Raw genomic sequence first — 144,179 nt, forward strand, 5'->3', positions numbered from 1 at the left:
AACTTGTTTAAAAAGAACAGATTGAAATGAAAAAAAAATCATTTATTCACATTTTAATAATCTAATCCAAATGGAGTAATATTATTATAGTACTATATTTAGTTTTCTAGTTGTATGAAGTTTTTCCAGTCTCAACATCCAAAATGGTAGTGGCAACTGTCTCTGTTCTCCATCCTTATTTTGGAAGTATGCCTTCTCATGGCACAATATGATTCTATTGGTGTGGTTGAGAAAAAAAATCAGATATTTCTGTCAAATGAAGGTTAAGAGTTGAGATGATTTATTTAACTCTTGGATTATAACCCATCCTAAACAAAGCAGTCACTTTTTGTTAACATCATTCAACTCAGGAATAGAAAGAAATACAATCTTCTTCGGTGGCTTTAGAATTCATGTAAATTATCAGAAAGTTACTGATAACTATTCAGTTACTGATACAGATACAATATTAATTGTGCTGGCATAGGAGGCAAGAGGAAGATTGGCAGCTCTGCCTCCAGTATAATTGTTGTATTGTCATGAAGGAATAGTGGGGTGTTGATCACGTAGCAGCTGTCTAGAATATGCTCAATCAAGCACATCTTTTTCTGAGATCATGGCAGCTGTGGAAGTCACACTGCTGCTTCAAAATGCTCCCTACAAGACTACATGCATATCCATGTGCGCTCTCAATCACCCTTTGCCCTTCAAAATCCAGATTTCTTATAATACTATGAGATGCTGAAATGAATCCAACAGATGGTTGATTCATTTTCCAGCAGGGTTCATTCTTGATATTGCTGGATAGCGACAAATATCCAAAGCTGAAATCTGGGGAATTTAATTCAGTATACTTTAAAAAGCAGAAAGAAAATACAAATCACAAGTTACAAATCATAATATTTTTTATTCATAAAATAGACACTCAAGCTTATTTACAATCAAGGCACAATGATTCAAGACCTCCAGTACCATAAACAATGGGAAAATCCAGTAAACATCAAATATATATAGATTCATTTATTTATATATGAATGTATTTATGTACACATCACTAAAGATAAGTACATTCTTTGTAATTTAAAACATGCCTGGGAGATGGGAAGGAATGGGCAAATAAAATGTGACTATTGTCAAGGATGGATACTCAGTGAATGAAATCAAATTTTCTTGACAATGACATGTGGAATAGAATCCAAAGAAGATCAATCCCTTTTAAGGGAGTTTTCACACATCAAAATAAGCCCCAATTTTGGTAGTTTAGATTCAATTTTGTTTAGTGCAGAGGTCAGCAACCATCCTTGGCTCATGGAGATAAGATAAATTAAGGCAGTTTTCCAGCCCATTGCTTTCCAAATGCAATAGACTACAAGTACCATAATCCCATGCTGTTTGGGAATACTGGGAGTTGCAGTCCAACACATCAAACACAAGAGTATTTGCTTAGAGCCTAGATTAAAAAACAAGTCTGAAATGTTGGCCAGCATAATAGATAATTAGATGTGAGCTAAAAGCAAGAATTTAAGGTACCACAATGGTTTTTTGCTTCTTTTTGCTGTTTTCCAAAGATAGTTTCATTTCTCTGAGTTGGCAAGTCCAATATTGTTTCTTATTAAACAGTGAATTGCTGGATACAGCCCAAGTCAGAAAACCGAAGTATTCTTTGGCAAGATTAACTCTGCAGAAGTTGTTCCTCATAAATCCGTAGGTTTCTTATGTGAAGCAAAAGACATTAATTTCTTCTCTTGATTCAACATGGTAGCCAGGGAACAGGTAGTGTGTAGGTGAACCTTGTTCTCTCTTAGTTGCCCAGCTAGCTTCAGCCATTCTTATCTCACTATCTATTCCACTGGGCTTCTCTAAAAAAATTTAATATTGAAAAGGAGTTGCCTACTTTTAAAACTCTATTGTTCACTTTGCTCTTTGACCCAGTTCAGTTATGAAGAAAGCCATGGCTTAGACTTTCTTTATAATTAAATCACACTTCACCCAGGAATGCACAACTTTAGTAAGCTGTAGCTGAAAATTGTGGAATCCTTTTAGTAAAAGAACAGCTGCCAACACCTGACCCACCTGGATATCATTTTAAAATTGCTCTTTAAAACAAAATCTGTCCTATCATTTGGGGATGATGGGGTCAAGACACTATATAAACTTCCCTCCATGTCACTGACATAGCATTGTTGTCAAATGCTGTGAAAAGCATGGAGATCCTACCAAGGCTCACTAATGCAGGAAGGAGCCCACTAAAGGATGGTATCTAGGGCCTCCTGTAGCCGGGATCTAATCCTGCAATGAACTACTCCCTGGCATGTCTCAAACCCAGCCAGTGATCAAAGTCATTAAAACTAATGTTAAATGTTAAAGTTAAAAAAATAAAATGCTACACTCCTCATTTCAAGCTTTCTTAGTGTTTCTTAAAAATAAGATAATAGTACTAATACTAGTGAAACCACCCTTCCTGCCAGAGAATTAAAAATAGAAGGACTAAATTATAGCCAGTAATCTTTAGTCCAGTACAAGCTCCAGTGCTGAAATATCCAGTACTTATTCTATAGGAAGGGTGGAAACTGATACTGGCCCAGACCTAAACAGACTTCAGCCACACCATTAGATTCAAGAAGGTTTTTGATAAAATCTTTTTTCTAGGGGAGACAGCAATACTGCCTTGGCTAGTTAGGACCTAAAATAGAGGTTAGACCTGGGGAAATTGGTTCAAGATCCTGTGGGAGCAATTGCAGACCCTATATATCCTGCAAGTTTTCCATGCCGGAGTTGGGAAATATGGCAATTGCAGTTATAGAAGGCAAAATTCATTCAACCTCCCCTCTAAATGAAGTATGGCAGAGCATGATTAGAGTTGTAGTCCAATATATCTGATTGGTGCCAGGTGATGGAAGGCTGAGGGGAAAATGAGGCAAGCATTAACAAGGACCAAAAGAGAGCATGGAGGCATCTACTACAACTGTCAGCAAATGAAAATGAGCAAATAAAAGTACTTTTTTAAAATGTACGCCTGCATTAGAAAAATATAATACTTGTGAAAAGTGTATGTAACCTTATACTAAGAAAGAATCTCCCCAAATGCCCTAACCAACTGCTCTTGGGTAAGGACAGGACATTCAAAGAGAACTGTTATAGTGTAAGCCTCTGATAAGGACACACACAGAGACACACAAATTGGTTTGTGGATACTGGAAGAGGGTTTGTGAAAACAGAAGGGCCTTCTGCAATAAAGCATCTCATAAGCATATTAAGATGATTTTGTGAGATTATCATATTGAGTAAATATATAGGCACATTTTAGGAGAAATTCTAACTCTACAATAAAGTATCTGCTGTGCATGGAGAGGATTTTTTTAATCCTGAGAATCTTTGGACATTGGACAGACCTGCCCTGGAAAGCTGTTGCTAATCCTGAAGACTCTCCTAAGCTATATCATCCAAAGTTCCTTTACATTAGGACAGTATACATGTGTGAATTTAAGAGAGAAGTGCGTGTTGGCTTAATCAAGGTGCATCTTTTGGAAGCCCAGGGATTCACCTGAAGGCAGTTTGACACCTAAGATTAGATTTTATAAGCTGCTAAAATGGAAGGCTGTGTAGGAATCACACAGACGTTGCTCTGAGCTCATGAGAGGGAGAGTGAAGAGTGGGGTTATATAATAAACAGCAATTTCATTAGATCACAACTTTTTATGTAGGTGATCAAGCCAAGTGCTTATGCACTGTTGCCCTTTTAGTGCAAAATGAAGCTGATTTTCAAATCTGCCCTTCATTCTGCTTCATGGAACTATTTCCAAGAATGCTGGTAGTGGTGTTGGAGTGTTGTGGGCTGGGAGGGTGGGGGAGGAGAACCCAACAGTGCAAATGAAAAAGCTACTCCTTTGTGCCTCAAATTTTATAAATGCCTACCATATCCACCTTGCAAGAATAGTTTTCTCTCCAAGATCACAGTGTCTGGAGAAAGGTTTGGGTCGTAACTGACCAAGGACATATAACTTACTATAAATAAGAGTTCCTTGGTTGGTCCAGCAATATTTACAAAGGAAAGCCAAACAGCCTGGGAGTGAGCACAGGAGAGAGGAAAACTGAAGCAGATGTCAGTAGTATCTTCCCGTTTCCTGCCAGTTTGTCACCCATCGCTTCTTGTGCTTTGGAGGCAAGAAACCACCAGCTGGCTGGTAGCGCTCCTCCTGCCGGATGCGAATGGCATGGTATTTGGGCATGATGCGGTAGTAGCGGGTTGGCTTGAAAAAGTTGCACTGTGGATGGAAAGAAAGGGGGAGGGGGAAGGATAAATACATTTAATAGCAGAATAACTGTGAGACAGAAACCTCAGCTGAAAACCTGAGAGAGAAAGTTTCAGAGACAGGACAGGACAAAAGAACAGCAAGAGATATTTTCATCCATGAGAGAAAAAGAACAAGCTGAGCCAATACATTTGACCATTTTATCTGGGACAGGCTAATTTGGGAACTGAAAAAAAAAAGATTTTTGGCATAACTATTTTGTGTAAACCATCTCAGATCAGTCACAATTCTCTACTCTACAATAAAACAACCAAACGTTTGGGAGAATTACCAAGTCTTGAATGACTTTCTAAATATTATCATAGTGAGAACTCTACCTGAAGTGTACCTATAATGTCTAACCTCACCAGTTGATCAGAGACAATAGGAGATAAGTGATTCCTAAATAGCCAAGTCTTAAGCCCTTATAAAGGGTTTTATAGGTCATCACTAAAACATTATCTTCCACCTGGAAGCCAACTGATAACCAGTGTAGGTTTCAAAGCAATGGCATCACATGGGCTCAATGTGACATGCCCATCACTCCTGCAGTATTGCATTCTGAACCAGTTGTAGTTTTTGAATGGTCTTCCAATTAGGACATGAGCAATTGTCTGATAGGCCTTCCAATCCAGGAACAGGTGCTACTAACACACTAGATGAATATGAGCAAAAGCCATCTTGGTCACAATTGTCACTTGCTCTTTTAGCAACAACTACAAGTCTAAAATAAACCCCAGATTGCATACAGTTTTTTTTAACTGGAGACATGCCATCCCCTCCAAGACTAAATATATTGCTGGAAAACTGAGGCTGGGAAAATATCCACAAATAGTCTCAGCAGGATTGAGTTTCTTCCTCTCCATCTATAGACCTGTACAACCCCCTGACTGGGACAGGACCTCAAAAGTATCTCTTGGTCCAGTGGGATTAAAATATGTAACTGGATATTATTGGTGAATAGATGAAACCTGATACTGAGCCAATGTATAACCTTGCCCAGTGGCTTTATGGAGAAGTGTAAGAAAAGGGGTATGAATTCAGTACCAAGACATCCCACAAATAAGAGGCTGCAGTCTCCTCCCCATCAACACAGACTGGAACAAACAATGAAGAAAGGAGGGGAACCACTGATGATTTCTACTTCCTGCTGCCAGTCCATGAGGATACTGTAATTGGCTCCACTATGGATTGGCAAGTACAACTAATCTCTATACCTGTTCCGATTAGCAGGCCTGGCATAATTCAACTGTCCCTCCTGGCAAATGTATTATATCTGGTTATTTTAGGGGCTTTTTAATTTACTGTATTTGTTTTTAGGGGTTTGAATTTATTTTATATCTGCTTTGTACAGTTCTTTTAACTACATTTTAACCTCCTCCATGTCAATTGTCAACTGTACATATTTAATTTTATTGTATCCTGTTATATTTTGTATGAACTGTACACCGCCCCGAGTCCCTTGCGGGAGAGGGGGCGGTCTAGAAGCATTAAATATTATTATTATATTATTATTATTATTACCTCACATGATACAAAACAAAATGTATTGTGAGCATTTTCCCTCACTAGTTTTCATGACATGTTGCTTTTTGTTTTTTAAAATGGTGAGGGGTATCTACTGTGCTAAAATTCCATTTGTTCTATTCCTATTACAAATCTCTGCTAGCTGTGATGCTGAAATAGCAACAGGGAAGATGTTTGTACTTCAGTGCTAAGTCACAATAGCTCTAAATACAAGTGCAGTATAGAGGGCCCAGATGCTGGAAGCCAAGCTTTAATCTTAGCACAGTTCATTTTAGAAATTACTGCCTGGCTGGAAACTATTTTTTCAATGAATGTTGAACTTTTTCCCTTTTTGGGAGAGGGGCGGTCTAAAAATCTAAGAAATAAATAAATAGGTCTAAATCTAAGAACTTGATAGATAAGGGTGGTGGGTAGGCATTCCTGATGATTTCGTTTTAAAAATATTCAAAATAATTGTGTACAAGGCACAGACTTTTAAGGATGATCCCAATCACTTCATTAAAATTAAGCTCTGAATACCTCAGTCAACCCACAGATACTATTCTGCCAGGTTCTTCATGTTTGCAACTAAACTTTCCACTTTGTGTTCCATTTGGAAGATTCAGCACATCCAAAGAAACCCTTCCTTTGCAACCCTTTCTGTATCTTCTATCATCCAAATTCTCAGCAACCATTTAAGATAGAAACCTCATTTTGTGGGAGCTGTTTCTTCTCAGAAATTTCTTCCTGGTGACTCTCACTAGAAGTATGCTGAAGCAAGATCAAATTAAATGATTCAAGTATCTGGACTTTGTGTATCTTATACCTTGATAGTGGCAATACAGTGAAAATGCCCAATGTATCATGAGTTACCATGGAATTGAAAATATTTTTCTGTTGAAGGTTAAAGTCCCCATGGGAATAAGCTATAAATAGAAGGCAAGATTGAAATCTAAATATTAAAAAATATGGAGCATTATTTTGCAGTATTATTTTTCCTGTTTTTCTTCCCTCTTTTTTTCACTTGACTGAAACTTTGTCCACCTTTGGTGGGTTTTCTAGTATGCACCAATGTATTTCAACAGGGTTGGCCACCTTACCAGTATTACTTTCCTGTGTTGGCTTAGCCATCCCAACAATGGTCACTTGCATTGGCCCAGGAAGTGAAAAGAAACAGAGTCTCAAAAAAAAAAAAGATATATGTCATGATTTAAAGTGCCATCTTGAAAGCCACCCTCAAAACACTTGGTAATTCCTAGGAAAAGAAGTATGAATTAGTAATGCAAACAGGTAAAAAGAGAAGCTGCTCTAAATCTAGTGTAGAGTGTCAAATATGTTGAGAGGAATCTACTTTGAGAATAATTGAAGACAAAGATGCGGTATAGCTGCTAGGTAGAATAGACAGGTTGAGTTTTAGAATAGGGTGTCATCAACAGAAAAAGCTTCTAATCAAGAGATGGGAAAACATCAGGGTCACATCACCTAAACCCAAATCCTTCGATTTAGCATTCTTAAGTATGTCAACCTGAGATGAACAGGCACAAAGCACTTTTTTGTTGGCCAATGAAAGGCTTCTAGTACTTGTGTCCGAATCTCAGAGGTTGCTATTTCATACAAATAGATTTTTAAAAATCTAAATCCAACTCTTAAATCTGAACACTCATACCATCTTACTAGATTAGAGCCAAATCTCCAGATCAGGTTTTACAATAGCTGTATTTGCACATGCTTAGCTAGACTAAGGACAGGACTAGCACATTTGGCCGTTCAGGTAAATCGATAAATCACATTAGTGGTAGAGTTAGAATGGATTGGTTTTAAGTCAGATCAGATTTCAGACTGTTTGGGGTTATTCTGACATTCCCTAGACAGCCATATTGTGGAACATGGTAAAATGGATTGATAGAGTGTTAATTATCTCTTTCTGTTCTCAGTACTAAGATGAGTGACCCACCAAAGTGTTGCTGTACATTGTCTCATTTCTTCTATTACTCATTTTCCAATTGTAGGGTGGTAGGAGTAAATAGAGGGGGAAATGTGCTTGAGTAAGGCCCTCCTTATCCTGTCTATTGTGGGCCGTAACCCAATCAAACTACAGTGGGGCTTTCACCCACAAATTGGACAAAAATACCAGGAAATGGCAGCTCTCAACTGTAGCCCTGGCCAGACTTCCCATGCACATGGATGCTGCCAATGGGATGAGGAATTATTGATTCTGCTCCTTAGAGTGAAGTAGGGGCAGATCTTTCCAAAGTGACCATGTAAATACAGTCAACAGAAAGAGTGACTAAAATGTCAATGCCTGACTACAAATATAGGGTTTCAGATTTTGGCATTAAGCTAGCACATACTTTGAACATATTATTTAAAGTTCTTCATCTCTTCAGGGTTTCTGTAATATAATAAAGGCAACTGATAATTTTTCAACATAATAATAACCAAGTTCTTTGTACCCAAATATTTTGTATCATCTTTGCAAAAAACCAACACAAGTTGGGTTTTTTTGCAAAGGTGCACTACTAATGCACTACCTCCTTTTTTAAAGTAGCAAACAATGGACTACTTCCCTGCTAGAACCATTCCTAGTCAATGCAAATACCATATTTTTCAGAGTATAAAACGCACCTTTTTCCCTAAAAAAAGAGGCTGAAAACCTGGGTGCATCTTATACACTGAATACATCATTTTTGCCTCCCGAAACCCTGCCCCTACACCAAAATGGCTGTGCATAGCATTTAGAAGGCTTTCAGAAAGCTCCTGGGGGCTGGGGAGGGCAGAAATGAGCAAAAAAAACAGACTTTTTTGTTCAATTTTGCCCTCCCCAGCCCCCAGGAGCCCCCTATAAGCCTCCTAATAACTATCCATGCCGCTTTTTTGACAAAAACAGGCCCTTTTTCTAAAAAAAAAAGGGTCATTTTTTGCTAGTCTTTGCCCCTCCCCAGAGCACTCAACAAGCCTTTTCAGGGCTATTCATGCCCTTTTTTTAAAAAAAAAAACGTTTTCATGAAAAACGGGCCATTTTTGGGAGGTTTGCAGAATGCAAAAACTTTTTTAAAAAAATTTGCCTCTTTAAAATCTTGGTGCATCTTATACTCCAAAAAATATGGTAATCCTGAATGAGATGAACCATCCACCAAAATAAGGCAATCACCTGTGGCCAGCTGTACCAATCCTCTACATTCTCTAATACAACGCTAACTACCAATCTAGAAGCAAGAATGAAGAAGTGCAGGTAAAGTTTCGAAAGTGCAGGGGCACAAGGAATTAAAGTCAGATCTTGTCCCACCCAACCAACCACCCCACAATAATTTACCAAGATACAGGGTAAAGGGGTGGGCAGTGTCCCCCCCCCCCCGAGACAGGAACTAGTAGCTGTCGGTCAGCCGCTTAGTTTCAGAAGGCTGGATCTTCATCATGGCTTTCTGTCCTTTGGCTTCATACAAGGCTCGTGTGCTTGCCCTCCGGAAGAAGCCACACTATGAGGAAGCAGGGGGCAGAGGTCAGGGTTGATGGGGGTAAGAAATGTAAAACACAACTCAAGTATCCAGCCTATGGACCAATAATGATTAACTTCAGTGTGTGTGACGGAAAAGGCTTGTTTCATTGTTTCACTCCAGGCACTGGTTTGAAGGTCAGGTGAAATGAATCCCTAAAAGTAAAAACCTTCTATTGTAGTTTTGACCTATCTGAGATTTTCATGAGGCTACTGTCCCATAGCAATAGCCTTAAAAATAATTAATAGAAAATAAATTAGCAATCTCAGACATGCCCCAGCAAACAAATGGCCTGTTACTCTTAAGCATTTGTCAAAGTGCTTCATACAAGGGAAGAAATGCTGTTGTCCTTACTGAAATACAGCAGTGATGAAACTGGCATGCTTTGGCATTTGGGGCTTCTTCTGGGCTCTCTCCAGCACTAGCAGCAGATCACCAGAAAAGCCAGAGGAAAATCTGTAAATGCTTGCTCATTAGAAGTGGAGGACACTTGGCCTCCCGAATAAATTTTGAAAGGGTATCTTGCTCAAAGCAGTGTCCAAGAACATACCCCTAACCCTAATAGTCAGTTACGATGGTTGCAATTCAGAGATAAACTTTCATTGGCCAAACCTATGGAGCTAAGCAAAGAACAAGCCTTTTCAGGGCTATTCATGCCCTTTTTTAAAAAAAAAAAAATAAGCAACCAGATGCCTTCTGTATGTTCTGGATTTCAATTCTCATATCCTAATGATATGGTAAAGGACTGTAAGAGCTCTAATCTGAAAATCACCAGGTTGCCTATTGCAGGAATACATATTGGAAATGTAGCCCTGTCATAATCATCTCAGAGCTTCCAAATATTTAAGACTTTCTAGTCTGATAATAAAGGAAAGTGGCTAAGATGCTAAGCTTGTTGATTAGAAGTTCAACAAGTTCAGCAGTTCGAATCCCTAATGCCACGTAACGGAGTGAGCTCCCGTTACTTGTCCCAGCTTCTGCCAATCAAGCAGTTTGAAAGCATGTAAAAAATGCAAGTAGAAAAATAGGAGCTACTTTGGTGGGAAGGTAACAGCGCTCCATCCGCCTTTGGTATTGAGTCATGCTGGCCACATGACCATGGAGGCGTCTTTGGACAGCGCTGGCTCTTTGGCTTAGAAACGGAGTTGAGCACTGCCCCCTAGAGCCAAAAATGACTAGCACGCATGTGCGGGAGAATCTTTACCTTTACTCTGATAATGGCTTCCAGAAATAGGGAACCAGCAGAGATTTTCATAAGGCTTTAGTAATGTACACTATGCAGATTCCTCTATTAGTCCCTCAGAAGTGCAATAATGTGCCTTAAAAATCACAATGAGTCACTGGCCAGAGAAGGATAACTGCAGTGCACTGACATTACTGTGTTAAGGCATCAACACCTATGGACTTCCAAGCATTCCCCCAATTCCTGCACTAATTAGAGTCTAAATATAGTTTCTTAGCCATCAAGCCAGATTCCTTGTGCTAAAAAAAGAGCAAATCAAATGCCCAGCAGAGACTTCTTTGTTTGTTTGTTTGTTCTTTGGCTGATTTCCAGAGAGATTTGCTTGAGCTACATACCAGAGCTGACTAGGTACAGTTTACGTCATTTTGGATAAAGTTAGAGAGACAGAATTACTTCCCACCTGCCCATTTGGAACTAGCCTGGCCAGTTTTGCTGCAGCCGAATACGTAAACATTTTGGTACCAGGTGAGACCAATGTATTCATTATCAAAGAAAATAATTTTGTATGTACTTTCATCATATTGCTTGGATATTCAGACATGCTACGATCAGTTGGACTGTGTGGGTCAATTTGCATCATGTAGGAGCACAGGTCATTAAGAGTTGTTTGCAACTTTGAATCAGCAACTTCCAAGGGTCTTTTTATCTAGGTTGAGTTGGGGGATGGGGGTTGGGGAAAAGAAATAGGACTGTCTGACCATTATTTAAGGCTTCGTTTCTTACCTTCCACAGCAGTAAGATGATACAGCCCAAGAGCAATAGCCCTGCAGCAACAGCAACTAGCACCACCCACAGCTCAATCTCCGCCTGCTGCTCTTCACTGAGTTCTGAGTCAATGTCTACAGTAAACTGAAATTAGGGCAAAGAAACAAGAAACAGACAGGGGAAAAGAGGGGGGGGAAAACCCAGGAAAATGCAAAGTTGGTTTTGAGGAACAGCATGCTCAGAGCTGTTTCAGTAGAGAAAAACAGAGGAGCATCAGTACAAGGCGATTAGTACACTCATTGATATAATTCAATGCATTGAATGCACATATTGATTATTAATTACCGTTTGCATTATATATTCCCCCAAAATCCAAAAGCGCTCTCTCTCGCTCTCTCCCTCCCCCACTTCTTTCTCATGTTTATGTGTCTATATATCTGTATCTCTCTATCTTTATCTCTAATTCTATCTCTAGCCAATTAGGATTCAGTGCCATGGTAAAACCATATATTTTCATGCTGTCTGTCTAGGAATGTGGTAAATGCAAGGAGGGAAGCTGTCTCCTTTTTTGTGGTATCCAAATGCCTTAAAGGGCCAGGAATGCTACTCAGGTAGGACTCCTAATTACCTTTATAATTCTACTGTCACCTTCCAGACCACGGGTCTCCAAACTTAGCAACTTTAAGACATGTGGACTTCAACTCCCAGAATTCCTCAGCAGCCAGCATGAGAAACAGGGAACTGTGATGTGGGAGAGAGCTGACATGAAGCTGTTCTGGGAACTATGAAGAGAGGTTACTACCATAATGGTCTCTTCTCTCAGTGAAAAAGAAATATCCGAGGGGTAGTTGTTAAGATTAACAGAACGGTGGGGGAGAGGAGGGGTGAAGGGAAGCATATATCTTCCAGAATTGCATTCCATGTAAAAAGAAAATAATTATTGCTGTTGTTATTTTATCCAACTTATTTTGTCAACTTAAAAGGCAACCTTCCCTTCACAGGGAAATAGCAATGCTCCTTGGAGCAGACCAGCATAATTTTTGACTTGCTTACCATTATACTTACCAACCATTACAGATAGGTCCAGATTTAATATCCATTTGTTCAGCCACCATTTAAACTTAGGATGACATTGAACATAGGGAATGTATGGCAGGTCCTCATAGTTATGGCCATTACAATGTCCTTGTGGTCAAGTAATTGTATTTTGGGAACTCAACTCACAATTACAGCATCCCATAGTCAATTGCAACCTTCACTGCCAGCTTCTAACAAGCAAAATCAATGGGCATGTCAACAGGAGATCACAAATGGCACTCACATAACCATGGGACATTGCAGTGATGCAGGATTTGCCTAACAGGGCAGCCAGGACTATCGACATAGTAATTTAGCATCATGTCTTATAACCATGGTGAGGACCCCCTGTATTATTTTAAGCATGGAGAAGTTTCTGGTACTTAATAAGTGTGGACAGAAGTAGAATCCACATTTGATCACCACAGGTGAAGTGATCTGGGTTAGGTTAAATTTTCAGTGATGTTCTCTTTCTGAAAGCCAAAGCACTAATGGCTATGGAAGCCCAGAGCCCAACAGCTGGATGGGAGGGGTAGTGATGCACTACAACCTGGATCTCGATAGGCTGCCCAACTCTGAAGATTCCTTCTCCATGCAACCTAGGCTGCCTGTAAGGGAAATGTCATTTCTTTTTCCCAGGAAAAATGCAACTTCCATCCAGAGCATGTTGGACCATCTACAGCCTGCCTCTGCTGCAGGCTACAAATGAGAATGCAGCTCTATTTTGAGTGAAAGTTTTTTAAAATGGTAAATAAGGCATCTTTAAGCCATATTATGGGACTGAGCATTAAGTAAATCACACCTAACTGAAGAGTTGCACAAAAGCATGGCACAACAGTTGTTCTCTTTCCAGATGTAGATTATCAGATTATAAGGCTGCAAACCTGAACACAGTTTTGTGTCATACTCTGAGGAAACTTGACAACTAGCTCACCCTAACGAAGGAAAAGAACAAGGTTCAAGGGACTCCCCTTCCAACACTCCAAGGAGGTCTCACCTGTGTGTCAAATGATTTCATCAGTCTACAAAAGTATGGCAGGAGTAGGCCAGAGTCAGCCCTAAAAATAAATTCCAGGAGTATTGCTAGAATCTGATAATTATGGAGGAAGGAAGAGAGCAGTGGGTCTTGGCGAAAGGATCTGCCATGCCGCCTTCCTCAATCCATGTATTTTCTGTCCATGCGTATCTTCCTTCATACTACTTTAACTCCCTCTCTGACTGGCCAGCAACTTTTTCAACATCACTGTGATGAGACCCTCTGTATGATTTATTGAAGGTTGGTTCAGGGGGCTACAGCATCCCTACTGGGTAGTTTTACATGAAATGCATTGGTTAATCTACTTTATGGATGCATATAATATATTGAAGTATAAACTGACCAATCAGGTTGGCTTTGTGTAAAATGAGAAACCACCACCACTAACACACACACACACACACACACAGAGAGAGAGTAACATTGGACAGTGACCTACTCTAAGACCTATTGGGCTTTAATAAAAATGCTACCGCAGAAGGTTAAAGAAGAGCTAGCCCAAAGCAGTTGGATCATTTCACTAACTGGATGGGCCAAGGCCTGGAGTGTGTAAACAGAAATCAGGAAGATCTTGGTGATTTCTTGGAGTTACTTCATCTTTTTACTCACCAGCACTGTTTGATTTTTCATATTGATTGTAGAGGAGTTTGTCCTGAGAAAAAGAGTCACTTGCCCATCTACTTTGACACGATCAAAGTCATTGTAATCCTATAAGAATCAATATGTTAAAAGCAGCTACTTCTGTTTATCTATCCATTTAACTTTGAAATAGGTTTATATAGTAGACAATAAGCCTAATTAATTCATGAAATAAATCCAGCCACCATGGAAAAATAATTCTTGCCCCCTTTGCCACCATGACTTGGTGTTTTTTAGGTGCCAAACTATTTTGTAACAGTCCGTGATTGAAAAAAAATGAAAAGAAAAAAGAAAACCATTCGTATTCCAACACACCAGTATAAGCAACATGCTACTGAATGGAGCAGAAGAGTTAAACAGCACTTACCTCAATGAAAGTGCTGTTCCAAACTCTTGCTCGGACCTTCACATTTGTAACTGTTCCGATATTCCACAAGGGGCATTCAAACCAGATGCAACGAGAAGTTCCTTTGGAACAACTCTGGAAAAGAAAAAAAATGGAAGGAGGCAGGGGAAAAGAATTAGTGGTGAGTTATTCAAAGGGTGTTTAGTATAATGTACAGTCACAAGGACTTTTCATTTCTTCCTTTTAAATGGGATTTGAACCATGGGCAACATCATACGCCCTAAAAATCTCAACTTCGCAATATTAACATTAGGTGGCACCATTTCAAGGGTACAAAGCTGGCAATAAAAACATGGAAAAATATAGATAGGAATTAGAAGTCCATGAAACCTGGTTCAATTCCCCTTTTGAGCCCTTGGAAAAAAGAGCAGAAATTTGTCAACAAAATGACATATTGATGATGTTGCTATTTTTGTGTGAAAGTATTTTTTTAAAGGGTGGGAATGGGAGCCATTGTTATTTCTACCCATAAAACACCTCAAACTTAAGATACAGAGACCAGAAGGCCTCCTGCAGCTTGCTAGATATTCAAGAGAGTTATTGCCCTTAAAGTCCATAAAGTTGTGCATCCTTGCTCTTAAGATTGGGATCAATGCGTGGGTTCTTTGAAATATGAATGGCCACAGTTTCAATTATTTAAAAAATGACATCTAGATCCAATTCCTACTATACTGTTCCTAAGTTCCTAAGAATTCTGGATGAAAGCAAACAAATGTCAGAATTTTGCTAAGAAAAATACAGGGTCATTTAGTTATTGTGAACTGCTTGATTTGAAGGTGATTTCATTTTTTTACCTGAAACACACATAATCTGCCCTCATCCACTACTCTCAAACAGCCATTCAAAAGGGTAGAGACGGCTACTAATACTTGGTCCTAGTTTAGGACAGTATAAAGCAGAGTATCTCAATCTCTGCAACTTTAAGATATGCAGATATCAACTCCCACAATTCTGGAGGTTGAAGTCCACACATCTTAAAGTTACCAATGTTGAGAATCTGATGTAGAGCAATATTAGCTGGCCTAGAGAGGCTCATGATGAAGGAATTCTTATTAAGAACAGAAAGGATTTGGAAAGTGAATATATAAAGCATTGTATGTTTCAGTAGGCAAGGAACTTTGGATACAATGTAAAGCTTGAACAATGAGAGAATAAGTGAATGAAGGGTTTAAAATTTACACTAAATTACAATTTAAAAGAAAACAAATTACAGGTTGATGTATCATTAATATTTAACACTGGATAAGTTATCAAAAATGCATAAAGGTACTTCATATGAATGTTGGAAATGCAAATGTAAAGAAGGGACTTTATATCATTGTGGTAGACATGTGATAAAGCAAAGAAATATTGGAGTAGGATTCATATTCTGATACAGAAGATTTTTAAAGTGAATATAAATATAAAATTAGAAACTTTTATTTTGGGTTTAATGGAAAGAGACTTGGGAAAAAATTGTAACTTTGATGTTAATATATGTTGATGGCAGCAAGGTTATTTTATGCACAGAAATGAAAGGACACTTCGATCCCCACAATGGATGAATGGCTGCAAAAATTGATGGAGTTAGCAGAGATGGCTAAATTGACTGCTTTGATAAAAGAAAAAAACATAATTACTTTTGTTTCTACTTGGAAACAGCTTTCTGGACTTTGTGCTTGAGGTGGAAAAAAATGAAACTTTGATTTTGGATTTTGCCAATTAGATTTATTGATATAGAAATCGCTAGTTTATATTATTATGTAAAAGTAAAAAGTTGAGATTTCATGTTATCTTATACTGCACCAAAAGGACTAGGAAGTCAACACCTTTTCTTACTTTTCACCCTCTTTTCTACACCCTTCCCTTTCCCCTCCTCTATTTTTCTTATTATTTGTTTTTGTATTTTTGTATTTTATATTATAAACTAACAAAAAGGACAATTTGGATAGGCAAAAAAAAAAGGAAAAGAAGAAAATAACAGAAAGGATATCTAATGATGGAATGCTTACCAATGCTGTTTCTGATCTGGCTTTCTTTGAAGACGCTAAGGTGATGGGAATCTCAGACTTTGGCGATGCCTGCAACTCACGCTTTCTCCTTGCTGAGGAAGCGCTGTGATCTATTTGCTGAAAAGGAAGAAATATTAGCTGTTATTCTGTCTGTGAACATTAAGAACTGTAAGAATACTTGTCCCCACCAAGAGGGTGCCTCATAACCAGGGGATGATTGAAGAATCCTGTAGGAATTAGATGTTACTGCTGGGCACTTCTTTTTTTATTTTTGCTAAGATCCTATGCTGTAACATTAAGCATGCCAGAAAAAGTGTATTAATTGCAATTCTGTTAGTTTCACTTGAGAAACAGACTAGGTATATACCAATTTTATCCAATATATCAATAAAATATCTTATTTTTGAAATATTGTACCAAATTCACACAAAACCAACCACGTCAGCTAATCAAGAATCTTCATTTTCAGCCCTTTCAAAATATCTTGAGAATGCAACTTTAAAACGCCCACTTATTGGCACTACTAGCAAGGAATTTGGAGAGATGCAATCCTCACAAAGCACACTATTCAAAATAAATCTGGTATCTATACATGAATCAGACAGTGATATTCCTGGAAAGGGCAGCTAAGGAGTTGATCTCAAAATATAGATATTTATATTAAGTGGGGATAGAGCAAAAAGGAGAAGAGGCTGGGAATAGACCCTAGACTCACGGTGAGCTTGAGGGGGTTGATGACTTCTTCAGGTGGTTCACAATTCCAGTCTTCCTTCCCTTTTATCAAGATTTCAATGGGGTAGAGCAGCCACTTTCCATTACTGGCTTCATAAGGCCATTCAAAGCCTAACATGATTGTTCCCAGAGAAGCTAAAGACTCACTCTTTGTAGTCACCTTAAACAATAACAACAAAGATAACATATTGATAATCCATTTCATTCTTCAATTAGGAAAACTGTTGGTAACTCTTCATGATTAGGCTGAAAATTCCAGGGATCTTGCATGCAACTTTCCACTGACTTGCTCTACAGATGAAAACCAGTCAAAGAGGCAGCAATTCTGAATGAAATCTGCTTAAAAGTTAAAATATGTTGTGACTAGCAAAGTGTCAGAAAGGAATGGGGATTAAACACTCCTATGCAATAGTAGTCCTTATTTTTAAAAAACCCTGTAGTCTCCTAAATCTAATTTTGTAGATGTTATGTTTAATATCTCTATAATTATAGCCGTAAAAGAAAGAAAAAGAAAATAGAAATAGATATCCTTGACATCTATTTTTCTGTTCTATAATAAAGCCAAGAATTTTGGCTTCAGTTGGTTACATATATTGGTAATTTGGATAATAGCAGGAAGGAACAAGATCTTAAGGAAAAGCTGCATTAGTTATTCTTTATTCTCACATCTTCAAACAATAATAAAGTTTCAGAATTGTAATTGTAAATGAAGGGCAATTTTCATTCCTCCCCCCCCCCCCATTATCTCTCTCTCTCTCCACATGTTTTTTCAAAAATCTATTCCTGATCCTGTCCTCAAGCTTTCTTTTTTAGTAGACTGATTTAGGAGAGAAAGTTCTTTCTTGTTTCTATTAGACAATTAGACTTAGCCACTATTTGCTCCTAAGTCCAGATGAGACAGGACGAAGATTGAATGTTGGGCTACCAACTGTAAAAAAAAAGTCACTGCCTTGGAAACAAAGGATACAATTTAAGGCCTGACTGAAATAGGCAGGGACCACTCATTGCCTATTTATTTATTTATTTATTTATTTATTTATTTATTTATTTATTTATTCATTCATTCATTCATTCATTCATTCATTCATTCATTCATTCATTCATTTATTCGATTTATAAGTCGCTCCCTCTCCACGAAGGGACTCGGGGCGGCGTACAGTTAAATATACAAGCATATGACACGGAGGAGGAATATACATAAAACATTTTTACAATTCATAAATAAAATAGCCATAAAGTTAAAAGCAGTAACAATAAAATTAAAACAATTAAAATACCCTAAAATTTGAAATTTATGATTTAAAATTGCCAGGGGGATTAGACAATATAGTTCTAATTTAAGCCAGGCCGGCTAGTCGGAACAGGTGGGTCTTGAGTTTCTTGCAGAAGGAGCGGAGATCGGTAGTTGTCCTAATGTCGGGGGGGAGGTCATTCCAGAGGGCTGGGCCCATCACAGAGAAGGCCCTACTCCTGGGCGCCGCCCTCTGGCACTGCTTAGTGGACGGCACCCGGAGGAGTCCCTCTCTGTGAGAGCGAATTGGTCGCAGGGATGTATGGGGCTGGATGCGATCCCGCAGGTAACTAGGTCCTGTGCCATGGAGCGCTTTAAAGATGGTAATCAACACCTTGAAACGCACCCGGTAGACTACAGGGAGCCAGTGCAGCTCGCGCAGGAGAGGTGTTACATGGGAGTACCTTGTACTCCCCATAATTGCCCGCGCGGCCGCGTTCTGGACCAGCTGCAGTCCCCGGGTGCATCTCAAGGGGAGCCCCATGTAGAGAGCATTGCAGTAGTCCAGACGGGACGTCACCAGCGCATGAGTGACTGTGCGAAGGGCATCCCGGTCCAATAGGGGGCGCAATTGGCGCACCAGGCGAACCTGGTTCAGCCTAATGTGCTGAACACCATAGGTGGAGCTTATGGCTAAACAAATAAGTATTAGACAAGTTGAAGTCAGAACCTCTTGTCCAACTTTGTCATGATGGGATTCTAATCAGGAAAATCTATCCAAATGGAGTGCTGACTACAAGTAGTCCTCACTTAACAACAGGTTATTTTGCATCTGTTGAAAGTTACAACAGCTATGAAATAGGTGCATTTATAAAATCCATTCCTTTTCATGGAATGGCAGAAATTCGCAAAAAATGACTCAAACCCATGAAAACATCATGAATCACACTCAGTCCCATGCACTCTCTGCAGTTATGTGACCATTTGTCAGACAGGTCAGCTTTATGACCAACCATGGTGTTCCCTGGTCACATGACAGTGTGTTTCATGATTTTGTGTGTGTGGATTTTTGCCAGTTTCGGGAATAAAATGTCCATTCAAATGAATGGATTTGCTTAATGATCACACTAGGCACTTACCTGGAAGTCCAACTCAATGGGACTGCCTACATCTTCTTCGTGCTTCATGGCTGATTCTCCTATGACTTTCCCACTGAAGTATGACTGAAGCCACCGATTAATTCTACCGTGAAGAAATAGAAAAAGTTAGAAGAGAGATTTTCACAGGCTTGGGTTGTTTTAACAAGCTAAATGTTGAGCTCATAGTTTCCTGGGAACCTTTTGTGTTATTCAGTAACATAGAGAAGTAAATTTCTTCCCTCCAAACATATTAGGATTGGAATGGTCTTTGACCATTTTAATTGGGAAGTCTAAAAGCTCCAGCTGTGATACATCTGGAGAGCACCATGTTGAGGTAGAGTAGTCTAGAAGCCCAGCTATATTCAAAGGCTGAGTTTTCTTTATGAAGGGAGACATACACTGGGATTCATCAAAATTTGGCATAGCATTTTGTCTGGCAATGAAACCTCTTTCCATAATGTTCCTTTCTTAACTCACGTCAAAAGTTTAAGAAGATACGTACATGCTTAGTGATGCATCAACTGTGTAGTCCACTAACAAAGCTGCTGTCACTAGTTGGAGATCTTCCTGATAGCTTATCCTGTACAAAATACAATAGTCAAAAGGCCTATCAGATTACTTTTAAAGTGATCCCAAAGAATATAAACTATTGTTGCATTGTATAAATTATCTTAGAGGTTTATAAGAGGAGCCCACACAGGTTTCCCAACAATTGGTACTAGTGTTTCTAGTTTTTGTACTACTTCGTGCAATATGAGAAATTTTAAAAAAAGTATTACTAGTGTGGTTCTCGTATAAGCTTTACCTATTAGAACAACCCAATATTACAGTAGGTGTGGTTCATAGTTACAGACTTACTGTTTGCCACCAAAGTCTAGCTGACCCACACATACAGTTAAACCTCATTTACGGACCTGAGAAAATAGAATGAACTGCCCCACTTTCAACTACAGGTACTTTAAACTACAAGTACGAAATACAGGTAAAATATAATTTAATATACTTTTGTTAGTTTTGCTTACGCAAAACAAAGTGTAATAGCAATAGCCTTCCTGAAAGAAGAAATAGAGAACATTCCTCCTTCCTATGTTAATCTTCATAATAAAGTTGTAATTTATTAATATTTCCTCCCACTTTTAATATACCATACCAAAGTGGTATGATATACTGTATTTGTGACTTTCTTCTCTTCGATATGCTGATCCAAGAATAATTGGTTTCACTGGAGGGAGGGGTATGTATGCAGCGTGGGGGAGGGTGTGAGTGGGTGTAGGTGTATGTAAACTGTTCTAGATAGCAATAGGAGAGGAACTATCTTAACACAAAATAGAAACCATTTTGTGAATTCATTATTGATAAGAGGACAAGACTCACGTGGAAGGTTGAATCTGGACAGTGATATTCTGGGTAGATAAAGTAATCCCAGCAATTTCAAATGTGATAATCAGCTCTAACTGAAAGAGAAGTCAGATCGTGCAATATTTTGTTAAGGTTTGGATGACATATTTTAATCATGTTTGTAATCTGAGGTTCACTAGACTGCCACTGGCTAACTACACAAACATATGTGGCAAGAATGATCTTTTATCAGCTGAATTGTCTGAAAGAGCAAGACCTGGCTTTGGTGACTCTTAACCTCAAGACTGCACTATGGACTTGTCCTTTCAAGACAAACATTAGACTGGATAAATAAATTTTTATTCAATACCAGTAAGTAAAGGTAAAGGTTCCCCTTGCCCATATGCGCAAGTCGTTCCCGACTCTAGGGGTTGGTGCTCATCTCCGTTTCCAAGCTGAAGAGCCAGCACTGTCCGAAGACATCTTGGTCATGCGGCCGGCATAAATGCTGAAGGCGCACGGAACACTGTTACCAGTATCAATACCAGTATCTATTGCTATTAATTCATGTTGAAGAAGAATTGGAGCTCTTTGTAAGAATTATCAAATAAAATATTACTGCAGTGAATTTGCAAATAAAGAGTCCGGTGTTTGACGCATAGCTGTTGATAAAGCTGAAAGTAGAAATTCTTCTTTCCACATTGACAATGTTCACTAGTTAAAAACTAGGATGGAAATCTAATCTAGCGAATAATCTTAATAATTTAAAAAATACTGCAGTCGATGCTTATTAATTTTTTAAAAATCTGAAAGGATAAGGTGATCCTGAGCAATTAGGAAAACACCCCCATTGATGAGACCCACCCAATAAAAACTTGGTTTTTCCAAAGTGTCCAAATCAGAAACAATTTACCTGCTGATTCCTTTTGAATGGATTGCCCAGTTCACATATCAGAGTCTCCTTGACAGTGCAGGCCCCACTCTGAAAGGAATAAAAGACACACTTCATTGTCTTACTGCCTTCTGCCTTATTTTACTTGTGTGTAGCTCAATACAGTATTGATAATAAGTATTGTCAGGGATGCTACACATTCTTTCCATGAACGGTTTTCCTTCTTTTATATATTTATGTTTGTTATGTGTATACAGTATGTATACATATACACATACATACATATTGGAAGAATGTTTTATGCCCCTATGCCCCATTTGCAATTCCACTAGAATTGGTTCTTAAGCAATTATGAAATAAAATAAGTTTTAAACACAATCCAGGGCCTACATATGGCAATCAGTATTTTGATGTAGCCTCAACATCCCCTAGATTCAATCTACTACATGAACAAAAACAAAATCCTTTCCTCAAATATTTTTCATCCGTTAAATAAACCAAACACCCCCAAAAGGGGTGGGAAATTGAAAAATGTTTATGTACATAATAAAAAAGGCAAAATATGAAAAAAACATAAAGAAAAAACACTGTAAGAAAAAATATACAAAAAAATTTTTTTTTACCCCAACTGTTAATGGGTTACACTTCTACTGTGAATACATGCAGTTATTTTTTCCACTGTTGCATATTTTTAAATTTTGATCTCCCAATTCTGCATTGATGGTGAGATTTCTCTCTACCAATTTTTTGCCACACTAAGTCTTGCCATGGTCAACATCTATTTTAATAAATTGAAAAGATTTCATTTTTCTCTGGGATTACACCTGGGTTTTATTTCAAAAATGTTGAATTTTTAATGCATTTTTTTTTACAGTACTTCTGAGTTGTTTTCTATAATTACCATATATTTGTTATGGTGTTTCCAAAATTTATTTGTATTATTTATCTATCATGATACTAATTGACAATTATCTATAATCTATCTATAAAGGTATAGACTATTTTATACTAATTTTCCCTTATACAGTAGCATGTTGTAAATTTCATTGATTTTCACACACCCCACAATTCTTGTCTTTGTTCCACTATTATTACTTCTTTGAAGTTCTGTATCCATTTTATCATGCAGTTTGTTATTTAGCTCTGTGTCATGTTTAAGTAACGATATATAAATACATCTTAACTTATTCTCTTATTATCTTGACTCTATATAAGAATTTGAAACTTTGTCATCTCTCTCAGGGTCTTTCTTCTTTAAGATAATTGTTTATTTTCCTGTTTTTTGCTATGATAGATTCCTTCTCTCATTAATCAATCCTTGTTGTTCCTTTATTCCACATTTCTCAGTTCAGATGTATAATACTGGCATATATGATCAGATCCTTGTTACTTTGTCTTTAGAATATCATCCGATATTGGGGAAAACTAATTTTCTTCTCTTAAGTCTTGTACAACATGAATCTTACTCTTGTTTTTAGATTCTTATTTCATTTTTGAGATTTATGATATGGCTTTAGTGCATCTGTAGTGGAGCCCAATTTATTAAGGGCTTAGCTCCAACAAAAATAGTATATTCCTGGTTAAAGCTTTTGAATCTTGACATATGTCTGTTCACTTAGTTGATACAATTTAACCATGGCAATACTTCTATACTTTCAGGCTAGTCATTAGCGTCATCTGCAAAGTAACTGGAAATTATGAATCTTGAAGAATATTATTCTGATCTGTTAGAAATGCTTCCAAGCGATTAATAAAGAAAAACATCACTTAATGCAACACTTGTAAATTTGTGTGAGAGAGTACAAAGGACCCCACAGTTCAAACCTGGGCTACATGTATTTTCTTCTATTAGAACTTGTAAATTTTTCTGAAAAGCCATTGAGTGCAGAGCTGCATGGAACAGTAACCTAATGTTATCCCAACTTTCAGAAAATACCCCACCGGCCGAACTGAAGAAGGCAGCAGGGAGGGTGAGAAAGTGATATTGAGGACAGCCTCGTGAGCATCCTCTCCATTGATAGATGACGTTGGCTTATTAGTGACTTTGATGCTCAAATTCAGTTTCTTGACTTCCGAGCTGTACTGTAACAACTGCACACCATCTCGGCTATAATGGAAAAGAATAATACAATTGAGGGAGAATGATTGAAAAAAGCATATATGCCCCTCCATTCTTTTCTTAACTTTGGTCAAAAGTGGCTAGGACAACAATGGAAAATTTGGTACTCCCCCAAAATTTAGGACTTTAATCTTCATAATTTTCAGGGAACATTGGGGTTCTTTGAAATCATCATCCAAAACTCCTAGAAGAGACCAAGTGGTTTATCCTGCTTAATAGCAAGAAATGGGTACTCATCAACTTTGTGCTTTTGTCCCTAGATGAGAGATATTTTTTACTGAAATGCTTCCAGAACTGTGCAATGTTGTAACTGTCTGGTGATGAAACCCCACTTATCTAGGCTAGCCAATCAAAGGATTCTAGGGCAGGTCATCTATGTGATAACAGTAGCATGCACTGATCATGACTTTATCCAGTAATTTTCTAAAACTGAGCACATACATCATCTAGGAGTTACTGTATTTATTGCCCTGGAAGAAAACTCTCAAGAAGGTAGTCTTTCTTTAGTGGTTATAATGATGAGCATGATGCAGAAAGCACTCAGAACTAGACAGAATTCACCCTAAATTTATGATTATTTATTTATGATGATTAGAGTCATTTTACATGTTCTTTTCCTTCCTCATCTCATCCTTCCTTCAATAAGCCAAATTCTCTCACCTGGGCAGCTTTCGGTTCTTTTCATTTAGAAAGAGTGCCTGAATCTGCAAGTTGCTATTGCATTGGCTGTCACTTCCACATTCCTTCTGAAACTGAATCTGAAAACAGACATTTTGAGTCAACAAAATGAGACAAAAACCGGGGGAAGGATGTTCATATAGTTTGTAGGCTATGTTGTATATATCAGCTTTCTCTGGCTTGATGTTCTCCAGAAGCACCGGACCGCAATTCATGTCTCCTTCAAGAAGCATGGCCAGAGGAAGCTATTTTAAAAGATAAACTGGAATACATTAGCATGGGAAGCAAGACTTTTAGAAGAAGGGTTCTGTATGTAAGGAGGCTCGATCCTTCACTACAACTGAACCACAATTATCGTCTCTCTGCACATTTAAAGGTAAAGGTTCCCCTCGCACATATGTGCTAGTTGTTCCCAACTCTAGGGGGCGGTGCTCATCTTCGTTTCAAAGCTGAAAAGCCAGCGTTGTCCAAAGACATCTCCATGGTTATGTGTCCGGCATGACTAAACGCCGAAGGCACAGGAAACGCAGTTACTTTCTCACTAAATGGAAATAAAACACTCAATATGTACCATGTCACTGATGCTAACCAAAGCTTTCTTTTAAAAACTACTTCTGTAGAGGTTGTTTCCAAGGACAATACTGAATGTTTGAATTGTAAATCACCCAGAGTCATTGCTGAGATGGGTGGCTGTAGAAATCCATCAAACAAACAAAATAAATAAATAAATACAATGCACAGAAAAGGCAGTACTCTTTGTTCTTCCCAAGTGTGAACATCTAAAAATGCTTCCCCACTCACTCCCCAATTAGACTTTTGGGAGAGCTTCTTTCAAAGAAAGCTTTTAAAAGCCTGTTTATTATGATATAAGGAGAAGAGAGTATGAGTCAGATAGGAAGGCCTCACAGACTGCTAAGTTAATGGGTATTGTTTATGATCTCTCCTCTCAATGAGTTACTTCTTTATAGTCACTGTCTCCAATCTCCATTTATGTGTAGCCTTCTTGAACCAATCTATTCAGCTCTGGCTTCTCCAAGAGACGGCAGAAAATAGGAGCAACAGCCAAGCCTAGGATTTTTATGGGTGGCTGTAGTGGATTCCCACCAATGTCTAAAAATGCAACTCCCTAAATTTGATTGGATTAACCAAAAGAATTATATTAAGGTGACTAAGGGTAACCAACACTGAAATTATCACATTATATTTCTACACATACTCTAAGCATAGTTTAGGTTCAATCTAGTATGTGAAGACATTTTTCTAGAATGAAATTTATTCTAAATTTTAAAGATAATGACTAATCTGTTCCACCAGATGGTGCCAGAGGAATAGGTGAGCTGTTAAGTGATAACAGAAAACTGAACGCGCCTATTTACAAACAATTTGCATTTGCATGGATAAGTCAGAAACATGCACACAAACTCTTCCTACAAAAACACCAGCTGTTTGCTTCTTGCAAAAGCCTGCCACCCACCATTAGTTGAACACTGCAATATTAGTGTGCAATCTACATGGCCATTTCAACTGAGGAGAGGAAAGGTGAAAAGAATAGGAGGAAGAACTAGAGAGAGAAGGAAGGACTAACCTCAGTGTGGTTTTCACGAGGCTGATCCTCATTCAAAACAGGAAATGCATTAAGGGAGCGTAATCCCAACTGGAATCTCCGGGGCTTTTCTGAAAGAGAGTACTTCATAGAGAACGCAATGGGGTGCAGCTTGTCTCGTATGTCATCCTGCAGAATGAGCAATAATTCATTTCAGAGAGCCCTAAACTCAATTCTAAACTTCTGTGTAGTTTAGGGAGGGACATGAGGGTTCTCCCCATTCTTCCCCCCAGGTCATATTGATTGATACAAACAACCTAATGAAATATTGCAGGCAAGATGGTATTTAGCTCAACAATTCCATTTTATGTCTTGAATTGACTATTCCTAACCTGTAGAAGGACTCTCAGGTTTTGGCACTTGTTTGGCATGGAAAATTGTCCCTTGTAGATAGTAGAGTTGGTCTCAGCAAAATATACACGGGGTGGCCGGCGGTAACGGTCAGCTTCCACAATGTAATCCAGCTCTGAAGCCAAGGAAAAAAATGGATCAGGGACATAACCAGGATCCAGCAGCCTAGATCCTCAAATCATTCAGTAATCATTCAAAGTTATGATGGCACTGAAAAATGAAACTTATGACAATTCCCCGAAGTTGTAGCCATCACAGTTTCCTTGCAGTCTCAGATGCTTGACAAGCAAAATCAATAAGAAGCCAGCATGAAATCGTAAGTCGTGGTCATGTGACATCACAGTTATGGTGATTTGTTCAACAATTGCAAATGGAACTGATGTCACAAGTTGGCAAAGTCATGGGACATTTCACTTAATGACAACTGCTTAGGAATGGAGGTGTCGATATCAATTATAGTTGGTAAGTGAGGACTATATTATAATCTCATACTTAATTCGAATAAAGGAATGCAACAAAAAACAAATACGCCACTAAAGATAGAGAAACTGGCTCTCCTACGTTAAGAATAAAAATTTCAGGTCCAGCAGACACCCTCCCAACCCTCTTCCTTCACACATGAATTCTCCTAAATGGAACAAATCTACTCACTGATGGTTTCCTTGTATTTGGGATCTCCAGCACTTTGAGAATAGGAGAAGCAGAGCTCTACCTTCATGCTGTAAATGAAAAGATAAGAAGGGAAAGGAGAAAAAGAAAAACAAGGTGCTCAGTTAAGAATGGGGATAGTAAAGCAGGGACAGATAACTGAGGTTCCTACCAACGAAACCCAAACCCAAAGTGCCTTGCCTTTGTAGAGAAATACATAACCCTAAATTCAAAGTCACACGGCACCACACCTGAAGCTCCAGTCTTGGCACATCAAAACTATAGCAGTAGCACTTGACTTATATTAGGTAAAAGTAAAGGTTCCCCTTGCACATACTATATGTGCTAGTCATTCCCGACTCTAGGAGGTGGTGCTCATCTCCGTTTCGAAGCCGAAGACCCAGCGTTGTCCGAAGATGTTTCCATGGTCATGTGGCTGGCATGACTAAACAACGAAGGCGCACAGAACGCTGTTACCTTCCCACCAAAGGTGGTTCCTATTTTTCTACTTGCATTTTACGTGCTTTCAAACTGCTAGGTTGGCAGAAGCTAGGACAAGTAACAGGAGCTCACTCCACTATGTGGTGCTAGGGATTTGAACACTGAACTGCTGACCTTCTGATCAACAAGCCCAGCGTCTTAGCCACTGAGCCACCGCATCTCTTTGACTTATATAAGGAGGCCCTTTATCTGTTAATTAACCAGTGCCAAACATTTAGATGGATCGCCCTGCTTTGTTTGCAGCAAGGAATGATGTTTCAGAGGCCCAAAGTGTTCTTTGAAAAACCAATTCTTGCTAAGAGAAGAGGAAAAATTTATTTTTTCATGCAAGAGGAAGATCGCTCTATCTATCTCTCATCTGCTTTGAATCAAAAAATTGTCAAAGCTGTTACTCTGTCTGTTTTAGTCAAGGGCAATTTCATCTTATTTATTTATAGAGTTGGCATTGTACAAGGGAGTTTTTCCAATTTGGTGCCTAGGAGATGTACAGAGAATCTGCAAATCTCAGAATTCCTAGTCATCAGCCTCTGGACAGTAGCAGGCTAGGAATGGCTAATTTTAATTAATAATTATAATTAACTAGAGAGGATAATGCTACATGCAAATAATGCTATGACAATCCACTTTAGAGAAGAGATGCCCCTTTTGTTCATGTTTTCGCACTCTTAATATATATTTGTTTTGATTCAGTGCTACTTTATAGTTTCTTAGAAACTGATTTAAGAAAAGCTAAGAAATGTGTTCAGTGCACAATCATATCGGACAAGTTGGATATGATTTTATATATGCCATGCAATGGCATCTGCAATTATATTTTCTAGGAAAAATCGCTAACTAAAACAGAAAGGAAACAACATGAATTTAAAATTGGAAAAAAATAGATGATGACAAAATCAACATTAATAAACTCCATCACCCTTAAACTAGCCTTAGTTTAGAAGTTACAAATGCCTAACACTTTCAGATGTTGAAGGATGCCAACTCCAAACTAATGGCACGCTGAATAGAACTATTGGAGGGGGGAAACTAATCATATCTGGCAGGTTAGAATTCCTCCAGCCAGCTTAAACCTGAAATAACTTGCATCTTATCAAGTTGTCTCTCTTCTAAGGGACAGGATGCCCTGTTCCAAAAACAAATCTACAAGTCTCTTACTCAACTTTTATTCTTTAAAAAAAAAAACAAGCAAGGAAAAGGACTCTGCAATGTCCCCATTCAGCTTGCTCCAATGTGGCCTTTTACTCTGATTGCCAGATGTTTTTCTCATTCAAACCTAACTTGAATCTCACCACATTTTGTATAAACACTCTTGTTTCTCCTCCCTGCTCTTGGTGGGGAGGGCAAACAATTGTTCTCCTAATTCTTTCCAACATCCTCTAAAATAAACTGAAAGTTGGCAATACGCTGCCCTTTCATCTTTTTTCTGTAGGCTAAATATACCCAGTTGTATCATATTTGTGTTGTCACACACCTTGAATATCCGTGTATTCAGGCATATAAAAATGAAAATAACATTTATAGGGTTGTTATTACCAAGAGTTTCGAGTACATTTGCTTGGGTCCAGAGGGCTTGGAGTAACAGTAAAAGTCTTGTTTAGGATATTGATCACTGGACGGGCTCTGCAGAAAGGGAAGTGCAACAAGCATTAAGGAAAAACCACAGTAAAATGAATCAATGCATTTTTAATGGAAGCGTTTAATAAACATAAAAACTAATACAAAGTAACCTAGAATAAAAGGAAAAGTTCAGAAGGGGCAGAAAAAGAAAAGGAAAAAAAAACAATAATAGTGGTTTCCAACTTTCACCATACCAAGCATAATCTATTATAATAACTTTCTCTCTCTTTTAAAGTTACGAATAAAAAAAATCCCTCCTATCTCCATGTTTAACGGCATTGCAGGATTTGATCTTTCATCAATCTTTCATTGATGACATTCAAGAGGAGTTGTCATAGCTTTCACCACCAGCTAGTTTGGAAACCCCATAAAGAGGGATTTCCCCATAAAGAGGCATTGTCCAGAATTTCTTGTGGCAGTTCTTCCATATCAGATTTGTCTTTTGTATTCCCATTTTGATGACCTTCCTTGCCTTCACACTCTCGATTTTGTTGTCTTCCTTGCCTTCACACCCTCCTACCGTGATCTTGAACCTTCTCAGCACCGAGTGTCCAAACCAGGATGTGCATGCATGTGTGTGCACCAGAGCGCCGGAAACCCGCCCGGGATGTGCATGCATGTGTGTGCACCAGAGCGCCGGAAACCTGCCCGGGTTTCTGGGGCTCTGGCCAGCATGCGCTTGCCTGTTTTTGGGCTCTTTTCAGGCTGTTTTTCAGGCCATTTTCAGAGCCAAAACCAGCCCAGAAAACAGCCTGAAAATGATCTGAAAAACGGCCTGTTTCTTTGGCCGTTTTTCTGGCCATTTTCTGGTGCTCCAGTGCCTGCAAAGACCAGCTGGTGATGGTGCAGGAGCCCACAGAGAGCGCTCTACGTGCCACCTCTGTCATGTGTGCCAAAGGTTCGCCATCACGGCTCTATAATATCTATGTCAGGTAAAACTTTTTTTAAAAAATTCTCAACATTTTGTAAAAAAATTGTCCAATGAGATTTGTATACTTTTCAGATTTTAATCCTGGTGGTTATCAACCAAAAATCTCTTTAAGATAGGAAAAAGTTATATAGCCATTTTATTTCTTTTATTTCTGCCTGCTTTTTTTTTAACTCCCTCAAGTATCAACTTTATTCAAGCCTCAGTTCTGATACGGGTTTGGTTCCATTTCAGTAAATTATTTAATTTTACAGTTTATTCGTTTTTCAAACCTGATGAGAAATAACCAATATTGCAAATCTCTCTGGTATTCCAATCTATTAAAAAGTTTTTAAATCAAAATCCGCCCCCCACTTCCTGTTTTTTTTTAACTTTTTGCCATTTCTATATTACTTTAAATTCTCAAGTCTCTGTTTAAAATATCAAATTAAATTCCAAATTTCAGAGAAATCCAGGAATCAAATTAAGCTTGCCATTCTCAAGTCTCTAATATCCAAAAAAATGCCTAAATTGAAAATTTCTAAAATTGATTAAAAGTGAGTTTGGCTAGCTTAGTGTCCCCTATTAAAGGATCCCCTGGAGCTGGAAGCAAAGATGTCATCTCCCTCAGCTTCTAGCACTCTAACCACAGAGACCACTGTTTTACAGTCCCCTAGCGAGGAGCTGCCCTTCAGAACACTTGTGGGCAATCTCTCCTTCTCTTCTTCTCCAGAGAGCTTTGAAGGACCAATCTAGGGCTGTTCTTTCATCCTAAACAATGGCTGTCATTTCTGCTCATTTACGGAGACATCTTCAGTCAGCCATGATTCACAGCAGAGGCCCACAGAGACCCAATGAAGATGTAGTGCATAAATAAAATAAATAATTCCTAATCACGATGGTGATTTCAATTACTCGGTGGTGAAGAAAATGTGCTGTTGCATGTGATCATTTGTTCCCTTCCCCAGGACATGATTTATAAAAGTCCTCCTCTTTTGAATCAGGGTAATTGATAATACAGTATTCCTCAAAATAATGCTCCCTAGGTGAGAGGCACATTGACTTCCATATTCATCAATCCACCATGTCTGTGGATAGCTGAGGGTTGGAAAGGCTGCCCTAATAGAGAGATTGGAATTTCCTTCTTCTTAAAATAATTTTTCCTTTTTTAAGACCAGTGTATAGTGGAGTTTAATGTGTGGCTAAATGAATGGTGTAAAAGAGAAGGCTTTGATTATATTAGTCATGATATGTGCACTTGAGCCGATGAAAAACTATACAAAAGAGATGGTTTGCATCCATCAATGAAAGGGACTAACTTACTTGGTATTAAATTCACAGATTTTCTAGATAAACATTTAAACTAAACAGTGGAGACAGGGAATTAATTAATACAGAACATATCTTTCCCCAGCAATCTAAAATTAATAGGGTTATCAACTGTGGTGGGAATCAAATAATGTAACAACCAGTTCTCTGCCCTAATGATTTCTTCCAATAACCAGTTCACCAAACTGCTCAGAAAGTTAACAACTGAAGTGGTGCGAACTGGTTGAATCCCACCACTGGTTATCAGTGCATGTAAGACGCGTAAGAATATCAACTTTGTTGTGAAGCAAAAACAAGCATTCAATAGCAAGTGTCATACCATGTGCATTAATCAAGCAGCTGGGGTAAGGCAGCTGGGGACAACACAGGTTATACAGAAAATAAACACAGGGTCAGTCAAAATGGAAACATCTCTACAAAAATAGAGCACAACAATGATGAAAACTACATGGAATGGATTTAGGTCAATGTAAAAGGGAGAAAAAATGACATTGCCATAGGTCTATACTACAGTGTGAAAGATAAACTCCGAAAGATAGGCTTAAGATACAGAAGGATCTTGACAGACTTGAACATTGGGTGCTATCTAACAAAATGAAATCCAATGGTGAAAAAGTAAGGTTCTACATTTAGGCAAGAAAAACAAAGTTCACAGGTACTGTATATGTGGTACCTTGCTCAATAGTTGTGACTGTGAGAGGGATCTTAGAGTCCTAGCGAACAATCACTTAAATATGAGCCAGCAGCGTGCAGCAGCAGCTGCCAAAAAAGCCAACACAGTTCTAGGCTACATAAACAGAGAGATAGAATCAAGATCACGTGAAGTGTTTATACCACTTTATAATGCCTTGGTAAGGCCACACTTGGAATACTGCATCCAGTTTTGGTCACCACAATGTAAAAAAGGTGTTGAGACTCTAGAAAGAGTGCAGAGCATAGCAACAAAGATGATTAGAGAACTCGAGGATAAAACATATAAAGAATGGCTGCTGGAACTGGATATGTCTAGTTTAATGAAAAGATGGACTAGGGGTGATATGATAACAGTGTTCTAATATCTCAGGGGCTGCCACAAAGAAGAGGGAGTCAAGCTATTCTACAAAGCACTTGAGGATAGGACAAGAAGCAATGGGTGGAAACTAATCAATGAGAGAAGCAACTTAGAACTGAGGAGAAATTTCCTGACAGTTAGAACAATTAATCAGTGGAACAACTTGCCTCCAAAAGTTGTAAATGCTCCAACACTGGAAGTTTTTAAGAAGGGATTAGATAACCATTTGTTTGAAATGGTGTAGGGTTTCCTGCCTAAGCAGGGGGTTGGACTAGAAGACCTCCAAGGTCCCTTCCGACTCTGTTATTCTGTTACTAATGAGAAGGAATAAATAGAGGGGGGGGGAGCTAGACTGCTTTTAACCTCTTTTACCACATTTACCTGAGTAGCAAGATATTTTCTGAGAGAGTTCCCACCAGGAGATCAGGATAGGAATTTCCATCCACATCCATTCCACCATTGAAGGAGTAACCAAAAGTCTTGACAACAGGATTAAAATCTTCCCCACTAATGATCTGCAAAGAGGTTCAGAAAATGAGAGGCAAGAAGGATATTTACAAATGAGACTAAGATCTCTGCTTGGTTTGTATATACTGCCATCCGTGATGGAACTATTGGTGGCCAAGCATATATGAATGAACAGTAGGACTACTATTAACATCATTATGTTACACTGATCTGACTGGAGAGGAGTTCTGGGACTTGCAGTGTTGACATATTCATGTATGTAGTTAATCAATCAAACATTACATCTTGTAACAGTTACAAAATTGTCTTGAAGCTCACAAAGATAATAAGATGCAATATATACAGTTATGTAAGAATATTTTATCAATTAGAATTTGTCTGAATTAACTGACTGAACAATATGGAGACATGCTGCACATAAACTTACAGATATGCTTTACCCAAAGAGATAAGGATGAAATCGAGATGATGCTAAAGATGCTTTTACCTGCTGTGGCTTATTAGCAAGGCCACCTACACCACTCTGGTAGATGTATACTTTCCCCGAACCTTCATAGGGTGCCCCAATGGCAATATCTGAAAGGGAAGAGTACAAAGAAGAATGAGAACTTCCCTTTTATGAGATCTCACAGTTCTCCTTATACTTCATCTAGATGGGTTTCTTTTTAGGTTTCCACTGGAATTGTATCCAATGTACTTTAACATAACTTTTCAAAAGAAGTATTTGTATTATTTCCCATCACTAGTAAAAAAAACCTAACAAATAATAATAATAATAAATTTGAATTTATTAGCCGCTCCCTTTCCAGACAGGACTCGGGGCGGCGTACAGTAGAGCATATAAAACATAAAACATATGTACAAACACATAAACATACACATATACAAAGACATACATGCACGGAGGAGGTAACAAATTACATCACATTTAGACAATTAAAAATCACCATTAAAATATCCCATTTACAATAACACAATTTAAAAATTTAAAAATTTAAAACGACTGTCAGGAGGAATAAGGAAAAAATTTACGGTTGAGCCAGGCCAGATAATTGAAAGAGGTGGGTCTTCAGCTGTACACGGAAGGAGCGGAGATTGGAAATAATCCTGATGTCACGGGGGAGGTCATTCCACAGGGCTGGGCCCATCACAGAGAAGGCTCTGCTCCTGGGTGTCGCCCCCCGACACTGTTTAGCGGACGGCACCCGAAGAAGTCCTTCTCTGTGTGAGCGGATTGGTCGTAGGGATGTATGGGGCAGGATGCGATCCTGCATGTAACTAGGTCCTGTGCCATGAAGCGCTTTAAAGATCATAATCAAAACCTTGAAACGCACTCGGTAGACCACAGGAAGCCAGTGCAGCTCGCGCAGGAGAGGTGTTACAGGGGAGTATCTAGTCCTCCCCATAATCACCCACGCGGCCGCGTTCTGGACCAACTTCAGTCTCCGAGTGCATCTCAAGGGAAGCCCCATGTAGAGAGCATTGCAGTAGTCCAGGCGAGACGTCACTAGCGCATGGGTGACTGTGCGTAGGGCATCCCGGTCCAATAAGGGGCGCAATTGGCGCATCAGGCGAACCTGATGGAACGCCCCCCTTGCCACGGCTGTTACATGGTCATCCATGGACAGCCGGGCATCCAGGAGGACGCCCAAATTGCGCACCTGTTCCATGGGGGCCAGTTGCACGCCCCCAATGGCCAGAGATGGAAGCCACTGGTTGAACCGGGAGGCCGGAAGCCACAGCCACTCCGTCTTGGAAGGGTTGAGTTTTAGTCGGTTGCCATCCATCCAGACCCGTACGGCCTCCAAACACCGGGACATCATTTCAACGGCCTCATTGGGGTGGTTTGGGGTGGAAATGTATAGCTGAGTATCATCAGCATACAGATGATATCCCACCCCAAAACCACGGATGATCTCGCCCAGCGGTTTCATGTATGTGTTGAACAGGAGAGGCGAGAGCACTGACTCCTGTGGCACCCCACATGTGAGGGGGCTCCGGGTCGATCTCTGCTCCCCTGCCAACACATGTTGCGTCCGGCCAGAGAGGTAGAAGCCAAACCACCGTAAAACGGTGTCCCTGACTCCCAGCCCCTCTAGCCAGTGCAACAGGATACCATGGTCGATGGTATCGAATGCCGTCGAGAGATCTAATAGGACCAGGATAGAGGAACAACCCCTATCTCTGGCCCTCCAGAGATCATCAACCAACGCGACCAAGGCCGTCTCCGTGCTGTGCCCGGGTCGGAAGCCGGACTGGCGCGGGTCTAGATAATCATTCTCCTCCAGGTGACGTGGAAACTGTTGTGCCACCACACTCTCTACAACCTTCGCTAAAAAAGGAAGGTTGGAGACTGGACGATAATTGACTAGATCCGTTGGGTCCAGGGAAGGCTTCTTGAGCAGGGGCCTCACAACCGCCTCTTTCAAGGCGGCCGGCAGAAACCCCTCACCCAACGAAGCGTTCACTAGGCCCAGGAGCCAGTCGCGCGTAACCTCCCAGGATGCCAGTACAAGCCAGGAGGGACACGGGTCCAATAAACATGTGGTGGGTCGCAGACGTCCACGCAACCTGTCCAAATCCTCAATGGCAACCGAGTCAAACTCCTCCCAAAGCGGTCCCTCAAGACTCGCCACGGGCATCTCAACTGGACCACTGAAAGGGGCCCATCCCATCCGGATTTGAGCGACTTTGTCCTGTAGATATTTCCCAAACTCCTCTGCTCTGCCCTGTAAAGGGGCTTCCCGCGGTCTCTCAAACAAGAGGGAGCGAGTCACCCGAAACAGGGCGGCAGGGCGGTTATCTGCGGACGCAATAAGAGCGGCGCAATATTGATGTTTGGCCGCTCTTAATGCCACAAGGTACGTCCTCAAATAGGCTCGTGCCTGTGCTCGGTCAAATTCGGAACGGGAGGATCTCCAACGACTCTCTAGGCGTCTCTTGTGGCGTTTCATCACCCTTAGCTCCTCGGTAAACCAAGGGGCCAGGGTGGTTCGTCGCCGCAGGAGAGGCCGCAAAGGCGCCACCCGGTCTAGGACCCCGGTAGTCGCACTATTCCATGCGTCTACCAGGTCCTCCACTCGGTGGCGGGTCAGGTCCACAGGAGGTGGCCCAAGCTCCATCTGGAACCTATCTGGTTCCATCAGGCGCTTGGGGCGGAACCATCTAATACCTTCCGGTTCCGCCTCCCCGCAGCGGGGGGTAGCACCGGGGAAGTCAAGCCGGAGAAGTGAGTGATCTGACCATGACAGGGGAATAATAGTTGGATCCCCTATTCCCAGATCACTCGTCCACTGGCCAGAGACAAAGACAAGGTCCAGCGTGTGGCCTCCCTCGTGAGTAGGGCCCTGAATTAATTGGGTCAGGTCCATGGCTGTCATGGAAGCCATGAACTCCCGAACCCCCTCAGACGCTTCTCCCATCGACGGCAGATTAAAATCCCCCATCACTAAGAGTTTGGGGGTTTCAACCGCCACCGATGAGATCAGCTCGAGGAGTTCAGGCAGGGCCGCTGATGTATAGCGAGGAGCCAGGTATACTATCAGCAGGCCCAACTGCCTCCCTGGGCCCCATCTCATGACAAGGGACTCACACCCGGATGTCTGTGGCACAGTGAACTCTCTCGGCTCCAAGTCTTCCCGGATAATCACTGCTACCCCTCCGCCCCTTCCCTGGGCCCGAGGCTGGTGAAATGCTCGATAACCTGGCGGGCACATTTCCACGAGGGGTAAGCCTCCCTCGTGGCCCAACCAGGTCTCGGTTATTCCTGCGAGGTCCGGCTCCCCCTCCAAAATTAGATCGTGGATGAGGGGGGCCTTATTGACAACGGACCTCGCGTTGCATAACAGCAGTCTCAGGCCTTGGGTCTGTAGATCCTGACCACCTAGTATGCAGGGGTTGGTACAAACGACCGGGTATGACCAAAAACCCCGGTCTCCCAACCGACTACGCGCTCTTGATCTGTCCTCGCACCTGCCCCTCCCCACGACCGTTGGTATCAAAGAGCCCTGCACAGGAATGCTATCTTCCCTCTCCTCCCCCACTCCGCTCCCTCCTCCTTCGACCACACCTAGATGCCTGGCTCTCAAAGAATGTTTACGTTTAGCTCTTATAATAGTTGAGTCACTATTCAAAGGAAAGTTTGAAGGAATTCTGCTGAGAAAGGTACAGCATAAATATAGATGGACAATTAACTAAAACAAAATCAATGTGTGTATGTGTGTGTATTTTTGTGTGTGTCTCTGTGTGTGCACGCATGGCAGAACTATAACTATGAAAGGAATTTGTTTCTCTTTCCCTGATATCAGATGCGTAATACAAATGGTCCTTATTTAATGAACCTTCATTCAGTTTTTTCAGGCCCAAAGAACCACGGCAAGAATGTTGTGTAAGGTTACTTGCCTACAGACAGAATCTTACCAGACTAAAGCAATTATCTGCATAACTATAGATATACTCAGTGAACTGCTAATGAAGCTTGCCTACTTTCTGCCTACTAAACTTTCCAAGCTCTGTCTCTTTACCTTCTGGCAACGAATCCTTCCCTCCTACCATTCCAGACTACATTCTATCATTTTGTTCAAATTTGCAAATTGTGCTGAATGAGCGGAATTTACAACCAAACCTTGAAATTTCAATAGTTGTCTATTTTATTGTGGTTTGCCTATAGTACCAGAATCTTCCCAGTCTGCTTGCCTTCCCTTGGGAACAAACAGATAAGGTTCCATGGATCTTAGGGGAGACTAGATGTACCGTATTTTTCTGAGTATAAGACGCACCTTTTTCCCTCAAAAAAGAGGCTGAAAATCTGGGTGCATCTTATACACTGAATACAGCATTTTTTTGCCTCCTGAAACCCCGCCCCCTTCACTAACATTAAAATGGTAGTGCAGGGCATGGATAGCCTCTAGGAAGCTTTTAGAGAGTTCCTGGGGGCTGGGGAGGGCAGAAATGAGCAAAAAAGGGGCTGTTTTTGCTCAATTTTACCTCCCCTAGCCCCAGGAACACTCTATAAGCTTCCTAGAGGCTATCCATGCCCTTTTTTTGCCCCCCCCCAAGAGCACTCTGCAAGTCCCCTAAAGGCTATCCATGCCTTTTTTGTGGGGGGGGGGGGGGGGAATGGGCCTGTTTTCACGAAAAATGGGCCATTTTTGGGAGGTTTGCAGAGTGCAAAAACCTTTTTTTAGAATTTGCCTCTTCAAAACCTTGGTGTGTCTTATACTCCGGTGCGTCTTATACTCCAAAAATATGGTAAGTGTTAGATACTTGTTCTAACTACAGTGGTTTCCACCAAGGTCCTCTGTTCCAGCGGGAACAGAGGTTTAATCCTATTAGTCGAAGGGTCTGACAGCTTCCTATAAAAGGGCTGCTGTCAGACTCAACCTTCGCTGGATTGTTCTCACTTGTTGTACTTAATAAAGAGCTGTTGTTACCGTTAAGCCTGTGTGTGCCTATCCATTACCTAACTAACAGTAAGTTTCCCATGGCTGAAGAACAACTCGAAGATAATTCCCCGTTTGATCCTTCCTCCTTACCTGACTGGCAGTTTCCCAACACAAACACTGCTTTAGGTCATATAAAAGGGTACAGTCTAACAAGATGTGCCTCAGTAAATAGTAAAACGTAACATTGTGAAAAGAGCAAAGAAGTCTAACCTTGAAAATCATCTTTGTTAATGTCGCCAATGTGAGCCACAGAAAAACCAAAGGAAGAACCACTGGGTCCAGTCAGTGTGAGGTTGGGATGGCTGGAGAATGTTCCCCCAAGGTTCATGTATACATAGACAGCCCCACCTTTCTCCTCCTTCTGGTCAAAGTAGTGTGGTGCTCCAATGATTAAGTCCTGCCACCTATTAATGGGGAAAGGCAGAGGAGTCATTTTAACCTATATATATCAAAATTAAGCCATTTGATACTTGTTTCAAGTTTGCCCTCCCATGGACTCACCCATCACTGTTGAGGTCAGCCACAGCAATGGAGCTGCCAAAATAAGAACCCACTTGCTTGCCAACGAGCAGCAGTCTCTTCTGAAGGTCCATGCGACCATCACTTGACATCACAAAGACAGCTCCAGTATGATTATAACGAGGGGCCCCAATAATAAAAGAGAACTCTTCTTTGTGCAGTACGTTGGTGCTTGCTTCTGTGGCGTATCCTATCAACATGAAATAAGAAACAGGTTGTGTCTTTGATCTCCCCTCTTCAAGAGAGAGATAGAGTTTGCCTTTTATTTATTTGTGGATTTTGGGCAGCATATTCAACTAGAGAAAACATAAAAACAGCTATAAACATAAAATCAGACAGACAGACCCAATTAAAATAATTTGATAAACAACAATATCAAACAAAACAGGGCCTTAAACATACCATAGACATCAACCCCAGGCCTAGGCCAAAGCCAAATTTTCAAAACTTGTCAGAACCTTAGAAAGGGTACCATCCTTATCTCTTGAGGGATGCTGATTCAGAGCACTAGGGGCCACAACAGAGAAGGCACACTTCTGAGGTTCCACAAGATAAAGGTAAAGATTTCCCTACACATGTATGCTAGTCGTTTCCTCAGCATTTAATAGAATAGAATAGAATAGTATTATTTATTGGCGAAGTGTGATTGGATACGCAAGGAATTTGTCTTTGGTGCATATACTCTCAGTGTACATAAAAAAGACAAAATATATTCATCAAGAATTATATGGTACAACACTTAATGATAGTCAGAGGGTACAAATAAACATTCAGGAAATAATATCAATGATACAAGCAATAAAGTTACAGTCCTGCAGCCATTAGTGGAAGGAGATGGGTGATAGGAACGATGAGAAGACTAATAGTAATAGTAATGCAGCCTTAGTGAATAATTTGACAGTGGTGAGGGAATTATTTGTTTAGCAGAGTGATGGCATTGGGGGGGGGGGGAACTGTCCTTGTGTCTAGTTGTCTTGATGTGTAGTGATCTGTAGCATAGTTTTGAAGATAGGAGTTGAAACAATTTATATCCAGGATGCGAGGGGTCTGGATTGGGGAAGAGACTTGGAGGAACACACTTGGTGCAAAGTAGGCTCCAGCATAAATAAATGAACACAAATCACTCAATCAATTTACACACTTACTGGTCAGATTTAGATCATTCTGTTTTCAAGGACATAGACTTAGGAATGAACAAGCTTCTTGAAAGTACTCATACCCTCTCCTTCTACCTATATGTGAAGTGGCATGCAAATTAAGCAATCTTCCATTAATTATAATTTCCCTTTTGGAATAGGCCATTGAAGAAAGCTGGAATTTCAAGATGGCTTATTAACTTGGGTTATTCCAAAATTAAGCACTTGTTCTTAATTATAAAAAAGCATTAAATAGATATATAAATATAATCACAATTTCATTCTCGGTTTGGCTGTTCTGAAAGTATTAATTATAATTTTCTTGTTTGGCCAAGAACTATATTAATCTATTTACATCTTAATTCAATCGAAACTGACCATGATCATGTCCTGTACACCAGTCTTTGATTCTGAAGCAAACCCTGGTGACAACTAGACCATTTTAAAGGGGAAAGCTCTCCATTTTAATCCTTCCTGACGTCTAATCTTCTAGACTGAGTGTGGAGCAGACCCAATGTTCAAAGTCCAGCTTCAAATGAGATGTCTTCATTAAGAAATCTCTATTTTGATCCTCAGTAAAGGGGCTCAGAAAGCTTTGACCCATATGAAATTTGCTTCTTCCCTGGGAGGCCTTTCTATTTAGGGAATCAGCCATGAAGGTTTGAAAACAAATCAATGTTAAGCACGTGTGGCCATCATATATTTAAATTATGCTATCTGTTTTCAGCATGCTGAGAGACATTTGACTATGAAGATCCTTCATATGATACTACAGATCACAAATTACTTCTGTGATTTCTTTTTTTAGTCCAGTGTGTTCTTGTCAATTACATGTTCACATCTTGTGGGACCAAGGAAGCGTGCTTTCTCTGTCATAGCTGCTGCTCTCTGGAACAATATCCCTTCCCCCTCTCCCACAGGATACACGCGGCTCTCATCTCCATCAAGACTGAATCACAAGCCTGGGATTAGAGTCTCTGTGGAGCCACTGTCTATTTGAATTTCATTGCTGCTGTTTTGTCTGGGCAGTTATGTTGTTTCAGTTGTGTTTGCAGTGTTTTCTTTTTTTGAAGCTTATGTATCGGATATAGAGTGTCTTTTTGGAGCCTTAACAAATCCAATAAATAAAGAAAATTAAAAAGAAACGAAGGAGAGGAGGGAGGCATTATACTGCACCAAATCATGTTTTCAGCCTGACAAAGTGAGAGTTGAGTGCAATTACCTAGGTAAATGTGTCCAGTTTTCTGATCTGGATAGGATAAATCTACTTGGTCCCAAATTCCTGGGTAGCTCACATAAGCCGTTCCTGTGAAAACAAAAGTACAATCTTTAGCAGTCTGAAAAAATACAAATCAAAATCCAGTATACCTGTTAATGCTGTTCGAAAAGATTGTTTCCTTTCTTCCCAGGCTTTTACCTCTCGGTCACATTCAGCAATTAATTTTCAAAGTTGCTGGATGGCAAGTATGATTAAAAGCTTCTATCTCTGCTTTGTATAGAGTCATGAGGGGCTGAGAGATTTTAAGGGTTAAAAGAAAAGAGGAGTGATATCTTCCTCAAGGGTCCTCACTGTTCTGACCTAGGCTTCCTGATACAGTAAAAAAGCATGCACTTAGTCCCCAAACCCCTCTTTTTATCTCAAAGGCTGTAAATTATGTTCATTCACAGCCCATGAGTCCCAAATGATTGTAAAGAGTCCTACGGTAGGCTGCCAAAGTCTTTTGGGATAAGGCTGATAAGCACCCACCTTTATCTTCTTTGAAATGCTGCCAAAGACTTTCTTGGAAATTAGCTTGGCAAGGCCACATGGAGCAAAGAGTCAAAATGGAGCTTCAGAAGATAAACTGACCAGCATGAACAAAGCTGCTTCCTGTGAAGGCTCATGTGCCTTTGCTCCTCCTTTATGTCCTTTGGGAGGGGCCAATCATCTCCAAGCCTAACTCCCAAGTTGTCCCTTCTGTCTCAACTGTTCTTGCCTTCTGGCAGCTCTGCACATATGCGCACTGGTAATAGGGGGGACCTCTTCCTCTGCCTCGCTGATGTACGACTCTGGAGGCTCTGGAGGCAGTACTGCTGGTATTGTGGGTATGGCTTGGTGGGCGTGGCAGGGGAAGGATACAGCAAAATCTCCATTCCCTTCCCACGCCTGGTGTAAGGATATTGCAAAATCTCCATTCCCACCCCCACCCTCCATTGTGGCCAGCCAGAGGTGGTATTTGCCGGTTCTCCAAACTACTCAAAATTTCCACTACCAGTTCTCCAGAACCTGTCAGAACCTGTTGAATTTCACCCCTGATTCCTTCGTTTTTTCCAAAAAAATATATTTAACTTTAAGAATCATTCATTTATAGCAGGCATGTCCAAAGTCAATCCTGCGGGCCAATTGTTTGCAAATTTCGTATGGCCCGCAGCCTCTTCTCCCCACCCAGACTTATTTGTTTAGTCTTTCATAAAATAGTTCATTTGCATTTAATGTTCATGATTCAAATAATGTCAGGCTGAATGGTCGGCCCCACACATTTTCACCTCACCAAATCTGGCCCTCCTTGCAAAAAGTTTGGATGCCCCTGATTTATAGTAACAGCAACAACAATAATATTTGGTTGATTAATCATTAGCTCATATCAGAATTTATTCCAACTAAATTATGCCCTAAAACTATTTGAGACAGACATGTATGAAAGGCATAAAACAAAATAGGGAAAGGCAATTAGAGCCACAAACCTTGCCAATTGTAAGCTCCCGGAGCTCCAAAATAGACAAAGTTGTCTGTGAAGCCACCACTGATACCCATTTGGCACATGCCTGTATTCTCCATGTCTGAGTTGGCAGCACACATCTCGTTATAAGTTTGCCATGAATCATTCACCTGATGACTCAAGTCATTGCTATGGATATAGCATGTTCCTACCATGCGCCTCTGATGTTCACTACCAAAAATCCGAGTGTATCTGTGAGCACAAGCCTTGAAAAATAAAATTAAACAAGATTTTAGTCTGAAGTGAAAGAGACTAAGGATTTCCAGGCACTGTGAAAGAGACTCTGCATGGTTTACACATTCACTATACCACACATTTTAAAATTTGTTAGCTACACCACACAATTATCTGACTCTGTACTTCATATTAAGTATTAAACCAGAGTTTAAAAATCACAGTGCTTGGATTTTTGCAGTATCCTAAATCAAAACCAAAAGAACCATAACGTATCATGGCTTGGGGGGGGGGGGGTGTTGGAAATCCTCATTCAGATGGGATGGAATTGAATCCAGATCATAATCAAACTTGAGATAACCATAAGATTATCAATTAAGCTTTTCTATTGGAATCAATGACACAAAGAGATTATGCACTATCACTACAAATAAATGTTAGTTTTGTTTAACAATGTTCAAATTGTGATTTGAAAGTCCTAGAAATTTTTGTACACAAACAACTTTAGCTATATCCACTAAATACACCATTTCCCTGAAAATAAGACCTCCCCGGATAATAAGCCCAATTGGGCTATTGAGTGCATGTGCTAAAATAAGCCCTCCCCAAAAAATAAGCCCTCCCCGAAAATATTGCAACACAGCAGCAAGCATGAAGTGACCATGCTCACTGCCTCCTGCACCTCAAAAATAATAAGACCTCCCCGAAAATAAGGCCAAGTGCTTATTTCGGGGTGGTCAAAAGAAAATAAGACCCTATCTTATTTTCGGGGAAACAGGTTAGTACCAGGGAAGAAAGGAAAAAGAAGGGAAGAACAATTATGCAAATTTCTTGAGAAAGCTCAACTCCCTACAAAGGAATTCTGCAGATGGCATCTTCTGTTGTGTGGGAGACAAATGGGCCGAGTGGTATCTGCAACTTCTTCTCCAAGACCATCATGCTTTCTCTGCCCAGAGCTGTTTCTTGAATTTCAGCTAATTCCTCCTGAAAATGTTTTTGAAAGATTTAAATGTGCTGATGTAGCAGAGGATCAAAACAGCCAAGGGCTATTATTGCCTAGAAGTGGAGGTGGATTACATGTGGGAGGAAAGGAAAAGATAAGCCAAGAACAGTGTGCCTGCCTGAAGAATATTTTTAATGATGACGGGGTCTTCTGTGATACTGTAAGAGGAGGCAAAACAGGTAATCCTCTAAGGCAAACTTCCCCATTCAGATGAGTGGAATTTGACACCTTATCCCTAAATTGATAGGACAAGCTTGTGTTCTAACTCTAGGTAGAAATGTTCTTATTTTCATCTATTCAATTTTGCAGGTATTTGTTATTGGTCTTGAGGTACTGTCATTAAAAAAAAAATCACAGGTCAAGGTCAGATAGCATGCTAGTGTAATACTAATAATGTTGGACTGCTTAGATTACTCTTTTGTATTTTCTTGAAAGGCCCACATGCTCAGATTATCTAAGACAGATAGCTGCCTTAGGCCTAGAAAGGGTTCTTCTAACTGGCACTTTCTCAGTTTTGTTCCCTAAATCTTATCAAGCTCTCTTTATCCCAGGATTAAATATTCCATGCTGTGGAGGCTGGGACTAAGAAGGTAAACTTCAAGGATCCTATTTTCACCATGTTATGATAGGAACCTATAGGAGACATTCTTGGGATGAAAGCACAGGACAGGCTGGTTCTAATTGAAAAAGACTATTCTTCAAATACATGGGTTTCAAGTTCAAGTATGGCTTTAAAAATTAAAGCCAGAACTTTGAGTTGGCTCTGGAAGACTATTGGTAGCCAAAGCAGCAACCTCAACATAGCTGTCACATTGCTGAACCGATCTTCTCCTGTCAGCAATTTTGCCTGCTGTATTTTGAACCAACTGCAACTTCCAAGTCAACTTCAAGGATAGTCTCATATATATAGGGCAGGTAGAAGGAATTCTAAGCACAGGGAAACAAAGTTCTTTGTTCATAAAGGAAACCTTTGGTTAGATCCAGCAAACCTCTGTTAAAATTCATATAGGTTTTCCCCATCAGAATTCTGAAGTGGTTATGGAGGAAATGGTGTGGCATTACAGCAGCGACATGGGATAAACAACAAGAAAGCATAGGAAAACTGGACAGGATATAACATTTTTGGTCCACTTTCCCACACCACTGACTCTCCCTGATTCACATCATTAGCTCAGCAGATGATTTTAAGGCAGAGGGCAGGATTCAAAAACAGCAGACATCATCTCCTCTCACATATATTATACTCACCATTACTCGCCCATAAGCTTTACGTTGGCTTGCTACTACCACTCCCAGCCACATGTCTTCAACAATATTATTTTGTGGATCACCTAAAAATACAGAGAGCCAAAACAAAAACAAAATCCCCAAAAGATAAATATGATTAGAAAAGGATCCACCTTCTTGTCATATTTCCTTTTTTATAGTAATTTTATTAAACATCACAATTCCAACAATAAAAATTAATACAAACTAAAAGCATAAAAGAATAGAAAGAAAAATAGATTCAAATAAGAAAATTAGAGAAGTTAAAAAAATAATATAGGAGAGAAATGAAAAGAATTATATAATGAATTGACTTCCATCACAAGTATAAACAATTTTAATAAATTATCAAAGGTCACTTTGATTTGCATATTTCCTTTTCTAATCACTTTTGAAAATTGTTAGCAACTTTTTAGGTAATAGTAACTGGTTTTGCATCCAAGCTTTTATAATTTTATGAGTTTCTTTCAATTCTTACTTAAATAACTTTTAAATACAAGTTTAAGTACTTAAAAACATTTTTCAACAAACAGCAAAAGGGTGATTAAAAGGTTCATATTTAGATAATTTAAAAGACTGATTTTAGAAAGCTACATTATGTAGCTTTCTAAAATCAGTCTTTTAAATGATCTAACTATGAACCTTTTAATTTGAAATAAATGTGGGAATTATAAAAAAAATCCTTTCTATAGGAAAAATCTTTTGTTTGGAATAAAAAAAACTATAAGCCTAAAATTGGACACTAGAGGGCACTTTGGACACTAAAAGTAAAGATTACAATTAAAGAAGAACACTGGAATTCAATTTACAAATACAAAATGAAGCAAAATATTTTAACATTTTGAAAGATACTTTTGAACTATAGACCTGAAGTTAATTTTAAGATTTTCTGCCACTATAGATAGATTGTGCTTATGTTAACGAAGAGAAACATGTTTTAAGTGACAAGACTGAGATTTATTTGAAAGTGGATTTAAAAATGACAGGCTATAAGAATGACACGGGAAAAGATATTACAGTACCATATATAGAAAGTAAATTCACTAATGTTTTAATAATTAAAAAGGATGTACAAATAACAAATTGAGAGATTGATCTGGATAATTTTCCTTTATCAGATTTACAAAAGAGGCTTGTAAAGCTTTGAAGAATTTGGTGGAAAATGTCAAAGAAAAATGGAAGGAAATCAAGTGCTAGGACAGTGATGGCGAACCTATTTTGGCTCGCGTGCCATAAGTGGGGGGAGCGCAGGGGGGTCGAGTGCAGGCGTGCCGCACCCATAATGCAACGCGCGACCACCCCAGTGCGCATGCGCACAAAACGTGCGACCACCCCCCATTTTTACATGTTTTTTTTGCCCTCCCCAGGCTCCAGGGGCTTTATAGGATCCTGGGGAGGGTGAAAAGAGCCTCCCCCGACCCCCCGTAGGCCCTCCGGAGGCTTCAGGGACTGTCCAGAGGCTTCCCTGAAGCCTTCGGAGCGCTTAAAACCACCCTCCGAACAAACCGGAAGTCACCTCCAGGTTGCTCGGAGGGTCGTTTTAAGCGCTCCGAAGGCATCAGGGAAGCCTCGGACGGTCCCTGAAACCTTCGGAGCGCTTAAAACGACCCTCCGAGCAAACCGGAAGTCACTTCCGGGTTGCTCGGAGGGTCGTTTTAAGCCCTCTGAAGGCATCAGGGAAGCCTCGGACGATCCCTGAAGCCTTCGGAACGCTTAAAACCACCCTCCGAGCAACCCAGAAGTCACTTCCGGTTTGCTCGGAGGGTGGTTTTAAGCATTCCGAAGGCTTCAGGGACGGTCCCTGAAGCCTCCGGGAGGGCGGGGGAGGCTCTTTTCGCCCTCCGCAGGCTCCTATAAAGCCTCTGGAGCCTGGGGAAGGCGAAAAATAGCTTTTAAAAAGGTGAACTCAGCTGGCCAGCGCGCGCATGCGCACTGGCCAGCTGACAGGGCAGCGCCTCGCGTGCCCTGACAAATGGCTCCGCGTGCCACTTGTGGCACACGTGCCATAGGTTCGCCATCACGGTGCTAGGACATTATTTGAAGGAACTAAAATCAAGATTGGTAGAAGTAAAAGGAAGGTTTATAAAATTAGATTATTTGATCAAGGCTAAAATAGGCATGTTGTTATCACTGATAACTCTTAGTAGAGTTCGCTTACTTCAGGACTGAATTGATGAGGCTTTAAAGATTTGTTTACAGATAAGGAATAGGATATGGGAATAAGATCATTTGTTGTATTTTAAAAGATGGTGATAAGCCATCCTCCTGTCAAATTCCAAATCCCAAATCAGTCCTTTAGAATTAATTTTCTTCAGTCTATCTTCTACTAAGGGAAGTCTAACTTCATAACTACAAAAAACATAAATGCTGGAAACAAAATCGAAAGTACAATGAATTTGAAGTCAATCATGCTACCACTACTATGGATTGGTGTTGGTCTTAAAAGTGTCACAAGGCTTTTTGTTAGTGTAACAAAATAAAACAAGCCTATCCTTCCTAAAGATATTTCATATTCTGGTCTAATCACTAATAATTAGCCTGCATTATTTTCTATAGATCATTGCACTCTATTCAGGTAAGTTTTCCATTTGCACATTTACATACTTTTCACCTGAAAGTCCACCTGTGTACAATCACTGGGATTTGCAGTCAAAGGACAAGCATACATAGCACCTGTCTGTGTTTTATTATCCATCTTGACAGCCACATCACGGGGAGCTCCAGCAAGAATCCTAGAGAGGGCAGAAATAGTATTTTGGATTACAAGAAATAGAAGACAGATTCTTCATAACAGTGTGAAAGCAACAAATCTTTGTATACTTTATATTCCTTGTTCCTAATCTGGTACCCTCAGTGATTTGATAGAGCTAGCAATAAAACTTCCTGAGTATAGATGGTGATCATGAGAAAATTACAAAAGTAATTTTCCAGACAAGTGGTTACAGGGCTTTATAATGAGGAAGTATACATTAGGAGAAAACAATATTGGCATATATATTTTTCAGTAGTTAAGAAGCACTTGTTCTCTGAAACAAGAGAAGAATACTTTCTGGAAAGTGCAAATTTGCAAAATGTTATTCTCGTGTCACTGAGGAAGCCCAACTAATTGAAACATGCCTAGTATTTATTGGGGGGGATCCTATTTTTTAAAAATGCAACTTCCAGGTGAGGATGAACATTTTGGGAAATTAAACACTACTTAGTGTCAAAAACACCTTTTCTACTTGCCCCACTTATATTCTGATAGTTCTTCCTCTCTGCATTTGTTTCAAAAAACATATTTAATCCTTCCTGGTCTTAAATAAAGCTCCAACTGGCTCACATTTAGAATTTTTTAAAAATCCTAATGTATAATTAAAATGCACCATCTCCAAAACAATCTATACCACTCAAGATCTTAATAGCTATTATGAGATAAAATAAGACAAAGTGAGCTAGACTAGATTATAAAGAGTGTTTGTGAAGTCACTTATTTTATTACTGTATTTTATTACTTTTGAAAGCTCACTGGAGCTCACCCAAACTGATTTCTTCACAAAGTGCTTACCTCTACTCTGCTTCATTTCTGATTATACAGTGTGAAGCCACTGATAATGACTTAGTTTTCAATAAAAACCAGCTAATCTCCTGTATCCACCATCATGATTAAGTAGTCTATACAAACCAAGGGTAGACATGATCTATTCTAAGTATATCATGAAAACCCTTGGCTAACCACACATAATATTGGGCACTGATATCATCTGAGTTTCAATAACATAAATTATTCTAATTTAGCCCTTAATCTGATATCATACTTGATCAGACATACCCAAAATCAGTCTAGAACATTTTCTCTAAATTATGGTCTTCCAACTTCCAAATCTAAAATCCTAACTGGCATCCCAACTGTAAAATTCCGAAGATTATAATATCAACACATTTGATGGGCTGCCAGGACATAAAGGTTTGTTTCTGTATGTAGCTTCTTCTATATTAACAAAATATGACTTTCATCTAAGTACAAAAGTAACTGGAATGCATGTTTCCTTGCATTCCAGAAAACACAGCTGTATTTTTTCAACACTGTGGGCAAAGTTTCTATATTATGTTAGACAGAAACAAGTAAAAATATGCCAAAACATCCAACCGTGGCAGATGACATAGTGTAAAATAAAACATCAAGAGCAAAAGTCATGGAAATGTGTGTGTCAATTCAAGAAAGGAAGGGATGGAGTGAAAGGAAGCATGATAGAAAAACATGAGGAGAATGTAATTATTAAAACTGCCCAATCCAAAACAAAGAGATTTTCAGGTCAAACTCCTGGAAGTCAAAAATCTCTAAATTCTCCAAAGCTTTACAAAGGTAAAATAAGAAAACCCATGAATAAGCAATGATTATTAAAAGACTTGGAGAAACCCAGAGTTTTTGTAGCAGGTGGATGTGCGCATGCTCATCTTATATGTGTGTGTATGTTTATGTATTTTTCAATCAAATATGTGCTACCTGATTCTCAAAGACTCCTATTCTAAACTCATTATTGTGTTTCTTGGTTTAATTGTGATCTGCACATATAACGATGATTTTAAATCAATAAGAAGTTCCAAACAGAGGCATCTTGTTCATAACCTGCATGATATGACAGTTTATGGTAAGAAGAAAGATTGGTTCATTGATGTGGCTATTCTAGATAATGCTATGATTGGGGGGGGGGAAGGAAAAATGATCAAATATAGGACTTACAGATTCAATACTTTTGTAAAAGAAATCCATTATTATACCAACTGTGATTGGAGACCTTGGAATGAATCCTTGATATCTGGAAATACTGAATTTATCAGATACGAATACCCTAATTTTACAATAACCATCTTGCTTCGGACTGCCTTAGATGCTACCTTAATAAATGTTAGGATTTTGGTCAGGGCTTGAATGATTATGTTTCCCCCAATCTTAAAACTGTGAATCTAACTGTAGATTACCTTCACAGCACTGTAATAATCAATGGATGGACAAATATGCCAAATGAGTCAAAACATCTGGCTGACCATGCAACCAACCATAATGACAACTTACATCTTGTGACATACCTTTAATACCATTAACCAACATCTGCCTATTCAGATCTTTGGGAAGGACTCAATAAGTGAATTAAAATGCAGATCCAATCTAAATCAGCTGACTATATAACCAATCATAGCATTACATTTAAAACTGAATATTTATTTAACTGATTTTATTTTTATCCCACCTTTATTTTCTATAAATAACTCCTAGTCTCTTCATGTCTAGGCCAACACCTTAACCACCACATCAGAGGATAAATAAATAAAATATGGCGAAAAGGATAACTTGGATAAGGACAAAGTAAAGCTTGTTCATTCTCTTATCAAAGACCTGGGCAAAACAAAAACAGATCTTCAAGTCCTTTCTAAACAACAGCAGAGTGGAGGCCACCCAGATCTCAGGGGAACTTCATTCCAGAAAGCAGATGTTGCTACAGAGAAGGTGAGCTTCTGTGTGTCTAATAAATGACAACATTTAATCATAGGAAATTAAGAGTACTCCAGACTGCATTGGCAGGGGCAGATGTTTTGGGAGATAGTGGCTCCTCAAATAACCTGGTCCTACACCAAGTAGAATCTTATAAGTAACAACCTGGAAATTGAATTGTATGTGGAAGCAAACTGGCAACCAATATAATATATGAAGCAGAGGTGTTATGTGGTCATACTACGTGGCATACCGAGTGTGGGGCACATTTCTGAAAAGGGAATCACCCCATTTGGGCCAAGTAGGTGTCTGTAAATCAGACCAGGGTGGCAGCCTCATCCAAGATAAGACCATGGATAAGGACAGAATAGTTACACATAGATTTGGCATTCAAAAGCAGCAGCTGAGCAGAGAATCATTGAGAATCCAATAGCTAGCTACTGAGGTTGGTATCTATCTGTATTTACCTAAACCTATCTATCTCTATAACTGCCTATATCAATATCTGGCAAACAACTACAGTATCACTCACAGAATGCTACTCCTATTTTAGCCCTAACAATATCCCAGTCTTTTATATGCTGCAGTCTTAAAACTGATGGACTTCTTTACAGTACATATTTCAGCTAGAAATGAAGATGGTTTATACAACTGGATTACAATCTATCCTTCACGTGTGGCCACACATGATGTCATAATCAGGCTTCCCAAACTCCCTAGACTGACAACCCTCTTTGCTTCTTTACCTATACCAGGAAAGAAAGGACCATTCATTTTCTTGGAGCCCATGTGGTTTCCACATATAACCTTTGTACAGGTAGTCCTCCACTTATAACCACAATTGAGCCTGGAACTATGGTTAATTGACATTGGTCATTAAATGGCGAGATTACCTCATTTAATAATCACAATCTTGGCTATGCAGTTGTAAAACAACAGCATGGGCTTTTAATAAGTGCACAGGGTATCAGGCCTGCATTACAGCACATCTGAGCTCACATTTGATCTGCACTGGGCCTACCAGAGCTTCCCTCAATCTCTGAGGCATCTTTTGTACAACTTCCTATCTTGGGGAAACAGGATCAAGTTCGCCATCCCTCCAGTTTGCCTTTTTGCTGTTGCCTTTTTGCTATTGGGATAGAAGCCGGCTCTTCCTGTCAGTGATAGTAAGGTTTTGTCACCTCTTCAAGCTCCACCTTTTCCTGGAGTCAAGCATTGTGGAAGTCGGTCCTATTGGCTGAGGCAGTCCTGCCACTCAGCGGGAGAGATACGGACAGCTGATTGGTTACCCGTCTGACAGCTACTGTATAAATAGCTGTCAGATGGGCTCCTGAGGTGTTCTTGTTGTTGCAGTTCTGTGTTAATAAACTGTTCTCGTTCTAAGCAATCACATCATGGTTATTGTCTCCACAAAAGACTTAACACTGGCGACAAGGATTGTGGGATCTCATTTAATAGCAATGGTGGCGCTTAATGTCTTCGCTGAATTCTGCCCTGAGAAGGAATCTTGGGAAGCATTTCTCAAACGCTTCGAATGTTACCTGCAAGCTAATGATTTTTCAGACTTATCTGCTGACAGGAAAAGGGGTGTTTTTCTTAGTTCCTGTGGGCAAGAGAAGTTTGCCACAGCTCGTGTGTTTGCAGCCCCAATCCCTGTTTACGATATTCAATGGGATATCCTGTTAGCCCAACTTAAGGGTCATTACGCCCCGGCACCATCCCGTTTCACCTGCAGATACACCTTTAGGCAATGCAGCCAACATGGAGACGAACCGATTAATCATTATATTGCCTCTCTGAGGGCATCAGCCATCATTTGCGAGTTTGCGGACTTGGACGATTCTTTACTTGAACAATTTATCTGGGGAGTCCGCGATATACATCTCCAGCACAAGCTTCTGTCCAGATCTGAACTCACCCTGAAACTGGCTGTAGACGAAGCCCGTGCCTCCGAAATGGCTGACTGGTCCACCACAGACATTCAAAAGTACCAGCTACACAATGCTTCTTTCCCTAAACCTTCCTCCATCCACCAACAACGAAGAGAAAGAGTTTGAACCTGACGGGGCCAAAGATATCAGCCACCTCAAGAGCGCCGATAGGAGAAGTAAGCCCAAAGGCACCGGATGGAAAGGCTGTCTGAGTTGTGGTGGCAGTCACCTTAGATCTGAATGTAAATTCAAAACTGCTACATGCCGGAGAGGTGGAAAGAAGGGGTACCTGGTGAACATTTGCCAGGCCCTTTTACCCTCAACATCTCCTGGTGAAGTCACTTTTGGCAACCGCCACCAAGATAAGCTGTATAAGCCGCGCGATCAATGTTTCACAGTCCACGACCAAGACAATGATTTTTCTGAGTGGTCAGTCAGTTCCACATCTGCCAAGCAACGTGGTCATCCAAAGATTCACCTCACCATTACCACTGAGGGACAGCCTTGCAAGATGGAACTTGATGGGCTCACCCAAGTCTATCCTCTCCTGGGACACTCTGCATAAACTGATGCCATCCCTGACACAAAGCCAATTATCTGCCTGCCCTTGCCATCTGAAGCACTTACCAGGGGAACATAATACCTGTGCTTGGGGGTGGTCAATTTAACGTGCAGTATGGCCAATTTGCTGGTCGCCTACCACTTGTGGTTGTGGCTAAACTGCTAGCTTCCCTTTTGGGGTTAGAATGGTTTAAAGCATTAGGGTTGTCTATTTCTGAAATCAACTCCACCAGTGCAGAAGATGAGTTCAAAGTCCTAACCCTGGAGTTTTCTGATGAATTCGAGAACTCCCTAGGTAAATATACTGGTAATCTGATATCACTCAATATAGATCCCCAAATCGCACTCATTCAGCTCAAGGCTAGGCGAGTCCCTTCCTTTGGCCTTTAGAGAAAAGGTGGCTATTGAGTTGGATAAACTAGTAGCTCAAGGGGTCTTAGAGCTGGTGGATCATACCCCTTGGGAAACACCTATAGTTGTTCCAATCAAGGCTGACGGATCCATCAGGATCTGCGGGGATTACAAATTTACTTTGAATAAAGCTTTGCAAGCCCACCCTCACCCTGTCCCTGTCGTACAGCATGTATTGCATTCCTTGGGACAGGGCAAGGTTTTTGCTATGCTTGATCTTGCTCAACACATTCTTTCTGTTTTACTTAGATTTCTAAATTGTCTGATTTCTTGGCCACTTTGGTCACCACAAGTTGGAATCATTAGGAGAGAGCCATGAAACCAGATCAGTCTATGTTCTAATAATAAAGTGGCAGCAACAGGGTCAATGGCTTTGTACTAATTTGGTGGCTTCATAATTATATCCTCATCACAAAATCTTCTGTCATTATTTCCTGTTCTGGTTCAGGTTCTACATGCTTCAGCAGGCCTCACCTAATCAGGCAGCACTGTAATCCTCAAACTGCAGGACGGCCAAAAAAAAAAAAAGCAATATTAAAAACTAAAAAGACAAGAGACGTCAGAATGTAGGAAGAAGGAAGAAGGGCAAATGTTGCTTTTCCAACCACTTTTCTGTGCCAGATTCAAAGCAGTTCCCGTTGCTCCCTTGCACGTGACACATTACATCAATCCAGCAGAATCAGACCATTCATCTTATGGTCTATGCTAGCTAGGGTAACAAAGGCACAAAGCAAGAAGAGTGAATTACAAAGCAAAACTGGCTACACTGAACTAACACACATTACAAATTACCGCTCAGTGCAGTGGATGAGCCCAACTATCTTTCCCTACCCGTGCTTGGTGGTGCTTACAACTGGACCCAGGCAGGTGCTTTTCCACTGAGATCCATCGTTTCTCTTTATCTAAACCTGTGCCCAAGCCACAAGTTGTTTTAGCACCAGATGAAGAAAACCCAACAAACACTCCCTATTTCAGTAATTAAAATGCAATTAGGACTAAAAAGGTAACAACGAGCTACTACTCTTTCATTAAAATCAACTCTCTAATTTTTCCATTCCTCTTAAGAAGATATGATCCTGCAGACTCTTCCACAACACTGGAAACATCTCTTGGAGCAGAAAAAAAAAAAACTTCATGGAAACCCTTCAAACAATGAGTGCCTATATTATCTTATGGACTCCTTACCCAGGTCTGCTGACCACAAGATCGAAAGATGGGGCATATAACAGTGGTAGGATTCAACATTTTTTGCTACTGGTTCTGTGGGCATGGCTTGGTGGACATGGCATGGCTTGGTGGGCGTGGCTTCATGGGAGTGGCAGGGAAAAGATACTGTAAAAACTCCATTCCCTCCCCACTCCAGGGGAAGGTTACTGCAAAATCCCCATTTTCTCCCAATCAGCTGGGACTCGGAAGGCAGAGAATAGATGTGGGAGAGGCCAGTCAGAGATGGTATTTACCGGTTCTCTGAACTAAAATTTCTGCTACTGATTGTCCAGAACTGGTCAGAACCTGCTGAATACCACCTCCGGTTTATAATATAAATTGAGATCACTTAAGGACTAGAAACTACAAAGAGCAAGGTTGGAGCAAGGATTTATTTCAGTTGAAACATGGGCATGCTGCTTGATTCATCAAGTTAGAAAGTAGATATGGCATTCTTGGTGTCAAGGTATAGAAAACTGAATAGCTTAAGCTCTAGGAAGAAAAGATAACATATTCACAGGATTCAAAAACCATTAATCAGGCTCTTGATTAAACTAGATCATGATGAGTGTGAAGATACCATCTCCATGATTCATAAATGACGATGCCCGCAAGCATCCTAGCTTTGTTCTAGAATAGGATGACTTCGGTGGAAAATATTTCTCTTCCTGGGAAGAAAAACCTGAATCACAGGAGGAAACTTGCTTTGGGGATGCCTGCAAAGTTGAATGCAGTTCAGCTTCCTTTCCCAACATGGAAAGGAAGAATGAGCAGCCATGATTTAATCCTGCTCTGATTAATCCAGTAGCTGCGAGTGAATAAAATAGACCATTTATGAAGATTAACTTCCTCCAATCCTGCCAAATGCTTAGAAATTTTGTTTCTTACATCCAGTCAAAACGTATGTATATGACCTAAGAAGGGATGTGGGGGGATGATACAATTACATCAGAAATTTGGACATGATAAATAAACACCAGGGCAAGAGAACAGCAACACTTACTGTATATGCAACAATTATTAAACAGAAGAGTAGCATTCATATCTACCATATGGATGCACAAATAGTGCTAAATCAAAGTTTGTCTAAGAAGTCCTTTTCATATATTGTGAATCATAGATTTATAAATTGCACAAAGCAATAAACTAAATGGTTGGCTTCACACATTATGCCAAGCTAAAAACAAACTCACTTTATTATGACTAAGCACAATGCGTGAATGAAGTCTCAGGAAGCATCACTGGGAGGTGGGGGCAGAGAGTGGGAATGGGAATGGTTTTTTTTTCCTTCTATGTTTGCTTCCCATATTTAACATTACAGTACCAAAACATAAAACGAAGTGGCCCAATAAAGAATTCAGCTGAGAGAAAGAACAAACCCAGATTTTCAAGCTAACCCATATCAAACAAAATGAATGAGTATTGTTGAAAAGCAGGGAGGCATATTTTGCTCACCTTCAAAGCTGGTTTTAACTAGCTACCCAATCTTCTCTCTAGATGAAGCCAGAACTGGATGCTACTTTGGATTCTATAATTCTAAATTCATGTGGTAGCCCAGCTTTCTGTTCATAATAAATCTAGCAGATGACAAGGCTCAAGGAAGTTCAACTGGTATGACAAGGAAGTCATTGGATAAAGCACAATAGCTGAGTGTGGGGCTGTATGACATAGGACCAATCCTTTATATGGCAAAAGATGAAGGGGGGGGGAGTATGAATGACAGAAGCAGAGTGGTGTTTTTTTGTTTTTTGTTTTGCTTTTAACCTCCATTGTACTGGCATTTTGTGTCCCAGAGAGGTTTTGTTTTGAAAAAAGACTTTTGCACCTGCCTAGTGCAGGAAAACAACAGAGAAACGGGGGGGGGGGATTTAAATGCAACTTTAATCCTTGCAAGGAAAATATGATGACAGCCCCCATGACCTTCTCTAAAACAAAGTTCTTCAGCAAAGGAAAGGAAAAGGAAACTTAAAGAAAGAGAGGGAGGAACTAATTCTAGCCACACAAGATCAACCCTTAAGGACAAATGGATGCAAAATCAGAATTGAGAAGATAGCAACAGATAGTAAATGCTGCCTCTTAAAAAAAAAAGCTGGAAAAAAAAAAGCTGCTACAAAAAGTCTGAACAACAGGGTAACTAAATAGCAACAATGATGCATTGGAATATCTGCAAGAAATGCTATTTATCTGCATGCAAGAAATGGTGGGATCATAAAATGGACAAAATAATTGAAAATGAAGAAGCTAAAATACTGTGGGACTTTATAATTCAAACAGACAAACGCATGCCACAGAGGACCCCTGACTTAACAACTGTCCATAAAGGTAAAGATAAAGGTTTTCCTCACACATATGTGCTAATCGTTCCCAACTCTAGGGGGCGGTGCTCATCTCCATTTCAAAGCCGAAGAATCAGCACTTTCCAAAGACGTTCTCTGTGGTCATGTCGCCAGCATGACTAAATGCCGAAGGTGCACGGAACACTGTTACCTTCCCATCAAAGGTGGTTCCTATTTTTTCTACTTGCATTTTTATATGCTTTCGAACTGCTAGGTTGACAGAAGCTGGGACAAGTAACGGGGGCTCACTCCATTATGTGGTGCTAGGGATTCAAACAGCTCAACTGCCAACCTTTCTGATCGACAAGCTCAGCGTCTTAGCCACTGAGCCACTGCATCTCTTAATAACTGTCCAAAAGAAAGATAAAAAAGAGTGGATAGTAGACATTGCAATAATTGGAGACAGCAGTAGAGAAAAGAAAGAAATAGAGAAAATCTCAAAATACAAAGCTCTGCATATAGGAGTAGAAAAACTGTAGCAAAAGAAAGTAAAGATAATACCAATTAGTAATATACACCTTGAATGCAATCCAACATCTAGAGCACCACTTGAACACCACTGGCATTGACAAACTCACAGTCAATAGCAAAATATAGTTGCATTTGGAATAGCTTATATTTTGCAACGGTATCTTTAATACCATCAAACAACATCTGCCTATTCCAGGTCCTTGGGAAAGACTCAAGGATAAAAATGCCCAATCCAGTCTGAACACCTGGCTGACTGTACAACCAATCATAATATATCAAAACTTTTTTGCGCCATCTAAAATCTGTTCACATTTTTTTTAAAAAAATTCAATTTGGATTAGATAGAAATCATACAGCCCAAACAAAAAATTCTACTTTCCAGAAACTAGCAATTAATTAAACAAAACAAGCCATTAAAACAAGCAATTTAAAGTTCAGGAAAAGTATTAAAACAATAAATATAAAGCTATTTAGGCATAAGTCTAAGTCTTGCATTGGAGAAAACGACCACCACGCAGATAAAGATTATAGAGCTCTTTTGCCTCCTAAAAGAGATTCATAGTTTGAATTGTTACCAAAGGGCTCATCCCAGCTATATGCACTATCATGGATTGTTAAGTGTAACAAAGTGCACTTATTATGCTCCCTATTTTTCAAAGCAGTGGGTAATGGTTATTGCAAAATATAAGTGAACTGCAGAGTCCTACCCTATAACTAGGCACTTTTAAGTGTTGCTTTTTGATGTTAGGAGATATTAGATCCATCATACTGAATGTCTGATCTCAAAGATCTCTACTTCGTTTTTCTTCATTTTAAACTTACCTGGGAAATAACCAATGTTCAAGATCCTGAAAGAAGTTCAGAGAGAAGAGAGTATAGAAGCCATACACAACAATGAACGGATGGGGAGCATAGAGATGGGACAGGACAAGAAAGTCTTATTCCAACTTCACACAGCTTTCAGGGTCGCCAAGCAGGGAATCATATAAATAAATTATTTTTGAAATCTGGTTTATTTGCTCATCCTACATGAGATAGAGATTGTGTTAGATACTCATAATAACTACAGTGGTTTCCACCAAGGTCCTCTGTTCTGGTAGGAACAGAGGTATAATCCTATTGGTTGAAGGGTCTGGCAAACTCAAAACACCCTCTGTACGAAAAATGGCCATGCACGCCCCACCGACTCTGTGTAACACAGTTACCGAGCACTGGGATACGTGCTACAATTTGACTGTTTCTTCGAGGCAAATGACCTCATGGGCCTTTTTGAAGGCCGCAAGAAGAACATGTTCCTCAGGTACTGTGGCCGGGAAGTGTTTGAGACAGCAAAAGACCTCTCCAAGCTGACACAGCTCCAATCAGTTGCCTGGTCCATGCTCCAGCAGACGCTTAGGACTCATTACATGCCCAAGCCATCCAAGCACATTCACCGGCATGAATTCAATATCAGGAACCAAAAGGAGGGCGAGTCGATCAACGAGTACGTTGCTGCACTCTTTAAAGCCGCAGCGTACTGCGAATTCAGAGACTTAGACGAGCTGATTCTGGACCGCATAATATGCGGCGTTTGGGACATTAACTTGCAGAGGAAGTTGCTCACAAAATCAAACCTCACTCTGCAAATCGCCTTGGACAAAGCCAGGGCGTCAGAACCAGCCGTCAAATCGACTGAAACTCTGCAGCGCCAAAGCATGCCCCAAGAAGCGCAGAAACACACACACATTTATTATGAGGCCACAGAGCCCGAGAGTTCTGGAGAAGAAGATGACAGCTGCCGCATGCGCAGTAGCTGCGCCCAACTGGCGCGCTCTTTCAAACAGCGTCTCCCGCCTTGCACAAGCTGCGGAGAAGACCATGTCAGATCGGCTTGCTATTTCTGTGATGCAACCAGCACTGCGAGCGAAAGGGGAACATCGCAAAGGTGTACTGAAGCGATTTCTCTGCCACTGCCTGGCAGCCTAGAAGCGCACCCAGCCACCAACTAAGGCCCAGCCAAGGGGCCTGGAAGAAGCCACCATGGTGCACAGAGGATGACGACGGAGTCACCCACCACACATCGATTGGACAAGTCTGCACCAGGTGGCCAAAAAAGCTGAAGGTCACAGTCCTCATTGAGGACTCTCCATGTGAGATGGAGATTGACACCGGGTCATCACTGACCATCATACCATGTTCTACCCTGAAACAGGCTATCCCGAACCTCAAGAAGAAGCACCTTTGCACCCCTGACATCCACCTACGCGATTACCAGGGAAACTGGGTCCCCATCCTTCCAGGTGAACTTCAAACAATTCAACGGCAAACTCCCAGTGACAGTGGTCAGCAGCAACCTGCAGAGCCTCCTAGGGCTAGATTGGTTCCAAGCCCTGGGCCTAGAGGTGACCGGCATCAATGCCTTGAAAGACGATGGCGCTGAAGCCACCTTTAAGGAGTTCAAAGACATCTTTGGCACTGGTCTGGGTAAGTATGTGGGGACCCCAATTTCATTTAATCTGGACCCCAACATAGCCCCAATTACACTAAAACCCAGGAGAGTGCCTTTTGCTCTCCGCCTCAAAATTGACAGGAAAATTGACAAGCTCGTAGGCCAGGGAATCCTAGAACCGGTCGATCGTAAACACTGGGAGACCCTTATAGTGACACCTGTCAAATGGGTCAGTCCACATATGCGCAGACTACAAATACACAATTAATAAAGCACTACAACAAAGTGCCTACCCTGTACCCATTGTAAGCATCTCCTCCATTCGTTAGGCCCCGGAAAAAATTTCGCTAAATTGGACATGGCGCAGCCATACCACCAATTGCTCATAGATGGCGCTACGTCAGAGGCCCAAACCATTGTGACGCACAGGGGTGCAATCAAATGTCACCGCCTGCAATTCGGCATTAATATTGCCCCTGGACTGTTCCAAAGTGTCATGGAACGGCTTTTGCAGGGGATTCCTGGAGTCGTCCCCTATTTTGACGACATCTTGGTGTTGGCTGCAAACGAGGCACAACTTTTAAAAAGAGTATGAACAGTTTTGGCTAGACTTAGAGACAAGGGCCTCCATCTCAAAAAGGAGAAATGCCAAATTAATGTGCCTGATCGACGGTTCTGGGATTCACCCGACCACACAAAAAATAAAAGCAATTCAGGACGACCCCACACCTCACAATCAATCTGAGCTGCAGGCATTCCTCAGGCTCCTTAATTTCTACAGTGTCTTTCTTAAACAGAAAGCCACCGTTGCTGAGCCCCTACGTCGTCTACTGGCCAAAAACGTGAAATGGTCCTGGGGAAAAGCCGATGCTGCCGCGTTTTCCACTGTAAAACGACTCCTGTAAGCAGATTTGTTCCTCGTCCAGTACAGCCAGACCTGCCGCTGGTGCTGACCTGCGACACTTTACCATTCAGCGTTGGCACCGTCCTCAGCCACCGTATGCCCAACGGAACCAAAGCCCCTATCGCCTTTTACTCCAGGACCCTATCCGCTGCAGAACGGAACTACAGCCAGTTGGACCATGAGGCTTTGGCTGCTATGGCAGCAGTATAAAGGTTCCATGAGTACCTTTATGGATGAGATTTCGAACTGATTACAGACCACAAGCCATTGTTGGGTCTACTGGCTGGGGATCGTCCTACCCCAGTGTCGTTATCACCCTGCATGACCCGATGGACTATTTTCCTGGCTGCCTACTCCTACCACCTTATCCACCGACCTGGGTCCACTTTGGGCATGCCGACACGCTCAGCCGCTGCCCACTGCCTGAACTTCTTGCTGACCCTACTCCTGAGACATCAGTCCTCCTCATTGGCTGCCTGGAGACTGGGCCTGTCTCGTCCACTGACGTTGCCCATCACTCTGTGAAGGACTCCACCATAAAACAAGTTTTGAACTGGGTGTGGAGGGGGTGGCTCAAGGGGCTTGTTGGGGCTGATTTTAAAATGTATTTTGCTAAAGGTGGCAAATTATCAGTGGTAAATGGCTGTCTACTGTGGGGGGACTGGGTTGTTGTTCCACTCAAACTATGCATTGCAGTATTAGAGGCTTTACATGTAGGGCATCCTGGAATTGTCAGGATGAAGTCTTTGTATAGGAGTTATGTGTGGTGGTCTAACATGGACAGGGAGATTGAAGAATGAGTGGCTACCTATACACCATGCCAGGAGTCCAGACCAGCTCCCCCAGAGGTGCCCGCTAAGGAGTGGGAGTGACCTCAAGCACCATGGTCTAGGGTGCACATTGACTTTGCTGGCCCAGTTCATGGCCAGACATTCTTAGTAATTGTGGACGCTTACTCGAAGTGGTTAGAGGTAGTCCTGATGACCTCCACAAGGGCAGAAGTGGTCATCAAGGTGCTACGGAGACTTTTCTCCACGCACGGCCTGCCCGACGTCTTGGTCTCTGACAATGGGCCCCAATTCACGGCCATGCAATTTGAGACCTTCTTAGCAGCTCGGGGAATCAGGTATGCCCTGGTCGCGCCATTCCATCTGGCCTCCAATGGTCAGGTGGAGAGAATGGTGAGATGTGCAAAAGAGGCCCTCTCTAGGATGGGCCTGGGTGATTGGCAAACACGGGTTGACCATTACTTGCTAATTCAGCACATCACACCCAGTGCCACTACTGGGAGAAGCCCCTCCAAGCTTCTCATGGATCGCTGGCTCAGGTCCCACTTAGACCAGCTACACCCCAATTATTCTGCCTCATTGCCCCCAGACTCCACAAGCAAGATTCGGACTTTTAGCATAGGAGATTCGGTATATGCTCACAAATACGCCAAGGGAACTCTGTGGATTCCTGCCACAGTGATAGGCATCATCGGCCCTCGCTCTTACCTTCTAGAGTTGAGGACAGTAGGAATTGGAAAGGCATATTAACCAGCTCCGTGGCCGCCTCTCCAACTCCACTCTTAGACAACCAGAGGTAACTTGCACGAGTTAGCCAAAGCCCTACCCAAATGGAGCAAACACTCACTCCTTCCACAATCAGCTCAAGCCCGAGGGTACCAGGAAACTTATCTGGTTTTGTTGCAGGCCTGCAGTGAGCTCCGAGCAAACCGGCTCTAGAAGCTCCAGCTGCGGCCTGTAAAAGGTTCCAGGACCTTCCACCAAGCGGAGCTGCGGAGGAAACAGGTCTGTCTGACCTGTCCAAGGAAACCCCTCCTACTGAACTGCGCAGGTCAGGCAGAGCTACCCAAACCCCCGCCTACCTGCGTGACTACTAGTAGGATTGTTCCATCTAAGAGGGGAGGGGTGTTAGATACTCATAACAACTACAGTGGTTTCCACCAAAGTTCCACCAGTGGTTTCCGCCTGCCAGAACAGAGGTTTGTTCCTATTGGTCGGAGGGTCTGACAGCTCCTTATAAAAGGGCTGTTGTCAGACTCAGCCTTCTCTGGATTGTTCTTACTGGTTGTGTTATAATAAAGAGCTGTTGTTACCGTTAAGCCAGTGTGTACCTATCCATTATCCAATCTAACAGATTGGAAAATCAGCTTTGAACCATGTGTGTTGTGGTGAGGTGGGGGGGAGAAGAGATGGATTCAAACTCAGTTCAGGTGCTAATCTCATTGAAGATGTCACAGTCAACCACAGTCAACCTAAACATAAGAGAATTGCTTTGATGATCCTCTCTATCCCCCAAAAGTATGCCACTTGGAACTCCTTGGGGAAAACAAACACAGGCATAAACTATTTTAATAAGGAGAAACATTGACAGAAACAAGATTTCTTATTTTTCTAATTTAGGGGAGGATTTATTTATTTAGGTGAGGTTTCATTGCAGGGCCAGCGCAAAGTGCAACATGTTTTCACTGATGTAACATAATGTTATATACATATATGTATATGGGAATGTGTGCTGGTTATTACTTATTTGGGTGTAGGGATCCTTTTTTCTTTTATTTATTGTGTTATTGAGATGTATTTTGTGTTTTCAGGGGGGGAGGTGCACTAGGGAAAGCTCATTCAATTTCTTTGGACACATGTTGTGCATTGACAATAAAGGTTTGATTTGATTTATTACTAAAAAGCATGCAGAAATATCAAAATGTAGGTGTACAAACTTTTCCTAACTCAGGGCTGGGCAGTTAGCTAATGACGGAAACGATTCAATATGAGTGGAGAGCCCCAGATTGAGGAAGCTTGAAGCATAATTTATCTGAGCAACTCCTTCCCAGTATGAAGAGAGGCCCATTTATAGGACTAAAGAGCACTCCCAGGGAAGCGGAGTGTAAACCCAGCAAAGGAACTTCATCAAGATGGACTTCCAGGTGCCAAATTCTGAACAAATGCCTTATCCCATTCACTCTGGGGCTGGTCTGCTTCCAGCTTGAGTAGGAATCTGCTTGAGCATTAGAATGCCTTTCTTCCAGAAAGGGTAAAGCAGAGAAAGTAAGGGTGGGGAATTAAGAGTAGGAGAGAGGGTAAAAAAGAGGAAAGGGGAGGAGGAGAGGGGAAAGAGAGGAGAAGAAGAAAGGAGGAAGGAGAGGAGGAAAGAAGAAGGCAGAGAAGGGAAGTTAAGAAGATAGAAGGAGTAAGGTTGTTGCAAAATAAGATGGAGACATGGGTTGGCAAGAATATGAATATATGTATGTATGTATGTATGTATGTATGTGTGTGTGTGTATGTATATATATGTGTGTGTGTGTGTGTGTGTGTGTTTTCGTAGATTTTCACGGGTGTAGGTATGCTGGTTTTGTTGTATTCGGGTCTTTTCCCGTGTAAGGTTGAGATTGTCTTTGCAACGTTTCGGCAGGATCTCACCTGCCATCTTCAAGCTGTGGGCTTAAAATGTGATCCGGGTGTAGGTATGCTGGTTTTGTTGTATTCGGGTCTTTTCCCATGTAAGGTTTACACGGGAAAAGACCCAAATACAACAAAACCAGCATGTATGTATGTATGTATGTATGTATGTATGTATGTATGAATGTATGTATGCATGCATGTAAAAATGAGTATGGGGATTAATAATGAATAGATAAATGTTCAATGGCAATTATAAGAATGTATATCTATGAATGAATTTGAAAGGGAAAAAATGAAAAACTTTTTTGCAAAAAAAAAAAAAAGGATGCCTTTCTTCCAGACCAAAGAGAGGAGCAAGCAATTTAGAAGCTAAACTAACAAATCCGAATGGCATGTGCAGAGCAGGAAACTGGAAAAGCCATATATCCATGCTTCTTAACCCTGCATATCAATTAAACAAAAAGAGAAAACATAGCATGGTGGCTTAGTTCTTCCTCCTGCTGGAAAATAAAGAAGACCAAAAAAAAAAAAAAAAACCCCAGAGAACGTAGACCAAGAATAGTTCAATTTCACTACCTCCCTATAAAAAAGGCAGCACATTTTCACCTTTTTCCACCTTCTTACCTTAGAGTAAGATATCAATGTTGCCCTCCCTCTTCATAAAAGAAACCGGTTTTCCAAAGTCCAGCCTTATGAAGAAATAGGTTCAAAGGTCTTAACATAATCTGGTACTCTGTTCTTATTGGTTTACATGCATTTCACATATTCAAGCGATGTGGCTTAGAACATAAGAGCAGCAGAAAGAAAATCCCAAAGACTACACTTTTATTTAACTCTCCTGTTGTACTCAGGATGGGATAATCCACAAAAGGAACTAGTTTGTGTATGAATTTTATAGACATGCAAATCACAGCTGCCTATATACAAAGTTGGAAGCAAGGAACTTCCGCAAGAACAGGAACATGTAGGCAAACATTTGTGATTAATCAGTCAACCTTTAACATATGTAGTCACTGACTAAAGTTCCGTTCTCAGTTTCTTTTTTTTAAAAAAAAGTATGGCACAGTATTTCTATTTTAAACTATTACCTGGTTTTTCTCCATCTTATACTTGAAAAACATTCATCATAAATAGGCATTCCTCATTTGTGCATATTTAGTATTCTCATCTTTTGAAATTGTACATTTGAAACCTATTTAAAAGTTTGAGGCTATTCAGGTTAGGTTTCTAAAGAAACAAGTAGATGGTAGTGGGGTTAATTTAAGAGTACAATAAGGCAGCTACATCTAACTTTCTGCCCTCTGGATGCATTGGGGCTACAAATATACATTGGGGAATAATTAATCCCATTACCCTGTCCAGCTGTCCTGCTTTGAAGATCCACTTTCCATTCCCACGCTAATTTTATCCTTTTTTTCAGAATTGCAAAAGATTGCCTGGCAAAATTTCTAACAAGATGGATTTTTTTCTAAATCAGAACTCACAACATGACCTTTGTATTAGCTAACTTTTGAATCTCCAAAGACCTGCTGGCAATTAAAAAAGCTTTCAAACACTTGAACGTCATAAATAAAAGCATTTTATTTAGTTATTTTTCAAACTATGTAAAAGCTCAGTTCATCTGCCCACTAATTAAGAGGATTTTGCTAAATCCAAGCTTCAGGTTTCAGGTCAAGTTGATTGAAAGGAAAATTTCAGAGTGTTCAACAAGAAAAGAGAACTCTTCAGAATATCCTCTCCCAACTAAGTTTTTTGTTTATTTTATTTTATTTTTTCTATTCAGAATTCCAAAGAGATATAAAAGTTTCCAGCCCATGCCAACTTTGGAGCATAAAATATTAGTTATCACTTCCTTTTTTTTCTCAAGCTTCTGCTAAAATTAACTGTTCTGGAATCCTGGCATTGGTACACTGGCCTCATTCCTTGTGAAGCTATTTTCCCCAGTAACTTCTGCCTATATAAGTTTTATTTTTTTAGTCCATCAGGACCACTTACAGTTCAGGGCAAGGGCAAGGAAACAAAATGAGACTATGGAATAAATCTCAGGATTAGAAAAGCAGAAGCGACACTAAAGATAAGCTTTCCAGTCTCTTCAGCACAAGAAGACCTTCCAAACTGCATAGTCTGCATAGTCATTATATCATTGTTGTGATGAATCCTATTATCTCCACCAATACCATTATGAATGCTGGAGAAAGTGATATGTTGCTCCAACAAATGGCTGGGGAAATGTAATTCTCCCTTCTCCCAAGTAGTGCTATCATCTAATATATAACAGCTGGAAATACTGAAAGATTCTGACATTGAGTATCTCTGATTAATTGTCTTAGAAATAATCAACAAATAAGAGCTTGAATCACTGTCTGGATTACTGAGAAACAGGAGTTTAGAGGCAACAACCAACTCTTTACCACTTTTGTTGACTCTTAAAGCGGCATTAGATTCTACGTCATACAATTTACTATGGTCAAACTCACTGCATAATGTTGCTGCCATGTGAAATTTCATGACATTTTTCCCATTCGTAGAGCTGGGATGGGCACGACCTGCACGTGATGCATCCAGCCTGCAGGCCGCCAGTTTGACACCCCTGGAACTGAGCAACATCTCAATTGATAAATACCTTCTACTCCTTTCTTTATAACTTATACAAAGGTCTTCACTGTGGATTTGATTTAATTTTGCAAGTCATCAGTCCAAATTTATTTTGACATTCAGGGAGATGAGCAGATGTTATCAGCCACTCTGCTAAATATTTATATTAATTCCCTTATCCTGTAGTTAAAACCTATAGATTTATTATGTTCCCAAACTGGGAACAGATATCTCCTACTTATGTTGTATACAGATGACATTAAAGATAGGTATTATAGCTCTGGTCAAATGTAGTTATGCAGATCGCTTAGTAGTTACCGGCAATTACCAACTTCTCCCCCACCCCCAAATGCTTTTATACGAAATTTGAACACTTTTGATGATCCATTATTGGGCACAAGAATTTAAAATATTTCTTGGGTTAATATTACAAGCCAACAGAAGAGGCACTCATGCCACTTAGGTCTGAAACTTGGCCCAAAGAACTACTTCACCGATTTCATGATATCATTTTTCAGAAAATAATAGGCATTTCTCTTTAGCTGTAAATTTTCTGCTGCAAGTGATCAGGTAAGCAATTATTTTTTTTAATGGAATATCTATTCGACTGCTTTAGAACAGGCTTTACAAAATACTATTTTTAACTTGTTCCAACACTTGTTCAGATTTTTTTTTAAAGGAACATTTTTGTTTGAAGATGTCTTCACATGTTGAAAGTCATTACTGAACAGCAAAAAAAGAAAAAATGGGCTGTATGAGAAGAGAATATAAAAGTCAGAAATTCAAGCACATCTCGGGTTATAATGCCCAAGTGCAGTCACTAAGCCTTGCCAAAGTACACAAGTGCAGTTCTACAGTGGCCTCAGCACTAAAACCATTTATGTCCGGGTACTTATTTTAAGCAAGAGACATGCTCCAATGTTACAAATCATCATAAATAAAACAGCCAGGAAAGACTTAAATTCAGGAGCAGAAAACATGCTTTGCACGTCCGTGGTTCTAGCTTTTAGGCCTGGCATCTTTAAATAAGGCTGCATGAAATCCTGGACTGCAGCTCTAAATACTTTGCCTTAAAAATATGAACATATCATTCCATTGTAAATGAAGGCTATTGCAAGATATATTTTTCAAAATAGTTATTTTGTTGACATTTCTTTGATGTTTTGTCATGTACTGTTAAACTGAATTATTTTTAAATAGGATACTATAATTTCATGTTTACTGTGAGCTGTTCCAGATACATTCCAAAAATGCAAAATGTCATATAAGTAAGCTAATCTAAACAATACTGTCCCAAATATTTGACTGTACAAGATGAGTGGAGATTTAGGAAGATGAAAATTTATAGGGAAAGAACTGAACTAAACAAAAGCCTTGAAGGGATATTAAGAAGTTTTCATCCTAACCCTTTTCTTGAATACTAGTTGCAAAACGTTTTTCTAGAACATTTTGAATTGCTGCAGATTTGCAACCCCAAGTAATGATGTAAGTGAATATTGAGGTTAACAATTCTAGGAATATTCATTATGAATTATCAAAGCAGGTATCATGAACCTGGGCAGCCTTTGGCTTTCTGCCTTTCTTAGTTTTAAATTTATTAATAGATTCTTTTAATCATATATAAAGGAATGGGAAGCTGGCATGTTGCAAAGTAAGGCATCAGGATCTAGCATCAACTTTATTTCCAAAGTGCCTCTGGAGATGTTAAGGGGGAGATACTAACAATTTTATTGTTCTACCCCGTAAGTTATAACATAATGTATAGTTATCGGCTGAGTCATAAAACAATAAACATTCATTAAGGGACAAAGTTTAACCTCATATACAGTCAGGAAAGTAGCCATTAAAAGAAATAGGAAAAACATGATAACAAGATCAATTTTATGAAACAGAGTTTTAGAGGAAGTATTGCTAAATTCAGTTGTGGCTTGAAAAAACTGTCGATCCCTGTAGAACAATCATCTTTTGTGTTTTCAGTAACAATTTCATTTTATTGGAATTGAGCCAGAATATTTTCACTCTCTGAAAATACTCTGTGTAACTACTAAGTGCATCAGAATAACCTAGATCCTGAAAGGAAATCCAACAGAATATAATGTATGTAGTTCAGGTTGAACGGTGGACTCCGTGTTTGTTTGCAAACATTTCATTACCCAACTCTGATGATATTTACCTAGTTGGATAATGAAATGTCTCCAAGCAAACAACCAAATTCAGAGAGCACTAATTACTCTTCACTGAAGACAAAAGTGAAATATATTCTCTAACAGCCATCCAGTAGCAGCAAAGTCATTGGGTGTGCAAGATTTTTAGGACATGGGTGTCACATACAGCAATTATTGTTTATTGAAAATATAATCTTGTTAGTGCTGATTAGAAGGTACATAATATTTCAAATATTGCACACTTTCATCTAGCTTTTTATTATCATACACCAAGGGCATCTTTCTTGTTAGTAACTAAACATAAATCAGTTGCTAACACCAAAATTGCCCCTGGTTTGTAAATCTTACATCAACCTTTGCAGAGATATTAAATGTATTATACTTAAAAATCAGTGCACCTATCAAAATATCCCCATAAACAAAAAATCCTGGAAAATGTTGGCAGACACTTATAACCACCCCTCATTGTGAACCCATAAGCCCCCCCCCCCATTGTGAACCCATTGGAAATATATTTGATTTGCTTTGATAAACAAATTTGGGGTAATCAGAAATCCAAAAGGGATTTTATTACATTCCAGTACTTAAAAGCTCCAATGATTAGGTTTTAATAGGTTGGATTATGAATTTGTTTTGAAAAAAAAGATTATATTATGAGGAGATCCTGTAAAGAAATAAAGGGACTAATTTCATTTTGAGGGTAACAATGTCTATCAGTAATATGCCATTATTTCAGTAATCCACTGAGTCTTAATTTGGGGGGGGGGGGGAATATGGTGGCAAAATAGCCAAATTCCTATTGGTTTTCAGCATTTGGCTAAGATCAAATATTAAAAAAGGATTTTGCACTCTATATGGACATTCCTACAGAATGACAGTAACAAATGTAGCAGCCTGGAGCTTATTTTCGTAAGGGGAAAATAATAAATTGAGGTGGCAGCATATTAAAGGTGGAATGGAGAAACCTTACAAGTTTATCTTCTGGTAAGTGAGTGCTTTTTGATTAGCTGCTTCCATTAGGGGAGCTATTTTGGGAACATCTTTGTGGCAGCCCTTTTATGAGACCCATGTTTATGAATAGCATGTTCTCAAAATGTTGAATTGACCATACCATCCCAGAAAATAATTGTACTTAATTCCACAACCACAACCCTGTGATGTTGACTAGTCTAAGGGAGAGTAACCAAAGCTCAAAGATAAGCTTCCAAGGAAAAAATTAAATCTGCCCAACCCTTGTCAATTATAGTACACTAGTTCTTAGAGTTAAATCTGGGGTTACAAGCCTTCTGAACTATTGCCACTTAATACATCATGAATAAATCAAAGCCACGTTCACACCTGCCTCTAACCACAACCCAAACACGTCCTGGCATATCTTTGCTTCTGTCATAACTCTCTGACGTGGCCTTCATTTCATTCCCAACTTATGAGTATGTTTTCCCTTTTACTACAATACTCTCCAAAGACTGCCTCCATGTTTTATGAATTCTGTTAGACTGTCATTTTGTAAGGGAAATCAGATGGCTGGCAATTACTAGAAGGCAGGGAAATTGCAAATTTCATGTTGATTCAAAGGTGAATAGCATTACAACTAGATGATGGAGAAAAGCTAATAGCATTTGTAAATGTACCAAAACCATGCTTGGATTCTGGTCTGGAAACCTTTCAAAAACATACTAAAATCTGGCCTTTGATCAGGTATAATGCCAATGGTGGAACTGCACAAACTACTGTGTGAACCCATGGGGGCCTGAGATTGTAACATTTTCACAATGTATAAAGGTAGTACTATATCATAAAATTGTTTTTTAAAAAAGAATGCAGCAGAATGGTATAGGGAACAAAGAAGAAGGGCAATTCTGGCTAGTTATTAGATAGGAGTTGTAAAAGAAACTGGAAACCAAGACTCACAGAAAAAAAAAGAACCCAATGAAATCTCATGTCAAAATATATACATACTTAACAGAGTTAAGTAAGTTAACATACTTAACCTGATAACAGGAAGAGGGGGAGACTGACTAACTGAAGAATAAATATTCACTTTCGAACTAATCATTTCTGACTATGTAGCTGCAAAATCATCCAACATTTCAGAGATGCATAGGATGTGCTTAAAACACTGCATTCAACAATGAAGAATATTTGTGTGAATTCCATGTTCTCCAGTGCCTCTGCTAAGCGCCTCCATACAATTTTATCATTCCCTCCTAAGCACAGTATCCACTGATTCCTGGAAAAATTCTTCCTGGCTGGTTTAAAAAACCAAGTGTGGAGCTTCCTTTGTTTAAAACCAGAGACCCCAAACCTCCAACTATGTGGCCTAAAGTTTATAACTCAATCTTTCAAAACTTAATTTAACCAATTTCAGTTTTGAAGTGATAGGCTATCTATTCCCTGAAGCTTTAGAGGCAGCAATGCTCCACCAACATACAGTACTACCAAAAACCATTCCTGGTAGATACAGTGATATGCTTTTGGATATAAGGACTTCTGAAAGGGCTTGTCTGCCCAACTCCCTCATGGACCTTTGGTAAATAGAACTGTCATCTCCAAGCATGGATATAGCAAACTGGTCATTTCTGTTAGTTTGGTTTTTAAGACTGTAAGCAGTCTGGAGACCAGAGAATAAACAGAGCAGAAAAACATTTGCATAAATAAATATCCATTTTTATTTTTATTCTTTTAATTTAATAGTCTAATTTAACATTCCTTAACAAAGATATTCAAAATACTAATCAATTACACAACTAGATTTACACATCATCGCTAGGTACAATATAAGACAATCTGAGTAAGAACTCCTGCACTCTGCAGTTGACTGCAGAAACCAAGCTTGTCACACATGCTAGGTTTAACCAGCCAAAATGTATCATGGTCTTAATTTTAAACATTTTACAATTTCAGCTGCAGGGATTTTAATAAACATAAGGAACAATGTGTAGATTTCCCTCATTCTTGGGTTTCATGCATCTCTTTAACAGCATCACAAAAAACAGAAAGCTTGAAAGCCTTGTTATCTCCTCATTCTCTTAGTACGATCTGTCTCTATTGGTTTTCTAAATGCTTTAGCAAACAAAAGTCATCAATCCTGTTCTGAAAAAAAGTTACAGAGCTATATTTGCCATCTTATATAAAGAACTCTGAATTTGTTTGTGTGTATTTCCTGTAAGTGTACTAGAGGCAAGAGACAAGTGTGCAATAACTTCAATTTCCCAAAGAAAATGTTGAGTTATAAGGAATGGTAATTTTAGCAATGTGGACTAAAAAAATAAGTTAACAAACATCTCCAAAAGGTAATGTACCATAGTTGGGAACCAAAAAAAAAAACCAGGAGCAATAGAAGTGCAAATATAACAGCATTTGTTTTTGCTAGTCAAAGTACAATAAGCTTTGCAAAATCTAGCTCCAACATCTTGCAAGAGTTGCTCAGCAGTGACACAATCTTGCCTAATTAAGCACTTTAAAATACTTTTTAAGAATAGTCTTCATTCTCTTTGAAATAAAGGGTACAGGATTGGTTTATGCTGGATTGTTCCAGAAGAGAATTAAGGAGCAAAGTTCTCCCCAAAGGCAAAATAACATTAAGGACTGTCAAGATCAACAATTGGTGATACTTGCCAGAATCAGACTGCTTATGAACAAGAGTTTGCTAGTTAGCGAAGATAAGAAAAGGAGCATTACAAGAAGCATTCAAATCCCTAAAGAGCTTGTACCACAGTTGCAGAATGGAAAAAACCCAACACCTTAAATCTATTACTGGGCCTTAAAAGACGGGCGAAAGGATTTACAACAAGGTCAATGTCAGTTCTGAACAGCCAAATAGGCATGGGCCTGTCTCACCAAAGTACTCATTAGAAATGGACATGAAACAGAACCATCTATCAATTAACTACTTAAAAACTGGGCTTGGCTAAAGCTAAGTGAAGGAAAGGAGGAGGAAGCAGAAATAGAGGAAAGGAGTGCACTGAGTCCCCTCCATGCCTTCTGGGTAAGAATGGAAGCTTACACAGCTTAGCAGGGCTGTGAGTAAATAGATGGCATTGTCTTCCACCAAGCTTCTCCCCTGTTGCCATGAGTTTGCTGAGACGGCGGATCTCAGCTCAGTAGGAAACCAACAGGCTCATATACATCTTTCTTTGGGTTCATAAGCCTCTCTTCTTGTTTCTATGGTTTTTCTTGTTTTTTTTTCAAATACTTGGATTATTTTAATAATTTTAAAAACAGACATCTTTTTTGTCTTTTTTCTTGTTTAGTATCTCAGTTTTGTTCCACTTTTATTGTTTTTATAGTATACTACTGTATATCATGATTTATACTAGTACAATAAAAAGGGGGGAAATGAAAATAGATACAAAGAGAGATTTAAGGATTTAATAGTAACAATAAAAGGGGGATGTACACTAGAAGTCCAGTCCTTTAGCTGGAAGCTGCCCAGAAAATATATATAAAGATATCAGGCAGATAATTATCCAGAAGAGTTGGGGAAAGCAGAGGAGGGAAAAAGTAAGTGATCATTTTTGCAATCAAGTGATGATTTTGGTAATCATAACTTTTCATAGTCACAATTGCAGTTGTTTGGGGGATGGGCAAACTTTCCATTACAACTCTTGGTGAGTGTACCCACAATATATTTCCATCTTTTTATGAGCTCCCAAAGCACTCTTCAGCATTTCTCATCCTTGGCAACTTTAAGATGTGTGGATTTCAATTCTCAGAATTCCCCAGGTAGGATAGGGAAATTCCCCGGCCAGAAATTTGAAGTCCACACAACTTAAACTTGCCTAGGTTGACAGCAAAAGCACTAAAAGGTCAAAAGGGGAAACTGACATATTTAACTTCAGGAGAGAGCTGTCTAACCTTCATGGCAACCCACCTGCATTATTTCCTGGATATGAAAAGATACCTGTTCATTTGAACTTTGATGAGAGCTCTTTCTATGGTACTAAAATGCCCATCTAGCTGCCACCAGGCGGAGGCACACATTTCTTTTTGAAGCTGTCTTTCTAGGAATCACAGCTACTTTCTACAAAGCAGCCATCCGTTTACTGGGTTTCTTTTTAAGTCACCAGTTCAAAAGATGCAAGTCAAATTGCAGCAGCTTTTGCAAGCACCTGCTCCTTTCATTTTGCTTTTTAAGACAAAACTTCATCCAAGAAATGTTAACACACTGATAAACTGGGTTTGTTTGTATTTTGCTGAAAGATAGCACATTTTGCAAAGGGCTCCTTGAAGGAGCCAGAACAGGGCTTTCTAAAGGAATATGAGTATTGTTATTGCTGCCAGAGATAGTAGTACATGGGCTATAAATGTAAAAGCCGCCACAAAGTCCCATTTTTTGGTCATTAAGTCTTCCTCTTTGCAGCCATGTCTAGACTTCAGTTTCTGTGTAAACACGTTGTCTGGATCAGGTTCATCTTTTAATTCCCGACCTTTGCTTGGCACTTCCCCTTGGGAAAGAGATTGTACAGTAGGGTGAGCAACCTGAAGCTCTGGTATATGTATTGCTCCAGAACCTTTTTTTATAGCCCTAGGAAAACTAACTATATGGTCATTTAAGAATGGACAATGATTTGATGGTATATAATAAATCATAAGCTGCCTCCCCAGCAAAGTTAAGGAAGGCTGTAGAAACAGTAGTGTGTACATTAAAGTAATCTTAAATTTGAAAATTGCCGAATCCCTTTAAATCTGGGAAGTTGAAAAATCCAGGCATCAGCCATATGTTGTAATGTAAGCATCTACTTTGCATTATCATCCCACCTACTGTCAGCCTCCCAAAGAAGATTAAATGTTCATCAGCATATGTTGACGATCACCCACAAAACTAGCATAAACTAAGGTGAAATCCATGGCTTGGTGACAGGCAGGAGGAGCAATTCAACTGATTCAGATTGACCAGGAGTTCTTGGTGCTTTCTCAGTTGTTTATTGGTGCTTTTTAAGCTTGGTGGTGGTTGTTGTTTTGCAGATGTTTCATTACCCAAATTAAGTAACCTAATCAGTGCTAGTAAGGAATGCAGTTTGCTGCAAATTTATATTCTACTGGCTTGCCTGTCGATGGAGGTGTCCTTAGAAATTCTTTGGTTGAGCTGTTTGCTGTTGGCTTCTTTGGTAGTTTCTTTATTGGGCTATTGATTACTTGATTGCTGGTCTGATGTTAATCTTGGAGTTAATCTATGCTGATTTGGGTGTTGATTGCTGGTGGAGAGGTGCTTGGATCTATCATCCAGCCCAAAAAGAGACAAACCTTTTGGGCTGAGTGATAGCCAGGCTTTGGCTGCTTAATTCAAAAAACATAATCTTTAGAAATGAAATGGTTATAAAAATGGAGGACACCTCACCTTTGGTTACTGCCCGTCCTTGATCAAAACCTTGCCCTATTAAACATGACAATTTTTAAGTGCCCAGAATGCTTCATTATTGTTTATTTTACCGATAAATCAGCCCAGCAGCCCCCTTTCCTGCAACCTGCAAGTTTAATTCAAATCAAAAAGTCCTATGGAAGAGAAATTCAAGCTTAGAAAATTGGTTCTGGATCCTGGCTTTGATTCAGATTAAACTCTTGGGATGTCCCTTCTTGGCACAAACATAAGAAGAATGCAACCACCAAGCAAGCAAGGAAATACTCCTTTTTAGTTCATAGGGAGTACATTCACTATGATGCTTGCTTTTCCCCTTTAGCCCGTCAGGAAGCTGCTCTTATGCCAGCAGAAAAGTCCAGAAGTTCATCAAATCTTTGGAATGTCTCCATGGAGGCTTCTTCAAGTTGAGCAGCAGCTGCTACTGTCATAAATCACTGCAGCGCACAAGATATCCTTGTTAAAAAGGGAAGGAGAGAGAAAATCTCCAGCTGTCTCAAAATTATAAAAGCAACAAAGTCTGAGCTTTCCTCTGTTTTTTTTTATAGCTTAGGGGAAAACTAAATCAATTAGGGAATTGATCAGAATGGCTCTAGGTACAAAATATGAACTGGGTTTTCAATGACATTTCCTTGCAAGATCTCTGCAGGATACTGTAACTTTATTCTTTCAGTAGCAGCCAGATTTACCTGCATGTCATCTAAACAAAGGAGCTGAACCCCAAATTTGGCTTTCAATTCCTAACTGAACATCCAACATGTATCCTCAAAAAGGGATTAGCTGTTAGTTAGACACTCTTCCTCAATCAACTAATTAATAGGCATCTGAAGAAGCATCAAGAGATAGCAGCTCAGTTGTAGCATGTACCTTTGTATATTGAAAAACTCCATCTCTCTCCTTAGCATCTAAAGCAGAATTTTTCAATCTTTCCAACTCTGCAGACTGGTGGAGTGGGGAAAGGGGATGATTCTGTGCAAGCAGCGGGCAAGCACACGTGCAGCAGGCATGCGCAACTCTGCTTCCACAAATGTTGGACACGTGTGCCAGTCATATGCACAAATGGAGTATGCCAGTGGTGGGATTTAATTTTTTTTACTACCTGTTCTGAGGGCGTGGTTTGGTGGGCGTGGTGTGGCTTAGTAGGCATGGTTTGGTGGCTGTGGCAGGGGAAGGGTACTGTAAAATCTCCATTCCCTCCCCACTCCAGGGGAAGGTTGCTGCAAAATCGCCATTCCCTCCCAATCAGCTGGGACTCGGGAGGCAGACAATAGATGGGGGCGGGGCTAGTCAGAGGTGGTATTTGCCGGTTCTCTGAACTACTCAAACTTTCCACTACCGGTTCTCCAGAACTGGTCAGAACCTGCTGAATACCACCTCTGATGCATGCACACCAGTGGTGGGTTGCAGGCGGTACGTCCCAGTACTGGAGCCTGCCTGGAGCACCGCATACCGTTCTGGTATGGTGCTCCGGAGGGCCCACCTGCCCGTCCAAGTGCCTTACCGGTCTTTTAAGTCTTCGGCGCTTCCGCACATGTGCATGGCACGTACAGCACCTGCGCGACGCTCTGCTGAGCAGCTATAGCATCGCAGAGGCTCGCGGAGGCGCTAAGACACATGCGTGCATCCATGTGGCTGCCACTGTACCCATTCCAACCGTATCAGTTGGAACGGGATCCAGAACCCACCACTGATGCACACACATCTGCCTGCTGCTTGTGGAAGTGGGGACACGTGCACACATGTGAGGCCCAATTCCAAATGGTTCAAGGCTCGGTAGTGGGCTATGGCCCAGGGATTGGGGACCCTTGATCTAAAGGATTGCTTGGAGAGAAGCTCCATTTGTAATCTTAGATATTATGGAGAGAGACCCAATTTCATTTCTGTCAGATGACTGCACAGCAGCGAATCCCATTATTTACAACCTAATTTAAAAATGAGGGTGTTACAGTCCACACCATATCAGGGAAATGTTTTTAATGCTCCTATGGGATATTGCTTTCTTTGTGTAAGCATAAAGAAAGCAAAACCTCATCGGAGCATTAAAAACAGTATATTCAGCCACTGCAATCTGTCAGTTATGATTTATTGCTTAGCATTTCATGTGATCAATAATGTTGGTTAATAACCCATGGCTGAAATAAATTCTGCCTTGACACTTTCTGCAACTCAGCCAAGAGGCAGTAGTGAGCCAAATGAATATAAAGTGATTTTTTTGCCCTCTCTACAATAATGAAAGTGAAATAACCTAACAAGAATTAAATAAAACAAGATCACTATGCACTTTTTCACTGAAGCTGCTGCAGAAAATATCGACAAAAATGGTAAAGGCAGAAGAAAGTCATAAATGTATTTTGAGGCATCATTTCTTTTTATATTTGTTTGAAATTCTCAAAATGGTTGACCTAATAAAGTGGTTTCATTAACTTTAGCTTTATCATACTATAGATACATGACACCCAAATCGCAAAGCAAGAGGGCTGTGGGCGGGCATGCGACTCCCTGCTTTTGGTGCACTTTTTTCCACCCTCCCCAGGCTCCCGGAAGTTTGGGAATGGTGACTTCCGGTTTGGACGTAGGGCCGTTTTTCACCCTCCGGAGCCTTCAGGAGGCTTCCCTGAAGGCTCCAGAGGACAAAAAACGGCCCTATGGCCAAACTGGAAGTCCGTTCCCGAAGCCTCCAGAAGGCAAAAAAAAATGGCCTTAAAAGAAGGCCGAAGTTAGTTGGCCAGCATGCGCATGCATGCTGGAGCTGAGAGGGCAATGCCTCATGTGCTCTAACAAATGGCTTCGCATGCCGTCTGTGGCACGCGTGCTATAGGTTCGCCATCACAGCCCTATACTATACTGTTACATAAGTAAAAGTTACAAAAAACAGGAGAGTTTTATTAGTATATAGATTACCAGAACAATAGCTCAGAGTCACTTTATCGATGAGATAGGTGCCATATAAATTAAATAAATAAACAAACAAATGCAAAACAATACAATCAAAATAAATAAAAATCCTAATTAATCTAGCCATCTGGTAATAATTAAAGTGTTACCGATTATCCAGATATATTCCATCCAGTTTTGTTAGCTATGCTGTAGAAGTCATTTCTATCTTCTGGGATGTTTTTTCAATTTCCAAGTCCTGCACGAAGCCCTGATTTTATGGTGGTCTCCCATCTAAGTGTTGACTAAGATCTGCCTAGGTTTTTATTTTATATCAACCATATTTATAGTTGTCATTTTCTCCTGGTACGGTCACTATATCATTTGAAGAGCTGCTGACACAGGAAATTACAGCTGTCACTTTTCTTGTCTGCACCAGAAAAGGCTTTAATTTTCTTTCTGGCTGGAGAAACCCATTAAAAGCAACAGACCAGTCCACCCCTTTGTCACAGAGATATGGTAGCCTTTGTTTAAAAATGAGAACCAAACAAAACATTAAAAAAAGCCATTAACTGAAATATAATCTAGAAAACTATGCCTTGCTTCAATTAACATTAGTGAAGCTAGCCTTGATTTATACCAAGGTTTAAAAGATGTGGGGGAGAGAACCCTACCTCTTAAACATAATATATATCTCCATGGAAACAGAGGCCTGGGCTAAGGCAGGGAGTTTGTTAATCAAGAAGAAAAATCCAGTGGTTTGTAAAGGTCTTTGTACACCGCATAAAGGTAGGCCAATCCAGCAGAAGAACTGCAAGAATGTTAACACGGCCATGAAAAAAATCACACCTTGGTCCTGTGACTAGGCCTCCCTGTTAGTTAACAAGCCCAAACTGATCACATATGCAGTCCCAACAAAGGCACGCTTTTCTGTCGTGCTACAATAATGTATTCGTGGGGGAATCAAATATACAAAAAGTTGTTCCTTTTCTGCCTCAAGAGTTTGTGTACAGAAAAAAAAAAGGCGTTCATTTTAATGCAATTCTTGCAAAAAGTTTAACTGAAGCCAGTTGTGATCTCCCCCACCCGTTAAAATAACAATAACCAAAATCCAGGAGAATTTTCATCAAGTTCTAACAGCACAATTTTTAAGGTTTTGATTTTTGGTGTGCTTGTTTTTACAAATTGAGATCTAAGATAGGTGTGTAAGGCTCAAGTATGTTTTATATATATATATATATATTTGGATTAAATATACATGCATGCACATGCCCAGCTTAAACATTTCATGAGTTCCCTTTCTAGTATTATCATCATTGCATCCTCTCAGAGTTCAACCATAGATATTTTATTTCAGAAAGCTGTCCTACGGATTGATTGATCTAATGTAATTATTTATTTTCATGGTTTTGCTCTTGAATTTGCTCTTCTAAAGCAAAGTTACAAACAAAATATTTTTTTTAATCCTTATGAATCTATTTCAAATTGCTCCTTTATCAGTATATTCTTTTTTGTTTCCAAGAAAATACCGGTAGTCCTTGACTTACAATAGCTCCTTTAGTGACTGTTCAAAGTTACAACAATACTGAAAAATGTGACTTATGACTGTTGCTATATCCTCCTGATCATGTGATCAAAATTCAGACCCTTGGCAACTGGTTCATACTTATGACCATTGCAGTTCTTGAGGTCATACGATCCTCTTTTACCATCTTCTGGCAAGTCAATGGGAAAGCCTGATTCACTGACCAACCTTAATAACTGCAACTGAAGAAGCTTCTTGGATAAGAAGCGAAGCGTCTTCAAAGAAAAATCAGAAAGTCCAGTTGCCTCTTGAAAAAGCACCTTGACCAGGGACAGTCATGACCTGGATGACTGAGAATTCTCCATAGACACTTAATAACTGCAGTGATCCACTTAACAACTGTGTCAAGAAAGCACATAAAATAGGGCAGGATTCACTTAACAACTTAATAACACAAAGTTTGAGCTCAATTGTGATCATAAGCTGAGGACTACCTGTATGTCCAACTGTATCTTAGAAGCTTATTTTTTTTAAAAGTGCAGCCCCCAATCACACAGACACAAAAAGTATCTGTCTATTTTTTTTAAAAAAATACTGTATTATGAAGGTTGAGTTAGAACCAATCAAACTCAGTTTTCTCTATAGTTCCTAACTTTTAGCAGCCTGTCTGTAGTGGTCTATTTTAGACACATGTTTAATCTCATTGGTGGAAAAAAATTCTGGAAATGTAAAGTGTACGATTAAATGTGCTTATTTTCCATCTCTGCTCATACAAAGTACTAGAGTTCAGTATCGAAGGCTGCATTCAGAAAGTGTAAGTCACACTTAAATCAATACAAAAAGCAAAAGTTAATCAGAGAGAAGAGTCCCATAGATTATATAAATATTAAGGGAAAAATATGCTTTTTCGAACAGATGTACTTCTAAACAAAGTGGAATATGATTTCTTATAAATGAACACTATAAAAATGAAAAAAACTTTGAGGCTTACCAATTGCTTGGCTCCAGTTTTTACTCTATAGGGAAATGAACTAGATTTTTAATTACAAAAATAACAGCATATGTTGGCTGTAAGTAAAAGTTCCAAATCCAATTTAGGGATATACTTTTAATGACACTAATTATTGTTAAACATGCAAAATGTGGGATCAAATTGGCACCAACCTGTTATTTTTGTCTTCTCTGTTTGTGTCTTATAAGTGGCTATCTTGTTCTTAAACCTGCTTTCCAGCAGGAATTTCTTTAAACCAGAGTTTCTCAAGTTCCAGATGGGTGGATTTAAATTTCTACAGCGATTGGGAGCCATAGATTGATAAACAATAATTAAATTCACCATCTAGCATTGACCTACTGAGAATTTGGACAAATGAAATTGCAAAAGTTGAGAAACAAGATTTTAAGACAAGGATGTCCAACGTGGACTTCAACTTCTCCTTGTGGGAGTTGCAGTCCACAAGTCTTGCAGTTTCCAAATTTAGACACATCTGCTTTAACCTATAAATTCTTTATCCTACCAGCATATATAGTGAGACCATCAATATGAATACTTGCTGTCATATTGTAATTATAAAAGTACCAGAAGGAGTGATTTAACAGATGTCAGAAGATATCATTAAATGTATATAATCAATTACATTAATTTTAGATTTTAACTGACTTGACTTATTTTCTGGAGTGCAGCTCTTTACCTGAACTGATTACATAGCTGGCTTTTTATCTTTTTAAGAAATATTTGACCACACATCCCATCCTAGCTCAGCCCAACCCAGCTCAGCCTAGCCATGGAGTTATGGTCCAAGGACAAAAGGAAAGCAGTAAAATGGAGAAATCTGCTTTAGCTCTATCTTTATTCCCTCCTTCTGCACATCAGACAGGCAGGCAGTAGGAGGGAATAAAGGAGAATGCACAAATCCCAGGAAATCATCTGCAAGATGAGGCTTGCATTTGCTACAACAAAGCCAAAGGAATAAAGTGAAAAGGATGCCTGCCACATTACTAGTTAGAATGCCCCCCCCAAGAACACCCCCCCCCAAATCCAGCCAAGAGCCACCAATTCATGTGCCTTGGGGGGGGGGAGTGCCTTCCTACATCCCCAAATAAGGCAATACACAGCAACAAACTGTAATCCTTCAGAAGATTAACAAAATAGGCCTCCTGGCACCGACCGTGTCCTTAGCGTGCCCACTAAGACACTCTGTGCCCAGTGCCCTGTTTTTAGTTTAGCTTTACTGGCATTGGGCACCATATTGGCCACCCTTTAAGTTCCCAGAATATCCCTGAGGTAAAAACATTCTGGAGCCTTGTGGGAAAGTTAATGGGGAAACCAGTTTCACTTAACAACTGTGTTACTTAACAACTGCAATGATTCACTTTACAACTGTGGCAAGAAAGACCATAAATGGGGCAAAACTCAACATATGTTTCACTTAGCAACAGAAATTTTGGGCTCAGTTGTGATTGTTAAGTCAAGGACTACCTGTACAATGATTTGGCATAAAGATAAAATTCAGGAAACAGAAAAAAATCTCTCCTCCTCCCCCTTTTGCTATATTTCTTTTTGTCTGGGTTTAACTGGGAATAATTTAGTTAAATAAGACCTGAGACAGACAAGAGATAAAGATTCACAATACCATACCTCTCTCCCCAGATCTTTTCCTTTCTCAGCTGAGAAACCTCAAGCAAGATATATATAGCTACCCCTCTCTTTGCAACAGTAAATCTCTGAGTCCATTTCTTGGAAAAGTCTGTGTAATCCACTTTTGGCCTTCCAATGAATGGTACATACTTCTTTTTCTATCAGGCTTTTAATCTGCTGAATTAATTTCTCTCTTAGTTCACTTTTTACGGTCAAAGTATATTATCTAAATGAAGCTGGCTTTATTGATTAAATATATACTACAGTATCCAAGCTGAGTTGAACACGTGGTGATTTTATGAACAAATCTATGCAATTTTCAGAACAATAATGCAGAAGTGATTGCTATTCCTATTCTTGCCAAATTCCTATCCAAATGTTAACTAGGCAGCCTTACTTAAGCTTCTTAACTAACTAATAGCCATGTTGGTTTTCTTCTGAAGATAAAACAGGATGCATTTAAAATTAAGCAATTACATTAAATATAATCTCTCTCAATGGTCATTGGTTCCTTCATTGTTATATATTTGGATGACTGTTGAGTGAAGGCTCAAAAGCCCAATACTGACTGCTGAGTAGACCTAGTTATAAAACTCAGTATTAATTTATAAACTTCAGCAGCCAGATTAGGTGATTCATCTTAGTTTCACATGTAATGATACTCCATGTTAGTGAAACAAGAAGGCAATTATGTTCACAAAAGATTGATGGGTCTTTTATCTAAACTGTTTTTTTCTAGCCTAGCATCTCCAAATATTTGGGATTGCAACTGCTATGAGCCCTACCAACATACAGAAAATCATGAAGATGGAGATTGTAGTGTAAACCAAAGGAAGAGTTGTGTTGAAGAAACTGATTTACAGGCACATTCAATGATCATTCATCATTGTATGCATGCAAGAAGAAAAACTTGACTGTTTTGTATTAAAACAACCTACACATTCTGAAGAATAGGTTTACTTGCTTGCTACTGAATAATAAAACATACACATTATGAGGAAAAACTGATAAATTAGTACATATTTTGATATACTTTGGCTGATGTTAGCTCAGACTAAATTTAAATGAAAATTTTATGATATTCCCCCACTCACAAATTCCTACTCAAAAAGGTCAATTGCACTTCTCTATGTGTCCCTAGTGGCTACTGATTAGCAGCACTTTTGAATAAATTCTTTGTTAATCTTAGGACAGTACAGAATTTACAAGAATTTCTTGGTTTTCAGAGAATTCTTACAGAAGGAAGTGGGAGAGGATAAAATATACTACAGAAAAAAATTACATACATTCATGAAACTAATGTTATACCCTAATACACTATATTGCCAAAAGTATTCGCTCACAACAAGTCTGATTATGTGGATGGGTGAGCGAATACTTTTGGCAATATAGTGTATCTTATATCCAAATCTGCAAACATGGACAGAGGCTACAAATTTCCAAGTTAAAGCTATAAATCACTTTATGCAGCATGGCCACTTCAAGATGTCCTGGAGCAGATTCCTCAACATCCTTATGGGAACTGTAATTCAACACAGCTAGAGGGCACTAAGCATAAAAAAAGATAAATAAATAGATAAAACTCCAGCTAAATAAAAAGCTGAAGTATATCTAACAGGTGCACTGTGCAGAATATATATAAACCAATAACTTTATGGTCTCTGTGTGTGCATGCAACCACGTGTACTTAAATGCTTGTTACTTAGTAAAAGACTAGAAACAGACTGTCTGCCTCCAAAAAAGGAATCAAAGCATGACTTTTAATTGAAAGCAGACTGGATAAAATATCTGCCTTTATGTTTGCAAAATGAATGCAAAATTGGGTGGGGGGGCATAGCTCTTTTTTTCCCTTTACAGTTCAGACAAGTAGTGTTAAAATGGAAAAACAAATAAAGAATGCTTTATACTCAGCAGAATCCCACCCATATCTATTCAAAAGGAAGTCCCATTCAATTTTGTGAGACTTGCTTACGGGTAGAACAGAGCTAAACCCACAAAAAATAACTGATATGCATCTAAATGTCAGGAAACCCTGACGCTTCCTTAAATCCAAATGATTTTTAACTCCCGCCACTGTGCTTGCTGAATGAGCCTGTGTAACTCACAAGTCTGCATCTTCTTCGGTTCCGGCACAGTTGCACATAAGAATAGAATCAACCACAATTCAGAACGCAAGCGCGCGGGGGGGGGGGAGGTTTAGTAAAATGAACTCATTTCCAGCAGTTTCTTCCTACCCACCGAAATTGAAGCAATTTTGCATCCCCCCCACCCCCCACCATCTGGTTTTGTTTCAACTTACAGGTATCTTTCCGGTTGGAATTGATGGTGCAGAGCTACTGAGAATCCGAAGTAACTGTCGGGAGTTTTGCCTTTCTTCAGAACCACAAACTTAGTGTCCAGGTTGAAGGCAGCACATCTTAGAGGGGCAAGAGACAACCACAGCGTGTATCCCAAAAGAAGAAGCGGGCGCCCCCAAACCCGCTTCCTTTGCTCGGAGGCTACCAGGAGAAGCTGAAAGTGCGTAGGGGCCATGGCTTGCCAGATGACTTTCCCTCCTGCTAGCGAGCGCCCGTGCAGAATGTGGCTGGCTTGCTGGGAAAGCCGATACAGAATATCGCTGCTGGGTTGGGGAATGTTTTCTCTCGCTGCTGCTGCTGCTGCTCCGTTCGTCGCTCGCAATGAAGACGCCCCAGTTTTCTCCCCGCCAAAGGTTTGATTCTAGTGCTTGCCTGGGCGGGTAATTAAAGGGAAGCGCGCGTCGTTGCTACCCCTCCTTTCTCCTTTCTCTCCACCTTGCACACAGTCTAATCGGCTGATTCTCCAGCACTTTTCTTCCGGGGGAAAAGAAACAAGAGCTTATGATCTCTTAAAGGGCCCGCCCAGGTTGGATACCTGCCCAGCACACAAAAGGGGGAGGAGGGACCGATGTGTAGCAGTTAAGGTGTTGGGCATAAACTCAGGAGGCCCGATTTCAAATTCACTCTCTATCGTGGGTACACAGTTGGTTCTGTGGTGGCTTCTATTGTCCGATCTACCTTACAGGGCAACTCTTGAGAGTAGAATAGAAGAGGGCTGGCATACAGAAAATTTAATGCTACATTACTATAGTGCTTATCATAATGCTTATAAACAAAAGAACATATCAGCAAAGCAATAGTTACAGTTAGCAGGATATATTTGGATACTTATTTATATTGGGAGGCTGCGGCAATGTGAGTGATTGGAAAAATACTCTCCACACAAGTCTTGAAGCATGGCTGTCGATTATACTTTGCAACATAAATGATGAAAAGTCGTGTTTTTTAATAATAAGGGAGATTTATGCAAGAGCTTTCCTAAGCTACATAGACAAATGGGGCTTTATCCAAAGTATGATTCAGTATATGAAATGATCAAAAGGAACAGTACTTTTCATTCAAACAAGGAAAACAGACTAGTTAAATCATACTACAGAGAATTTAATTTTTCTTCACTCATTTCTATATAGCGGGAGCCATTCCTTGGGGCATGGAGAAAGTAACTACATGATCATAAAGATGAAGCAGAGGAGAAAGACTGTCAAAAGTCTTGAAAGTGATTTCAGTATAAACAAACTTTCTCATTAATTGTGGAGTGGGGTAAAACTTGGTTTAGTTCAGTTTAGCGAATAAGAATAGCATTTTTTATGACATTGTTATTTTTCTGGTAAACTGAATAATGTATCCAAAGGAAGCACAAGCCCTTGACTTGGAATTAAAATTTACCAACTGTACTTTCTATTTTCATTAGTCATCCCAGTGACTTACTGAGAAAGACTATTGTATATGGTAATCTTCATGGAGAGTGAGTCCTGCATTGCACATTGCACCTGATAAACTCTGGAGAAGTAGGTTGGGGTGAGAAATTATCCCAGAAATGTTTGTGATCAAGCAGGGATGTAAAATTAATTATCTTTTGAACATCTTCCATGTTCAATGTTTATTAGCCATCAAATCTAAATCACAGATCTTGTCTAGTTCTGATTTTTTTGGTTCTAGAACTGAGTCCTGATTCAATTACCTAGCTCTGAAATACCATCTGAATTTAAGGATAATAAGATTTTTTCTTTTTTGAGTTAAAATGTTCATTTCTAGAAGGACAGAAGCTGAGAAGATGGGAGAAAGGTTCTGGGGCTATTACAGAGAATTACAGAGGCTATTACAATATAGTTCTCCTTCAGTGTTAGGAAATGAAAAGCCAATTATCTGTTTACTTGTAAAGTTGAGAGATGAGAACTATAATTTAAGCCCTGGAAAATAGATTATATGTAGGCTTTAATTCTATGTACATAACATACATAAGAGCTTCATTCTTATTTGAAATGAAGAAATGAATCTAGCTGTGTTATGTTGCTGAGCCTTTGGCTAAATAAGCCAGTTTTTGAATAAGTGCCTGGAGAACCAAAATTTTCAACCACATTTTAAAATAACCATATTTTCACATAGTTAATAGATCAGCTTTATTGATTTTGTTGACTCATGTAGACTTCTTTGTTTTGTCTGAAGTGGCATATGCAATTCCACATTTGGCTTGCAAAAATTTTGTTTTTAATGTTTGTGATATCCATCCTTGAATTCACTTTCTAAAATAGAGTTTACAGAATCATAACCCCACATCATTTATCCCAAGGACACTGGTATCAGTGTTGATAATGATATAGATGGGGGCAGAGATCTGTCCAGTTCCTGTTGGCCACTTAATCTATTGATTACATGTAGCATGCAGTCACTAGACATTGTTTGTGAATAATAGTTTGGTGGACAAGGCATCAGGCATCGGGCTAGAAACTGGGAGATCATGAATTCTAGTCCTGCCTGAGGCACAAAGTCAGCTGGGAAATCTTGGACAAGGGATTGTCTCTCAATCCTAGGAAGGAGACAATGGCAAATGAAAAAGTGCCAGGAAAACTGAAGGAACTTGTCTAGGTAATCTCCAAGAATCAGACACAGAAAAAAAGGGGAAAGATTGGATATTTTATTTTTACCAAGTAGATCTGTCATTCATGACTTTGATTGATTGATTGATTGATTGATTTAGCAAGACTATAAACTCCCACAGGAGTCAATTATCCTGTATCAAACCAAAAAAACAACAACAACAACCCATTATTCTAGCCCACATGTATCATTTGCTGAACTCCTCTTACTGTGTCCCTGAACATTCAGACAAAACTGGCTTTCTCTTGTTTGATATCTGTTCTGGTTTTAAAGATGTTATAATCAAAACCAAAATCATCATAAAAACCAATCAAACTGGGTATCCTATATTCCCCATAGTCCAGGATGTCAAATGTCATCCACATTGTCGTTATGGGAAGTATCACAACTTTCCCCCCCTTTTGCTAAACTGGGAGTGGGTGTGGTCAGCCTGTGACGCATCCATGGGCCGCAAGTTTGACACCACCGCCAAAGGCCCTTTGGAAAGTTCAATTTTCATGTGTTGTTGGTAAGCCAGGATATTGTGAGCCAAGCTAATTTCTCGAGAAACTTACATGAAGTAGAAATTTGAGTTAGTGTAGATGATGATCCCTTTGTATAATGTTCTGGTTTCACATTATTCCCTCCCAAACTCCTGAAACTCCTCCTTTCTCCATTTTATAGTATTTTTTTCTAATAGCCCATCCAAATTAGTAACAATTTGGAATTATCTATGTATTTCACAATAAACAAATGGCCAAAAGTCTTTGGAGCAGAATAAGCTTAGTATTCATTAAGGGTTATTTCATTAATGTGTTGCATTTCAATAGGGTTCTTTTAATTATCTTAAGCTGATTCTGGAAAAAGCAGTGCTGACTTAGTGAGATCCAGACTGCATGATTATAATGTTCTCTGAGCTGCCATTAAAGACAGCTCAGAAAAATTGATGCATTTAATACCTGGATAGTAAGATTACTGTTAGAACCAACGTGGTCAGCATATATTGTGTGCATGGTTTTGTCAAATATAGAAAGCAAACCATCTGTATAACCAGGAAGAAACTAGAGAACAATGAACATCGAAAAATTATGAGGAGACCTTTTGGGATACAAATTGGGGTGGCAAAAAAGGACTTTTAGCCAAAAATAAATAAATGAAAGATGAAACATCTAGGGTTTTTTTTTTTTTTTTTGCTCTTAACAACTTTTTTTTCCCAAAATAGATTTGATTTCTTCAAATGAAGAATGAAGTGCATTAATGGTTGCTGATATTTTCTGCTCGATAATTTTATGATAAGACTTAAGAGAGGATCTGGAAGAAGGGCGAATGAATGCCCTGAAGTTGAGAGGAATATTCTTGATGTTTCCATTTCTAATTAGAGAACCTTGAATAAAACATCACCCAGAAGGAATTAATTTCTAACCTGAAATGCTGCATTATAAGATTTTTCTCTCTGTTCCTTTATATTCATCTCCATAAATAGTCTTCCAGCACGTAATTTCCAATGGGAGCATATCCTGGCTCCAAGCCAGCTTGAGAGCCACATCATCTGGTTTAGAAGCTCTGTTGTTTCATTGTTAAATGTATAAGAATAGATTGCAAAAAGCAATATGCACATATTTAGAGATACAAGAAGGCCTGGTTCTAAGTTTCAAAAGACAGCCAGGCATTGGCCATCAATAAATGTACGAATATATAAAGGACAGCTTTTCCACTTAATGAACCTCCTCAGGCTGTAATCTTCTCCACCCATGTTTTGGATTATAATTCACATCAGCCTCAGCCAACGTGGTTTATAATCGGAGACACATCCCTAGTTGGAAAAGCTGTAAAAATATTTATCTGACACCAGAAGTCAGGACAGGTGATATGAAAGAAAGATATTGGAAATATCTTTATGAATATCCTTAGATGCCATTAAACTGTTACTGGTAATTTTAATTTTAATTAGCATTTATTTCTTATCCACTGTTTTACCCTACTATTTCACCTGCTTTTCCTTTTGCAGATTTCTAAAATACGTTTTAAAATTTACTTGTACTACGCACGTCTGATGGGTTTGAAACAAACAAAATGTTAAAAAGTTATGATATTTACGTAGTTACTTGCCAAGCACATCTAATTTACATTAAAGCAACCAAAATATCATTACAACCTCCAAGGCATGTCACAATTTTTGAGCATCTCTAATGTTTGGAAATTGAAAGTTGAAAAAATTGACACGCCCTAAATTAGGATTGATGGGAGTTATAATCCAACATAATTGGAAGGAATCTGATAGAAATGATTCTCCACCATATTTCATATGGCAGCAGCATCCAACAGTGTTTCAGTGAGCAAATGCCCTACCACAAACCCAAGAGTATAAACTGAACAATTAAGGATTTGCAGTAAAGACAGTTCATACATTCATTAAGCTGCTGGAACAACAACTAAACATAAGAAATTTCAGTATTGTAAAACAAGATACTCCTCAGATAATATATTTTATATCAAAGGTGAGGAACCTGAGGCTTTCCAGATACGGTTAAACAACATTGTTCAGCATCTGTTGCCATTGGTTATGCTGGTGGGGGTGGGGACTATGAGGAGCTGCCATTCAGCAATGTCCGAGGGTTTATTATAGATATGGTCATGATATGACTAAGTCTTCCCTATCAATACCTATCTTGGGAACAAAGTATTAATTTTTCTGAACTGTGCAATGATTTCTCTCCTCAAATCTAGTTTTACAACACTTTTAGTCAATAAAATTGTTGTTCAGTAAATAGCCAAACAAGATAAACAGCCGGGATTCAGAAACTGAATTTCCCAGTTATGGATAAGTTTCTGCAGGCTTTTTCTTTCCAGTATAACTAGCTATCTCCAAATCAATTTCTGCCCATTCCTTTTACCTCGTAAAACCCACTTTACAGATATATTCACCTTTCATATCTTATAAACTCTATAGCAACGTTTCTCAACCTCAGCCACTTTCAGATGTGTGGGTTTCAACTTCCAGAATTCCCAGTCAGTATGTCAGAATTGTGCACCAGTTAAAAATCTGTTGGTCAAGTTTTGAATTTTAAGTCTATTATTCCCTTTAAAAAGTTAAATTCTGCCTTTTTGAAATACAAGTTCAAGAAGTCAATCTCTGACTGTTTCTTTTAGGGTTGATGGACAAAAGGGAAAACAATAGTGGCTGTGGAATTCTGGGTGTTGAAGTCCACACATCTGAAAGTGTCCAAGCCTGAGAAACACTAATGTATAATGTTTGCTCCGGGGATAGTATCACCAGAACAGCACTTTGCTTAATTCAGTAAAAGCAAAAACAAAACCATGTTGCCAATGTTTTTCTTTTTGCTATTTAATTTTAAACATGTATTCTGGGACAGATATTTGGGGTTGCAAAAACAGGATCTGGAACCACAGGATTCCTGCAGACCATGAATGCTTCACCTCTCAGGTTTTAAGAGGAAACATTTTTCTTTCCCGATTTTGCACATCAAACACCCTTTCAAAGTTGTTTCATGAATAATAGAATAAAAGAAAGCAAACTCTCAAGTTCACTAGCATTAAGACTCTAGCATTAATTGCTTTTAGTGTCAAAGAAGACCCAAGCTATGCTCATCCAGGTAAAGAGATTGCAAATAAAATTCCCGGCATCACAAAGCAGAGTGTAGTGTCCATTGCCAACGTTACTTTGCACTCTGTGTCTTTTGTATTGTATCAGAATCATTTTAACCTGGATTAATTTGTATTCAAGTATGATTCTTATGCCATCTGCCTCATTTGAAAGGGCACACACACACACACACAAACACACTGTTAATCACTTCCCCTTTTAAATTGACACAGTACTCAAATGGACTGTGCAGTTTCTCAGATTGTTTTGCCAGTGCAAATAAGGCATCTATTTTCTGTTTTATTCTCAAGATGCCTGAAAATGTCATGCAAATGTCAATTTGGGGCTTTGAGCTTACCTTAATTGCTGTTTGTGAGAGAGGAAGTGATGCAGAGGGAAATAATGTTTTCTTTGCAACATCCTTCCATCAGCCTGAGTCCTTCCTGACTGCATTCTGAAAAAGTCCAGTGGAGGGAATTCTATCACAAAACCTTTCCTTGAGATGTAATAGAAATGTTACAAGATGAGGTGTCAGCTACGGGCTATGGGAGAAATGATTGTGCAATGCAAAACTGGGCATTTAATATACCTGCTTGGACACTTAATTACAAAGTGCAAAAGTACATCCATTTACTGAAGCTCAGTCACATGTTCTGGAGCCTGAATTATGAATGGCAGAGTGTATTGTCACTTTGTATTTTCAGGAAAGGTATGTGGATTGTATTCCTGAGATATACTGTCTCTTGGAGGAATGGTGGTGCTGAATCTGAACAGGACCAATGCAGGTTTCTCCATAGTCTTATGAAGATTCTGCTATTAACAAGGTGGACTTGCTAGAATGTGCTTATGTGAGATAGAGCATGTTACAGATAATCCTTGATTTACAACTGGCCGCTTAGCAACTTTTCAAAGTTACAACCTACTTAAAAAATCTAGATCCAAAGTTCTGACAGTTGCCTCCCCATGTGACCACACTTTGAGCACTTGGCATTACAGCCGCATTTAGGGTTGTTTGCTGCATCACATGGTGGTGTGAGCATGTTTTACAACAGTTATGTTGAAAACCGGCACTTTCTGCCAATTTTTGGCAAAATCATCCCGTAGCAAACAGTAATTTGCTTAATAATTGTGGTATTCACTTAACAACTCACTTTACAACCACTTTGGTCTTCAACAACTACTCGAATGCGCAGAAATGGATAAAATGACAGTAGAACTAAAAGAAAGAGAAGAATGGGACTTCTATAAAGCATGGAATAAAATGTACAAGTGGCTAGAAAACAGAAGCCAAGACAGAAAATAGAGAATACAAATATATGGATATAAATAATGAATACTATTATAAGTGTTAATACTATGTTTGTTAAATCATAGGACAAGGTTATAGTGAGAGGAAGACAATGCAGAAGGGCGAATTATAAAAGCTAAGAAGGAAAGCCGATGGAGAAAGCTGTAAAATTACTGTATATTGTTATATGTTCTGTGTTTTGTTTTGCCTTATTGTGTTTTTTTCTTTGCTGTGTCTTCCCTATTGTTTTTAAAGATCAAAACATTTAATAAAAATTATTTATTTAAAAAAACTGCTGCAAAATATTGTTCCAACTGGGTCAGTCATGTGACCAACGTGTTTCATGATCGTTATGACTTAAAAACATTATGGTCCAGCTCCATTAGAGTCATTAAACAAAGACTACCTGTAATTAAAAAGCAGGGGATTACGTTGTCTTATAAAACTTAATGAAACAAAATCTTTTTGGAGTTTTGCACATCTTGGCTCCCATCATGGAAGCAATGAATTTTTTTTTTAAATGGAGTTATGTACAGCCATATTGTCATTCGGGAATCAGGAATGCAGGAGCATCAAAATAGGTTTTTGTTTTAGTTCTTTGCTTTTGCCTAGGTAGAATCAAGCACGTTTGAAATTTATCTAAAATCAAAACTTTCACTAGCTTTGTACAGCAGTTAGCAGCAAGAAAATGATCCCTTTTACTGCTCATGAACTGTGATTTAATATGTATATCTGCTGTAATTTTGTAACTTTAATATGTTGTTTTAATGCTATGGTTTTATCTTGTAATTTCACAATTTTTAACTACTGGATGTAGTTTTTAATTTTACTCTGAACCCTGCTGTGGAATTGTAGTTAGAATGAAAAGTAGTTAAGATATTTTATACATAAATAAACACCTGTTGAGTGCAAAATAAACTCCAGCAACTGCAACAGTTTTAGAGATCAATAATATGGGTCTCTTATGCTCTTATGTTTACAGATGTCTGTCTTGTGTTGAAGTTTTCCTGCTTTAAAAGGTAATTACATAATTATTAAAGGAAGAGAGAATATGGATTAGCACTGAGCAGATTATGTCAGCAGGCATATAGCTCATCTGACCACAGCCTCCTCCATTATGATGCAATGTCTCAGATTTATATTTAAATCATGGTTATTATTCTGATGGTTGCACTTGCAATATAAATTAGTATATGTCCCATTCTGTTTTGCTTATCCATTATTTCTTTTATTTCTCTCTCTCTCTCTCTCTCTCTCTCTCTCTCTCTCTCTCTCTCTCTCTCTCTCTCTCTCCGTGCAATACAATGGAGATCTTAATACTAAGTAATCAGTTAAAGACCAAAATCTTTATCATACAACAAATTATTTGATACAATCTGCAGTTCTGATTTTTTTCTCCTTCTTAGCTAACCCTAGGCTGAATGAAATTTAACAACATTGGGAGACAAAAAGATAAAAAAGCATGTTTATTTAAAATGAATAAAAACAACAGACATATGTTCAAGTTTCCAATTGAAGGTCCTAATTTTATTAAATATTTCAGATTTAGAACATCTTGTGCCGGGAGCTCTTCCGTCAATAGTGGCAGAAGACTTATAGACGAACTTGTAATGTTTAATGCAATGACATGAGCAATCAATAAATACGTTGGGAGGAATTTAATTTAAATTAATTTAAATTTTAGAAAAATATCCAGCCCCCATCTCTACCCACATTTGAAGTACTGCTGCTATCTGTCATTCAGCAATCCATATAACCCTCAGTTCCCCAAAATGTGTGAACAATTTTAATTGAACTAAATGATATTTATGTAGTTACTTTCCAAGCACATCTAAATTTTATTAAGGTAACAAAAATACCTTTACAATCCCCAAAGAATGTCGCAACTTTGGAGCACTCCTAATGTTTGGAAATTGAAAGCTGAAAAATTTGACACATCCTAAACATAAAGCCAAGGTGGCTCAGTGGCTAAAATGCTGAGCTTGTCAATCAGAAAGACTGACAGTTTGGCGGTTTGAATACCTAGTGCCGCAAAGCAGAGCGAGCTCCCATTACTTGTCCCAGCTTCTGCCAACCTAGCAGTTCGAAAGCATGTAAAAAATGGAAGTAGAAATAGAGGAAGATTAGAGGAAGAATTTAGCAACAAAGGTGCAAGAGCTGAATCCAAATCAACTTAGAAAACAATCCTGGTTAGTGTAGCTTAACATTGTGGAGATAAAACAAGATGAAATCCGTATTTCTATTATGTGAGGTCTTACAGGAAAGGCAGAATGTAAAGTCAATAAACACCCTTGTACATTGATCTTATTACCTCAGTACATCTATTTTAACAAATAGCAAATATTACCATTTTAGGAAGTTTCCCACTCAGTGAAATTTTTGCATCACCATCCTGGAGGGCTCCATGAATCACAAAATTTTCTGAAGGACATAGCAGTAAGGTAAACTAGCTATGAGTTACCCATGTCTCATTTAGTGTGAAAAGCTAATTATAACAGATATGGGAAATTTATCCAAATATCTACCTACCTAGCTATTTTGATTTATATAGCCACCCATCTCAGACTCCGGGTGGTTAACAACGATTAAACACTATAAAATGATCATAGTAAGAACAATGCACACGTAATCAGAAGCTGTGATTTAAAAAAGAGAGAACCATCTCCAACAAATCAATATAATCATTAGACAGGCTCTACCATACATCTTGACCTCCAAGCTTGGTGGGAAAACCATGTCTTTTAGGCCTTATGAAAAACCTGGAAGTTAGGGACCAATCTGATCTCTGGGGGTGTGATGCTCCAAGGACTGGCATAACATCAGAAAAGGCTCCCTTCATGGGGCCTGCCAGATGGCACTCCATAATACTACTATTACAGTTTCCATCATATTCATTTCTATACCAGAATTAAATCAACATCTGTATCCTGTTGTTTCAGCAACGCACAATTTAATCATAACTGTAGAGAACCTGGGAAATACAGAAGATTTTTCTGCCATCCCCATTAACCTTTATTGTGTTTTGCAATACATCGATGGATTTAATGAGAAATTTAGATTTTGTAATTGACATTGTTGGAATATTACTTTGGTTGATGTAGCTGATATAGCCAAATAGTTGTCTCTTCACACACCACACTGGTATCTAGAGAGGAAAAAATGCACAAGGACATATCCAAGCAGACTAATGTCCATTATTGAACAGCTGTGTTGTCCATTTACCATGCTTCAGACAGGGGTATAGGAAATCAAACTGCTACTTTAATCCTGGTGGGCCTGAGTTTATGAACATATTTGTTCTGGGTCAGGCAGATGCAAAAATATTGTTTTGTTTTGCTTCTGCTTATCATTATTTCTCCTTCCTTCCTTCCTGACTCAGAAGCCATATCTTGCTTGCATTAGGTGACCACAACATCTATTATAATATCTGAAATAAGCAGCCTTGTTCCAAAGGCATGTTGAGAATTGCACTCATCTTTGAATATTTCCTCCAGATCACTCCTGGATTGCTGCCCACTGCAGTTAATTGTCTTTGTGAGCTGTTCAAAAAATATGGTAGGAGCAGAGATAATTTTTTTAAAAAAAGCTCCTTGACCCCAAGTGTGCAATGATCATAACTTGTTTTTCCCACATTTTTTGGTCTTCCGCCTGATTGTAGATACTATGATTGTATACTACATAGATACTATGACCAGTGCAAACACAAATGGATCCATCTGTAGATTTTGAGACAGTTGGCAGTTTTTCTTTTTAATGTTGACTTAGCCCAGAGTAGGGAACCTGAAATCATCCAAATGTTGCTAATGTTCAGTTCCTAATATTTTCAGCCATTATGACCAAGATGAACTGCAATTGACAACCTCAGGAATTCAACAGTTTTCTTTCTTCCTCTTATTACTATTTAAAACAACTGTAATCATTAATGATGATGAAGCCCCATGTTTGCCTTCTTTCTTTGCTCATTATGCACCTTTTTGTTCATCAGTTTTACTTCAAAAGATGGTTATAATCCTTCTTGCACAATCTGCTCTGCTGATTTAGCAAGTAATAGATTCACAGACCAAAGCACTGGAGCACTTCAAGATATAGGTTCCAATCTATGCATGGTGTGGACCAGTGGTGGGTTTCAAATTTTTTTAGAACCTCTTCTGTAGGTGTGGCCTGCTTTGTGGGAGTGGCTTGCCAGCCTTGTGACTTGGTGGGAGTGACTTACCAGCCATGTGACTGGGTGGGAGTGGCCAACTTGTAAAATGTGGTGAAACTCACTTAACAACGCTCTTGCTTAGCAACCAAAATGTTGGCTCAGAAACTCTGGCATTTGAAGCATGCAAGTCTTAAAGCTGTCAAGTTACAAGACCCTTGCACCCTTAACCCTTTAGGAAAAAAACCCAGGGATGTTCAAACTTGACAGCTTTAAGACTTGTGGACTTCAACTCCCAGAATTCCTCCTCCAGTCATGTTGGCTCAGGAACTCTGGCATTGAAGTGTGCAAGTCTTAAAGCTGTCAAGTTACAAGACCCTTGCATCCCTAACACTTTAGAAAAAACCCCAGGGGTGTTCAAACATGACAGCTTTAAGACTTGTGGACTTCAACTCCCAGAATTCCTCCTCTCGCTCTTCATCTTGATGATGTGCAGACGGGCGGGTGGAGGGAGCTGGAACTGGTTCTAAATGGCGCTGTAGATTTGTGGAACCTCTTCTATAGAAGAAGTTAGAACTGGCAGGAACTCACCCCTGGTGTGGACTGAGCTTCTCAACTCATTTCCATTACTCTATCCTTTCCATCATGCTTTCTGTTGAAGTATTTTGCTTCAGTGGCTTAGTAGCGGGCAGTGAAGGGATGCCTGCCTTATCCCAGTCAGTACCACTAAACCTTCTTTGCACAACCACTGTTGTTTTCTTTTCCTCTTTCGTGGGTGTCAATATCCTTGTTTAGTTAAAATTGAAATGAATACAATTCTAAGGTGCTCAATACCTATTAACCTTTTGATTTTTTAAAAGCCTGTTATATTATCCTAGCAATACTGCTAGATGGTTTAAGTCTCTGATCATCATCTCCAGGACAGCGAAATCTATTCTGTTGTTGTTTCTTTGTGGTTATTTTTTTCTTTTCAACCATATAATTCAGGGCAATGAAGAGTCATTTATTGAGAAACTCTTTTGGAGCTGAGGATTGTTTTAATGGGGTAAGGAGCAATGGATAAAGAGTGAGCTGATATAAAATGGCAGGGTCATATCATATCTACGGTCAAATTTCCAATATTCTATTTTTCCCCTTATATTTAAGATTGGAGAGAGATTTTTGCATCTATTTTAGAGTTTAACCTGAAGTTTTCCTATCTCAAAGTGATAGTCAACCATGTAGCCATGTTCCAGCCATTGTACAATCACAAATTGACAAAGCAGTTGCAGAGTACTACAAAAGCTCCAGTAAAGATTTTTAGGGGCTACATAGGGCCTATTACCTTTTTGTTTTGTAGACACCACTCAGGGAGTTAGTTGAAGCATCTGTTTGCTCTCTCTAACATGAACACGTCAGTATTAAGAAATTTCAAGTTCCCTTCAGAGTCCACTGGTCTTTTATTGACCAACCTACATAAGAAGAATTAGATTTTAAAATTCATTCTAACACAATATTTTCATAGGTTTCTTTAAAGATCACAAGATTCAGATCACTTCTGAATCTCCAGATGTGCCCTTCAGACCAGTTGCTGCAAAAAAGCAGGATTAAAAAGAAAGTTATATTTTTCCCCTAAAATAAGGGACCAGTTTGTTTCCTTTTTTGTTCCAAGGGGAGTGAAGCTTGCAAGCAATAGCCAAAGGAGCACCAGATGCTTACTGTCTTCTCTCATTTCATCAATTCCTGCTAAACCACGGACTGTTTTATTCTTATCCTTTTCCTTCCCCAACTGATAAAGTTATTGGCAATCTCAAAACCTTGCATATTTTTCTTACTTTGAAACTGACCCAATGAAGACATATAAATACATTGTTATGTCTGAAAACTACATTCATACAAAAAAAAAGCCATTGGTAAAATTGACAGAACCTGCTGAGATGGCCAAGCTGATTTTGGTTTGGCAAAGAACAATATCCACATTTATTGGTGTCTGGAAACCTCTTATGGACTTTTTGAATATAAATTTTAAAAAATGAACTTGGGATGTAGGGTTTTGATGATTAGACAGATTATTAGCTGTGACTTTGGAGAGTGAGGTTAAAATATAAGTGTACAGGCAGGCCTTGACATATGAACTCAACTGAGCTCAAAGATTTTCTCCCTAAATAAGACCCTTTTGTCCCATTGTACAAGCTTTCTTGTCACAGTTATTAACTGAATCACTGTAATTGTTAAGTTAGAAACATGGGTGTTAAGTGAATCTGGGTTTCCCGTTGACATTGCTTGTTGGAAGATCAGAAAATCAGAAAAAAAAATGGTGATTATGATGCCACCATCATCTGTTGCCAGGCCTCTGCATTTTGATTATGTGATCATGGGGATGTTGCAATAATCATGCAAAAAATGGTCATAAATCACTTTTTATTCAGTGCTTGTTGTACACACTATTGTAATTCAGTCCTTATAATGGCTGCAAAGATTATTGAAAACTAATTATTTATACCTTTGTATTTTTCTTTATATCTTGTCTTTTTTTCTATTTTCTTTTCTTATTGCACTTATTTCTCTTTCTTTTTTGTTTTCTCTGTTCTAATCTAGTTTGTAATAATTCATGTAATTGTTTTTAAAAGTTGTAATTTTTTTTTTAAGGAAAGCCAATTTCCGCAGCAATATTTTTTCTTAAGAAGCTAAGTCTCTAATGAGTTCAACCCATCTGATTTCTTTTAGAGAAAGGATGAAAACCTTGCAACACAGAACTGCAATGAACCCCAGTTTTGGAAGTCTCTTTGGAAGATATAATCTTGTCTTCTGGGTTGCTGCACAGTTTCCAGTTCTTCTGGGGGACTCAACACACATGAACACTACAGTGTAATACCAGTTACAAGCTTAGCCATTTACAAAAGGTAAAAACGTACCCTGCCCCAAAAGCTTTGCCTGTCTGCCTGCCCGCCCGCCCGCCCGCCCACCCGCCCACCCGCCCGCCTGCCTGCCCGCCCGCCTGCCTGCCTGCTTCCGTATATGTGTGTGTGTGTGTGTATGCGGGGGGGGGGGAGAGAGTGAGTAAAGAAGATAATCTTGATGGGAATCTGCAAGATCTGTCGTCAGGATGGCAGGGAGTGAAACATATTTTAAATCCACAACAGACAAATGATATTCTGAAGTGGCTCACACCCCTAACCCACTGAACTATAAAAAGGAAGAAAAGGTACAACACAAATCAAGACTTGTGAGATTCTATAGCCGATAGACTTTCAATAAAGTTTTAGGTTTGGTCTACCTAGCAGGGCTGATGGGGAGAATGAGGTTAAAGACATCCTTTTTACAAGACATACCCTATGCACTGTTTCCATAGGTACAGTGAGGTTTAGATGTGCCCAAAATATTACAGCCAGCCCCCACTCATTAAGAGATTGCCCCTTCCTTCTCTAGACCCACTAAGACTATAACATCAGCCCTTCCCCCTGTGCTGGCGATGTTCAAGAGAACAGCAGCCGAGGAAGTTGGCTTAGTTTGAGGGATCAGAAAGAAGTAGTAGTGTCTTAGAGGTTTATAGACGCAAATACAGTGTAGTTCAACCCAACCCAAACAGGAAGAAAATGAGCCTTCACATCCTTTGTCTGAGAGAGGCCTTGAGAGCTATAAGCAATTTAAAAAAAAAAAAAACCTCTGAGAGGTTCTCTAAATATTTGCTTGACTTAGCATGTAATGGTAAGAAGCACGGGAGGGGCTTTTACTGGCATTCAAAGTATTTTTTGAAAGGATCTGAAAGGTAAAAATAGAGGAAATGAAGTTGCCTTGGGAATAGGTGTTCAAATCTGAAAAACCTTTTTTGATCATTTTTAGAGAGGGGATTAAATGCAAATATATGGATTATGGAGGATCAGAAAAATCATCAGGTAAGGCAGAGGTAGAAAACTTGTAATTACCTCCTCCATTCTGTGGGGTGCTTGACCCACCATCAACAGACAGTAACATCAAATACCCAGAATGATGGAAACTGGGGTACAATACATGTTCAACCCCTCCTTTAAAAACAAACACCAAGCTTCACAAAATCCCTAACAAAGTGACAGTATATTGGCTGATGTAATGGCTCATTTAATTTCCCCCCACCCCATATAGTTTATTTTATAGAATAATAAGAACCTCTGCATGGAGTGAGACAGTCCAGAAACTGCTTGGGAAAAGTACACCTGAGTTTATAGGATCGGTACTGGCACACACTGGACACAGTCATGGAGGAGGGGTAACAATTAGCAGCAAATAATTGACATTTTCAGCCTTCCCAGAGTTTGGGAGGGAAGCTTCACTTTCACCCAGACCCATAAAACAATCTGCTTTTGCTGTACACAAAAAGTCTGGCAGAACAAACTCTATAATCTGTGCTCTGAATTATTCCTCCCCCCCTCCCATTCCTCCTCCCTCTTCCCCCTCCCATGCGCAATTGGAGTGCTGGTGCCACACCTTGCTTTTCATGTCAAGCAATGAATAAATTTCCTCCTGAAAAGGAAAGTCGGCTGGATGTCCAGAACACGCAGCCCTGGAACCGGAGTGAGTCACTTCCCTCCTTTCGCTGGTGTAGCTCAAGCCTTGCCCAGCACAGGACATGCCTGGGCTTATCATCAGAAGAGGCAAATCTATACACACACACACACACACACACACACACACACACACACACCTTTCCCCAATCCTTCTCGGCTCTCTCCAGGTTTAAGGTCCAGGAGATGCATTTGCATGACAGCTTTTGATGCCAGACTACACCTGGATAGGATGATCCTGAACTTTTGAAATCAAGTATCAGTGTGTGTGTGTGTGTGTGTGTGTGTGTGTGTGTGTGTGAGATTTACCTTATCAAGAAACTCCAGGAAGTTTTCTTCTCCACCAATTTAATGCCCTGCCCTCCTTGGGAAGGTAGAAATTAGGTTTATGCCAACTTTGAAAATAACAGCTGCTAGTTAGCCCAACCCTTGCTTTCAGGCTTTTGGGCAAGCCTGAAATAAATTGTATCTCCTTTCAGAGTTACGATTGTTAAAATAGATAGAACCTCTTTTCAGGCCCACAGAAGAAAAATCAGATTTATTTAATGAAGGGCAATGTTTTCACAAGGTCCAAAAAGAAAATCCTTATTCCGGATCATTTTGGAATGAAAATAATTACTGCTATAGATTGCTTTGCCTGAATTATAGCATTTATCCTATGGTCATGATGTTTGGATAGCTGGCCAATAGCATGCTTGGCATTTTCCACTGGCAGCAATCAGAACTGGGCTGGTATCTCAAATGACCACTAGATAGAAACAATGAGATACAGCTTAGTGTTAGCTAGGCAGCTGCATTATAAATAGGGCTATCAGATATAAGTTGAAAAAGTCTGAATAACCACAGACAGCAGCAAAAGATACTCCAAAAGATTCCCAAAACTAAAATACCTCTTTGTCGCCATCTATGGCTGCCTAAATTTTTGCAGCCAGTTGGGGCTACAGTAGAGATTAAGGCACTGGTCCAGAAACAGAGATATTGTAAATTCCAGTCCTGCCTTAGAGACAAAGTGACTTCGAGGCAGTTACTTTCACTCAGCCCTAAGAAGGAAGCAATGGCAAACCAATTGTGAAATATTACCAGGAAAATTGCAGGCAGTATCAGACAGTGCCAGAGTCAATACTATTCTCCAAGGCACCTGTGGACAGAACAAGAAGCAATGGGTGGAAACTAATCAAGGAGAGAAGCAACTTAGAACTGAGGAGAAATTTCCTGACAGTTAGAACAATTAATCAGTGGAACAGCTTGCCTCCAGAAGTTGTGAATGCCCCAACACTGGAAGTCTTTAAGAAGATGTTGGATAGCCATTTGTCTGAAACGGTATAGGGTTTCCTGCCTAGGCAGGGGGTTGGACTAGAAGACCTCCAAGGTCCCTTCCAACTCTACTATTGTATTGTATTGTATTGTATTCTCGCTGTCTCCATCAACTGGGCAAGATCTCTCCCTGCCATCACTACTTTTCTCTCACTGTATCTAAATATCCAGGAAATTTTGGGGTGCCTTGTTTATTTTGCCCATTGGATCCAACTGAACAGGAACGCAAGGGGAAACCTCAAATCCTGCCATGAATTTTAGATTGATGAGTTTTACTACTCTGGATTAAAATTATCAGTTCACATAATCAATTTGGATGCCGAATCATGTTTTCCAAGGAGCCACTCCCTCTTCAGGACCTAAAGAAATTGCCATCTGTTTAAAAAAAAAATCCTTGCTTTTATCTGTTTCTGCCTACACTTATTCATATTGAAATGCCTGAGAAGTGCCCTAATCTGGCTCTGTAAGCAATTTGCAGTTCACTCTAGTCTTGGCTCCTTCTCATCTGCTTCTGGGGGGCCTCAATTTTACTTTCAGCAATACTAATTTAGAAAAATGGTTTGAGAACCCAGCAGAGCTGATAACAGCAGAGCTCAGTGAACTGAGCTCAGCCACTCTATGAGACTAATGGTTTCACTGAGCATTAAGCAGCAGATCTGAAGTCAGGCAAACGGCCTTTGCCAGCAAACCAGGAAACACAACAGGAAAGCAAGAGGGTATTTCTACGGTAAAAATACAAAAGAAATAAGAGTAGAGAGGCTTGGTGTTTGTGTAACACAGTGTGGAGGATTTGATATGATTGATATGAATTCACTTTTAGAATTGTATAATCCTAGGCTGGAAGGGGCTTTGGAGGTCCGTGCCAAGGCAGGAGTTCTTATATAATCCTGGACAAATGGTTATCCAATCTTTTCTTGAAAATTTATAATGATGGAGCACCCATGATTCCAAGAGGCAAGCTGTTTTATTGATAAATTGTTCCCACTGTCAATAAATTCCTCCCTACTTTCAGGTTGCATTTTGCTCTGACAAACTTCCACCAATTGCTTCTTGATCTGCCCTCAGAAGTTCTGTAAAATAAATTGTGCTCTTCTGTGTACTCTTTCTAGGGTCTCAACATCTTTTTTGTATTGTGGTGACCAGAATTGGCCTCACTAGTGCAATATAGAACAATACTATCACTTCTTGTGAACTTGATGCTATGCCTCTGTTGATGCAGCCTAGGGACTACAGTGGTTTATTTGGTAGCTGCAGCACATTGTTGGCTTGTACTTAAGCAGTGGTCCAACAGAACCAGTGGTCTACAGTAGATCCCTCTCACAGGCACTATTGTTGAGTCAGGTATTGCCTAGTCTGTACCTGAGCATTTGGTTTATCCTATCTAAAGGCTTATAAAAGGCAGGAAGTCATAAGTCTCCAGTGTTGTTAAGCCAACTCCAGCATTCTTCATCATTGGCCGGAGGAGAGGGGGTAGCTGGAGTTCATCCTAAAGTCATAATCTCACTGTGTCTGGATGATGAAAGGTTGAGGAATTACGGAATATCAAGTCATACTGGATAGAAATGAGATCCCACAATGTAATATTTTCTTCCACCAAGATGAAACTCAAGTACTTTGACCACCTAATGAGAAGGAAGGACTCATTGGAGAAGAGCCTAATGCTGGGAAAGATTGAAGGCAAAAGAAGAAGGGGACGGCAGAGAATGAAGTGGCTGGATGGAGTCACTGAAGCAGTAGGTGTGAGTTTAAATGGACTCCAGAGGATGCTAGAGGACAGGAAGACCTGTCCATGGGATTGCGATGGGTTGGACACAACTTCGCAACTAACAAAATCATTTAATCATTTTTGTGTTTTATATTGTCTTTCTCTTGTTTGCTGCCCAAAGATACAATATGTATTAAAGATGCAGCTGTATAGATTTTCTAAATTAATTAACTGATTGATTAACCTGAGAGTCACAAAGCACATCTAGATGCTACTGTACAAGTTACGCCAAGCAGATATGTATTCAAGACTGAATAAAATAATTGAGCAGTGTTGAATGTTCCATTAATAGATTACATTTAGAAAGAGAGATGCACAAGGAAGTTAGTATTTAAGTTCCTTTTTGTTCTAGGTCCAAGTCAAGTCAGTTCACTTCACTTCTTGAGGCATTGCCTCTCCATAAATGGATGTATGCTTGTAGCTTCCTTGGTAACCTTGACTGATTATAACCTGTGTCAATTGTTTTTCTTAGCTATTGAAAATAGGAAAAAGAAAAGATTATGCTATGACCTTAGTTCAGAAGCGCAGCTGCTTCAGTCAGTGACTATCCCTTATCCCTTCCCATCTGTATATTTATAGGATATTTATGGGACTCATATATCTGATTTTTTGTTTATGCAATTTCCCTAGATGAAAGGGTAGCCTTCAACACGCCCGGCAATAGGAAGAGATGAGATGAGTTTTCAAATGACTTACTGTGATAAAAAGGAATTTTAGAAAATCTGGCTCTTTCCCCTTTCCTTTGGTGGGAGGAAAATAAAGGCAAAAATGCCCAACCACAGAAGGACACAAGTTGTATCCAGCTGTTCCCTCACTTCTAAAGCATACTGTATGTGATTTTGCAGTTTAGCAATGTGAGGAGCCACATTGCCAGAATTAAGCAAAGACCCTCAAATTTGAGAGTGGGAAGCTCGTGGAAGGGTTTGGGAAAGAAAATTTGCTAAAATCTAATAGGGTGGCCACGAAACACCCAAAGCACAGAAGGCAACTTAATAAAGTAAAAAACAAGGAGTCAGTATTGGTGTGGGGCAGTGGTGGGTTCCTCCCGGATCGCACCGGATCGCGCGCGCTCCCTTTCAGCGCTCCACCTGGCTTGCGCACTCCCTTTCAGCGCTCCACCTGGCTTGCGCGCTCCCTTTCAGCGCTCCACCTGGCTTGCGCGCTCCCTTTCACCTCTTTCCCTTTCCACCTCTTTCAATTATCTGGCCTGGCTCAATCGTAATTTTTCTTATTCCTCCTAACTGTTTTTAAATTGTACTTTAAACGTTAAATTTTAATTGTATATTGGGTTCTTACAATTGGGGTATTTTAATGCTGGCTTTTTAACTATCTATATGGTGTAAATTGTTACCTCCTCCGAGTCCGTGTCCGTGTATGCGTATGTATGTTTTGTATGTATGCCTATGTGTTTTTGTATATTCTCTATGTTTTATATGCCCCATTGTACGCCGCCCCGAGTCCTACTTGGAAAGGGAGCGGCTAATAAATTCAAACTTATTATTATTATTATTATTTCAGCGCTCCACCTGGCTCTCGCGCTCCCTTCCGGTGCTGAAACTGGAAGTACAGTTTTGCCCGGCCCTGGCGAAGCAACGACGCCTGTCTGCCCTCCACCAGCTCGGCTGGGAACGGAGATGTTTCCTCAGCGGAGCGGAGCGCCTGAAAAGTCTTTTCAGGCGCTCCGCTCCGCTGAGGAAACATCTCCGTTCCCAGCCGAGCTGGTGGAGCGCAGGCAGGCGTCGTTGCTTCGCCAGGGGCGGGGCAAGACTGTACTTCCGGTTTCAGCGCCGGAAGGGAGCGCGAGAGCCAGGTGGAGCGCTGAAAGGGAGCGCGCAAGCCAGGTGGAGCGCTGAAAGGGAGCGCGCAAGCCAGGTGGAGCGCTGAAAGGGAGCGCGCGCGATCCGGTGCGATCCAGCAGGAACCCACCACTGGTGTGGGGGATTATTAAGTTTTGCATTACAGGTGCCAGTTTCTTAGCTGGTAAAGTAAAGGAAAAGATTCCTCCACACTTGCATGCTAGTCATTTCCGGCTCTAGGGGCGGTGCTCATCTCTGATTCTAAGTCGAAGAGCCAGCACTGTCCGAAGATGTCTTCATGGTCATGACTAAATGCTGAAGGCACATGGAACGCTGTTATTTTCCCACCAAAGTTGTCCCTATTTTTCTAGTTGCATTTTTTACGTGCTTTTGAACTGCTAGGTTGGCAGAAGCTGGGACAAGTAACAGAAGCTTACCCCATTATGTGATGCTAGGGATTCAAACTGCTGAACTTCTGTTTTTTTTTTAATTAATTTTTATTGAATGTTTTAATCTTTAAAAACAGTAAAAAAGACACAACAAGGAAAAAACACAACACAACAAAACAAAACAAAACATGGAACATACATAATGATATAGAGTAATTTTAGAGCTTTCAATATCGGCTTTCCTGCTTAGCTTTTATAATTCTCCCTTCTGCATTGCCTTCCTATTACTATAACCTTGTCCTCCATGCACATGTATATGTCTTCGTTTCTTATGTATGTATGTTGTCTTTATCTGTATTTTATTTGCTTTGATTGTACGCCGCCCCGAGTCCTTCGGGAGAGGGTTGCGGCTAATCAAATAAAATTATTATTATTATTATTATTATGTAACAAGCATAATATTGACACTTATAGTAATATTCATTATTTGTATCTCCATCTATTTGTATTCTCTATTTCCTATTTTGGCTTCTGATTTCTAGCCACTTGTATATTTTATTCCATACTTTATAGAAGTCTGATTCTTCTCTTTCTTTTAGTTCTATTGTCATTTTGTCCATTTCTGCACATTCAAGTATTTTCCTGATTATAGTTTCATCTGAGGGTGTATTAATTTTTTTCCAATTTTGTGCGAAGGCAATCCTGGCTGCTGTGAGTATATGTATGATTATGTATTGAGATTGTTTGTCCATTTTTTGATTCAGTAGTCCTAATAAGAATGCTTCTGGTTTGAGTTCTATTTTTCGCTCAGTAATTTCTTCTAACCACTTTCGAATTTTGCACCAGTACTTCCTTGTGATGGGGCACGTCCACCACATGTGATAAAATGTTCCTGAACTGCTGAACTTCTGATCGACAAGCTCAGTGTCTTAGCCACTAAGCCACCGTGTTCTCTGTAGCTGGTATTGGCCTTCATATGCATCAAATACTTCTCAAAAACCTAAGATGTCCGGATGCATCAGCATAATAGATGTACAGATTCAAGCAGTGTGGCCTTTGTAATTGACAGATGGCAATTCTGTCAACTTGTAGATTTTCTAAATATCATCCACAAGTTTTTGGTTTGGCACCCAGTGTGTCAATAACCATTGCGACCACCATGGCTGATTCATGCCTTAATATTTCAATTTCATTTTTTTCAAATATTATGATTGGTTGCATTTTCAACCAGATGTTTAAATTGGATTTGTCAATTTTATACACCTATCAATGTCTTCCCCAAAGAATTGGGATAGCATATGCTGTTTAAGGGTGTTAAAGATATGAGTGCAAGTTGTAAGATGTTCCAGGTAAAGCTGCCTTTTGCAACACTATGATGATGATTTTATCAATGCTATTCGAATGATGCTCCAAGTATTTTGGCATGGCACACAAGGCACCTATTATTATTGGTGCTATCTTTGTTCTCCTTTATTGTTTAATTTGGGTGTTTGGCATTCTTATCCACCTACTGAGTAAAAAAATTGCTCTGGTACTGTAGAATTCAAACATACAAAAACTTGCCACACAATATTGCAGACTTAAGATTTGAAGAAACAAAGATAACAGCAATAGTAATGGGCACTTTGGGTGAAATTCCAAAAGATCTGGAGCATCACCTGAATAGCATTAGGATTAACCAAATAATCATTGTTCAATTGCAAAACGCAGCTTTACTTGGAACAGCTTACTTCCCGTGACAATATCTTTAATACCATCAAATAACAACATCTGCCTATCTCAGATGCTTGGGAAGAATTTGATAGATGAATAAAAACCAATCTAAACACTTGGCTGACTATGTGTCCAACCATAATAATTAAAATAATTTTTAAAAATGTATCATTGAAATTGAAAGAAGAGCTACCCCTTCCCCAGTGACTCTGGGATCACTTCTTTGAAATCACTTCAGTAGGAAGGCCACTCAAAAGTATTTGAGGTTCTAGATACATGTGGGATATTGAGTTACTTATTTCTCAGCCCACCCACTTTGTAGGGTTGTTGTCATGAAGGAACATCGGAGAAGAATATGTTTTTCATTCCAGTTTGAACTCCTGGGAAAACAGAATATAAATCAACAAGAAAGTAAATTCCCCAGCAATTTCTCAAGGGCAAATGTTTCCCTTGTCAATATTGATAGTATCACTACAGGAAAAGCTCAGTGGAAAAGTTCTCTAATAATACTTGGGGATGAGCTCAGGAATAGGAAGCCAGGCAAGATATAAAACACTGGGAGTGGGGGTGGTTCATGTGGTAAAAGAGACATGCACACAACTTCTTGGCCACTTCACAACAAAACAAATGCAAGGAAATTACATCTGCCCTTGAGAATAGATCCAAAATTCTTTGAAATAATTTGTTGAAAGCAAAATTTTCCTCTCACATATGGAAAAAAGGCAGACCATTTTTCTATGTAGCATTTACAAACCTATCTACTATTTCTCTGCAGTCCTCTGGTAATTGATTGTCAAAACCATGAACAAAGGCGAAGTTGACATTAGAGCAGAAAGGTCAAGACTGAACATTGGCAAATTGGGAGTCAGTAAATTGAAATGGACTAGAATGAGTCACATTACATTAAGTGGAGCACCAGATCTACTGTGGGCAAAAAAAATTCAAAGAAGAAATGAAATAGGCATCATTACGGATAAAAAAAATGTAAAACTCAATGCTTTGATACAACTTCATCAAAATGATAGAATGTTCTCAGTTCAAATCTTAAGCAAACTAATAAAAAATAACAAGGATCCAAAACTATGCTTTGACCACAGATTAAAAATAACAACCAACAACCCTTGCACATTGATACTGTTTTACAGTGATTTGCAACATATTGTTCATACAACTTCAAAAGAGGCATATTGGTATGCTAAAAATGGAAATCAAATTGCACCTGGAATATTGGGGGGAAATAACTTCATCATTGAAAGGAAGCAGGAAGAAAAGATCTGCTAAGAAAATTCAGTAATTATATCAAATAATATATTCCAGTAATCTAAAAGACCACTCCACATATGGATCTCACTTGATGGACCAAACTGAAATTTAACTGAATGTGTGCTCTTCAAACAAAAATAGAGAACCATGAATCAGTTGACAAAACCAATATTGATATTAAGGAAGTTCAAATCACAAAACTATTTTTAAAATTACAATTCAAGAGAATGAAATATTAGACAAAAAAGATCTGACCTTAGCATTATTCTGTAGGACTGTGCAGTGATGGACAATGCTGGATTTAGAGGATTAGATTTGACAGAGTTCCTGAAGTACCCTTGATTGAAATTATAATAACATTAAAAGTGAAACAAACAAAATACCCCAAAGTGTAAAAAGCTAAAGTTGAAATTGCTTTGCTGATATGTTGAAAAGAACTGTGAAGATATGCAGAAAACAAAAAGCAATAGATGCCAAAGAAAATTTGCAATTAAGTGCAGAGTTCTGGAGAAGCGTGAGAAAAGATACGATGTATTTAAATAAGTTATTAAAACCCTCAGACAAACAGAAGAATTCAATCAATTTTTTAAAAAGAGACAGATTTATTTAATAAAATTACATTTTTTTTTAAAAAAAAGGAAGTGTGAAAATAGCAAGATAAAAGATGGAGAAAACAAGGATCTATTGGATAAAGAAACTATAAAGAAAAATGATATAAGACTGTCTAAAAAAAAATCTCCATATCATTGATACATATAAAGATGTTATGAATTAGAACTGGACATTCTGGAAAGTGAAATTAAACGGGCCCTAGAAAATATTACAGTATTAAATCCAAAACTAGATGAAATACCAGCAGAATTGTTTAAACTATTGCAAAGATTACATAATTAAAATGGTATATGCAGGATGGTATTGGATAGAAGACTGGAAAAGATAAATCTGTATTGAAATACCCCAAAAAGCAATGCTAAGGAATGCTTAAACCATTAAATAAATGAACTTATCTTTTATGATCAAAAATCTGTTTTTGCGTGATTTATTATGCAATGTTTTTTGCCGGTATAGAGCACAAAAAAGTGTCAATAACTTTTAACAACATTGGTGAACAGAGGGGCCACACCACACACATCTGCCTTGCAATAATTCATACATTGAATGTATACATTGAATCAGAACATGGAGAAATTAAATGATTCAAAATTGGAAAAGGGTTATTTCAAAGTTGCATGCTGTATTCTTATTGAATTTATATTTAAATGATTGATTATTTAATGTGGATGCAGAATAGATAAGAAATAAAACCGGAAGCAAAATTACTGAAACAAACATGCACAAATTCAGATGGGCTGATGGAAAATACTCAGAGACTCTCTTATTGAAGGAGGAGGACGCAAAGACCAGACTGCTGCTCAACGTTTTAAAAAAGGTTATATCAACAGTTAAAGTTTACTCAAGGTGAATAATCAGAGAAGAAATTAAAGATTCATACATTCACTAAGTGATTGCAACTATGAACATTGAGTTGAGGATGTTGAAACCAAACCTTGGAAGCACCAATTAAAGGGTCTAGTTAAGTTTAGCCTGTAGAAGCGAATGTCTAAAGGGTTGTTGCACAAGAGAGGAAATGAATATATTTCTTGATGCCCCAGAGGGCTGTACCAAAAACATCAAGTTAAAACTACAAGGAAGAAAATTCGGGGTAGACACCAGGAAAAACCTCCTGGCTGTGTGAACCATCACCTGATATTTGAAAGAAAGACTATGACAGATCTTGATCAAATATTAAAGAACAGACGGATCAGACTGACAACAAAGTTACAGGTTGTAGAAGCCATGGTTGTGGATCTGAAAAATGGATTGTTAAAATACAAGTCTTTAAATTGTGGTGCTGCAGAATATGGTTGAGAATAGCATGAATTGCAAGAACCATTCAATAAACACTAGATAAAATAAAAATGCAGAAGTACTAAGAATGAAAGTAAAGCTTTAATAATTTAGACATACAATGAGTAAACAAGTGTTATTGAAGAAGGCTTCGATTTTAAAATCGATTTTAAAAGAAGCCGACAGAACAAACAAAATTAAAAAGTAGTTATTATACACTCTGATGAAATGATGCCCATTAAATCAAAAGCAACCACACAAGGGAACAATTGAAAAGAGAAGGCTTTTGGTTGCTAAGGGGAATGCCTATGGGTGGTCTGGCACTCAGAGGTACAGCATTAAAGCTCCAAACTGTAGTTAGTTTACAGTATTAAAGCTCCAAATAGTTAGTTTACAGCAGGGGTGTCCAAACTTGGGAACTTTAAGACTTGTGGACTTCAACTCTCAGAATTCCCCAGCCAGCATGGCTGGCTGGGGAATTCTGGGAGTTGAAGTCCACAAGTCGTAAAGTTCCCAAGTTTGGACACCCCTGATTTACAGTATTCTAATCTAATTACTTTAGCTTTATTAATCAATTATGGTCACCATAAATTGTGGTAGACAAGTTATGGTGATCCTGGGAGGGGCATGGAGAAGGCTGCAAGGGCCACAGATTATCTCTAGATCCAGGATACTTAATTATATCCATGGGACACAAAAATCCATTAAAATGGAATCTACTCAATGTAGTGTATGGCTAAAATGTCCTTGGAGTTTCTCAGCCGTGCAAGTCATAGTTGTAGCTAGACTACTCAATGCAATGTTTCCTAGCCTTGTGAAGTGGGAACTTACTGAAAAGATAGATAGCAACAAAGGCTATCTTCAAATGGGGAAAGTACAGTATAAGGTTGTTAATTGCAAGTGGAACTGAAAAATAAGTTTGCAATGTGAAGAACAGCTATTCAGAATCCCTGACTACATTCCATCGCCTTCCTCCTATGGATTCTTTCGTTCTCCTCCTAACAGTCAGCATTCCAAGGCCAATGAGCACACTTAATCCTCTTTGAGGTATTTGAGGGGGGAGAGGAAGGAGGTCCCCTACTGTTTTGTTGTTTGGTTATAGAATAATAGTACTCAAGATCCAGAACTCTGGAAATAAAGGGTTGAATGTTCTTGCCAACAACAGGCTCTTAAAATAACATTTATCCCCTTGCAAAGTAGGAAAAGATGTCTGCTGTGAGAATAAATCAGTATTTTTAAGCAAAATAAGTCTTTTAGCTAAAGTTGACATGGATGAACTTCCAGGTCACTTTCTCAACTATACATATCTTTATACGGTTTTTTTCAAAGGGCAACAGCAGTGGGGAAAGGATTCTAGCAAACGGGAAGCCAGATATTATTTTAACAGAATAATAGAGTTGGAAGGGACCTTGGGGGGGGGGGTGTCTTCTAGTTCAACCCCCTGCTCAAGCAGGAGACCTATACCATTTCAGGCAAGTGGTTGTCCAATCTCTTCTTTAAAATCCCCAATGATGGAGCACTCACAACATCTGAAGGCAAGCCGTTCTACTAATTATTTGTTCTGTCAGGAAATTTCTCCTTAGTTCTAGGTTGGTCCTCTCCTTAATAAGTTTATTGTTCTGCCTACAGGTGATTTGGAGAATAGGATGATCCCCCTCTTCTTTGTGGCAGAGTCCTGCAACCATTTTCATATGTTTTAGCTCCAGCCCCCCAGTTATCTTTATTGCTTTTGGTGCACTCTTTCTAGACTAGAGTCTCAATATCTTTTTTATATTGTGGAGGCCAAAAGTGGATGCAATATTCCAAGTGTGGTCTTAGCAAGACATTAGAAAGTGGTACTAACACCTCACTTGATGTTGACTCTTATCCCTTTGTTAGTGCAAGCTAGGACTGTGCTGGCTTTTTTGGAAGTTGCAGCACACTGCTGGCTCATATTTAAGTGATTGTCCACTAGGACTCCAAGATCCCTCTCACAGTTACTACTATTGAGCCATTCTATACCTGTATTTGGTTTTCTTGACTAAATGAAGAACCTTTCATTTCTCACCATTGAATTTTATTTTGTTAGACAGATAATTGTTTTATTTTGTTAGATAGATATTTAGCTTTCCTGCATTCAATTAAAATTTTCCAAGGCTTTCGTATATATCTGTAGTGTGACATATATGAAACACAGAAACACCCTGATGCAATTATATATAATAATAAAGCAGCAGAGAGCCTTGTTTGGCTCTCAAGATGAAGGAAAGACAGCCATTGTCCAGTATCCTCTCTGCATTTTAATTTACAAAGCTAAAATATGGTTAAGGATCATACTCAGTCCTAAATTTATTTAAAAATAATGAAAGTAAAACTATTTTTTCCATCAAACAATTTACTTTTTGAAACAGGAAGGACATTTTATATTCTCTGTAAATATGTTGAGAAGAACTATGTTTTTCCCCCTATCCTAGCTTCATTTTATGAAGGAAACATCTTGAATTTAGGGTTGCTTTCCAAGATAGTAGAAGTCAATCTGTAGAAAAAAACACCTTTAAAACTGAACATATTTTTAAACCAGCATTTGTAAAACATTGCCGTTGTTTAAAAATTTCAGATTAAAAGCAATTTAAACTTAATGAGAAAAGAGAACTGAAGGAAACCCAAGCTATCAAAGCTCCAAAGCAATAAAAGAAAAAGAAGCTGAAAGAGCAAAATCTGGCAACCCAGAAGTATAAATGATTTGAAAAAAAAAATGGCTAGGATTGTTAACAAAAAGTTTCAGAACAGATGGGGACAAGCAATCTCTAAAATAATCTCTAAATCCCAATGGAGAAAGCCAATGTCTTTAATGGGATTATTTCTCAGATATGACTGCAAATAATCCTCGACATACCAATCATAATGGAGCCCAAAATTTCTGTTACTCAGTGAGACAGTTGTTTAGTGGTTATGTCCCATTTTATGACCATTCTTGCTACAGTTGTTAAGTGATCCCTGCAGTTGTTAAATTAGTAATGATTGACATAATTGTTAAATGAATCTGGCTTCCCCATTGACTTTGCTTATCAGAATGTCATACATGATCCTGGGCCATTTCAATTGTTATAAAGAAGGTTATACATGATCCTGGGACATTGCAATCATTATAAATATGAGTAAGTTGCCAAGCATCTGAATTTTGACCACATGACCATAGGATGCTGTAATGGTTGTAAGTGTGGAAAATGGTCATTAGTCACTTTTTCCAGTGCTGCTATAACTTTGAATGTCATTAAATGAACTGTTGTAAGTTGAGGACTGCCTGAATGACCACAATATAATAAATTGCTGTCTTCAATTTACTATTTCATAAAATTTTGGGTGATATCTACTGGTATTGTCTTGGCATATAGACTTGAATGCATAGGTTACTTATATCTCTTGTTCAGAAAGTAAAAGATGTGGTTTAGATTTGAGTTGCAAATTATTCAGCAAAATATCCAGTGTTTCCATTCAATATTCTACTAAACATCAGGACCTTTGGAATTTATTAAAGCCAGTGGCTTCTGGGTAAATGCCTTCATTAAGGTGAAGATGGTTTCCAGCCTCCTTGAGAAAATTTGACTTCATCCCTTCTTGCTGAACTCTCTGCCCTGGATAGGAATTTATATAATGAGGAACAATTCAGATTAATTGCCCGCAGTTCACTTCAGATTAATTGCCAGCTCACTCCCTACTCTCTATTATGGAAAATGGTACCTTTGTTCTGGTTTTCAGGTCCCACTTGAAAATGCTTTCTTTGTGGCCTCATTGACTTCAGTATGCAGCTTTCTGTGACTGCAGCAGAACTACAAAAAAAATTACCACAATAATTCAGAACAATGTTTTATTGAATGTTCTAGACTAGAGTGTCGAGGTGGCAGCATTCAGCTTGTAGTTATGGCTCCAGTTCTTGCACAGCAGTAATAATTAGTGGATTCTTTTCTTCCTTTTCTAGGCTCTGGTCACAGAGCATAATAATATTTTGTCATGTGGGAGATAACTTCCTTGAATTTAAGTCTTCACACAGTCAAGCATCCATACCCAATGAAATATTAATGTAGGGTCATAAAAAGGAAAAGATAATTGAGGAAAGCATGGAGATCATTCAAAAAGTGCCATGAAAGTATTATACCTTAGGGGGAAGGGAGGGCAGGAGTCCACCTAGATATTAAATCTTTTATTGTTCTGGATCAGCCCTCCCCAACTTAATGATGTCCAGATGTGCTGGAATTATACCTTCCATAATTATCTCCCAGCATGATCATATAGGTACATAGCTCCATAGATCTATTTGAAATGCATTAGTTAAATGTCCAGGAGGCATTGGAGCTTTTACAAACACTAGAGGGCAAAGGTGAGATGAGCCATTAGCAGCTGAAAAAAAGGCAAGCTGATTAAAAGCAATAGAATGGCCATCTTCATTGGTTGTGACATACATAACAGAGTGGGTTTCTTCTTCTTCTTTTGCTCCAATATATAAAACCAGCCAATTATAAGAAAATAAATTTCTAGTAAAGTTAGACAAATCTTCCTGATGACCCCAAATCTTTTCTTAATAAATAGAATACTAGATTTGTTAGAAGGTTTAAAGTATTGATAATACTTTAATACTCACACATATGTGCTAGTCGTTCCCAACTCTAGGGCTCATCTCCGTTTCAAAGCCAAAGAGCCAGCGCTGTCTGAAGACGTTTCAGTGGTCATGGAATTATATGGCTGGCATGATTAAATGTTGAAGACACATGGAACTCTATTCCCTTCCCACCAAAGGTGGTTTCTATTTTTTTAATTTGCATTTTTACATGCTTTTGGACTGCTAGGTTGACAGAAGCTGGGACAAGTAATGGGCACTTACTCCATTCCATGGTACTAGAGATTCAAACTGCTGATCTTTCGATCGATAAGCTCACATCTTAGCCATTGAGCCACTGTGTTCCTTTAAAATATTGATATAGATGCCTTAACATTTTGTTTTCCTCATTGGTAATAGACTGGACTAGATGAGGCCCTTTTCAAATCTATGATGATAGAATTCCAGATTATATGTACTGTAATCAGGAGGGTGCCTAATAATTTCTGTGAAATAATGACAGGTAGCACTGCTAAAGCTGAAGATTTCAGATATCTGCACACGCTTTGCTGTCAAAAGAATATATGCTTTGTGTCAAAGGTTAAAAGAGTTAGTTTCAAAAATGATTATTGTAAAAGCTGAAGACAACCCCTAGAAGATCTGTTCGTCATTCCACCAGTCTCCATTTCTCAGTCCCAGATGCAAACAAACTGGCTACTGTTGTTTGCTAGTAGAAAAAGGCATTTTGTGCATACTCCGAGATTTTTCTTGCCACTCACTCTGACACATTCCAAATTCCTGACTCAACAAGTTGAGGGGCTCAGTCCTGGCTCAGGAGAAGTCCAAAGATTTATTTGCTTTCCTGGGGGAGGGTAGAAAACTACTTTTCTGCACATCTTGCTTAGGGCAATCTAAAAAAGCAGCATGTGTGAGCAGCAGCAGCACTTAACTCTTTTCTCTTACTTCCCAGAAACAAATGACATCTCCTCCTGCTCTCCTCTCTGAGTACTAGCTCCCCCAAAGTGATTACATCCTGCTCTCTCCCTTTGCAGACATAACTGGGGCAAAGGAGATGAAGGCAAGCCCCATCCTGAAAAAAAACATGCCTGGAGGACAGAGATGTTACCGGACTGGGAGAGGAAAGGAATGATAATAAAATTTGGAGAATTTTCGTTCATGCACAAAGGGGAAGAAATGGGCAAGTCAAAACATCTCTGTGCAGGCAAGCAAGAGTCTTTGTAACCTTCCCCTCCCCCATTGTATAAGTAATTCCACAACTGTGGCTGTCTGTTCTCAAGATCAAATGTATGCCTCATTTTCTTGAGGGACCCAAGTTTTATTGTTTTAATATCTCTAGTAGAAATAATCTTCACCTTCATTTGGTAAGAAACTTGGTATTTTGCTTTAATATGATGCATTTGTGTCTCTAGATCCATCTTCCATCTAGATATGCTCATAAGAATGGCTTCACTGAATCATATCAAAAGTCCGTCTATTTCTAGTACCATCTGCATACAGGGAGCTTACAGAATCAAAAGTACATAGAATCATAGGTCTGGAAAGGACCTTGGAGGTCTTCTAATCTTCTACTGAAGGCAGGAACCTTATACCATTCCAGTCAAATTGTTGTCCAGTCCTTTCTTGGAAACCTCCAGTGAGGAAGCACTCCTTTGATTGATTGTTCTCACTATCAGAAAATTTCTCCTTATTTCTATGTGGACCTTTCTAAGGGTAACATGACAACAGTATTCAAACATTTGAGGAGATTAACCTATTTTCCAAAGCACCACAAGATAAGACCAGAAACAATGGATAGAAACTAATCAAGGAGAGAAGCAATCTAGAACTTAGGAGAAATGTCCTGAAAGTAAGAACAATTAACTGGTAGAATGGCTTGCTTTCAGAAGTTGTGAGTGTTGGAGACTTTTAAGAAGAGGCTGGATAGCTGCTTGTCTCCTGTTTGAGCAGATGGTTGGACCAGAAGACATCCAAGGTCCCTTCTAACTCTATTATTCTGCTATCTGTTATTACTTCTTGTCCTGCCCTCTAGTGCTTTAGACAATAGTTATTGTCTCTCCCTAATTTCTGAATTTTGGTGCAGTATATACAGTATGTTGTAAAATGTCAGAATTCAAATCTGCATGCATTTACCATATTTTTGGAGTATAAGATGCACCTTTATCCCTCAAAACAGAGGCTGAAAATCTGGGTGTGTCTTAAACACTGAATACAGCATTTTTTGCCTCCCAAAACCTCACCCCCTTCACCAAAATGGCCATGCATAGCCTTTAGGAAGCTTTCAGAGTGCCCCTCGGGGCTGGAGCGGGCAGAAATAAGCGAAAACAGGCCGTTTGTTGCTCAATTTTGCCACCCCAGCATTCTATAATCCTCCTAAAGACTATGCAGGCCCTTTTTTTGAAAAAAAAATGGGCCCGTTTTTGGGAGGTCTGCAGAGTGAAAAAAGTTTTTTTTAATTTGCCTCTTCAAAATCTTGGTGCATCTTATACTCTGGTATGTCTTGTACGCTGAAAAATACGTTACTTACAGTGCTTACAGTATAACCTATTAACCACTAACCGCAGTACAGTTAGTTCTTGACTTACAACCACAATTGAGCCCAACATTTCTGTTGGTAAGTGAAACATTGGCTAAGTGAATTTTGTCCCATTCTATGATGTTCCTTACTACAGTTGTTAAGTAAATCACTGTAATTGTTTTGTTAGTGACATGGGTGCTAAGTGAATTTGGCTTTCTCATTGACTTTGCTTGTCAGAAAGATGCAAAAGATGATCACATGACCCTGGGGCTCTGCAACCGTGATGAATATGAGTCAGTTGCCAAGCATCCAAATTTCATTCACATGACCATGGGGTTGCTGCATGGTCATAAATGTGAAAAATGGTTATTTTTTTTCCAGTACTATTGTAACTTTGAACAGTCACTAAATGAACTGTTGTAAGTTGAGGACTACCTATATATGTAGGGAGAATTAGCAGAGGTGTCTCTCCTTTCCTTGTCTCAAAAATAGGTTTTGCTCGTGAGCAATTCCACACCGCAGTCTAAATGGCTTGTCTCCTATGTTGCTCCCGGCTGCCCCAGCTTCAGAAATTCCAATCTGGATTGCAGTGGCTTGACAAAGAGCCTATATGGGCAGCACAAGACCCAACTGATCATTGTCTGCCAGGGAATGAAAGTCTTATGGGCTGGTTGATCTATAGCCAATGTATGGTCCACCTTTACTACTTCCCAGGTTTTTCTTTCCTTTCCCAAACGTTTTCATACCTTCATATTCCCTTTCTTTGTATCTCCTTTAAATTAGATGTCCTTCCTTCCTTCCTTCCTTCCCTCCCTCCCTCCCTCCCTCCCTCCCTCCCTCCCTCCCACTTTTATAGTACTGAGGCTACAATAATCAAAATAACAGGGAGAAGAACTTGTTTTTTTAGATCCATGGAAACTTTATAATAAGGAAGAACTCATTATTCAGCTACATAGAAACAAAATAATAATGTTTCTACATTCCAATTTAAGGATTTTTTTAAAGAAAGAGGGACTAGAAGCTTTGCGATACTGTGAGCCCAGAGTAGGGCAGTAAGGGGAGCATTCTTTACTTACCCTGGTCTGAAATGGAAAAGGCCTCTAAGGGAGATATCAGCGTTTGAAAAGAACATGAACCTTTAGACTGAGGATAGCACACTGTCTTGCTCACCAACAGAAATTTAGGGCTCTATTTAGGGTTGTAAGTCGAGGACTACTTGTACTAGAATGGAACAAGTGCTGGAAACCATCTGCTCAAAAGAGCTTAAGAAAACTCAGGTCAGAAAACAGCAATTTTGAATCACAGCGGAGATGATGCACCAGAAGGGAATGCATTTGCAATGGGGTGAAGATGGATGGAGGGCAACCTCATTTAGTTCTTGCATTTGCAATGGGATGAAGATGGATGGAGGGCAACCTCATTTAGTTCTTGCATTTTGGAAGTGATGAGTGTCCCATGCTGGTGATGAATGAAACAGAGAAAGGGATCTGCCCTCTATGTAATATGTGTCCTAACATTTTGACAGATGTTCTCAGAGTTGTCTTCATTTTCTTCCATCTTTTACCTCTACATTTAGGTTTGCAGCTGACGTATACGCTCTGAAAGGTAGTCCTCAATTTACAACTGTCATTGAACCTGGGATTATTATTGTATGTAGTTGTTAAGTGAGCCACCGTGTGACTGATTTTGCAAACTTATTTTGCAGCAATAATTAAGTGTATGCCACGAACATTAAGCAGATGCAGTGGTCATTAAACTTGTTTTTGTTTTTATTTTTTTGCTGGAAATTACAAGTAAATGGAAATGGCAAAATTGCTAAAAATGATTGTTATGTGATCAGGGGACACTGCATTCTATAAATGCAAACCAATTGCCGCAAAATATGGTCATGTGACTGAATGGGGAGGGGAACCATTGGAACTTTAAAATTGGGTGTTAATCTCTAGGGAAGTCTGTCATTAAACGAGGACTACCTATATGATGAAGAGACATTACAAGCTCTTAGTTACAGGTAGGCTTAAGTAATTCAGGATTTTCCATCACTATGTTATTTCTTAATTAAAATTTATTTTTCTTTTCCTTTATGTGAGAAACAACTTCAAGAACACAAAAATCATGCTCCTAATTTAGATGTTCCTCTCTCCACATGCTTTCTTTCCACTGAGCAAGGCTGTCTATTATCCAAAATACTTGTCTCTTTGCTTCAGTGAACATACAATGGAAGAGTGGGTTTGATTAATAGGGGCATACAAGAGCCTGTTTTCACTAATTTCTAGAATTTAGGACATTGCTACTCAGTTGATCAAGAAAGTACAATATATTGTCAGAGATGGAGACAGGATGGACATGCAATGTTTTTCAATTTTGACAATCTTAAGAGGCATGGACTGAATTCTCAGAATTCTAGAAGATGAAGGCCACACATCTAAAAATTGCCAAAGTTAAGAAACATTGGACCTGCATTCTACTTTACAGTAGAAGGCTGAAATATATTTGTGGTGTTCAATATTTATGTTTATCTTTTACATTTATATATTTTATATTTACATTTATCTAAATGGGATATGTTGCTATTTGGGGTGGCTTTCTTTGGAACTGTTTACATTTGGAGTGGAAAAATTGTATCGGGCCTGTAAACAGTGGTGTTTAAGCTTCCCCCCCCCCCCAACCGTTACTCTAGAAGTTAGGGGTATTTTTGAACTTTTTTTTAAAGGTAAAGTGATCCTTCTTTCTTTCTTTTGGAGCCTTGATTTGTAGCACTTAAATGGGATTTCAGTAAAGTTTAGGAATTCATGGTCTTCTCCTGATGCAATGTACACCTGGAAGAGCAAGAGGAGAGAGTTTTGGCAAGACAGAGAAACTTAGATTAAGAGACTGCATAGATAGGGGAGGGGGAAGAGGCTCAAGGAATCCTCACCCTTGAATCTCCCAGGATGTATCTAGTAATTTAGAAGGTTATAGCTTTTATTTGGCAAGATTCTGTTCTTAAGTGTAAGGAAATGAAATATTGAACTCAACTGGATTTCAGTCTGTTCTATACAGGCTTGAGACTGACACCTTCACAAGAACCATACCTCCCAGGTAATCTCTGGCTCAGTGCATGTGTGCAATTATATTCTGGATTGGGCAGAATTGCAACAAAAAATAACCACTATATTTACAAATCTTGATAAAGTCTGGATTCTCATTATTAATAGGGTCAGTTCAGAGATTGGTGGAGGGAAGAGTTCAAATACTATATACCATAGGTAGAAAATACTCTTTCAGTTCTCAAACCATGTCCTGACCCTTTTTCATGATACTCCATTCCCACCTCTTCCTTCCACCAGTCAGCGGTCTGAACCCAGTGAGTGTGTTCTTTCCTCCTTAGTGATTGGAGCTAAGGGAGATTTCCTTTTAAAGTCCTCCCCCAAAAAACTTTATTTGAACTTTTGTAAATCTTGATGTCCCACCATATCTTTCCCCTGTAAATGAATAGCGTCTTTTTGCTAGTTAAGGACCGAGACCAGTGGTGGGATATGACCGGTATGGGCATACCGGTGCCTGCTGGGAGGACCAGGTACCGTTCTGATATGGTGCTCCGGAGGCCCTGCCTACCCGCCCGCTCTCCTTACTGCTATTTGAGCCAATCGGGGCATTTGCTCTCGCGCATGGAGCATACGGCGCCTGTGCAATGCTCCGCCGAGCAGCTGGAGCATCGTGGGCGGTGGGTATGGATATGCGTGCTGCACATGTGTTGCAACCAGTGCACCGTACCGGTTGCAACAGGATTCGGAACCCACCATTGACCCAGACTTATGAGTTTCTTTATAACAACCATGGGTGCAGTCATCCTTGATGAGAAGAAAGAAATACCATACATTATCAAGGTGTCATCAGGCAAATGATATGATTTATGTACTATATAGCATTTGTTTCATGATATATAATTCATACATCATATAATTATTTATTATATAATTTGCCTCATGTGCATGATAACTTGATATGTATAATGTCACTGTGGCTGCTAGAAAAATGAATCCCTTTATTCTCCTCTTTGAAGAAATAAAAGTATGTAAACACAGTTGACAGCAGAGGTGGCATTCAGCAAGTTCTGACCAGTTCTGGAGAACCGGTAGCGGAAATTTTGAGTAGTTTGGAGAACCAGTAAATACCACCTCTGACTTGCCCCACCTTCACATTCTCTGCCTCCAAAGTCCCAGCTGATCGGGAGAAAATGGGGATTTTACAGTATCCTTCCCCTGGAGTGGGGTGGGAATGGAGATTTTACCTTCCTCTGCCATGCCCACCAAGCCACACCAACCAGGCCACACTCACAGAACCAGCATTAAAAAATGTTTGAATCCCACCACTGGTTGACAGTTATATATTTATAGTAGCTCTCTTGGAATGCTTGCTGAAGGTGATGGGAATTGGACTTCAACATACAGGTAGTCCTCAGCTTACAAGTACAATTGGGACCAGAAATTTGGTTGTTAAGCAAGATGTTTGTTAAATGACATTTAAACAAATCACTGCAGTTAAGTGACTTGTGCAGTTGTTAAGCTGGCTGGGAAGATTGCAAATGGCGATTACACAACCCCAGGAAGTTGTAACTATTGAAAAAATATGCTGGCTTTCAAGCCCCTGAGTTTGATCATGTGACCGTGGGGATGCTTTGATGGTTTTGAGTGCGAGGATCAAAGGTTGCGAAATGAATGGTTGTAAGTTGAGGACTATTCAAGACCAAGTTGAGAAAGGCTGAATTTATAAAATATTAACTGCCATGGGAAACAGCACAACTGTGCTAAAGCAGGTATATTGTTTAAATCTTAAGTCATTATTAAAACTATAGAAATGTCCTGTCATTACAGAATACTCTTTCCACATCCACATTAAAAATTCACTTTTCTTTTATGACATCTGAAACCCACTCTATCTAACCCCTGACTGAAGTTCTCAATACTTCTGAAATGATTGTGCTTCTCTACTCGATGGATAAAGACTTGGGGAATAAAACTGAAAAACATTGGAGCTTGCCAAAGGCAAATCCAGTTCAGTGCAAAGATCCAACCTAGGACCCCTAAATAATTCTCATTCTGTTGTAATATTAATTCTGCATCCTCATGAGTAACAAACCCTTTCAGCAATAAAAATCCACTACTAAACATTTCTCTCTTGCATTGCTGAATGTGCTACAGTTACAGTCGCTAACAGATAGGGGGTTAGATAAACGTCTGTCATATTTAAATTGGGCTTGGTTGGGAGTTCTTAATTTAGTGATAAGACAAATCTTGGAAATGCCTCACCTAGACTCAGCTTTCAATCAGTTATTCTGCTTTACAACTGCAGTAGTTCTGATCAGCCAGAAGAAAGGATATGACTAACCAGCAATATTTCTGCTTTACTTCAACTCTGGTTAAACATTAGGTGTGAATGTGAAGAATAGGGATGGAGGCACTGTTCTTAAAATCAAACATTCTCCAGATTTCCCTCAGCACCACAGCTGGAATTCCAGGAATGTGACAGCTGATTCAAAAGCCAGAAGAGCCCACAGCGAAGATATGGAGACCCTCACCCGCCCCCACAATACCACCTAGTGCAAGGAACAGGGCTGGTGATGGAAAGAGACCAGCAGACTTCTGCCCACCAATGTAGCACCATTTGAAAAAAAGAAGAAAAAGAAAGAAAAACTAGACTGAGGTTAGTTCATTTTAGGAATTCTACTACAAGGGAGGGGAATCTGGGCTTTTCAGAGGCTGTTGAATTAAAACCCCTAGCCGCCTCAGCCACATGGACAACAATGACAATTGCCAGGAGTTGTACTTTAACAGTCTCTGTGGGGCTACAGGTTCCATGTGCTGGTATTATAGATTCTCAGCTCCGCCCACCCCCAGCTACTTCTGAACATAGAAAAACCATAGGAATCCTCTCTCTGTGCCTCTTTAATTTGCTTCTAAAATTGAGTAGAATAGAGGTGGAAGGGAGATCGTCTTGTCCAACCTCCTGCTCAAGCAGGAGGCCCTATAGCATTTCAGAAAAGTGACTGCCCTTTCTCTTCTTTAAAAATTTCCAGGGATGAAGGACCCGCAACTTCTGAAGGCAAGCTGTTCCACTGGTTAATTGTTCTCAGTGTTATGAAGTTTTTACTTAACTCCAGGTTGTTTCTCTCCTTGATTAGTTTCCATTCATTGTTTCTTGTAATGCCCTCTGGTGCTTTAAAACTAAGTTTACCCCTCTTCTTTGTGGCAGTCCCCTCAAATATTGGAATATTGCTATCATGCCACCTCTAGTCTTTCTTTTCTCTAGACTCCCCAAATCCTCCAACTATTCTTCATATGCTTCAGTTTCCAGACGCTTGATCATCTTAGTTTTCCTCTCTGCACTTTTTCCAAAGTCTCAACAACTTTTTTGTAATGTGGTGACCAAAACTGGAGGCAGTATTCCAGGTGTGGTCTTACTAAGGTTTTATAAAGTGGTACTAATACTTCTGGCTCTGAGCACTGCTGGTTCATATTTAAGTATTCATCACTAGATGTTTTGTATGAATAAGCAGGTACCTGTGGTGGGGAAGAAAGGTGAGTCAAAGTATATTTTTGCCTGGGGGATCTGAATAAGAGCTTTGTCACTTTAGCTCAGTTTCTAATGTGCTCTCTTCCCTTAGCTCAAAGAATGGAGTCATGCTCTTTGCTAGGCCATAATGTGGTCTGTTTGCTTTTGCCCCAGTGTGATATGATCGCAGAACTGATCATTTCCTTTTTGTTAGTGACTGTTAGGAAATGGATAACTTCCCAAGCAGATTTCCCCGCCCCCCCCTTTTAATGTAGCATTACGTTCTGGTGACTTCGTAGCTAAAGAACACATTTGTGTATTATTCTTGTCAGCACGAGAGAAATGGTTTGGCATTGTCTTGTCCCAGGGTTCTTTTTGATGCCTTCCTAGGATATCCTGGTGATCTACCATTCAAGTCTTAACTTGAATGGTAGGTCACCAGAACCTTAAGCTCAGTTAAGTTCACTTAGTGCAGTGATGGCGAACCTATGGCACGCGTGCCACAGGTGACACGTGGAGCCATTTGTCAGGGCACACGAGGTGCTGCCTTGTCAGCTGCCAGCACGCATGCGCGCACTGGCCAGCTGAATTCACCTTTTTAAAGCCATCTTTTGCCCTCCCCAGGCTCCAGAGGCTTTATAGGAGCCTGGGGAGGGCGAAAACAGCCTCCCCCGCCCTCCTGGACTTCCAGTTTGCTCAGAGGGTCGTTTTGAGCACTCCGAAGGCTTCAGGGAAGCCTCCGGAATGCTTAAAATGACCCTCTGAGCAAACCGGAAAGCGGAGAAGGCTGTTTTTGCCCTCCCCAGGCTCCTATAAAGCCTCTGGAGCCTGGGGAGGGCAAAAAAAGCATGTAAAAATGGGGGGGAGCGCCTGTAGTGCGTGCATGCGCACTGGGGGTTGCGCATTGCATTATGGGTGCGGCACACCCGCACACAACCCCCCTGCGCTCCCCCCACTTATGGCACGCAAGCCAAAAAAGGTTTGCCATAGCTGACTTGGTGTAATGGGCAATAGGAACTACCTTGAAGAACAGGAGGAAGAGTTGAAACCAAGACAACAATCAGATAAAGAAAATCTGAGTCTAAGGCAGATAAGTAATTTGAGAGAAAGTGACTCGGACAAGACTCTCCCTAATTCTCATGAAGATAAAGAGGGGGAGGGGGAAGCACATTGAGATTTTGTATACTATGTGGGCTTTGGGACATGGAGCAATAATAATAGTATAATTAGCACTTGTAATGCTCGTTTCCTAGTGTGGTCTACCTTGAAGTTAGGTGCCACCATGCCGGATAATGTAGTAAGCTATAACAAATATATCAAATGGGATTGTGGGGTGATATAGTTGTAGTGGTTATAAGATACTAAATTTTGGAAGATGACTATCATGTCACTTGTAAGCCGCCTCTTTGTTAGGCTTAACATACCTTCAGACCCTTCATCATCTTTACTATTCTTTTCTGCACCTTTTCTGCCCAGAGCGGCCACTAAAGAAAGGCTTGGGTTGGAAGCTGTGGAAAAAACCAGGCTGGGATGGCAGTGGCGGCGGTGCCCTGGCTCCGTAATGAGAGCTAGGCCATGCATCGTGAGGCTGGGAGGTGCAACTCCCCTCTCCAGCCATGCAGAGTGCCAGTCACTGGCATTTGGAAGGCGCCAGCCACAGGAGCCAGGCGGTGGCAAACAGGTGCTCACGCGGCTTGCCAATACCCCTAGGTCAGTGAATGGCGCTGTGCCTGGCTGCAAAGGGGGTTTGCTGGGTGGCTGCTCGTGAGCGTGGTCGCTTCATGGCTATTGTGTTGTGCTGCTGCGACAGCACAACACAGCCATTCACCCATGAGGCTGTGCCCAGCTCTTTGGGAGCCCGCTTGCAAGAGAGCAGCCGCCCGGCAACCCCCCTCTTCAGTTGGGCACAGTGCTGCTCACCAACCTAGCGGTATCCCGAAGGCACCAAGCAACGCAATCACCTTTATCTCCCTCAGGTTCCCGCAGCTTGGCACCTTTGGGAGACTGCTAGGTTGGTGAGCAGGGCTCTGCCTGGACGGAGGTGGGGGATTGTCCAGGGGGATTATATGCGGGGGGGAGCTTATATTTTTGCCCACCATAAAAATGTGGCATGGCTGTATTATGAGGACATGTTGTATTTTCGGGGAAACACGGTAGCAATTCCCCCCAAATTGGTATAGTCTGCAAATTTGATGAATTATCTTTCAGTCCACTCAGCTAGATTATTTATGAAGATGTTGAAGAGCACAAGGCCAAAGACAAAGCTTTAAGGAAACCCACTGCAGGCTGCCCTTCATATAGATATAGTTCCATTGAGGACCATACATTGAGTGCCATTGGTCAGCCAACTGCAAATCCATATCATTGTTGTCTAGTCTATCCCACCTTGTTCTACCTTATCAAGAAGTAGACTATGGTCTACTTTATTGAATGTCTTATTGATGTCTAAGTATTTTATTTATTTATTTATTTATTTTTATTTTATTGAACTTATTAGTCGCCCCCTCTCCCCACAGGGACTCGGGGCGACGTACAGAGCAATAATCAAGATAGCACCATATATCGTGCAGAGGAGGTAAAAATAAGTCCATAAATAAGCATACTTACAAAATTTAAAACCCCAAAAATATTAAACTCTAAAAACTTTAAAAAACAAAATTTCCCATTATAAAATGACCTGGGGTGGCAAGATTGTAACGTTATGCCAGGCCGGCTTGACAAAACAGGTAGGTCTTCAGCTTCATACGGAAGGAGCGAAGGTCGGTTGTTGTCCGGATGTCTGGGGGGAGGTCATTCCAAAGGGTAGGGCCCACCACAGAGAAGGCCCTACTCCTGGGCACCGCCCTCTGGCACTCTCTAGAGGACGGCACCCGGAGTAGCCCCTCTCTGTGTGAGCGAATGGGTCGCAGGGATGTATGGGGCAGGACGCGATCCCGCAGGTAACTGGGCCCTGTGCCATGGAGCGCTTTGAAGATGGTAACCAGTACCTTGAAGCGCACCCGGTAGGCCACAGGAAGCCAGTGCAGCTCGCGCAGGATAGGTGTTATATGGGAGAATCTCGATCTCCCCATAATAACCCGCGCGGCTGCATTCTGGACCAACTGCAGTCTCCGGGCGCACCTCAAGGGGAGCCCCATGTAGAGAGCGTTACAATAGTCCAGGCGGGACGTCACCAGCGCGTGAGTGACTGTGCGCAAGGCCTCCCGGTCCAAAAGGGGCCGCAACTGGCGCACCAGGTGAACCTGGTGGAACGCCCCCCTTGCCACGGCCGCCACGTGCTCTTCTAAGGTCAGCCGATCATCAAGGAGGACGCCCAAGTTGCGCGCCCCTTCCACCGGGGCTAATTGCTCATCCCCGATGGTCAGCGATGGAGTATGCTGATTGAATCGGGAAGCCGGGAACCACAGCCACTTTGTCTTGGAGGGGTTGAGCCTGAGCCTGCTGTCATCCATCCAGACCCGTACGGCTTCCAGACACCGGGCCATCACTTCGACAGCCTCGTTGGGGTGGTTTGGGGTGGAAATGTACAACTGAGTATCATCAGCGTACAGATGGTAACTCACCCCAAAACCACGGATGATCTCGCCCAGCGGCTTCATATATATGTTGAACAGGAGAGGCGAGAGGATCGACCCCTGAGGGACCCCACAAATGAGGGGCCTTGCGGTCGACCTCTGCTCCCCCGTCAACACACATTGTGTCCGGCCAGAGAGGTAGGAGCGGAACCACCGTAGCACGGTGCCTCCAACCCCCAACCCCTCCAGCCGGCGCAATAGGATACCATGGTCGATGGTATCGAAGGCCGCCGAGAGATCTAATAGGACAAGGATGGAGGAACAACCCCCATCCTTTGCCCTCCAGAGATCATCCACCAACGCGACCAAGGCCGTCTCCGTGCTGTGACCGGGTCGGAAGCCGGACTGGCACGGGTCTAGATAATCAGCTTCCTCCAGGTGGCGCGGAAACTGCTGAGCCACCACACTCTCAACAACCTTCGCTAAAAAAGGAAGGTTGGAGACAGGACGATAATTTGCTAGCTCCTTTGGGTCCAGAGAAGGCTTCTTGAGCAGGGGCCTGACCACCGCCTCTTTCAAGGCGGCCGGCATCAGGCCCTCCCCCAACGAAGCGTTCACCAGTCCCAGTAGCCAGCCTCGTGAGCCCTCCCAGGAGGCCAGCACCAACCAGGAGGGACACGGGTCCAGTAAACATGTGGTGGCCCCAGTCGCCCGCGCAACCTGTCCAAATCTTCGATGACAACAGGGTCAAACTCCTCCCAGCATGGTCTCTCAAGACTAGTCTCGGACGTCCCCACTGGAGCACTGGAGTGGGTCCAACCTCTCCGGATATGATCGATTTTATCCTGCAGGAACTCTCCAAATTCCTCTGCCCTGCCCTGCAATGGGGGGTCCCGCTGCTCCTGTGACAGAAGGGAGCGGGTCACCCGAAACAGGGCGGCAGGGCGGTTCTCTGCGGACGCTATAAGAGTGGCACAATACTGACGTTTGGCCACTCTTATTGCCACAAGGTAGGTCCTTATGTAGGCTCTTACCTGTGTTCGGTCAGCTTCGGAGCGGGAGGATCTCCACTTACTCTCCAGGCGTCTCCTAAGGCGTTTCATCGCCCTTAGCTCCCCGTTAAACCAGGGGGCCCGGGTCGATCGTGGCCGTCGGAGAGGCCGCAAAGGCGCCACCCGGTCCAAGGCACCGGCAGCCGCACTATTCCATGCGGCTACCAGGTCCTCAGCCCGGGGGCGGGACAGGTCAGCAGGAAGTGGCCCAAGCTCCGCCTGGAACCTATCCGGATCCATCAGGCGCCTGGGGCGGAAGTATACTATATGCACAGTATTTCCTTGATCCACTAGTTTATTCACTTTAGCAAAAAGACAATATTTTTTTTTGGCATGACCTGCTTTAAACAAACTTCTAGTAATCACCTTCTTCCTTTCTAGGTGCTCACACACCTGCTCCTTGAATATCTTTTCTGGGATTTTTTTCAGGTATTTAAATCAAGATGATTGTTCTGTAGTTTCCTGGACCCATTTCCCCCCCTTTTAAAAGATTGGTACCACATTAGCTTTTTCCAATCCTCTGGCAGTTCCACGCACCAGGAACTCTGAAAGATTTCATTTAGTGGTTCCAATATTACATCTGCCAGCAGCTTCAGACTTCTGGGATGTAAACCTGGGATGTAAACCATCTGGTCCCAATGATTTGAACTTATCCAAGATGAATGAGTGTTTTCTTACCTATTTTGACTTGCATACCTGTTCTATCTCCTACAGTGCTGGTTTTGATAAATTGGCTATTTCTTCCTTTCACATAAAGATAAATGTAAAGAAGGGCTTTTGAGCGCATGTGCTAAAATAAGCCCTCCCCGAAAATATTGCAATACAGCAGCAGCCATGAGGTGACCATGCTCGCCACCTCCTGCACCTCAAAAATAATAAGACCTCCCCAAAAATAAGACCAAGCGCTTATTTTGGGGGTCAAAAGAAAACAACACCCTTATTTTTTTGTGTGTGTGTTTTCTTCTTGATTTTCTTCTTGTTCCTTAGATATTGACATTTTTGTTGTTGTTATTCATTGGTATTTGTTGCCAGTCTTACTTCACTCTGAGCTTTAGCCTTTCTGACTTCATTCTTGAAAATTTGGACTATTTGCTGGTATTCCGTTATAGTTATGTGCCCCTTTTTCCATTATTTTTTTTAAAAACTGTCCCTCGGTTTGTCAAACAGCTTTTTGTGCAACAATGCTGATTTTGTCTGTGTCTTTGTTTGGGTCTTTATTATCTCACCCCCCCCCTCCTTACAATGCCCCTCCCTGACTGTGCATTCTTCTTCCTCTCAGCTATCCACCTGGAACATCAACAAAAGTGGCTACGGTTTAACTGCCTCAAAACTTTCCCTTTGGGGAAAAACAAGGATCAACTACAGCATTTTCCCCATCTGCCCTACAAGCAAGGAGGGAAGATCCTGCAGTGCATGGAGGAAATCAATTGTCCTCCTTTATGCACGGAGAAAGGTAATAGTTCATACGCTTTGCTTGCCCACTCCAGAGAAACCAATAGCAGAATGGGACTTAATTGAAGAACTCCATTAAAGCTCTTCACCAGATCATCTAGCCTGCCACATCTCTATCTTTGCCAGCACTATAACAAACTACATTACTGGTTTCAATTTTGTAATTATCAGCTGTGTGTTGGCTGCAAGTATAAGCATTCAGATCAATGGTTCTTAAGTCAATGGTTCTTAAGTCAATTGCTTAATTAAGCCTCATTAGTTTCAACAAATATCCTCTGTACATGATGACCAAGTAGGATCCAACCCAGTGCTTATAAATAGGAGCATCAGCATTAAACAAAATCTACTTCTCTGGTGTTCATTCTCAACTGCTTGTATTTGGATAATTCTTAGTCCTACCCGGAACCCACTTATCATATTTCCCCTTCTAAATGGGTAGTGATGAAATATCTTTATCAGATATCACGTTTTGGCAATATATATCCCTTGTGGAGCAAATAAAACCTCTTTTTAAAGTGGCTACATGCCTGCAGCTGCTTCTGTTGAAAATAAAGCAGCTGTTCAATCAGGAAAGGAACCGCTAGAAAGAAGCACCTGGTTTTTATTATTTATAATGAATACAAGTTAAGCTTTTGGGAGAATATCTATTAAATGTTAAATCATTTGGCAGGTTGAAGATTTCTAAAACCCTCCACCTGTCTTTAGTGCATCCAAACTCTGCTGAGATGGAAATTAAAAGGTTGCAAGAGTTTCTTGAAAACTTTGAAAGTCAGCTCAAACTCCAGTTGCACTACAGCTGAATAGTTGATGTTATTGATCGGTTGATATGATCAAGGATTGGCAACTTCATATTATGTCCATGTATTACTGATTTTTTTTAAAAAAATCATCTTGGGTTTGGGGGAAGTTGAAATATGGGTTTCAGTCTGCTTGGTCTGACTTTTAGCAGGCTGTTGGCATAACTCTTTCTGGCTTTAGCCATCTTGCCTACACTCTGCTGAGGGTTACTTTGCTCTTCTCTGCTCAGGAGGGCTTTAATTTCAGATGAGATTTTTCCTTGATCCGTTGCCATGCACCACTACATTTCCAATTCTTCTCTAAGAGCACAGGTGGCTTTTTCTCAGCTTGAAACCAGCTCTTCCAGATATTGGTACCTCAGTTTTTTCCTCACTCTGCATTTCCTTATGCTCTGCCAGCTTATTTCTTGTTTGGCTTTCAAATCTATTTTAGCTAGTTTACAGCCCTGTTTGCCTGGTTTCTTCACTTTGCGACTAGCTATTTTGCTCTCGTCCATCAGACCGCTAGGAGAGTCCCCACTGTTGCTGCCATCTGCTAATCTGGACCTGGGCACCGAAGAGGCTCATGCATTCCCTCCATGGCAGGTCACCAGCTGCTTCATCAGGGTTTCCTCAGTGTGGATCAGTGAGGACAGGTCAGGTTGGATAAAACACAGTTTAGCTGCCTCTCCCACCCATATTATTAAAGTCTAATGCTCTCTAGTTTCTTAGTTGTAGCATGAACGTTCAACGTCTCTTATCCTCATATGAGCATTCTACGTTTCCTGTGCAAAGGAAGATAGTAAACTAACATTGCCACCCTCTGAATTTCAGTTGCTACAGATTTTTGATGGGGAAAAAATGTGTCAGTCTTGGAAATCCGCTTTGTCCATTGCGCTATGTGCCCTATTCTATAATAGCCATAACTAGGAGTTGGGAAGAGGCCACAAAATCTGGGTAGAATCTTGTAGCATTGTGCTGTATACTCCAGAATGCATTTCAGTATGTTCTGTTAATGTTGAACTTTTCTGGACAAATATATATGGATATAATACAATTGCTCTGTATTGTTTATTTCTGCCTCCTGGTGGTGGTCAGACTGTATTGCTCAAAATTTAGGATAAAATTGCTTGTATGAAAGGTTTCATTCTGTTAATTTGATTCTCCCTCTCCCATTTTAATATTTCTGTTACAGCATGTGGCCATATTTGTAGGATTGTCTGAAGGTTATGGTCAAAAAAAGTCAAAATAGAGACCAGGACAAAGTTCCATCCATTTTATGTAGTTTGCACATGATGCACATAAAAAAGTAGTTTGCACATGATGCACATAAAAAAAGTAGTTTGCACATGATGCACATTAAAAAATTGGTTGGAGCTTCCAAAAAATTGGCAGGTGTGGCTACCATTTCGACATTTAAAAAAAACAAAAACCCATGGCTGAGGGCACTCCTCACAATGATGCCAAGCAGGCAAGATTATATTTTGCAATGTGAGCAAGTTCAAAACTTTTGTTTCCCCCAGTTTCGGATACTTGAGGGCTAGGAAGGGTGAGTTATTTATCTTTCTTTGTTGTTTTATTTGAACTAAGGGTGACCTTGAATTAAGGCCTACATGGCAGTTTCTATAAATTTCCTGCCTCAGAATGGCAGGAAAAGGTAGTTGGGGGGGGGGATTTTTGGAGTTCAGAAACTACGTCTAGACCAGAGGTTTATAGATTGCCCATCGCTGTGTTAAACATGGTTTCCATGGGGCGCCCCATCTGAAACCGAAGGTAGTTCTCCAGCTGAGAAATCCTGGTTTATTAAACCACAATAGATTCCACTGTATTTTTCTTACTTGCTGGAATGAGAAAGAAAGTAGTAGCTTATCATGACATCAGTTTGCTTATTTGTGTCAAAAGCATCTCAATTAAAATAAGGCATACTATGTGACATAAAATTTAAAATATAAGATGCAAGATTAAACTATTTAGATCTTGCCCAGAAACTAGCAACATTAATTGCATTCTGTCCTGCTACTATGCAGTCCTCAAGTATACTCTGATGGGGACACAAAGGGCAGGTATTCGTATGTGTGGTTGTCTGCATGTCATCACAATCACAAAGAAGAGAAGCCACTGGACAGCCCCATTTATTCAATTCTTTTGTTTAATTCCAGAAGCATCCGAAGCGTAGTGAGGTACTCATTCCCACCTATGACAGTGTTGGCAAATCTGTTCGGCGCCAAATGCCCAAACTGGAACGTGGATGCTGGAGTGTCAGAAACCCAAAGACCAGCTGGCTGGCTTTATCGCATCTAGAAACTGTCCATCTCACTCATAAATGGACTCTGATCAATGTTCATATAAAATATTAAAGTCATTAAAATTGTATATAAAATTTAAGAGGAAAATATAATTAAAATTCAACATTAAAGTTAATTAAAAAGTGGAGGAACGGTTTAGGGAGCTAACCAACCCCATGGAATATAATATACAATCCTGGTTTGTTTGGACACAATGAACAAACCAGTTATTCTTGGACTATCTATATTTGGTTCATTTTATCTGCTTATGTGTAATGAAGCAAAAGGATTTCAAATAATAATTCTTCTGTGCTGAAGTCAAATGAAACTTTTTATTTGCCTGTTTTCCCTTCAGGGTATCAGTTAGATCAGGTAATGGAAAGGCACACACAGGCTAACGGTAACAACAGCTTTTTATTAACTCAGTAGCAACTATGTACAATCCAGCGAAGGTTGAGTCTGACAACACCCCTTTTATAGGGAGCTGTCAGACCCTTCGACCAATGAGATTAAACCTCTGTTCCCGCCAGAACAGAGGACGTTGGTGGAAACCGTTTTAGCTGATGCTAGTATCCAACACCTCTCCACTCTTAGATGGAGTAATCCGACTGGTTACGTAGTCACGCAGGTAGGTGGGCTTTTTGGTAGCTCTGCTTGAACTGCGCAGTTCAGTTGGAGGGTGTTCTTTGGACAGGACAGACGGACCTGTTTGCTCCACAGCTCCGCTTGGTGGAAGCTTCTGGAACCTTTCACAGGCCGCGGCTGGAGCTTCTAGAGCCGGTTTGCTCAGAGCTCGCTGTGGGCCTGCAACACAACCAGATAGATTCCCCAGTACCCTTGGGCTTGAGCTGCCTGTGGATGGAGTGAGTTCTTGTTCTGTTTGGGTAGGGCTTTGGCTAACTCGTGCAGGAGTTACCTCTGGTTGCCTAAGAGTGGAGTTGGAGAGGCGGCCACGGATTTGGTCAATGTGCCTTCTCCAATTCCGACCATCCTCGAGCTCTACAAGATAAGAACGAGGCCCAGTGATGCCTATTACTGTGGCAGGAATCCACAGAGTTCCCCCGGCATAGTTGTGGGCGTAAACTGAATCCCCTATGCTAAAGTTCCGAATTTTGCTTGTGGAGTCAGGGGGCGATGTGGCAGAATAGTTTGGGTGTAGCCGGTGTAAGTGGGTGTATAGAATAGTTTGGGTGTAAGCCGGCAACCCATGAGAAGCTCAGAGGGGCTTCTCCCTGTAGTGGCACGGGGTGCGATGTGCTGAATTAGCAAATAGTGGTCAACCCATGTTTGCCAATCACCCAGGCCCATCCTAGAGAGGGCCTCTTTTGCAGATCTCACCATTCTCTCCGCCTGACCATTGGAGGCCGGATGGAATGGTGTTACCAGGGCATGTCTGATTCCCTGAGCTGCTAAGAAGGTCTCGAATTGCATGGCCGTGAATTGGGGCCCGTTGTCCAAGACCAGGACATCGGACAGGCTGTGCATGGAGAAAAGTCTCCGTAGTACCTTGATGACAGCTTCTGCCATAGTGGAGGTCATCAGGACTACCTCTAGCCATTTCGAGAAGGCGTCCACAACTACAAGGAAAGTCTGGCCATGAATTGGGCCAGCAAAATCAATGTGCACCCTAGACCATGGTGCTTGAGGTCGCTCCCACTCCTTAGCGGGCGCCTCTGGGGTAGCTGGTCTGGACTCCTGACACGGTGTGCAGGTAGCCACCTATTCTTCGATCTCCCTGTCCATGTTAGGCCACCACATGTAACTCCTGGCCAAAGACTTCATCCTGACAATTCCAGGATGACCTAAGTGTAAAGCTGCAATGCGCAGTGTGGGTGGAACCACAACCTGGTCCCCCCTGTTTACAACAGATAATTCATCACGCTTGCAAAAATACATTTTGAAATCAGACCCAACAGGCCCCTTGGACCACTCCCTCCACACCCAGTTCAAAATTTGTTTAATGGTGGAGTCCTTTGCAGAATGACAGGCGACGTCACTGGATGAGACAGGACCAGTCTCAAGGCAGTCAATGAGGAGGACTGGCATCTTGAGGGTAGGGTCAGCAAGAAGTTCTGGTAGTGAGCAGTGGCTCAAGGCATCGGTGTGCACCAAAGTGGCACCTGGTCGGTGGACGAGGTGGTAGGAATAGGCGGCTAAGAAAATGGTCCATCTGGTCATCCACAGTGATAATGACACAGGAGTAGGTCGGTCCCCAGCCAGCAAGCCTGAATTGCTTTAATTTTTTTCATAGTCAGGTGAATCCCAGAGCCGTTGATTGGGTACCTTAAGAATTCAACCCTTGGCACATTAATTTGGCATTTTTCTTTTTTGAGACGGAGGCCCTTGTCTCTAATTCTAGCCAAAACAATTCGTAAATGTTTGAAAAGTTGTGCCTCATTCACAGCCGATACCAAGATGTCATTGAAATAGGGGATGACTCCTGGAATCCCCTGCAAAAGCTGTTCCATGACGCTTTGGAACAGTCCAGGGGCGATACTAACTCCAAATTGCAGGCGGTGACATTTGAATGCACCCCTGTGCGTCACAATGGTTTGGGGCTCTACTGTAACGCCATCTACAGGCAATTGTTGGTATGCCTGCACCATGTCCAATTTAGTGAATACTTTGCCGGGGCCTAGAGAATGTAGTAGGTGCTGTACAATGGGTACAGGGTAAGTGCTTTGTTGTGGCGCTTTATTGATTGTGCATTTGTAGTCTGTGCAGATGTGGGCCGACCGTCAGATTTGACAGGTGTCTCTCAGTGTGCATGATCAACCGGCTCTAGGATTCCCTGGCCTACGAGCTTGTCAATTTCCAGATCAATTTTGGGGCAGAGAACGAAAGGTACTTTCCTGGGTTTTAGCCTTATTGGGGCTATGTTGGGGTCCAAATTAAAAGAGATTGGAGTCCCTACATACTTACCCAGATTGGTGCTGAAGACGTCCTTGAACTCCTTAAAAATAGCTTCAGCGCTCTCATCATTCAAGGCGTTGATACCGGTTGCTTCTAGGCCCAGGGCTTCAAACCAGTCAAGCCCCAGGAGGCTCTGCAGGTCGCTGCTGACCACCATCACTGGGAACTGGCTGCTGTACTTCTTGAATTGCACCCGGAAGGTGCCCTGGCCCACGATGGGGACTCTGTGCCCCTAGTAATCACGAAGGCAGATGTCAGGGGCGCGTAAATGCTGCTTCTTCAGGCTAGGGATAGCCCACTTGAGTGTAGACCATGGCATGGTGGTCAGATGACCCTGTGTCGATCTCCATCTCACATGGAGAACCCTCAATGAAGACTGTGACCTTCAGCTTTTTTGGCCGCCTAGTGCGGACTTGGCCAATTGAGGTGTGGTTGGTGACCCTAGTGTCACCCTCTGAATGCCGTGGTGGCTTCTGCCATGCCCCTTGGTTGGGCCTCTGCTGGCAGTTGGATCGGCTTCTTGGCTGCCAGGTTGTTGAGGGGTGCTTGCTTCTGCAAACTTTGGCAATGTGTCCCTTTCGCTCGCAGTGTTGGCAGGTAGTGTCGCAGAAATGGCAAACCGATTGGGCATGATCTCCTCCACAGCTAGTGCAAGGCAGGAAATGCTGTTTGAATTTGCGCGCCGGCTTGGTGCAGGTACTGTGCATGCAGCAGCTGTCATCTTCTTCGCCTTCTTCGCTCTCAGTCTCTGCAGCCTCATGATGAATGCATGTGTTCTTTCACGCGTCTTGTGGAGTGCTTTGGCACTGTAGGGTTTCTGTTGACTTGACGGCTGATTCGGATGCCCTGGCTTCGTCCAAGGAAATTTGTAGGGTGAGGTTAGATTTGGCGAGTAACCTTCTCTGTAAATTAATGCCCCACACACCGATGCGGTCAAGAATAAGCTCATCAAGGTCTCGGGATTCACAGTATGCTGCGGCCCTTCGTAGCACCACAACATACTCGTTGATTGATTCGCCCTCCTTCTGGTTGCGAATATTAAATTCATGCCGGCGGATGTGTATGTCTGTGCTCCAGCAGATGCTGAGGACTCACTACACTCCCAAGTGACTGGTTGTAGTGGCATAGATTCTGACAGGTCTTTGGCAGTTTTGAACACTTTCCGTCCACAGTAACCCAGGAACATGTTCTTCTTGCGGCCTTCAGAAAGGCCCATGAGGTCGTTGGCTTTGAGGAAGCAGTCAAACCTCAGCATATACAAGTCCCAGTGCTCGGTGACTGGGTCATATGGAGTCAGTGGGGCGTTTTGGCCATTGACCATTTTGTGTTCTGAGGGCATTTTGAGCTTGCCACTCAAAAATGGCTGCTCAAAGCTGCACTGAGCTCCGGGCTGGATTTACTTGCTGGATCGCTATGCTCTTTTTTGGTTCGCCTAGTTGCCTTCCAATCCCACCCTTGTCGCCAGTGTTAGATCGGATAATGGAAAGGCATACACAAGCTAACGGTAACAGCATCTCTTTATTAACTCAGCAGCAACTATGTACAATCCAGCAAAGGTTGAGTCTGACAGCAGCCCTTTTATAGGGAGCTGTCAGACTCTTCGACCAATGAGATTAAACCTCTCGGAACAGAAGACCTTGGGGGAAACCATTATAGCTGATGCTAGTATCTAACAGTATCCATATTTCTGTCTCTGGTAAAAAGGAATTTCTCACATATATATTTCTTCATTTATCCTCTGAACTTAAGGAATGTGTATCTTGAAAAAAAAAAAGAAGTCTCAGACAAGGAACAGGTAGTACTAAAAGATTATTTACAAATACATTTCAGGAAGATAGCAAGGCAGGACATCTTTGAACAATGAATGAATCAAACAAGTAATGTAGGAAGGAAGAAACAAGCTAAACATCAAGGAAAACTTTTGAACTTAATCAGTAGCTCAGCCATGAGAAATAATCCAGAGGAAAAGAACACAATCTTTAAATATTTACTGTATTTGAAAGTAAGGCCTATTCTATTCATAGAATCTTACCTCCATGGAAATTCATACAAGATTACTGAATAACACAACTCTGGTTCTATTGAAAGAAAGGGTATCCTGCAGTCCTCCTAACATAGGGGCTTCCCACAGTCCAAGCCAGCATGACAAATAATTAGAACAGCTTTTAACTGATAGTACATTGACAGGTCATACACAGCCTGTCCAAAAATTCTTCTTAGAAGACATCATCAAGTAGTTGGAAGAGAAGGACTTTTTTGTCTTCCTTTTTAGTATAAGATACTTTTTTTTAAACAAAAAAACCATTAAAGAAAATAAAAATACTGAATTGCTCTTCTTTCCCATATTCATTCATTCTCTCTCTGTCTCTCTGTCTCCCTCCCTCTCTCCCTAACACTAACTCATCTTTTTTTTAAAAAAAGTTTTTTATTAAATAAACAATAAAAACATTGTACATAGTGCGACATTTCTGGTATAAACATTTCCATATAGTGATTGGATCTTACAACAATTACATTTTATATTCATTACATAGGTCTGCGTAGTCAGTGAGATTACCTGTCCATTAGTCCTTTCTTTTATATAATTACTAACCATACATATCCAATTCCTATCTATCACACATTCTTAATACCATATTTTTCCCATTCTTAACTTGTCAGTAACACTAATTCATCTTGTGAGTCTACCAGGCAGTCATAATAATTACTTAATAGAAATGAATCAGTGACAAGACACATTCTGTCTTGTTCCTGGATGACATCTTCACCCCACAGCTGCTTCAGAGCTTTCTTGGAACTTGTTTGCCCCAAACTGGAACACAATTCCTTCTTCCACCTGTTACATCACTAATATTCAGGAATTTATGAACTTTCTTTCAAATAGTCACTGAGAATTAGGATAATCTATTTAGTCTAAATAATAATAAAAATAAAAGCATTTACAAAAAAAAAAAAGATGGTATTGCCATGTTTGGGAACAAAATTAACTAACAGGACAGAGAACATGACAGATGAATTACTTTACCATATGATAATATTTAAAAAATACTATAAAAATACTAAGAAAGGAACAAAAAGATCAGAGCATATAGTGTCTAGCAGCCAATACCCCGATAAGCAGGGATTAACACCAGACAAACAGAAAACAATAACTTAATCAAGGAACTACCCAAGAAAATGCCATATTCCCACCAACACTGCAAAAGCAAGTTATTATATGAATAGAATAGAATAAAATAGATAGTATGAATAAAATATTTTAAGACAATGTTTGATAGAGACTCCATGGATTGAAATAGTCTATCTGAATTTTTTTAAAAAAACTTTTGCTTGTAGAAGCAGTTCAAGCAATAAATATGCATAGATTTTCTTCTTCCCACTTTTTAAAGTTCTGATGTTGAAAAATTATTGGGGGAATCGATAGTATTAGAAGTTCTTGCAGTTGAATCACACTTTCTTGCAGTTACTGTTGTCTTTACCTAAACAGAGTGATGAATAGTTACAGGTTTTGCCATACATACATACATACAGTGTGTGTGTGTGTGTGTGTGTGTGTGTGTGTGTATGTGTGTTTTCGTAGATTTTCACAGGTGTAGGTATGCTGGTCTTGTTATATTTGGGTCTTTTCCTGTGTAAGATTGAGATTGCCTTGGCAACGTTTCGGCAAGGTCTCATTCGCCATCCTCAGGCTGGTGTTTTCGGCTTAAAGTGTGATCGGAGCTGCTGTCTTTCTATAAATCTTGGTGGGAGGGTGTGGAGTGCTGGCATTGTTTTAGTAAGTGGATTGATTGGATGTGTGGCTGAATCATGATTGGTAGATTGGTGCTGATTAGTGCTGGCTGTGTGTCCATTGTTGTTTTGTGTTGTAACCTGGGTGGTGGGTGGGGCTCGTTTGTTGACTAGGGCTGGTTTAAGCGGGAGGTATCATCACGTTTATTCATGTTGTGGGGGTGTTTCTCTATTTTGATAGCTTCCATAATTATTCTCTTGTTGAAGTGTTCAGTTTTGGAAATTAATCTGGTTCCTTCAAAATTAATTCCCTGTCCTGTAGCTTTAAGGTGCTGGAAAAGGGAAGAAGTTTTTTCTTTTTTTCTTACTGCGTTCTTGTATTCTGCGATGCGTGCATTTATTCTCCTTAGTTTGTCCTATGCATGTTGCAGGGCAGATTTTTCATGATATTTCATAGACTCCTTGGTTTTCTAGCTGGATTTTGTCTTTGGGGTCTCTTAAGATGTTGGCTATTTTTTGGTCAGTGTTGAAGGCTGTCTTGATATTGTGTTTGTGGAGAATTTTGCTGATTTTATCTGTGGTGCCTTTGATGTAAGGGAGGAGGGTGATGCCGTTGTCCTGTTCTGTGTCTCGGTTTTTGGTCTCCCTTTGGATTAGGTTGGTAATTATTTTTCTTTGGAATCTGTTGGAGATTAATACATTTGTGAGAGTGTGTAATTCAGTTTTCAGGTGGTTTTTGTTGGCTAGGCATTTGGTTCTGGAGATGAGGGTCTTGGCTACAGATTTGATCTGTGCAGGGTGGTGATGGGATTGTGCATTTAAGTAGCGGTTGGTGCTTTTTTTTCCTGGTATATGGTGTGTTTCCAAAGAAAATTCCAAAGACAAACAAATTCCAAAGAAAAACAATTTCCAATCTAATCTAGGATATATATATATATATCCTATTTCCCCAAAAATAAGACCACCGCAGATAATAAGGCCAATTGGGCTTTTGAGTGCATGCGCTAAAATAAGCACTCCCCCCAAAATATTGCAACACAGCAGCAGCCACAAGGTGACCATGCTCGCCACCTCCTGCACCTCAAAAATAATAAGGCCTCTCCAAAAATAAGACCAAACACTTATTTTGGGGGTCAAAAGAAAATAACACCCTTATTTTGTGTGTGTGTGTTTACTTCTTGATTTTCTTCTTGTTCCTTACATGTTGACATTTGTTGTTGTTGTTATTTATTGGTATTTGTTGCCAGTCTTACTTCACTCTGAGCTTTAGCCTTTCTGACTCCATTCTTGAAAATTTGGACTATTTGCTGGTATTACAATACAATACAATACAATACAATACAATACAATAGTAGAGTTGGAAGGGACCTTGGAGGTCTTCTAGTCCAACCCCCTGCCTAGGCAGGAAACCCTCTACTGTTTCAGACAGATGGCTATCCAACATCTTCTTAAAGACTTCCAGTGTTGGGGCATTCACAACTTCTGGAGGCAAGGTGTTCCACTGATTAATTGTTTTAACTGTCAGGAAGTTTTTCCTCAGTTCTAAGTTGCTTCTCTCCTTGATTAGTTTCCACCCATTGCTTCTTGTTCTACCCTCAGGTGCCTTGGAGAATAGTTTGATTCCCTCTTCTTTGTGGCAACCCCTGAGATATTGGAACAATGCTATCATGTCTCCCCTAGTCCTTCTTTCTCTTAAGCTAGACATACCTAGTTCCTGCAACTGTTCTTCATATGTTTTAGTCTCCAGTCCCCTAATCATCTTTGCTGCTCTTCTCTGCACTCTTTCTAGAGTCTCCACATCTTTTTTACATCGTGGCGACCAGAACTGAATGCAGTATTCCAAGTGTGGCCTTACCAAGGCATTATAAAGTGGTATTAACACTTCACGTGATCTTGATTCTATCCCTCTGTTGATGCAGCCTAGAACTGTGTTGGCTTTTTTGGCAGCTGCTGCACACTGCTGGCTCATATTTAAATGGTATTCCGTTATAGTTATGTGCCCCTTTTTCCATTATTTTTTAAAAAAATTGTCCCTCGGTTTGTCAAACAGCTTTTTGTGCAACAATGCTGATTTTATCTGTGCTCCCTTGTTTTCTTTCTTTGTACTACTGTTTTTGTTTGGGTCTTTATTATCTCACCACCCCCTCCTTACAATGCCTCTCCCTTGACAGTGCATTCTTCTTCCTCTCAGCTATCCACCTGGAACATCAACAGGCAGGTGGTTTAACTGCCTCAAAACTTTCCCTTTGGGGAAAAACAAGGATCAACTACAGCATTTTTCCCTTTTCCAGCACCTTAAAGGTACAGGACATGAAATTGATTTTGAAGGAACCAAATTAATCTCCAAAACTGAACACTTCAACAAGAGAATAGTTATGGAAGCTATCGAAATAGAGAAACACCCCCACAACATGAATAAACATAACGATGCCTCCCGCCTGCCAGACATCTGGAAACCAGTCCTGGTAAACAAATGAGCCCCACCCACCACCCAGGCCGTTACAACACAAAACAACAATGGACACACAGCCAGCACCAATCAGCACCAATCTACCAATCATGATACAGCTACACATCCAATCAATCCACTTACTGAAACAATGCCAGCACTACACACACACACACACACACACACACACACCTAGATTTATAGAAAGACAGCAGCTCCAATCACACTTTAAGCCGAAAACACCAGCCTGAGGATGGCGAGTGAGACCTTGCCAAAACGTTGCCAAGACACTCTCAATTTTACATGGGAAAAGACCCGAATATAACAAGACCAGCATACCTACACCCATGAAAATCTACGAACGAACACACACACACACACACACACATACACACACACACACACTGTGCGCAATCATCCACTACAGAGATGGTAAAGGTAAATGTTTCTCTTGTCCACTTGTGTCTGAGTCTAGGGGGTGGTGTTCCATTTTATAGACAAGGGGGCCAGTGTTGTCCGAGGATTCTTACATGTTCATGTGGCCAGCATGACTATGTGCTGAGGAGCATGGAACACTGTTATCTTCCCACTGAACTGGTACCTATTTAGCTACTTGCATTTGCATGCTTTCAAACATCTAGGTTGACAGGAGTTGGGTCAGGAACAGGAGCTCAACCGGACATGCGGTACTTGGGTCTCAAACTGTCAATCTTCTGCACCAGAAAAAAAGAGATTGAGGTCAATCCAAACTTCTATTAATAAAATAAAAAGCTTATTGGCAATAGAAAGGTGTGCTTCCTTTAAAAGCATTAAATACTGGACTAGTGGTAATTTGGGGACGAGTAACGTTCCTGGAAGAAGTGCTTTTCCAGCTGTCCCTCAGGAAATATTAAATGGTTCAGAGAGACAGTTGGTAAACTATCTTTGACCTCCCCTTTGCAAATTATTTGCATGACCCAAAGCCTTCCCTATAAATTTTATGTACAAATGCCTATCAGGACACTTGAAAAGCAATTGGCTGGACTCTCTGAACGTGTACATCTATCGCATAGCAACACCATAACCAGATTGCCCTCAGGTCTCATTTGGCTATAAAGGGAAGCCAGGTATTAAGCTGTATAATAGATGACAGAGGAGAACTCCAGGCTATATAACAGAATAATAGAGTTGGAAGGGACCTTGAAGGTCTTCTAGTACA

At 40.1% G+C, this 144,179-nt stretch overlaps 1 protein-coding gene and 1 long non-coding RNA gene across 2 annotated transcripts; one reads left to right on the forward strand and one right to left on the reverse strand.

Moving 5' to 3' along the window:
• Positions 1–866: 866 nt before the first annotated feature.
• Positions 867–85,369, reverse strand: ITGA3 (integrin subunit alpha 3). The gene is made up of 26 exons (XM_081933264.1): positions 84,853–85,369; positions 47,878–48,005; positions 45,256–45,338; positions 42,796–43,036; positions 41,294–41,377; positions 38,918–39,125; positions 38,627–38,820; positions 33,460–33,548; positions 32,886–33,019; positions 29,134–29,220; positions 27,103–27,170; positions 26,433–26,566; positions 26,083–26,229; positions 24,480–24,577; positions 23,642–23,807; positions 21,722–21,790; positions 20,845–20,924; positions 19,973–20,050; positions 19,471–19,573; positions 17,084–17,260; positions 16,369–16,485; positions 14,339–14,452; positions 13,942–14,040; positions 11,238–11,363; positions 9,091–9,253; positions 867–4,244 (listed from the first exon to the last, which is right to left on the reverse strand). The coding sequence occupies exons 1-25, from the start codon at positions 85,083–85,085 to the stop codon at positions 9,143–9,145; spliced, it is 3,168 nt and encodes a 1,055-aa protein (XP_081789390.1). The 5' UTR covers positions 85,086–85,369; the 3' UTR covers positions 867–4,244; positions 9,091–9,142.
• Positions 85,186–99,448, forward strand: LOC309381943. Its single transcript, XR_014173602.1, has 3 exons — positions 85,186–85,263; positions 93,362–93,398; positions 99,227–99,448. It is a non-coding gene; the product is annotated as an uncharacterized lncRNA (long non-coding RNA).
• Positions 99,449–144,179: the final 44,731 nt, after the last annotated feature.

Source organism: Natrix helvetica (assembly GCF_964273705.1).
Source record: "Natrix helvetica genome assembly, chromosome: Z".
NCBI classification, from domain to species: domain Eukaryota; kingdom Metazoa; phylum Chordata; class Lepidosauria; order Squamata; family Natricidae; genus Natrix; species Natrix helvetica.

Excerpts from the sequence above, each read along its gene's own strand:
- ITGA3 (XM_081933264.1), bottom strand. The coding sequence starts at position 85,085 with ATGGCCCCTACGCACTTTCAGCTTCTCCTGGTAGCCTCCGAGCAAAGG. Across the intron at positions 29,221-32,885 it reads GAAAATATCTTGCTACTCAG|AGCCCGTCCAGTGATCAATA; the intron begins GTAAATGTGGTA and ends CCCTTTCTGCAG. Across the intron at positions 19,574-19,972 it reads GTTGATGCATCACTAAGCAT|AATTAATCGGTGGCTTCAGT; the intron begins GTACGTATCTTC and ends TCTTCACGGTAG.